Source organism: Manis javanica, chromosome 13 (assembly GCF_040802235.1).
Source record: "Manis javanica isolate MJ-LG chromosome 13, MJ_LKY, whole genome shotgun sequence".
Classification (NCBI taxonomy): domain Eukaryota; kingdom Metazoa; phylum Chordata; class Mammalia; order Pholidota; family Manidae; genus Manis; species Manis javanica.
Window position 1 is genome coordinate 65,929,247 of NC_133168.1, and position 113,669 is coordinate 66,042,915.

Sequence of the window (113,669 nt, forward strand, 5' to 3'; positions counted from 1 at the left end):
GTACTTCTTAAAAGACGCTTTATAAAAAAAAAAAAGGCTGTCACTGTAGCTATAGTGCTCATACTGGAAAGAGAAAAATAAAAATGGCTCTTCAGGATTTTTCTGAGGAGTACAAATTGTTTCAAGTAAGAAACTGGCAGGGATATGGGCATTTTGGACAGGGACAGAAAAATGCCGGAGTGTTTTGGATATCAAGAAAACGCTAGAATATTTAAACCTTTTACACTGTGAGAACTGATTGTTTAACTTTTTTTTCTCCGTAGGGGGAAATTAAACAAATATTTCTTTAAGAAGATAGAAACATAAGTCTCTCCTCCTCCCAAGTTATAGTGTCTTTGGCTCTGCTTCCAGGACTTCTAGGAACTTGCAATTAAAATAAAATCAAAGAACATAACCCTTGCAGCATTAGATGTTTCTTCCTGGTGCTCAAGAAAGCCCAGAGCCCGACACTTTCTCAGAATCTTGAAGCTGGGAGTTCGAGGCTTCTAGGACGTTACCCGCACACTTTCCGGGCAAGCCTGGTCTCCAGCACGGCCACCCCAGCCAGCCGGCGGCCTCCGAGCCTCCGGGCTCCGAGGGGGGTGTGTCCCCGGCCAGCGCCGGCCAGACACCCGCCTCCGCCGCGCGCCCACCTGCTCGCTCGGGGAGCGGGGGGTTGCAGCGCCGCGGCGTCGAGTCCGCCCCCAGCCGGAGCTCGAGGGCCCTGCTCCGCGCGGCGCCGCCAGCCTCCGAACGAGCCGGGCGGTCGGGAGCTGGAGGTCCCCTCTCCCTGCGGCCCCAACTGCTGGCAGCCCCCGTGGGGGGAAAGCCTGCACTCTCTCCACACGCGCGCACACACATACACACACCCCTCCAGAGTGGGAGGCCGGGACTCTACAGAGAACCCCGGGTCCCCCCCGGCCGTCGGCGCCGGCACCCCCTCTCCTTCGGCCCCGGCGGCAGCCCGCGCCAGTCCGCGCCCCTGGGCAGCCTTCTCTCTCCAGCCGTCGCAGACGGGCGTTGAGTCCAAGCGCATCGGGGGAGGGGTGCAGGGCGGAGAAAGAGCATCCCCGCACCGCTGCCGCCGCCGCCCGGCTGGAGGAGGCCTCGTCACGGCCGCCGCCTCAGCAGCGGCCGCAGATCTCGCGGTGTTTGCCGGCCGCTGCGCCGCCATATTGTATGACAGTATTTTGATTTGCACTGGGCTGGTGGAGCCGCGACGAGAGCGAGCGAGAGCTGGGGGGGTGGGGGGAGGGCAGGCGAGCGCGAGGGGGTGGGGGCAGAGGGAGGTAGGGAGGCCGAGAGAGCCGGAGCGGAGGGACGGGGAGCGGCGACGCCACCCAGCCGTCGTGTTTGATCTGCAGCCGCCGCCGGCGGGGACCCAGCCCGGCCCCCTCCCCTCCCCCTCAGCCACGAGCAGCGGCGGCGGCGGCCGGAGGGAGTTGGCGGCGGCGGCCGCTCGGAGGGGCTGAGCGGGGAGGGAGGGAGGGCTGAGGTGTCCCCCCTGCCGGGTGGAATCGGAGGCGGCGGCGGCGCTGGCGGCGGCCGTGGTGGTGGAGGCGGCGGCGGCGGCGACGGTGGAGACGGCTGCCCTAGTGGGAGAAGCGGCGGCGGCGGCCGAGGAGGAGGAGGGGGAAGCGGCAGCGGCGAAGGGTAAACGGACAGCGCTGCCGGGCCTCGGCGCGATCCCCAGTCCCGGCTCTTCCCCCAGCTCCCCGCACCCTCCCCCTTTCGTCTGGTAGGGGCTCTGCTGACTCGCAAGGCCCTTGCGGGGCGTCCGCTTCTTCCTCCCACTCTAACTCCGTCTCCTTCCTTCCCCCAGTGGCGAGGCAGAGAGGGAGGCCCCCCAAGTCTTCCAGGCCGGGTGGGGGTGGGGAGCCTCGGGCCGGGCCTGGGCTCCGGGGAGTAGGAGGGGGAGGGGGAGACCTTTGGAGTCGGGCGCCGGGGAGAGCCCCGGGCGGGGGAGGGTGCCCGCGGGTGGGCAGGGCCCCTGCCTGCGCCGGTGCCCCCGGCCCGCCCCTCCGGCGTGTATGGGACGGGGGTGGGGGAAGGAAAACTTTATGGGGAACAGCAGTCGGATAAAGATGACTTAGGGGCGAGGGTGTGGGGGGAAGAGACCCGAGAGTGAGTTATGTGGGGGTCGTGGCGAGAAAGGCGATCCCTTTCCAATGTTGGTTTTCTGCAGCTTCCTTGAAGTGGGGAGCAAGTCCGCTCTGAATAGGTGGCCCCCTAGATTTCACGAGAAAATAATCGTTTTCTGTCCGATCAACCTCAAACCGTGAGATTGTGGTTGTGTCAGGGAAGCTGAAAGGGTCTAGATACTGCCGAACAGGTGACAGGTGTATCTTTCTGTTGCTGATGCTGTGGGATTGCTCTGGCAGAGTTGTATTCCAGAGTGTCAGAGACCGTGTGAGTTTGTATTTATGTGTTTGGCCATGGTTCCTTCCATATATAGTATATTTGAGATGTTAGGTTTCCATTCTTCAAGTCAGCTTAATTGTTGTGGAGAAATTCCTCAAATGTTTCCGATAAGAGGGGTTTCCAGGAGAGAGGAGGAATTTGCAGCTTCACAGGGGTTTCTTGATAGTCCATGAAATTCAGGTCCCCGGTGCAAGGCTGTTTTAAGTGCCTTCATTCGTTGGAAAGTTCTTGAACACTTAAAGTCATATTCGAGGCAACAGTGAGGCTGTATAATTTTGCATCCATTTTGTCTGTTTTGGGTAAGTTTGTAAAGTGTCAAATTTTAGGGTCAGGTTGATTCACGTTTTATAAAATGAATTCGTTTGTGCTTTAGCTCACTCAAAAGAGTATGTTGCTCATTATGCAATTTCACATTTGGTCGGGAATTTCGGTGGGTATGGAATAGAATTTTTGCTTTCAGTTTTTAAACTACTACTGCTCACCACACTCTTCGGTATAGTAGCAGAGTATTGACACCTTTTAAAAATAGCTCTGAATTCTTTATAACAGTGAAATCGTGATTGATTTTAAACTCCGACAGTCTGAAACTTTAGATTTTGAAACCATTGCGTTTTCTAATAAAAGAAGACATGCTTTTCATCTTATTGTATGCTTTGGCTGAGCACTTAAATTAGAAACAGTGGAATGAGTTATTAGACAGAGGAACTACACATTAAATTAGGGCCAAGTTAGTTTATAAAGGATCCTATCGCTTTTAAAAAACCGTGTATGGAACAAACATATTAAATGATGGTACTATCGGTGTGTTAACAGGAAATAGAACAAAAATTCCAATGATTCAGAACTTCTGTCGGGGTTTTTTTTTTTCTCCCTTCAATGTAATCAGTTTCTAATAGAGAGTGCTTAAGATTTAAATCTTTAAGGGGTCAACTGAAAATTGAATGTGTTAATTACTAAGTCATCCACTGAGTATATGCTCCCTCGTTGCAATTTTCTCTGGGGTGCTTTGAAATATTTTTTCCTGAGTTTCGAAGTATCCTCAAAGGACAGTGATGAAATGCAGCCGTTCAGCCCTCTCTAGAGAACTGTCACACAGTAAAACCTGTGCTTTTGTAATTCATTAAGAAGGGTAAATGATCAACATGTCTCATCTGACAGAGATTTCCTGAAAAATAATTACAATTTAAATAAGCCCCATTTGATTGAAATAGCCCCTATGTTTGGTCCTCTCTTTAATGGAAAAAATGTTTGCCTTCAGCTAAGGATATTGTTTAAGACTTGCATACTGTTATTACAAGTAATGAAATGAGGTTTTTAAACTCTGCAGTTAAGTGGGTACTAGCTATATCCACGATTACGTCACTATTGAGTATTGCTTCTTTAGTATTAGTAACACATTACACTTGGATCAGTTTCTTAACATGACCAGTCTTGTGTCTTGACAGAAGTAAAAGTTTATTCTACCTTTGGAGTTTTCCCTGTCAGGAAAATTCTCAAAATATTGCTTAGGATGAAATGTACGTATGTATCTGGGAGCATACTGCATTTTGAAAAATAGGTGTAACATACCATTTACATGAAACTGAGTGGGTTTCATGCCAGAAAATTCCTTAAGGGATGTCTGAATTTTCTAAAACAGCATTTTTTTTAGTATATAAACTGATCAAGACAGAGTTTATTTCTTAATAATCATCAACATACTTTAAAAGGGAATTTTTGCCTTGTTACACATGTTTTGAAAAAAGTTCTGTATCCATTGTATCTCTACCTGGCCAAGTTCCCGTGACCCAGAGGAGAACAGTAGTAGCATTTTTCCTTTGTTCATGCATGGCATCCTTATTTGATCTATCTAAGATTGGGACTCTATAATAGAAGGATTATGAGGTAATAACAGGCAAAGGTGAAGAATTGGGGCAAAACAGTAATAAGGAGAAGACAGGAATAGGGGATAAGATTCTGGTAGAGGATTAGATGAACAGTTTTAGGCAGCTAAGAATATGGAGATGTGGGTAGTGTTGTCTGCGAACCAAAGGAAGATGATCATGCTCAATCGTACTAAGGAAATTTGCTCTGAATCTTTAGACTCTGACAATCTATTTATGTCACCTTATTTTAAACCCTCTATTATGATGATAAAGATTTGGAGACCCTAAAATTGTATGAAAATTAAATGTGTTATGCTCATATTTATTTGAACTGTGGCTCATATTTCCAAATACAGCATTTTTAATACTACATTTTTTATTATTCTGATCCTAAAAAATGATGAACACTTGCTTAATCAGAAAACTAAAATGCCTGAGTAAGTACTCTTAGGGATAGCCAGTTCTGTGTTTTTTACATTGTCTTTAGTCAACCATGAAATTTGATTGTGTTCTTGATAGAGTCAGAAATTAAGAATGACTGTCTTTTTCTAGGTTTTCTAAGTATTACATCCCTCAAAACACAATATTTGGTACTAAGTAGCACTTACTACTAGCCTTCTAGCATTAAAGTTATGCATTCCACTTAGACTTTTCACATTGATATTTATTGACTCATTTTACAGAATACAGAATATGCTTAGTTTCTTATTTCTTAATCCTCAGAAAAGGAATGGGCTACTGTTAAAAACACAGTAAGAAGTGTCAGCTGACAGGTTGATATGTCAGGAGATCTAAGTCAGAATTGCCACAAAGTAAAATTGTGAATATTAATATCCATAAAAGGTCTGTATGAAAATTGGTGAAAGTTTTGGAATTAAAAAGTGCATTTGTTCAAAATATAATTTATGTAGACCCCCTTATTTCCTAATGATGCTTGGTAAATGAGGCTTTGCTGAATGTGTGGTTTTGATTTGCCTTGTAACATTTTTAATGTAAAACATTAATAATAAATCCTACTGCATTTCTGATGATCTGTTCCAGGTCAAAATTTGGTATCAAGAGGGTAGTAAATTTCTTTTGACCATTAATATGTTCATATCAGCCTTTTCAGTGTTTCCTGCATGTATAAGAAAGAGAAAGTAGCTAATATTTACTTAAATGCCTACTGAGTGCCAAGCTTTCATTCATTTCCCAAATATATATTGAGCACTTAATGTATTCCAGAGCCCTTTGAGATGCAGCAAATGGCAGCAATGAATAACACAGACAAAATTTCTGCCCTCGTACAGTTTACATTTTAGTGGTGGAATACACAATGTATGAGTAAAATGTAGTGTATCTGGGGGGAAAAAGTACTGCAGAGAAAAATAAAACAGAAAAAGGGATTGCATATTTGCTCATTTAAAAGCTGCACACTGGATATTACCATTGATTTCAGATGTAAGACTATCCCATACATAAATTTTTTTCTTTGATTAGGAATATACTTCATAACTTGGGAACACTGTTATGCTTGTACTTCTGAATTACAGTTTCAGTTAATAGCAATTTCTTCATTGTTAGTATTTCCTAAAAGCTGCTTTGGGGCTCAATAGAAAATTTGGAGTCAGCTATCCTGCTTTGAATCCTGGTTTTGCCACTCATTAGCTTTGTGATTTGGGGTCAATTACAGTTCCTTCTCTCTCTCAGCTTGTTTTCTTCTCTATAAAATATTACACTGTAAGGCTGTTGTGATGATAAATTGTACATTGTGTGTAAATTATCTGACATACAGAAGGAACTCAGTAAATGCAACTTTTTTGTTTACTTCCTATCTGGAGTTGTGTAAAACCAACATGGTTAAAAGTTGGTATCCCCTCCAAGAAGCTCTCAAAGCACTGTGTGGGAAATTGTTTAATAGACATTTAATTTGAACATCTAAAGCAGTTTTTTGTGATAGCGTAAGGTTAATTGAAATGCAGCTGTAGTTTATACTCACTGGTAATTTCTGGGGGAGTTTGTACACAGTCAATGTGATAGCAAGAGTAAACCTGTAGTCTTTTTCTGGTAAAGGAACATTGTGACATATCTTGTCATTTGTCAAGATGAGCTTGGATCATCTTGACAAACGGGATGATAGACTGGATCTCAGCATTTTGATAGAGATACAAATATTCCAATTCATGGCAATAATCAAACATTTAATACTGGGCCTGGCATATTGTAAGTATTCAATAAATGTTCTCTTTTGTCATTATTCTTTATTATGTGAAGAAGTGTAATCCAAAAAATTTACAATATTAAGGAAAACTTTTACAAAAATAAAAGAAAATAATGCAAATTGTGGATGGGAGAGTGGAATAGCTAATCAAATTGCAGTATTTGTTTTTCACTTGAAGACTGGGAGATCAGTACTGAGCTGCTCAAGGACAGATGATGTCTTACTTTCCTGCAGTCTTGATTTCACCGTTTCTTCAGTGAAGCCTGGTCTATACTTAGGAGTTCAGGTGTTAAGTGTTGATGGTTCTTAGTGATATTTTTCTGTGTTATCACAATTCTTTTTTGTGGTAAGCACCTTCTCATTTTGAAAAGTGGCTGCACTGGACCTAAGTCTTTGAATCTCTAGTTTTAAGCACAGACTAAGATGTCATGCAAAGTCTTCTGGATGCTTTTTTTTTTTGAAGTCTAACCAAAAATTGGAAAAATATCCTAGAAATCATTTATTTGCAGCTAGATTAGTATTCATGAATCTATTATTTCAGCGAAGTTGTTGACATTAAAGTGAAAGCAGTTCTTAAAAGCAGAGTAGAAAAATAATTTACACATGATTATATGCTCTTAACTAACTTAAAAGACAAGATTATCTTATCTCTTTAAGGCAATTTCGGTGAAATTGTAGATTTATACTTCAAGAATCAAATGGCTCAGTCACTTAGGTTCCTCTGATGGGAATATTGGTGTTACCACAGAAAAGGAAAAACATCCATCCCACCCCACCCTACTTTAACAGTAACCATTTTTCATGTTTTTAAGTCTTAGCACCAGCCAGCTTTTCCCTGTTCTGTGGCAAGTTATTCTCTGCCTAATGAATAATAATTTTAGTTCTCCTAACACTTAAGTCTTCTCTCAAGTTCTAAGACCTTTATTCATTTACACAAAATATTTCTTAGCTTTTTAAAAAATTCCCCACAAGATTGTATAGGAGCAAACTGCTTTATGTTCAGATTTGGAATAACAGTGTTGTTTTGCAAATGAGATAGAAATACATACAATTGGTAGTTTGATAATACTCTTGTGTTTTTTGGGTTGTTTGCTTGTTTTAAACTGCAGCAACCTACTCCTGGAAAGGGATACTACTGCAGAGTGTCAATTTGAGTGGCTGCAGAAAGTGTAATTTGTCTACAGACAGGTACAGAATAGATGGGGGCATTATAAGAATTTGTATTTTAATTGCCTTATTAAAGAGAATGGCATTCATGTTTCACTTAAGAAAGAAAACCCAAACAGTCTAAGTCACAGAAGCCAAAAATAAAGTACAGCTTGGAAAGGTCCTACAGAGAAAGACACAGGGAGGAGAAGCAAGAGTAAAGAAATACAGAATTTAACAAGAGATTTTGCTGAAAATACATGAATGTTGATTGCTATTAATAGAAGTATTCAAAATAATCTGTTAAAGTGTGTGATCCTGCAGTCTCTCACCAAGCCTTGCCAACATTAAGTCAAAAGCATTGCCAGATTCACAGGTATATTACAGAGATTAGTGCTACCATCAAATACTTGAAAGTTTCTGGGGAGTAATTCTTCCCGTTTAACTTGCCTGTTTGGCTGATACAAAAGATAGGTTCTGGGAGAATGATAATAAATTATTGTTCCCCTACCCCCCAAAAATGTGTGGGAAAGGTAATTTTCAATTAGTAAATTATACTCATTCCCTCGTTTATTAACTGTACCTCCATCTGGATTATTAAATAATCCTCAATTTTGAGTTTTAAAGTTTTACTCTAACAGTTATACTAAGGAAAATTTCTTTAGACCACTAATATCTTACTTAGTCTCAACCTTTTTTAATGTTAGCAAAATTAAGTCCATCACAAGTTTGCTTCCTGTCAGTTTGCCAGTTGGGCATGCCGAAAAAACACTGCTGGTTCATCAGTATAGAGCAAATGGCAATTCAGTGAATGATTTTCCATTTCCTATCAATGGGAGAAAATACTTACCAATGCAAACAAAAACTTGAATCAGCAACTTGACCTTGCAGAACATGGTTCTTAACACCAGGCAAGTTTTGTGTAGTCAGAGAAGTCAACAGAAACCATAATTCTGATATGAACTGGAGAGAAAGGAGTAGAAGGGAGTTTATCTAGTTTTAATTCTCTCAGCAACTGAATAAAACACTTTTTTATTTTCAGTTGGTCTTTTTTAACTTGTCAATTTGCCAATCTCCGCCACTTTAACTAAATATCTTAATTTTAACATATTGGGAGTGAATGGTGGGTAATAAGAAAAAACTCTGGGCTTTAAAGTCAGATGAGCTGAAGTTCAAAGCAAGTTTTATTACTAACTATAACTGTATGATCTTAGGCTAATTACTCAGGCTCTTTGAACCTAGGACTTGACTTTGGAAAAGTAGATGTGTATCATAATACCTACCTTGCATGATAGTTTTAACTACATTATCTGTATTTCTTATGTTAGCTAGCCTTGTATTTCTTATTTTACCTAGCACAGTACCTTCCTGGAACCTAGTAGATATCAATAAGTAGCAGTCAGAATGTAAAATATATCCTATAATACCCTATGCTTTTCAAGGCAGCTTTTCTTCCCTGTGACTTTCTTAAATTAACTCCATTTTGAACATCTTCCATTTAATAAGGTTTACTGTTTTTAAAGTATTAATCTTCCAAATAGAACAAGGCAAATTCTTGTTCTAGTCACATTAGAAATGTAACTTCAGTTTGGTATTTTGCCTTGATAGGTTTTTTTTCCTTCAAGATGTACCTGTTCATTTTTCCTCAACAAATAGAATGAAAAGGAAATAATTTCTGTTGTTTAATTCACTGCGATTCTTTAGACAAGGGTGAAATAAAACAGGATTATTTTTTAATCACAAAATAAGCATGCAAATTAATTCTTTGTATTTTTCTTACTCATTCCTGTGGGAAAGCCCACATTTTCAAATTGAAAGTAATCTACAACCCGTAATTTAGTTTTTTTGTATGGAAAGCATTAGACAGTAGCTATGGATCAAATTTTGAAAACACCTCAAATATGAGGTTAAATACAATACTGTAAAACTTGGTGCCACTTTATCTTTGTACTTTGTAAAATGATCTTTGTACTTTTTCTGTTTTAAATTGCTAGTTAGCATTTTTCAGTTATTTCAGTAATCTTTTTTATGTCCATAATTCACATTCAAAAAAGATATAAATTTTCCAGTGTTTATTACTTGTGTGTGTGTGTTCTTGCTTTAATTTTTCCTAAAAGTTTTTGTGCCTTAATCTGTTGACTGAGCTGGTGTGATTATTGCAGAGTATTTTGCTCTACTAATAATATTAAGTGTTCATATAAATAGTATTTTAACATTTTAATAATACCATATTTTATTGATCACTTAGAAACCTTAGAACTCTTCTGTTACTATGGTAATACAAATAACATTACTGAACTATAAATCCAATTGCTGTATTTACTTTTAAATGGTAAGAAAAGTTGCCCGCATTTTAGTAAGTATCTTTAGAACATTTTGTAGTATGTATATGAAATCTCTAAGTATGTCATATTCCTTAGTCTTACACATGTGCAGTTTTGTGCAGTCTGAAAAACAGCACAAATAGTGATGGAGATTTAGCCATTAATCAGCAGATAAATAACATAGTACTAAAGAGAGAATTGTGAGATGCCTACTGGTTATTTCAGTCTTATTTTTAAAGCTGAATAGTTTTGTCTTAGCGAAGTCATCATATAGTGTGAAGGATTATTTATTATTTCTTCAAATCTATTATTTTGAAAACCTAACCAATTTTTAACATCCTTCCAAATGGGTCACTTAATGCCAATAATAATTAGGTCAGCAAATTAATTTTGCTTTTTTTCCATTTGCAACAGTTTGTCTTTTTATTCAGTAAATAATCAGTTGCATAAAAATTTAAATTGAAGAAATCTCCCTTTAAAAATCAATATTCAAATCGAGATATAAGTATAGGATAAAGATTATCCTTGATTACATATTCCTGACATTCTATGGACTATTCTGTCTTTCTGCTTTCCTTTTATGCTAGCATTTCTTGATCATAGATTTTTATTGGTGCTAAGTCATCTCTCTAAAATAGTTACAAAGAAGATAGCAGTGTAGCCAAGAAAACTTGCTTTTTAAAAGGAATTCAGAACAGAGTGTGTTCCATTTTGATCCTTGAGCATAAACTGTGTTACAGTTGCTTGGTTGATTTTTAAAGGGCCATTAGTGACCTGATAAACAAGGGCATCTAGTCTACTCTTTGGAACTTAAGCAGATGTATGTAGGCATCACAGTTAAGTAGTTGCTAGAATTGAAGAGAAAAAGTATTCAAGGAGATATCTAAGGGATCATTGCCAAAAAAAGCTGGTGGAAATACAGATACTGTATATTTTCTTTGAGAGTATCTTTAGAACATTAGTAGTATGTATATGAAATCTCTAAGTATGTAATATTCTTTAATCTTGCTCTTTACCTCGTGATTAGCATGTACTGCTTGCCACCTTATGATGATTTTCTAAGGAAATGGGAAAAGAGTGTGGAAATGGGGGTTTCAAAAAAATTCCCATTTCCACATAGCCAATTCTGCCCTTTTTTACATATGAAAATGCATGGACGTGTATTGGTTAGGCTTGCTTTTCTTCCCTACACTCCCCTCCCCCTTTGAGATATTTCTAGCTGAGGTGATTTGTTGGCCTTAGTGAAACATCCTCATTCTCCTCATGAGATTTTCCCCTCATGAACAATGGCATGAATTTACAAGGTCACTGTTAGAGCTGTTGCTGTAGCTCTGTGAGTGAAAGAAGAAGTACTCTTTGGGGGGAGGTAGCTGGTTCATGGGGAAAATTGAACTGGTGATCTTAGCCAAACCAAGTTATAGTATTAGTACTTCTATAGAAAGAAACTCCAGAGAGTTTGTTTCATATGCCTTCTATGTATGACACCTGTGCAGAATAGCTGGCTAACTCAGGAAATCTTGCCTGACCCATTTTTCTACTATTTTCATTTCTGCATTATTTATTAGTCAATCGAATTCACTTAGCCAGTAGTTTTGAATTCATTTGGGGTTCCTGCTCTGTGCCACATACTTTGCTAGGTGATGGGGATGGTGAGATAGAAGTTCTTTCCCCCAAGAGACATATCTACAGACCAGTATGCTATTCTGTACCAAATGAAGTTTCAGGGTTAAACATAATACACTTTAGGAATCTACAGGATAGTGTCTGAGTGAGAGATGAGGGGATATAAGAGAAGTCTTCATAGAAAGGTGACAATCTGAGTGTATGTCAGTAAAATTAGAAGTGCAAGTTGAGAAAAGAGAAGCCATTTCACTCAGAACAACATGCATAGAGGATGGAGATAGGAAAATCCACGTGTATTCACTGAGTAGCTCCACAATGCATTAGGCACCAACAGTGGGTTATTAGGAAGTGAGGTGGAATATTAGAAGACAAAGCATGAAGATATTTGTACGCTCTAAAGAAGCTTTGACTTCATCCCATAAATGATGAAAGACAAGTGTTTCACTTTCTAGAAAGATCTTGCTGCAGTTTAGAGAATATTTTTTTAAAAGAGCCAGGCTTGGTGGGAGAGGCAGGCCTTATAACCATGTATTTGAGAGTTGATAAGGATCTGAATTAAGGCTGTGATTAAGGAGAAGAGTAGATGATGGATTTGAGAAGAGAATACTGAGTGTGAAATAAAGCAAAGTAAGGATCTTGCATGCTCTGGCTTGAGTACCGGGGTGCCTAGTGTAGTGCCTGCCATTCACCAATACAAGGACCATATATGAGGGTCAATAACTGGTCTGCTAGTTTTAAGCTTCCTATGGAGAGGGAAAGAAGATGGAACTGTATGCAACTACATGTAGGGAGGCACAGGAAAATTACCTGATTAGATTACATTTCAGCAGGTACCTGAATGAAGTGATAAAGGGAAAGCTTTGCAAATAGAGGCAGTAGCAAATGCAGAGGCCTTTAGATGAGAATATGCTTGCCATGTTCAGCGAGCAAGAAGATCGGTGTAGTTTGAGCCGGGAGAAGGGTAGATGAGATCCGAGTGTGTGTGTACTTGTCATGTAGCATTTTTAGATTGTAGTAAAGACTTCAGATTTTATTCAAGATGAGATAAGCCACTGAAGGGTTTTAAGACATCTATTTGCCTTTTTTTCTTCTCACTTCTTAGAACATTTGTTGGTGGTTTTATATCTACAGTTCAATATCATTTCTCATGTGTATAAATTCGTGTAACCATCACACTCAGGCTGTCGAATTAGAACTGTTCCATCAACGCAAACTCCTTTGTGTTACCACTATATAGTCTTACCTTTCCCCCAGCCTTAACCTCTGGCAACTACTGATCTGTTTTCTATCACTATAGTTTTGGCACTTTGAGAGTGTTATATAAGTGGAATCATACAGTATGTTACTTTTTGAGATTGCCTTTTTTCACTCATCATACCTCTGAGATCCATCTGAGTTGTTGCATGTATCAATTACTCTATTTTAAGGCTAAGAAGTATACCATTGTATTTAATTTACCAGAATTTGTTTAACCATTCACTGATTGAAGGACTTTTGGTTTTCCAGTTTGGGGCTATAAAAATAAAACTGCTGGGAAAGGGAATGGGGAGGATGGGTGGGAAGGGAGGGATAAGGGGGGTGGGGAATAAAGGGGGCATTAATGTGGGGCGGGGCACGGGGAGGGCTGTGCAACACAGAGAAGACAAGTAGTGATTCTAAAGCATCTTACTACCCTGATGGACAGTGACTGTAATGGGGTGTTGGTTGGGGGGGGGACTTGGTGATGGGAGAGTCTAGTAAACATAATGTTCCTCATGTAATTGTAGATTAGTGATACCAAAATTTAAAAAAAAACTGCTGTGAACAGTTTTGTATATGTTTTTATCTCTCTAGAATAAATCCTCAGGAATGCAGTTACCGGGCTGTGTGATAAATGTATGTTTAACCATAAGAAACTGCCACTTTTCCAGAGTGACTGCACCATTTTACATTCCTACCAGCAGTGTATGAAAGATCCGTTTCTCAATCTTTGTCAGCATTTGGTATTGTCAGAATTTTTTTCCCCAGGATGTGACCTCTCTTATTTTCCATACCATCAAAACAGTTTCTTTGTAGGTCATGGAGTTTAAGGACTTGTCCAAGATAAAATTGTGAAGAAAGAAAAGCAGACTTTAGCAGTTCATTCTCAGTAACGATTGTTCCAATGAACTCCTAAATAAACCTTGGTAGTTACTTGGGTCATCCAGGTGGCTAACGCTTGAAGCTAACACAGCCACAGTGTGTCAGTATATTTTATTTCAGGCATTGTAATAGGTTTGTAGTGACATCTCAGCATTAATTTATATCTACCTAATGGCTGATGATGTTGAACATATTTTCATATGCTTCTCTGCTGTGTATATCCTCTGTGGTGAAGTGTCTGTTCAAGTTTTTTGCTCCTATTCTCATGGGATTGTTTGTTTTCTTGTTAACATTAGTGAGTTCTTCATATACCCTGGATACAAGTCATTTGTTCAGTGTGTGAATTGCAGATATTTGTTGCTGGTCTGTGGTTTATCTTTTCATCCTTTTAACAAGGGCTTTTGCAGACCTAAAATATTTAATTTTCTTGAAGTCTAATTTATCAGTTTTTTCTTTAATGGATTGTGCCTTTGATGTCAAGTCCAAGAACTCTGCTGAATTTTAGGTCCCAAAGATTTTCTCCTGATTTCTTCTAAAAGTTTTCTAAAAGCCTTATATCTTGCATATATAGGTCTATGGTCCATTTTCACTTAACTTTTGTGGAAAGATGTGAAGCTTACATTGAAATTCTTATTTTGTCTGAATGTCCAGTTGTTGAAAAATTATCCTTTCTCTATTGAATTTTTTTTGGCACCTTTGTCAAAACCAGATGGCTATACTTGTGAAGGTCTCTTTCTGGATTCTCTTTCATTGATCTTTGTTTCTATCCCACCATATTGTGTTCATTGCTTTAGCTATCAAGCTAATAAGTTTTAAAATGAGGTATTGAAATCCTTCCAACTTAATTCTCCTTTTTCAGAATTGAGTTAGCTATTTTAGTTCCTTTCCATCTACAAAAAATCCTGCTGGGATCTTGGTAGGAATTTCATTAAACCTATAGATCAGCTTACAGAAAATTGACATTTTTGTTTTGTTGAGTCTTTCAATCCATGAACAAGTATATATCACCTTATATTTAGGTGGTCTTTTATTTCTTTCATCAGTATTTTGTAGTTTCCAAAACAAACCCTATACATGTTTTTTTGGACTTAGATCTAGGGGTTTTTTGGAGAAATTATAAGTGATATTGTGTTTTAAATTTTGTTTTCCAGTTCATTGCTAGTTTACAACAATATGGGTGATTTCTGTGAGTTGACAGTTTATCCTAGGACCTGCTAAACTAATCAATATTAAGAATTTTTTTGCTACATTCCATGGTTTTCCTAAGGTATCTGAATAGAGACCACTTTATTTCTTCTTTCCAATCTGTATACCTTTTTATTTCCTTTTCTTGCCTTACTGCTCTGGCTAGTACTTCTAGTACTATGTTTAATAGGAGTGATGAGGTCAGACAAGCTTGTCTTAGGGGGAATGCATTCGGTCTTTCACCATTAAGTGTATGTTAGGTCTCAGTTTTTTGTAGATGCCATTTAAAGTTGAGAAAGTTCCCTTTCTATTTCTATTTTAAATGTCTTTACCATGACTGGGTATTGAATTTTGTCAAATGCTTTTTCTACATCAGCTGATAGGATCCTGTAGCTTTTCTTTAAACTGTTAGTTGATGGTAACTTTCCTTTTTAAAGATTCACTTTGGCTGCTCTGTGTGGAATAAACTATGGGAGTGGTACAAAGATGTATGCAGGGAAACCATATCAGAAATTACTGCAGTAATCCAAATGAAAGATGATGGTGGCTTAGACCAAGATAGTAAACAGGAAAAGGTGAAAAGAGGTCAGGTTTTTGATGTTTCAAACCTTGTGTGGGCATGAATTGCTGATGAACTGTATCTGAGGGATTAAAGTGAAGTAAAGGATGACTCCCAACGTTTTTGGCCCAACCAACCAGAAGTATGGAGTCACTGTTGACTGAGTTGGGAAAGACAGTGAAGCAGCAAGTTTGAGCTGGACAATCAAGAGTTTGTTTTTGCACAAGTTAACTTTGAAAGGCCTATTATTCATGTAACTGGAGATATCAAGTAGGAGATATAGAATAGAATTCTGGCAGGAGATTCAGGGTAGAAGTAGAAATTTGAGAGTTATCAATTGAGTCAATGTATGAGAAATTATAGTGTTACTTATTAAAAACTATAATTACCTTTTTCTTTTTACTGTAATTTAAGACTTACTAGTAAAAAAAAACAGTTTTCTCCTAGCATGTCAAGAACTTTGAAAATTTGGGTTGGTTCTGTTTATCAGCAGAATGTTATTTATCTGACATTAAGTGTACCAGAAATTACCTGATTGGGAGACAACTTGAGGGTTATATTTTACTGTAATATGTGTTTAAACCATACTTATTTTATTAGTAGGTGGCTATAATAGTATAGACACATGTGTCTTACTAATTTTTAGAGCTTTGTCCTAAATCTCTATAAAGTGAAGTAGGTAGGTCTTTGCATGTTGTGAAAGAGTTTGACACTTATTTAAGTGCCTGAATGGCTCTCTGTAGCAACATTTCTCTTAATAGCAGATAAAACAGGATAGCCAGAGAGACAGATCAAAAACAGAAATGCAAATATCTAGAATGAGAAACTTAGATTTCTGACTTACAGCCAGAAAAAAAAATCAGTAAAGGGAGAGAGATGAGCCTTAGTTTACAGAGTTGATAAAGAGACAGATCTAACTTCCTTCACAAGGTACTCTGGAAAATATTTTTTAGATGCCATGATCTTTCCTGTGTTAACTGATGAATGACATTTTCTAATTGATAATTTGTATGTCTTTATTTCCTCTCTTGGAGTATTTACCATATTGTGTTAAAATACTCTATTTACTCTTTAGTTTCTCCCACTAAATTTAAGTTTTACAACATTAATACAATGCCTTGGCACTTAAGCTTTTTATAAATATTTCTGTATCAGTGATTCACACCCAGATACACACACACAGCTAAAGTTTAAGGCTAATAAACTTGCTTGCTTTTGAAAGCAAATGACTTTTTGAGATTCCAGAGTATGGGTTATGGTCAGATGTCTTTTCTGAGTACTACCTTGATACTTTCAAACATTCCACTCCTACAGAATATATCCATTCATTGCAACATTACTAGTGCCAGGTCAGTTAGGTACACATTTTGCCTTTTGTTATTTGTTTTTCTCCTAATGGTTGTGGATTTATATTAAATCATCTAAAGTTTGGCCAGGACGTCTTGTGCAGAATGGAATACACATTGCAAATAGTAGGCTGGGCTTAGAGTTTAGTCCATAGTAGCATGTCTCACAGGAGATTCCTGTGCACATTTTAAAAGAAAGTAATGTCCATCTATCTTCTACCTAGTCCTCACCATTTCCAGGTACATGATAGAGGTGTATACTAAGTTTCTCTTCAGTGATAATTACACTTAAAAAAGCATTTTCACATACCTCTTTGTCTTTGAGCTTTATAAGACAAAAATACCTGGAGCCTTTACTCAGATTTACACACCAGGAGAACAGTTATTTTTGAAAGCCATAGTATTTTATTTCCAGATCCACAGTGTTTGTATGTGTATGTGTATATGTATGTATCTTTTATACATGTGTATATCATGTTAGTCCATGACAATGTAATGAAGTTATAGGAAGAATGGCTTTCTATGGTATTGTTGACACCAACATAGTAAGAAGGTAAATTGTTTAGTGCTCTGTTTTGGGCAACATGAAGAATAAGGTGGTTGGGAGTATGCTGTATAAAATAATCCTTATTCTCTCTGGGAGAGAATATCATGTAGTCAGATGAGTCTGATAATAGAGGTACCTATCTCACATGATTATTGGGAGCATTACAACAAGTAAATACATTATAAATCATTTGGCCCAGTGCCTGTGAAGTAATAAATGCTTAATAAATGTTAGCTATTCATAGAAAACTTTTGTTATAAAATTATTACAAAAGTAATAAGCATTAAATTTTATAATAATTATTGTTACATCTCTTTGTTTGGCTTTCTTGATCCCATTCCTTCCTGCATTTTATCTAACTTTGCTGACATCTTTGTTGTAAATTCTTGGTCTTTAAGTCTCCTTTTTTTCAGGCCTGGTACCTCTTACATTATTCTCTAGGTCAATGTCACCACCTTCTACTGAAACTCTATATAGTATAATTAAATAACATCTCTTACTTGTCTTGGGGAGGAAGGTGACATCTGTGATTTAGGAACTAGAAGGTTTGTTATTACCATGAAATATAGCTTAGAAAAGCCTAAAAGTGGAATTAGCCATCATATAAAAGAGTATTTCCATAACTGTGGTTGTCTGGGTGATATACCTAAACAAGAACATTATGGAAATAGAGAATGGGATGAATGCAAGAAATATTTGTGGGAGTAATCAGTGGGACTTTGCTATTGATCTTATGTGTCAAGGAAAGGAAGACCTGAAGAGGCTGAGATTGCTGGCTTCAGAATTGCGCTCTGTTATTAATAATTTACATATAGATGTCTTATTGGGTGGGAGGCAGTGAGTTGAATTGCAGACAAGATTACTTTAGTTAGCTAGCATAGCATTGGGCAGGCTATTCGCTTACTTGTTCCACACCCATCCCTCCTCTTCCCCCTCAGTCTCCCACACTCAAATTCCATTGCTATTAGCTGAAGAACTTCCTTTAGAAAAAGCAACTTCTTTTTGGTCATAATCAACAGTAGAGATTGAAATGTGTGGAGAGCAGTTCCTTGTTTCCTACCCACATTCCTATTATCCTCTTCTTTTGGACACTTTCCACCCAATGAAAAAGATTCTATAGAGTAATATTTACCACCCTCACTATTACCACCCCACTCCACCTCCATCATATTGGTAGGTAAATTTTGGGGGTTTTTAAAAATGAGATAAAAGAGGCAACTTGGCAGAGCTCTTTGAAGAAAAGCAGAACTTCATGAAGTGTTTCTAATTAAAATATTAATGAGTAGAATAACAGTTGATTGTATCATTATGTGATAAATATTCTACATAAGTAATTATAATTTATACCAAAAAGTATTTTAGATTTTATGTATAGAGATTTTTATATATTATTTATATACGTATATATATACACACACACACACACACACACACACACACACACACACACACACACACTATGTACATTTTAATGTATTTTTTAGTAGCTCCAAATCTATTTCTTTAAAATATTTTATATGATTTACTGGCTTCTGAAATAGGGACCATTCCTCCTGCCCCATACTTAACCTTTTCTGAAAGATGGAAACAGCTTTTTGTTTCTGAGCTTTCGAATAAGTCCTCGGTCTAACAGTAAAGTCCTGTGTGTGATGTCTTGTTTTTTTACCATTGAATCTCTGGAATCTGGAACAGTGCCTGGCATGCAGTAGGTGCTCAGCAAATATTTTTAGAATGAATCATTGTTTTAAGCCTACTTTAGCAATCCTTTCCTGATTTACTACTTGGAATTCATTATTACCCAGTAAATAAGCTTCTGAATTCTAATGTAATAGAATCATCTAGGTTCTAATGGAAGTGAACTATTAAACTTCATTTATAATGTCTATTGTAGCTGCTTAGTTGATTTTTTTTTACCTTGTCTTGATGTATTTTCTGGTACTTAAAGTTGCCAAACAAATGATCTTCTGATCTTTGATTTATTGAAAATAGTCATCTTATTGAATACATTCTGTGTGCCTATATAAAATATAGGCAGTCCTATCACAAGCATATAGCCCATGTCCCCAGAGATCTTAAAACTTAGATGAAGAGACACAGAAGTGGAACTATAAGAGAATAATTAAGTGTTGGATCTTGAAACACTAATCCACAAGTGCAGTAGGAGGTCTAGGAATAGAGAGATCCATGTGGGCTGAAGCAGCAGAAAAAGGATTCAAGGAGATGAAACTTGAATTGGCTTTGAAGAGGTAGGTAAGATTTTGATAAGCATCAAGGTGGAGAAATGACCTTCTCAATAAGCAAGGACATTACTTTAGTGTAGTTAGAAAAGAAAGCTGTGTTGAACATGCTCACACAAGCCTGACAGGGCTCATGAGTGTGGGGACTAGTGGCAAAACTAGGTGGATTTAGTAGTTTTATTCAAGGCTCCATGACCCTGAAGGGGTCTAAGGATAAAATTTAGAGAAGTTGATGCATTTAGATGAGAAAAAGAAACCACATCTTTATAATATTTTCACTAACAATAACCTGTAACTGAAATTTAGCATTTCCTTCTACATACAGTCCCCCACTTAGAATGATTCGATTTAGCATTTTCAACTTAACAATGCTGTGAAAATTATATGCATTCAAAAGAAATCATATTTCAGTTTTTGAATTTGGATCTTTTCCCCAGATAACTATTTGCAGAACATCCTCTCCTGATTCTGGGCCAGGTCAACATGTGCAGCTTCTAGTAAGCCACATGTCGTGAGAGCAAATGACCGAAATACTAACAATTCTGTCTCCATACAACCATTCTGTTTTTCACTTTCAGTACAGTATCCAGTAAATTATGAGATACTCACTACTTTATTATAAAATAGTTTTTGTGTTAGATGATTTTTCCCAACTGTAGGCAAACTTTAAGTGTTATGAGAATGTTTAAGGTAGAGTAGGCTGAACTAAGATGTTTGGTATGTTTGGTAAGTTGGGTGTATTAAATACATTTTCGACTTAGGATATTTTCAACTTAAGATGGTTATTGGGACATAACCCCATCGTAAGTTGAGGAAGATCTGTTTTATGATTTATCCAGTAAAGTACAATAGTCTTAGTAGTGCCTGTTATTTTATGCCTAACAGGGAAAAGCACAGGTATTTTCATATTCACAATTGCAGATCTCTCTGAATATAATTGATGCAGATTGCTACTTCATAATTACAGTTATTAGATACTTCCTAGATTTTATTGTGTTGAGTGTTAAAGAACCATATATAAAAATATACCACAAATCTGGGTTTAAAAAACAGCTGGTAAACTGTTTTCAGTATAATTGATTTCCTTTGTAATCATGTATATTAGGCATTTAAAATCATTTTTTAAATTACATTTTTAATTTATATAAATGTAGATATTTATGTATAAATATATATTATAAATATAACTAATATTAATTCTTACATTTACTTAGAAAAATTACTACATTTCAGTAAAATGGCTTTCTCTGTAGCCCTATGTTCTGTATTTTGTATGTTTAAAAGCATTCTGAGGGAATCTAACTTTTTTCACACTGCCAAAGGGGCCCATGACATCAAATCTAGTAGAACCAAGCTGGAGAAGACTTTGAAAACCACACCAAGGAGTTTTAGTTAAAGTGATAAGCAGGGGGAAGAGCCTAGTAAATTTTTCATTTGTTTGCTTTGATTACAGAATAAATATGTTAATTTGGAATATTTTTACATTGCATTAAATTTTAAAAAGAGGGGGGGACCTCTTAGCTCACAACTATATAGAGATAAACTAAGGTTTTAAAAGGCAACAAAAATTTGTCTATAATCCCACAACCATTAATTACCCTTACCCTCTTATGAATCTGTTCCAATTTATTAAATTCTTGTGCAAAGGAGAGAAATAATTTACAGTGGTTACATAGCATTTCTTAATCTGTACTATACTTAATAGGTTAAGTGATAAGTAGGTGTGGCAAGGAGGTAGTTTTTGAATTTGAATCTTTTTGGTCTGGTCATTTCAATGTGGAATGATTGGGATAGTGTGGTAGCAGTAGGGGTGGAGTAGAATTGGCAATTCCAAGAGGTGCTTGGAAAGAACTTACAGGATGCAGTGGTAAATAGGAGGCTGAAATGCCCGGAATGGTATAAGGGAAAATAATAGAAAGTTAAGTATACAGTACCTAAATAAGGATTCTGGGAATGATACTGTACAGGTTCACAATACCTTATCTGAGACCCTGAGGCCAACTGTTTTGGAATTCAAAATTTTGGGATTTTGTGGGGGTTTTGTTTTTGTTTTAATTTTTACTGGACTAGAGTTGATATACAATATTATAATGCTTTCAGATTTACAACATAGTGACTGATTATATACTGAAATTCAAAACTTTTTGGTTTTAAGAAGGTAACATGGTGTACATATTGTATATTACGTAACACCTCTAGCTAAGTCTGAGGCATCACTTTCTGCAGTGAAATATGAAAATATTCACAATAAAACTAAATAAAGCCTGTTAATAGCCCACCTCTATTCAAAGCAGATTTTTGCCAATACCATATGATTTTTGACAGGAATTTTCATGAAAAAATATTAAGAACTTTTTAGATTTCAGAACTATGAAGTGATTGTAGACTCTGCTGACTGTAACATCCAGTGAGGAGTCTTAGGAGTTGTGTTTTGAGGAACGTTAATTATGAAATAGATGAGACTTGAAGGAGTTAAGAAAGGTAAAGAAGGCAAGAGCAAAAATTAGGTAACTTCCTTTTTCAGGCTAAAAACAGTGCTTCTAATAAAAATGGGAAGTTGAAGAGGAAAGCTAGTTTAGAGAAGAGTTTTAAGTTTAAACTTGCTTCATATGAGATTCCCTTTAATTGTTCATATATTCCATACCATGGGTGAATGAGCTTAAAAGTTCTGAAGTGTTAGGGTATAAAATTTCCTTTTAAAATGAGCTCAATTTTGAGAACCTACAGTCTCTGATGTTGAGATATTAAAGTATTTCTGGGTTGGGAGTGGTTGGAAGGTAACAGGGTTTTGGCCCTGCTAAGTGGAATAAAACCTGGAAAATAAACCAAAGGGAGTAGATGTCCAACAGGATTCTTTTCTGTATGTCTTATCATTCATATGGTCATACTTATAATGATGTGAGTATATTCAGAAGTAATCATTGTTGGAACAGCAGTGGTAGCTGACATGTTTGACTGCTTACCATGTGCCAGGCACTGTTCTAACTGCTTTACAGCAAGCAGTCTAGTGGTATCTGTTGCTATACTGTAGACTGGGTCATGACATCAGCCTAGATGGGAAGCATTAGCATAGGTAGTTGTGTGATTTTGATTCCCAGTTCACTTAACAAATCTGGAATATAGGTAATTAATGAATGAATATATAAAATTGGGTAGGTTTTAAATTTATTGCTATTCTGTGATTTTTTTTAAAGCACTAATTATATGAACTCATAGTATTGTCATGTAAGTAAAGTAAAATCTCCTAGAAGTAGGGACAAGTCTTTAACAAATGACATTAGATCCAGTAATTACTCTTAAAATTAGTTTATTTATATTTACAGTATATAAATATATGCATTTTATCATTCATAAATTTAAAATGGCAAATTTTGCCTTTTCAGATTCTACTGACTTGTATGATTTAAACTTTTATGTTTTTCTTCTATTAAATGAAGATCTGTACTAGATAATCTAAGACTCCTTTCAATATTAAATTCTATGATTATGAATGCTTTAAGTTTCATCAAGTAGCACAAAAAACTTAAACTACAAGTTAAAGGAGATTCTCCTTAGATGATGCTGTAAGTGTAAATGGGATGACAGCAGAAGTGAGAGAATGCATGTCTTAACTTTGCACCTACATCCTTTTACGAAACATTAATAAGAAGCCCAGAAGTAAGGATACAAGGAATCCTTGGGTTTAGAAGAATGTGCACACTGTTGACTGGAAAAATTTTGAAGAAGAAAATGGTCAGTAATCATTCAAGTTAGTAATCAATCAATCATGTTAATATAACATAGAGGAACAGACCTTGGACCTTGGACCTGAAGTTAGAAAGCCACGAATATATTTCTGGTCTAACTCAGCTGCTTATTGGAGTTTTGATAGTCAGCATATTGCTTAATTTTTTGAACCTTGTAAAATGAGAGTAATAAGTATCTAGCTTTCCTTAGTGGTTTTTAATGAGGATCAGATGATACAATGAATTAGAAAGTGCCTAATAACCTTAAAATATTCTATGAACTTAACTGCAAAATGGTGGATGAGGGTCCTGAAAACGTTACTGGATTTGGTTATTTGAATAAAACTATTTCAGGGGAGGAAATTTGAAGGCAGATTAAAACAAAGTTGAGGCCATAGTATAACTACTCAGTAGAAAAGTTTGGCAAGGCATGGATGGGAAGAGAGATGACCTACAATAGCATACTCATTCCTTGCGTTACTATTGCAGCTTTCTGTATGCGTGTTGGTGGTTCTTGCTTGATAACGAGTAGGAAGAGGGCAAAAACTGCAGGTCATTGTATTTCCCCAGTGTCTTGAATAAAGTAGCAATTTTAGTAAATACCCTTGTGAATTAATATATGGTGAACAAGACTTAGCAGGTAAGGAAAATTTTTGTGGTACAAGTGTGTACATAGATGTATAATAAAGGTGGTTAAAACAAATGTTCATAAGTTGAAGGGAGAGACTGAAAAGAAAGGGGGTTGGTTTCTTCAAGATCTGAAAGAAGAGGATAGGATCTGGAGCCACAAACGTAAATTCTAGTAAGAGATTATTCCCCACAAAAAGCACCAAACCAGGAGCTTTTACCATTGAATTCTTTAAAACTTCAGGTACCAGATAACTGTTTCAGTATATCGTGGGGGAAAAAAGTAAGCTTCATGGTTCTTTTTACACAGCCAGCATAACATAATAAAATATGGACATAAAAGAATACACACCAGTCTCACAAAAGTTGGCTTAAAAAAATGCTTCATAAAATTATCAAATGGAATCTAGCATTACATTAACAGAACAATACTGTAACCAAATAGAATTTACTCTAAGAATGTAATCATTAGTAGGGAAGAGAGAGGTATCAGTGTCTTGAGGGATACCGAAAAAGGGGAAATTAACATTTATTTCTAATAAGAATCCTTAGTGAAACAAGAATAAATATATCTAAGGTTTTATGTATCTCAGACCACAAGTCAGCATTTTGTTACCAGAAATGGTTAAACTACTAAAATTCCTATTTTAGTATTTAGGGAAATACTAAATTCATTGTAAAATGTCGTAAATCAGAAAGGCCTGGCCAGCAATACTGTTGCATAACATTGTCTTGGGAGTGCTGGCCATGTAATTAGACCAAAAAAAAAAAAACAAAATAGGAGATGTAATTATGGAAAGGGAGGAGGCAAATTTATTATAAGCAAAAATTAACGATTTTTTAAATATGTTTTTCTTGATGGTCTTTAAACTGAAAGCCCATCCATACGGGTTAATAAATGGGAAATCCTCATTCTTGAATGCTCCTTTTTCTGCCTTCTTGGGAGTAGAAAGTCAATTTTATCATCTGTAAGTATAAACTGCCATCTACTTTGAGTAAGGCACTTTCCATGCTAACTTCTAAAAACTATTTTGAAATAACATTGTAGCAGTAAATACATTTAAAGTGGCTTTAAGGAAATCTTTTTTTTTTTTTTAATTCCTTGTGGCTTGTGATACTTGCTCTATTACTTGGTAATGCCAGGGAAGGTGTAATCTGATCTTTGAGCCATATTTGGTAAATAATTTTGTGTGGAACCCACTGTTCTATCAGTAAAAGGAAAATTATTGCTCAAATGTAAGGCTTTTCTTTGCCCTTAAAGCATTTCCTGACCTAAAACCAAGTTATGTCATGTATTCATTTTTTTTGTTTTCTAAAAAGCTGTACATACCAGATCTATAACCTTTTAACAGGAGATATGTTGAAAAGGTATTTTCTACTTTTCTTGGAAGAAGAAGAATTACATGTCTTCTTGTTCACCAGGAACTCTCTTTGTATCTTGACTGTAAACTATATATTATATTTTTATTCATCATCAGCTCTCAGAATTGAGGTCTCTCACATAATATAGCTGTTCTGAAATCAATGCTAATAAATTGGTTACGTCTCTTAGGATATGATGCTGTTGAGTTATATAAGCCTAAAGCCTGTTACATAGCTGTTGTTGATTCAGCATTTATGAAAATGAAAACTTAAGTATACCCATTTGTTCAAAACAAAAAAAAAAAGGCGTTTCATTCTTCAGTAATGCAGAAAAATTCATTGAATACCTACTGTGTGCCAGGTTGTTAGGTGCTTTATATTTTAGTTGATTCTCATGATAGCCCATTTTATGGGGAGAGGGGGTTGTATTTCATATAATGGAAAGGAAACTTCTGCAGAGTTTTCATCCAAGGGCATACAGAAAACCAGATTTGAACCTAGACCTGTCTCTCTTAGAATTTCTCAGCTACAACATGCCATCACAAAAGATGGATAATTTACAGTTTTCTTAAAATTTTTTGTTTTGCTTTATTGTGTTGTTAGTTACTAGGAATGCAAGGAGTTAAGTTCTTTGACTCCGTGTCTTCACTGTTTTTCTGTCCTGTTAGAATTCTCACGATCTGCCATCACTTGACAGCAGCAGAGAATTCAGTTTGGTTGCTCTGAGATTTGTTTCTTAGAGAAACTCCTAAAGGTGCCAGCTCACCAAACATAAGGACTTTGTTTTCAGACCTTAGTATTCTAGTTAGTACAACAGCCTACCATTTTTAATACCCAACCATTTCTGTGACCTTTAGTTGCAAGTTTTATTTTGCTTTATAATATGAACTGAACAAATTTTAGAAAATCATTGCATCTACTTCGGTAATGGAAAAAAGAATATCCAATGTAAAGAACCACATCTTGTAAGCTATTCTTTGCCTCTCTCTTTAAGAATTACCAAGTGTTTTCAAAAATTGGAGCTCGAAATTCAATTCATTGCTTGGATGTATCTAAAGGCTTTCATAAGAAACCTTTGAGAATTTATTATAAAAATTTAGGGGAACTGTTAGAAAATAATTGGAAATAAGATAGCGAAAGTGAAGAGCAAAATGGTCTGAAAATGGAAAAACATCCATTTTACCAGTGAAAATGGATTTATTATTGTTTTTCTCCTCTTTCTGTTTTACTCCATGGTCCCATATTGGACAGTCTGTTGCTAAAAGCCATTAGGTTTCATAAAGGCTACTGCTTAACTTTCTAGAATTGGGCGTCCAAAAGAGAGTTGGGTAGGTTAAGACAATGACTTAACTAATGTAAATAGCATCTTCTGGTCACTTGTAACTTAAGAGACCCTTATTCCACTTCAGAATATTTTATGTGAGAGACACTGGGGACTACCTCACTGCTATTAGATCGCATAATGTTATCTGGTCACTTTTCTTCTGCCTACCTCTAGTTTACTCTAGTTTCTCTTCTGCTTTCAAGGCTCCAGATCCAGTTCCTGGACCTGCCCTGGAAAAGAAGTATCCAGTAGAGATGAGCTCACTGCAGTTACTTAATTAAAAATTTGTAAGCTGCAAAAATGGCAATGGGCCAGCCAAGAACAGCTACAATTTGAATTTTTCTATTTCCAGGTATGCTAAAGTCCATGGCACCCATCAAACTTAGCCTGTGTAACTGCCTTGCTATGAAATTTATAATAACCAAACCTTACATTCAAAATTTGTGATCATCTTAAAATATAATAACATCCCTAACATCTAGATAACATGCAGCTAGTATTGACTTTAACATATCTTTTGCCTAAATATTTCTAATTTAACTTGTTTGCTAGTGATAGCAAACTCTGCAAAAACAATTTAAGGAAAATAAATTTGAAGCACTATTGAGTTAAAAGCCTTATAAATCTCCAAAAAGTACTCTGGTCTTCATTGAAAATTTTACATTAATGCAGAATTGTCTTCCTTTAAGAGGTTCACATATGCTACAAGTAGTATAGGAAATTAAATGAAACTGGTTGTGCTGAGATGCTCAACTATTCTACACCATGAATGACTTCACATAGAGTTAATACATTCTACAGTCATTGGAAATCATAAATAAGATTTCTAGATAGAACCAAATAATGTGTTATATAGTACTTTTACCTGAAGAATTTATATTTTAAATGTAAGTATTTAACTAATATTTGCTGTGTTTTTACTTGATTGCTGAAAAGAAACTAGACAAGAAAGTCATATGTAGTTGTAATTGTCCTGGAATGTAAAAACAAACTAAAACCTGAGGTTTCCTGCTGCCTTGACTTTTAACGAGAGAGAACTACTTATGAATGATTAGAGAGCTGAAGTCAGTTAGCTTTTAAGGACACTTACTTCTTTTACCAATTTGTGTAGATTTAAGAACAGAATTAATCCATAAAAGGTGACTTTACTAAATGGGTAGAGCATATATATCTTTTGAGTTTAAAGTTCAATTCAGAAAGGTTGGAGATACCCAAAATTGAACAGAAGAATTTTATATATCATTTGTAATTTTAAAAGATGATTCTAATATTCTAACTTGTGCTTTATGTTCCATCCTCCAGTGTTAATGCATAATGAATATAATGTCAGCCTATCTACTCAACATTAGTTCACTGATGGTGTGCCACATTATTTGTTTGGTGTTGAAAGAATTATATCTCCTTGAGTGCTAAATTAGACTAGAAAGGGACCTACTCCCCGAGTGGTTATAGAATCATTACCACTATTAGGTGAATTGAAGGGGAAATTAAAGAATCACATGTGAATTTCAAGCCTTATTAGTTATCGTTGGGGCTATTAGTAATGGTGGAGTTTTTCTACATTATTGAATGCAAGTTGTGTAAAACACTGTACTAGGCACAGAATAAACCTTGTTTTTAGTGAACTTATAGACAACGAATTCCAAAAAAAAGTAAGTATAATAGAAGTGCAAACGATGTATTGGAGAGTACGAGAGAGAATCAACTTTGTGGGGAAGATAATATTTCTTCTGAGCCTTGAGGGATAAGTAGAGTTCTTTAGAGAGAGTAGCAACAGTATTTCTAAGGGAAATGAAGGTATATAATATGTTCTGGAAATAGTGTGGTGTCTGGAGAATAGTGGGGTACAGAAGGATGTGATGGAAGATGGACCTGCATCATACATGTCAGGTGAAGGAGTTTGGACTTACTTAATTCAGTGGGTAATGGGAGTCCATTGAAGATTCCTTAGCATTGATATACTCAAGTCAATGAATCTTTTACAAATCTGACTACGGTAGAGTGATGAGGCAGTACTAAGACCTAATAAAGGACAAACAACATTTATTGTTATGTGCATCAGGCATGATGTGTGAAGAGTTTACCTGCAATTTCTCATTTAATCCTTTGCAGGAATGTTGTGAGAAGTCACTGAAATAATACATGTTAAAAGCATTTACCTCAGGACCTGGGCTGTATTAAGTGCTGAACCATAATAATACTGCTATAAACCCAGAAAAAAAATGTTCTTGTCCACCTTTATGTATGATAACTTTCTTTAAGAGTTTTGTGTTTATTGAGGGACTCTTATGCTTAAAATAAACTTAAATAATAAATGTTTTCTACTACTTCCTGCCTCTTTTAAACAATTAAACCATCTATTGGTGGATGAGTATTTCTTACTCAGTTGGAGGCCTGGGTATTAGTTCACATTAAGTTAGCCTTTGGGTGAAAAAAAGGAACCTGGCTTTTTTGTTTTAACAGTGATTGATTATAAAATAGGCTACATATGGAGATTGTTAGTCATGGACATAAATATGTAAGCCCATAGGTAACATTTAAATCAAAACGTAATGGTAGATCTCATCTGTCAAGCATCCTGATAATTTACCATTGTTGCAGCTGTTAACCGTATCAGTAACAGTTTCAGCATAGATAATAGGCTTTAAGTTATTTAAAACCATACATACAGTTGGCTAAGTGTAGGTACTTTCAGATAACTCACTTCTGTTCTGCTCTACATATCAGAATATAAGTAATGTGATGGGAAAATATTCTGCTCTAATTAATCTCAATTGTTTATGTTTAATTATATAAATAATACATGAATATACTTACTAAAAAATGAAAGCATAACAGGAATGACTAAATCTCCTTGGACCCTCCTATGTCCATGTTTCCCTTTTCTCAGCCCCCACCCTATTTGAAATAATTAGTTGTATCCTTTCAGAACCTTTCCTACACATTCATATAAAAATATATGTTTAATATCTTTTTGTATCCTTTTGTAACTTTTTTTTTTAACACAAAGGGTATACATGGATTCTGCATCTTTTTTCATTTGGTAATGTGTTACGGGTCTTTCTTTATAACTATTTGGATATCATATGGCACTTAAGAAAACAGCTGCATGATATTCCATAGTATTGCCATATAATATTTTACTGCTCATTCCTCAGTAGACATGGTTGTTTTTAATAATATACACTGAGGTGATCGTCCTTATATGCTCCTCTTTAAGCACATGTGTTCATATCTAGATGGTTTAATGTATATAGATAAAGATAGAACTCTGGTACTTTATTATTAATAACAAATTTATTTAACTCACCTTACAGTTGAGTGCCATAGTGGGTGGTAACAGCACAATTGCAAATTACTGGCCTAAAATACTAACCCGATTTAGTTGGAACTGTGGATATCTATCTTAATATGTCTCTCCATGATTCTCTCAGTTGAAAGAAATCGTTTAACAGTTGTTCTCTGCTTCACATGTAGGAAGGATAAAGTAAGATTGTAGATTTGTGCTATAGGATGTCCAATATAAATCTTATACTACTGGATTGTGGTTTTCTCAAAAGCAGGGACTATATTTCATTCATCTTTGCATATTTTGAGTATAATACCTGGCATACAGCAGCCACTGTTTGTGGAAATGGGTCCCAGAAATGAAGGTGAACCAAAAAGCGGATCATATCCATGAGAAAGTTTCAGGCCAGTAGAATTTTCTTAAATGTATTTTTTGCATTATCTGGAATCTACATTTTTCACTGAAAATTTCCTACCTTTTCAACTTTATCATTTCCCTGCTGCATTATAGCCATAATTCTTCAACTTTATCATGTTCTTTCATGGCTTTTCACCCAACACAAATTTGTCAGTGATATCCTGCCAGACTTTTATTATTCATCTCTAATGTCTAAACTCACCACTATATTCTTTGTGAAGTTTCTCCTACCTTTCCTTAGTTCCTGTTTCAGGACTTCTTCCTCTTGACCTCCATTGCAGCTTATCCACCTCTAAATTGCAGAATGAATATTGCTAACTGAATGAATGCCCACCTCTGGGCCTGGTGGCAGGGCCTAGAACTTCAGAGATAAATGATCTGAATTGAGAAAGTAAGTGGCATGTTGCTTTTGCAGACTTGTGAGATGCAGTGTGGATGGTGGATGGTGCAGCAGAGGGCAGTTAAGATCCTCTACGATTTGCCTCTGCCTTCCGTATTTCTTGAGGTTCCTCTGTCATCATACTTTCTCCCTGTTAGTCTCACTCCCTAGGGGGTGCCTCGCATTAGCCAGCTACTTGTGGTTTCCCAAAACTGCCAGGCTGTTTTACTACTTTAAGTCTCCTAAGGCAACTACTTTTGTCTGAAGTATTCTTTCCCTCTAACCTTGTGCATACATTTTCATCTTAGAGGACCCAGCTTGGATGTCACCTCCTTTAATGAATCCTTCCCTTAAATTCAACCCCTTCCCTCAGAATGAACTGCCCTGTCCTTTATTTCCCCTATATGATGAATATTATATCTGTTACAACTAAGTTATTATATTTATTTGTTTGTCTTCTCCTACTGTAATATAAATTTCTTGAACATTGGCAACTGCTTTTAAAATTTTTAATTTTTAATATTTTCAGCACCTGTTACAGTATAAAGTAGTAGGCACTCAACATTTACTGAGATATATATATCTATTGAGATACATATATTTACTGAGATATACATATATGTATATATGTAGTACGTATGAAAGTATGTCAAAATAACATTAGAAAATGAATTTCATAAATAAAAATGTTTAGCTGATCACTTTCACATATTTTTACACTTCCAATTTCATATTTCATTAGGAAGGTCTCTAGCTTTACAGATGAGATTTCTGGTTCCTTATCCAGTTACACAATTTATAGCAGTTGAATATTCTCTTAAGGATATCTGTAATTAGAGAATTGTGAAATAGATTTATATATAATAAATCTGCCGATGAGAAGTTGCTGTACAGTTCTGAGGTAATTCTTGACCACTAATAAAAAGTTCATTCACTGTAACTATAACAAGACTTAGAGCCAATTATACAGTAATTTCACAGTATTGGAAAGACTGTCACATGCTAAACAAAATGTTGCATTCTATTGTACTTTGGAGACTTGATTCAATTTAATTGTTTTACCAGCTTTGACTTTGCTCATTTTGAATTCTCTGTGGTTTCTTTTTTAAGATTCTAAACGTTAATATAGAAATGAAATGTTTTGTTTAAATGTTTTTCTTTGAACACAGATTTTTATATTTTTCTCCATTAACAGGTTTAGCACTCTCATAATTGACCACAGTTGTCAAATGTCCAATCAAGTGTATGTGTATAATTTAAAAATTGCCCGTTTAGCTTTTTGTTATTAAAAGTTTTGAGAGGCCAATAATACCTATCCACTTACACTATGTCTAACTCAGTTTAATCGTATATTTCCAGTGTCATAACACACCCACATCTCCAGTGGCTGGCCAGCAATCCACTCTGGGGAAATGTCAGCTGAGGGCCCATTGCATTGGAAAGAAGTTAGACAAAGTTAATGAGATGAACAGGAAAAACATGGGACCAAGTAAGGGATTAAAACTACATGGGGATCAGTTGATAATGTTTCTCATAACTTTCTCTGAATCTTCATATTAAGATGCCATTTTAGATGGCTATTTTAACATTTTTGTAATTTTCACATGTCTTTGAGTCCATTGGTGCATTACAAATGTTTGTGGTTGGTGGAAGATGTAAACTGCTTCTTTCAAGTGCCTTCATTTTGTTTTCTTTTTTCCTTTTGCCCATAAATAGGAACTTAACTGTCATATTACGTTTATATCATGTTTTCTTTTAAAGATTATATTTATGCACAGGATGGCTTATCCAAAAGTTACAGTAAAAGGGGGTACTGAGAGATAACTTTGTTTCCGCCTTAAAGCCCTAATGTAGTAGAAAATAATAATGAGATATGAATTGGAAAATACAAGGTAGTTACATAATATGTTTTGATGAATTATAACCATTCTGTCTTAGATTTATTGTGCTTTTCTTGATCCTTAGAAAATGGTAGCACTTACCACAAAACCACAATACATAAATTGCCAAGTGTGGCTGACTTGCACATTCCTATTATAAGAACTTATAACTGGTAAGCCTTTCATCCATAAGAAATGGTCAACATTCATGGACTTAAGGCAATGTATTAAATGAGAAAATTGGGAAGTTTTCTTTTTAAGAGGAGGTAGTGTGGATCATTGCATTACTTCAACTGTTAATGTTTATTGTTTTTCTTAGGAAGTAAATTGTTGGAGGCTTATAAACTTTAGAAATTCATTTTCTGGTAACACACAATCCTTTGTTCCCTTCAGGCTTTTAAATAACACTAAATCTGAACATGATAAGTAACCTTTAGGTGACTGATTGGGTATGTTTCTATTACTTTTGCAAATAATTGGTTCTCTATGTAATATGAGTCGGTAGTATAGCTGTTTTATGCTAAAGATGTTATAATTGTTTTTAATCGTAAATGGTGATAGTGTTTGAAATTTTTAAAATTACATAGCTATAATTCTTGCATTTCAACTCAGGAAAATAACTTGGTACAGGTTGAGGGTTGGGGGTAGTTTGTTTTGTCTTAGTAAAGTTACAACATCATGGTCCAAGAAGTAGAATTTTGATAATTTGCTGTTAAAAGTAATTTTGAAATTTTTCATGTTCAATCATTGGCATTGTAAATTCTTTTAATCATATGTGAGGTACATCAACTATTTCTTAACTGGTATTTGATGAGATACTTAATACATCAATAATGTAGAAGGTATTTAGTATAGTGTATATAATTAGGCAGGTTTTATGTATATATACATATACATGGTTTAATTCTGAAATCTTCATTGAGGCCAAAAGGTTTCAAAACTTGCTTTTACTTTAATTTAAAAAATTATAGCGTCAAGTGAAATAAGCCAGGCAGAGAAAGACAAATACCATATGATTGTGCTTATTTGTGGAATATAAAAACAAATCAAAATGAACAAAATAACAGTAGACTCATAGACACTGAGAGGTGACTAGTGGTTACCATGGTAGAGGGTTTGGGGTGAGTGGGTGGGGACAGTGAGGGGGATAAAATTCTCAGTCAGAATATAAGTTGGTCACAGGGATAGTAGTAAGCATGGAGAATATAGCCAGTGATTCTGTATTATCTTCCTGTGTTGACAGATAGTAACCGTACTAGTGGTGTTGAGGATTTAATAATATGGGTAACTATAACTGTTGTATACTTGAAACCAATGTAAGATTGTACATCAACTATACTTCAGAAAAAATTGTAGCATCGTTCAGCTGTTCTTACTGCATAACAGTGCTTCATCCTATAGTGAAGATATTCTTTAAGAATAACTCACTGCACAGTCTGATAATGTCCGCCAATCCACAGAAGAGATAAAAATTATAATTCGAAATAAAAAGCCATTAACTGACAACCAAATAGGTAAGTTGAAATATCCTGCCTTCCCCTTAGACATCCTGGGGAAGTTAGTGTTAACAGTATTTGTTAGAGGAGCTTTGTAGTACAGATAATTCTCTTAAAATTTGATGTATATCTTCCTAAAAATCACCATCCTGTGCAAATTGTGAAGGAAAAAACCCCACCAGGCTTATGGAAAAAATGGAGTTCAGGGTACAACACTCAAAAACTTGATTAGTGAACATTAGAAAAAAATAGGAACCTTACAAAACATGATAGTATAGTGTTACATATATTCAATAATTACAAACTACGTAAACACTTATGTGTTTATACAAATAAATACTTTGCTTTGCTTTGAAATATACCTGAAGTTTGCTTCTGGAAGTGAGCTTGTTAATGTGAAGTAGTTGAAGGGTTTTCTGAAACTCGAAGGAAAGTAGTAACACAAGATGTGGATAGGTGTAACCAATTGCACACAAATGTGGTGTGCTGGGGTAGCTGGCAGATGTTTGATGTGTGTTCTTATTTACATTTTGTGTATTCAGTATGCAGCTTGTTTCAGCTGAGTGCAGTTTTCTACATTCACCTAGCATTTCTTGCAAATGAAATCACAGCAAAATTCACTTAATGCCCAAATTGTTCCCTCATATATATCAGTTGCATTGGAACAGATTTGCCATTTTAAAACAAGTACTACAGGAGTGCTGACTTAATAGTGGAAGGTAAAGGAAACACTTGTTTGGATGGTTAAACACTTCAATAGTTAGAACACTATTTAACACTGCTTACATAGTAGTCTTTAAAATCTAGGTGTATTCTGATGTGTGTTAGAGGTTTATTGCAACAAATATTTGCTGAGCATCTGTTACTTGGCATACACTTTCTAAGTAGGATACAGCAGTGAACAAGGTAGTCTCTCCACTTTAGAACAAACAATACTTGTGTAAAGAATTTTTTCATGTCAAAAGATTCGGTTTAAGAATCTTGGATAGATGGGTGGAAGACAAAGTCTAGTGAGGAGTCTACTGGACGTCAGGTCTTTTCTCTAACCTCTTAAGTTATATAGCCTTACAAGGTAATTTCCAAGGATCTTGTACAACTCAAGATTCCATTGTTTACAGAAAAAAATATCACCTCTCAAGGTTACAAGGGAAACCAGAATTAAATTTTAGGATGCTTTATATGTTCAAATGGGAAGACCTCCTTACCTTTTTGTCTGTAAGCTAAAGGAAAACCCTAATGCAGTAAAGAAGTGAATTTTAGTTTTATACACATCAACCTATTTCTCTTTGATAGTCGATATGAACTATATTTTTCATTGTTAGAATAATTAAATTTGTTCCAGTAAAAATCATGTAAGAATGGGGCAAAGATAAAATATATGTATAGTTTACATTGTAATACAGAAACATTAGTGTCACTGTGGCTCAAGGCCTTCTGTACATTTGTGTCCTTCATTGGCCTTTCTCTTCTCTTGTAACTACCTCACCCCAGATTCCTTCTTCATAATCCCCTTCTTTCCTCCTATCTCTCCGTTCTTCTAACTAGACAGGTGACTAACTGTCTCAGAATCTGCCTAGCATTTCATTGCCTTGCTTCATACTTGAACCATTAAATACCAGTGATTCAAGACCCTTCTATCCCTCCCTCAGCCTAGAAAGACCCTTAAACATCTATAGCACAGTTTATATACCACTTACCTGGCACTTCTGTACAACCTAGTTTTTTCAGGTACGTTTTGTTTTTCAGGGAGCTTTTTCTTTGTTCTCCAGTTATACAAGTTATTTGTCCATATTCACGGAAAAGGAAGGCCTCAGAGGTACAGTCAACTCCTTCAATATTCTGCAGCTGGAGTAGCATACAGTTTGCTAAAGTTTTGTTCCTTTATACTTGTGGAAATTCATGATACTTAGAATAAATAATTATTACTGCCAGTGTTTGTATTTTTTGCTACAGACCAGGCTGGTGCAATGCAATTAACTTTGACTATGTTATCACTAATCCTTGAAATTATTTGAGCTGTTTTCTCCATTTTACAAAGAAGAAATGATAGTATTAATGGCCAACATTTATATAAGCTGTTTGATTTACTTGTGTGGTTACTGCCTGCTCTTTCTTATTCTCATACATGTATTACTCATCTAATTCTCACAGTCAAAAGAGGTAGTCACTCTGTCATCACAGTTAAATAGATAAGGAAACTGAGGTACATGAAAGTTAAATGATTTGCTCAAGAAAACATTGCAAGTGACAGATTAAATTTCATAAATAAATGAGCACAAATATAAAACCCTAGAATTTATTACTAGCCACCACTATGTGTCAAATTCTGTGTACTTTGTACACATAATCTCATTTAATTATGTCATCAAATGAGACAATACCCACTATATAGAATTAAGGGAGAAATATATAGCATGTTAGGTTATCTCTGTTTTTAACTATTAACATGCTCTTTTGCCAGAACATTTTAGAAACAGCTGACTAAGTAGAATACAGTTTCTTTAAATTCTATTCTTAGGAAATTCTGTTTAGGAAAGTTTTAAGTCTATCTGAGACTAATATTTAATTTATTCATTGATTTCTTTTTTGATAAGACTTTAATAACAAAGTCCAGTACTTCAACTGTCAAGTTTAAATTATGTAAATCTAAGTAGTTTATACAAGGTTTATTACCACTTAACTGCTTTTGTTTTGAAAGTTGGATCTCTGGGGATTTAGCTTTGCTTCATCATCTGCTTTGTATGGTACGTCCTGGTCAATAGGAGTCAGCTTTAATCTTTATCATACTTTTTCATATCTCTTTAGTCATTGTTCCTGTTTTTTGTTTTTATCATCAAGGCAGTTTGTTTGCTATAAAATAATACATCTCATCTAAATCTGTAACTTGAGTAGTATAATAACAGTGTTTTCCCCTTGCCCCCTTCTCTCCCTTTTCTCCCCATTTCCCCTGGGAATAGAATTGCACAAACTTTGCTGTTTGACTGGACTTGATGGAAAGCCAGCTTTTGGGGGCACATAATGATTAATAACCTACAATTTTTTCATTAAGAACATACATTTTTCTTCTCATAGTGCTAGTATGGGACACGACCTTGGAGATAGGGTCCATCCCTCATACTAGGCTAAGTGGCTAGCTAGCAGAATTTACAGAAAAAAAAATAAAATAAGATACTGAATATAGATTTAAGCAAAAGTTATGAAATAATAGCACACAGGAGACTAGGAGTCAAGAAGCATAGTATGTATGGGATAAGGATCGTATTGTAAAGCTAACTCTTCATTTTCCACATTATGAAATCCATAGATCATATGTAAAATTGAAAAAATGAAGAAATAATCCTATCATCATCTTATGTGGGGATGTGGAGGAACAGCCCAATATTAACAATGGTTACCTCTACAGGACAGAGTAAGAGAGAGAAGCCTGAGACAGGAAAATTGCTGATTTCCCTGATAAACTTTGCAATACTCGCTTTTTAAACTATGTACATTTTTTCTTCTTTAAATCTGTCACCAAGTTCTATTGATTTTTACTTCTTATGTATCCCTTAAGATTTTTTCCTTCTACTCAGTCTCCATTGCTATCTCTGCAATTACAAGCTGTTAGCATTTCCTGGCTTGACTATAGCAGTAATTTTCTAACAGGTCTCATATATTCCTTTGCCCCTTCTTCCATACAATAGCTGTTCTTCATACAGACCTTATTTCTTGATACTGTCACCTTCCCTTTCTCTGAACTTAAATCCTTCAGTGACTTCTATTACTCTAAAGATAAAATCTCCAAATTTAATGGTTTCTGAGGCACATCATAATTTGGGCCCACCTTTTTCTTTCTCTTTGCTCTCTAGTTTTTCCTAAAAGGGACCATACTCCCTTCCAATCTCTGTTTTTGAATTTTGCAGAAGAGGTTTGAAAAATGTGGTAGCAACAAGATAGACTGAGATGGAAAGCAGCAGGTCTGGTACTAGATGGAGGCAAACACAATATAAAATGGTGGGCAAGTTAAAATAGTTCTCTAAATTACAAATTTGTATCAGTGTGCCTTCAATCCATGAATGGCATTGATTCTGATACATGTGTCTCCAGCACAGTATCTGCTGCATTCTAGAACTCATTAAATTCCTGGGTTGTGGATAAGTAGATGATGCTTGTCCAATTTTAAATACTCTTATCCAATTGCCTCTTAAGTGCCCAAATTTTTATCAGATCTCTGAGTCCTGTTGCTTTTTTTTTTTTTAATGTGAAGATAATGGTCTCTTCTTGTAGGTACAATTAAACAGGTAACTGTGTTAAGCTCTTATAGTCCTGGAAAAATTCACCATGATTAAAACTAACGAATATGAAGACTTAACTGTCATAAAGTCTGGGTGAGCCATTCCCTAATCTGCACTGTCATAATAATTACTGAAAGGCCAGAGATAAATTGCTTACATACTCTTTAAAAAAAGATAGAATATGCACAACGTAAGTTGATCACAGGAATGGTAGTACAGCAAGGAGAATGCAGTAAAGATTTTGTAACATCCTCCTACAGTGATAGTGACCACACTAGAGGCAGTGAGGATTTAGTAGTATGGGTAACTGTTGAACCCCACTGTGTTGTGTATTTAAAACCAACATAAGATTGTGTATCAGTGATACTTTAATTTAAAACAAGAAGGATAGAATATGGCACTTTTTATAAACCTTTCCAATATATATTTATTGTTAGATTCTGTAGTACTGTATATACTCTGCTGTTCAGAATCCTTAAGAAATGAAAGTTCCTGGATGATTTGAGCTGATGGCAATTTAGGTGCCAAAACTTTGCATCTAATGCTAGAGACATTTCTATAAAGTATGATTTCTTTATTACTTTCTCAAAATAAATTTTGCATCATTGTTTCTCATGAAGTCAGCATTCATTGGCATTGTTGTTCTTTTATGTATCATTTCTTTGACTGTTAACAAGATTTTTTTCTTCGATTTTCAGCAGTTTGACCATTATGCCTTTGTGTGATTTCTTTGGCTTTTCCTGTTTAGAGTTCGCTGATCTTGCTCACAATCTTCTTTTTGTTTGTTTATTTTGGTTTGGGGGTTTCTTTGTTGTTTTTAAAACAGTCTCTGGCCAGTTTTCTGAAAGAAGAATTTTGCACAATTTACCTTTCACCAGTCTGTTGGCATCAAACACCAGAATCACCTGGATCATTGGTAGTCAGTGTATCCTACAGTTTTTCTATATACTGTACCCAGTTCAGTATTATTGCCACTGTAGTGATGGACACCAGTTCTGGCTACCATGGCATTATACTCTTGTTTCAGATTCCCTTGAGACTAGGCTGTTATTGGTGAAGATAGCCATTTTCACTTTGCCTTGTCTGATCATATTCATAGTCTACCTGTATCCCAGCATATACTTTCTACTTTTCATAAGGAATTAGAGCCTAGAGTTGACTGGTTCCACCAACTCTTCTGTCTTCTTTGCAACCACCAAGATATCTGGAGAGCCAATCAAGATCTTCTTGATCTATAAATTTATATATTTTAATAACTTAGCAAAATCATTCACCACTGTTTTCTTTTTCTTTTTCCTACCCCATACTCTCTATCTTTCTGGATCTCCAATTACAAGTATGTTAGAGTTCTTGATACTTTCCCACAGGTTCATGAAGTTTGGTTCCTTCTCCTACCCCACAGTCATTTTTTTGTCCATCGTTCAGGTTGGAATAATTTCTATTGCTTTGTCTTCAAGTACACTGACTCCTCTCATTTCCAATCTGCAGTTAAATCCATCCAGTGAATTGTTTTTTTGTTTTTTTGTTTTTTTGAGAGGGCATCTCTCATTTATTGATCAAATGGTTGTTAACAACAATAAAATTCAGTATGGGGGGACAACGCTCAATGTACAATCATTAATCCATCTCAAGCCTAATTCTCGTCAGTCTCCAATCTTCTGAAGCATAACAAACAAGTTCTTACATGGTGAACGAATTCTTACATAGTGAATAAATTCTTACATGGTGAACAGTACAAGGGCATTCATCACAGAAACTTTCGGTTTTGATCACGCATTATGACCTATAAACAATCAGGTCAAATATGAATATTCGTTTGATTTTTGTACTTGATTTATATGTTGATCCCACATTTCTCCTATTATTATTATTATTTTTATTTTTAATAAAATGCTGAAGTGGTAGGTAGATGCAAGATAAAGGTAGAAAACATAGTTTAGTGCTGTAAGAAGGCAAATGTAGATGATCAGATGATCAGGTGTGTGCCTATGGACTAAGTATTAATCCAGGCTAGACAAGGGCAGCAAGACATCCACGGATGCAGAAGATTTCTCTCAAACCAGGGGGGGTGAGGTTCTGAGCCTCACCTCTGTTGATCCCCAAATTCTCACCTGATGGCCCCCCTGCGACTGTGCCTGTCTTAGGTTGTTCCTCCCTTGAGGAATCTTACCCGTCTCTGGCTAACCAGTCATCTTCCGGGGCCATACAGGGCAGTGAATTGTTTTTATCTCAGACATTTTTTCACTTCTTGAATTTGTATTTGGTTCTTTTTTATGTAGTTTCTTTTTTTTTTATCCCCTGAGAGATCCAAGCAAACCTTTTTGCCCCTACATCCTTGAGCCTAAAGCATATTTGTGCTTGCATCCTTGAGCATAGTTAAAATAATAACTGCTTTAAAATTCTCATGTGTTAATTCTAGCATGTAGGTCATCTTTGGGCTTGGTCTCCCTTTCTTGCCTTTTCCCTTGATTATGGGTTAGCTTTTCCTTGTTTTTTATGGATAATAATTTTGGATTATATCCTGGACATTGTGAATAACATACTGTAGAAACTAGACTCTTATTATGTTCCTCCAAAGAGTGTTAACGTTTGGTTGATTGGTTGGTTTTCTTGCTTACTTGCTTGTTTGTTTTAATAGGCAGTTAACTTGGCTGAACTCAAACTACAAACTCCATAATCTCAGTTTAGTTATGTTAGCCCTAGCCTGGCTGTTTGGAATCTCTCACATATGTGTAGTTTGGGGATCAGACATAGGTAGAGAATTTATACATAGAATTTGGTGCTTCTTTCCTTTCTGTGATTTATTTACTAGGTTTACAGCTGTTGTGGTTATGCTAAAGTCTGCCCTTCAGTTCATTAAGTAAGATTGCAGGCTTTCTGTGTAGGTTTTAGCTACCCAGACTAAGTGGGGCCTGCTCTCTAGCTAAAAGCCATTTAAAAAGTAGAAGGTCACCCCATGCTGTTCCTTCTTCTAAGTACCTACTCCCTTCTCCTTCCCAGCCCCAGCACCACCTCCCACCCTGTTGCTGTTTCTGCCTTCTGCCTTCAAACAGTTGTTTTCTAACACTTTGTCTAGTGCTTATAGTGTTGTTCATCAGTGTTGGTCTAGTAGGAGCTATTCAACCGTTATAGGAAGTGGGATCCCTAAAATACAGTCGCACAATCTGAATAGTTTTATTTGTATACTTGATAATCTTTATTGGAAAAGCAAGCATGATAAGAGTTTTTCAAAGAATTTTAGACATTTCTGTATGTTTTAATAATGGACTAAGTTGAAATCTATTTTTATAATTCATCCTCTTTTAACTAATAAAGGTGGTCCTGAATTATACTGATGATTTATTTATTTGCCTCTCTCTGAAATTGTGTATTAACTTCCATATCTTTCCTTCCCTTCCCCCCAAACAATTAATTTCCAGATCTACATCTTTTGAAATGTATTTTGGAAGCAAAGTAATATGAAGAAACTATACAGTAAAACCTTCATTTCATTTAACAATGTTGCATTTTTTACTAGTATATGTCAGGTGTTGAAAAATGCTATGAAGAAAACGCAGGGTATGAGGATGTGGGTGGGGGTGGAGAAGTGTGGCATTATTTTAGGTTATAGAGATTGGTCTGGGAAGCTGTCTGTGTGAGGAAGTGATTTTGATCAGAAATCTTAATGAAGTAAGAGAAGTGTACCAAGCAGAAGGAGCAGCAAGTCCAAAAGCCCTAAGGGAGGAATGAGGTTGGCTTCTCTGAGAAATAACCAGAACTGAGGGAACAAGGAGACTGGTAGGGGATGAAGTCTGAGGGATGGTAGTTAGCCAGGGCCTACTGTTATAGGATTTTGAGCCAGGAAATGATTGCCCTGATCCACTTTTTCTCAAAGGTTGCTCTGCCCAATAGAATGGGGGGTATGGGTGGAGCAATGAGTGAAGGCAGGAAGGAGAACAGTTAGGAGACCTTTGCATTAGTAATCTAGGTAAATTTTGATGGTGGTTTGGACGAGCAGTAACGGGGATTAACATGGGATGTGACAGGAGGACCAACTGAATGAACAGATGGTGCAATTTACTAAGGTTAAAGACAATTGGGAAGAGATTGGTTTGTGGGAGAGGAGCATTAAAAATTCAATTTTGAACATAGGAAATCTGGAATGAATTTTAGATATCCAAAAAGATGTCGGGCAGGCTACTCGCTATATTAGTCTGGTATTCAATGAAGAAAGCTCTGTTGTAGTAGGTGATATAAAATTGCAAAGCTTCTGTTTAAAGCAGTGTGTTTGGATGAGATCACCTTGAAGAGGAATGTAGGTGTATTTGAAAAGAAACCCTAGATCTGAACTCCTTGGCCCTCCAACATTGAGATATCCAGAAAAGGAAAACAGAAGGAGGAGCCAGTGGGCAGGAGGAAAAACAGATTATCTCAGAAGCCAAGTGACAACTTGTTCGCAGAATGGAGTGATGGACTGGGTCCCAAGCTGTGGGAAGGTCTCGTAAGATGATCACTGAGGACTATTAGATTTGTCACCCTGAAGATCTCAGGGCTTTGACAAGTGTAGTTTCAGTGGAACAAAACTATGAAAGCCTGATTGGGATAGGTTTAAAAGATATTAGGAGGAAGGAAATGAAGACACTTAAGGATAAACAATCCATTCAAGGAGTTTTTGACCCAGAAGAGGGAAGGGGCAGAGAAACAAGCCAATAGCTAGAGTAAAGTCAGGGAGCATGGGCAGCACTGTAAAATGCTTATCACCTCTTAAATTGTTTTTAAATATCATTTACTAATTTCCAGTGCTTTTTCTGCAACCCATTTGTAGAAATAAACACTCCTTTGAGTGCTAAAATTGTGTTTTACATAGAAGTAGATTCGGGAAATCGACAGTGCAAGTAACTTGGTTTGGCAGTGCTTTTATCTATGAGATGTAAATCATCTGAAGTCACATATACAAAAGAAATAGAACAATCAAATGACAAAAAGCTGAAAGGCTTTACTATTCATGCTATCTAAATGAGCTTTTATTCAGGAGTTCTATCATAACAATTTATTAAAAATATTTTAATATCTACTGTTCCTTTGAAAATCCTATGAAGTGCTAGGTATACAACAGTGGACAAAAGAGACCTAATTCCTATTAGTGGACTTGTATTTTTTTAAGTTTATGTTAAGGCTAACAGAGAAATACTATAGATGAGAAATTTGTTATAAAGATTGCCTTACTGTTAAATTATCCTAAAATAAAATGTATTTCAATTATTAAGCAGCATGACTTTAAATATTTTAATGTGGTATTTAATATGCTTTCTGTACTATTGATATCCCAGAGAGCCTTTCAAAATCAAACATGGTTTCCATTAGGAATAAAAATAAGGTAGGTAGGTTGGTCTTAACTTTGGCCACACATTAGAATCACTTGAGGAACTCTTAAACATCCATGTTCCCAGGCTATTCCCCAACCAGTTAAATAAAAACATCCTGGGGCTGGGACCCAAGCATTAATGTTCTTTAAAATACTGATTTAATAGAAACAGAGGGAATAAAATGTTACTAAGCCCTTGAGAATGAGTTGATTACACATTTAAGGGTTAAGTATATGAAAATTAAGACAAAATATCAAATGTATTAGGTTATAGATGATTTTTAGACAAAGTCTGCAAAGTCATTTAAATAAGCATTTTCAGGACCCAAACTTTAAGAGCTTAAATAGAGTAAATAAAATTACTCCTCTCAGGCTGTCTGTCTTCTGATCATTAAGAATCAGTAAAGTTACTCATTTTCCCCTCTTTAGAAGAATGAGGGAGAGCAGCCTTGACAGAGGATTCTTACTTGAATGCCTTTTGGCACAGCCATTATATAGCACACAAATAGGTAGGAGTTAGACTAAAAGTTTGCCATCAGGAGTTGTAAACTGAAAAAATAGTATATGGAAAGCATTATTAGGACTAAATATTTTTATGATTCACATTAAATGTTAGGTACTAAAGCACATTTTGTATTCAAGATTTCAAATCTATAACAATGTTTATTTTCTTAACAATTCTCATTTAAAAATTTTTTCTTTCTTTCACAGAAAATGCTTGGACAGAAGAGATGAGTACTATTTCCACTAAGGCCTAGAATTGCCTGCTGTACAAATAGTCCTGATCAGGCAATATACGAATGGCCCAAGGAAGCCACCAAATTGACTTTCAGGTTTTACATGACCTGCGACAAAAATTCCCTGAAGTACCTGAAGTTGTTGTATCCAGGTGCATGTTACAGGTCAGTGTTCAATGATTTCTGTATTTATTAATACAAACCTGGTAATTTTTTTAAACACTGGAAGAAAACTCTTTATCTTCTTGCTGGCATTAGTGTGCTATAGTTAAGAGATGAACTTTGGCGTCTGATAGTCATGTGGCCTGTAACATTAGGCTTTCTGTGCCCCATTTGTAATGTGGATAATACACCAACCTTGAAAGCAGATGTGAAGGATTAAATGAGATGCCAATATAAAGCATTCATATAGTGTCCATACTTAACAATGAGTTTGCTTCACTTTCACCAGTCCTATTTTACCAGGAGGACTTTATAAAATTAGAGATACTCAGGCGAAAGTGAGAAAAATCATTTAAATAACAGTCAGGAAACTTGGGTTTTAATCCTAAATGGGAAGCCGAAGCACATTTAGCAAGTAATATGCTTCTTTCTACTTTACTCTCCATCTCTGTAAAATGAAGGAATTGGACTAGATTATGCCTGAGGTTCCAATTCTAAAGGGAAAAGTTTGTTTTATATTTTTTAATTTAGGCAATGTTTTACAATTACTATCACTAAATACCTAATAAGTTTTTACATTTTTCTTAGTATGTACAATTTTGGAAATCCATAATTCTCAATATTTAGTTGATAGTTGTGCCTTCTCATTTAATTAAACTGGAAATCTTTCTATCAAAAATTTTTCAGCTTGTTAAAATAGAGAAAAAAGTAATTTGGGCTCAGATATAATTACTCTGAACAAGGGATTTTTAAAGTTTGAAATTGTAGAGATTTTTAAATATCTGTATCTGTACTTGTTATCAACTGACTGTATTTTGTTAACACCCTTTTCCCTTTTCCCTTTTACTTTTATTTGGCCTTCCAGCCTTAGTCTAACCCAGTTTTGGTCTGTCCAGGCCTTTTTCCTTACTTTGGCTGAAGTGTCTTCCAAATGCAAATTTTATACCTGCTTCAAAACCTCATGACTGTTCCCATACCCTTCAAAATAAAGTTCATTTATCTTGAGCAGGGCCTACTTGGTCTGTGATCTGGAATGCTGCTGCCTTCTGCAGCCTGCTGTCTTGCCCAGTCCTTCCTCACACCCTATGCTGTACACATCCTCAACTGATTGGATTCTCTGAACATACTTAACTCTTCTATGGTATAGTGTTTAAAAACATGTTTTGAGTTAATCATAGTATATTATATACTTGAAATCTGCTAAAAGAATAGATCTTAAGTGTCCTCACCACCAAAAAAATGAAAAATATATTGACTGTGTGCAGTGGTGGATGTGTTGATTATCGTAATTATTTCACAATGTATACATGTATTATATCATCACATTGTACACCTTTTTAAAAAACCATGTTATACAACCTAAATATATACAATTTTTGTCAGTCATACCTCAGTAAAGCTGGGGGAAATAATTTTTAATAAATAATAGACATGTTTTGGTGATGAACAGATAAGTTTTAACAGATGCTAGCAGTAACTTAATTAGCCTCTCTGACCCTCATTTTCCTCATCTGTACAATGGTAATAAAAAAACTTCATAAAGAATTAAATATGATAATGCAAGTAGAGGAAACTAGTAGGATATTTGATTCATAATGAATGCTTGATAAATGTTACAACCATTACTGATAGCAATAATAATAGTAGAAGACCCATAAAAAGTATTTTGGGAATGAGTCAGTAGTCCACATTTGTTGATAAAGGAATGCAAGAGAGAAAAATAACAGCAGTGGCAGGGGAGTAATAAGAATTGAGTCATATGGTTAAGAAAGTATGAGGAGAAGCAGAGATAGTGGGGGAAGGTGTTTCCGCCTAGAGTGCAGGTACCTCTTTCTAACTTTCAAATAGAATTTTGGGGTAAATAAGACTATTGTGAGAATGTTCAGCGAATTGTTGAAAAATGAAAAATGCTAGGTTCTTCAATAAAATTTTTTGAGACTTAATGTGAAAGACCTGTCCAGAACACTTTCCCAATAGCACAGCTATTTTGAAGTACCTTAACTGGGAGTAAAATGTTAGATCCTATTGCAGAATTATTTAAAATATTTCAGAAAAATAAAGAGCTCTGTGTACTCACAAAGTATGATCTTCAGGGTGTCTTCAGTTAAGAAAACAAAACAGCAGTATACATATAGATGAAGGCAAAAGGAATAAATATACACACTTATGTATATTTGCTCATTTGCATAAAGAAATAAAGGAAGGATTAAAAACAATTAATAAAAGATGGTTACCCATACTGGACAAGAGAGAACAGGCCAATTGCAGATATAGATAGGAGGGAGACTCCTTAACATGTATCTTTTTATATTGTTTTGATCTGTGTAAATGAATTATCTTTTTTTTTTAATTAACTAAGTAAGCATATTTTCAACATTACCAAAAAACAAAAAATAGGTGATTTTGAATTTCCCTTGGGCATCCAGTATTACCACCTTGACTATGTTAATCTGGTTTTACAAAAACAAACCTCCCTACCACATGCTTCTCAGCACTAGCGCTGACCAAAATGAAATGTTTTGCTTGCAAGGTACTCTTGGGGCAGAACACACTCTTTTGAGTTGATAATCATTCTGGGCATCCAACCAGTGTTCTGTTTAGTGATATAACAAGAAATGTTAAAAGAAAGGAATAGAGTGGGCTCCTCTGGGGATACAGCTATGGTGTAAGTCATTCCATATTTGGAAAAATATTTCTAAACTCTAAGGTAAATTAAGGTATCTCTAAATGTACTGTAAACATATCTTATTTGGTGACAGCCTTTCTTTTGGGAGCTGCTTTCCCTTAATTAGGTAAGCTGCCTTCCTTTCTCTGGACAGATTCTCTTTCTATTATACTGTTTGAGAACTTTTCTAGATGAAAAAAACAGTATACAAAATATAAGACATGAAAAAAGGATCATGACCCAGTGCCACTTTGTATACATGTTTTTAAACATCTTGCTTCTTAGGAAGAGAACAGAATTATCTGTCCTCTGTCCTATTCTTGACATTTTTATTCTCAGGTTCCCCTTTTTGAAACTACTCATATCATTTCCTTCTACTGTAGATTCTCTAAGATAGCTATATTATCAGCAGGTATAATTCATACCTTTAAAATTTGTTTATATTTGGTAATTAAATCTTAGAATAGTATTAAATTATTGCATAATTAGCACTTTTTTCTTTTTCTGATTTTTTCACTTTTTTAATATGTCAGTGTGACAATTGTAAGTTTAAAATTACTATTTTTTTCAGAGTAATACTCTATTATTTATTCATATATGTAAAACCTAGTTTTTAATTACCATATCCTTAATTGAAGCCTTCTCAGATGACCTCCACTCATAGTCCTTATCCATATTCCTATCAAAGCACCTATCATTCTGCATTATATTTATTTGGGTATACATTAATCTTCTCCACTGGATCATGAGATCCTCAGAGCAATGATTGTATTCCTTTCTATTTACCTAGTGGACGCTCAGTAAATACTGGTTGAAGCAGTGAATGAGTCAGAGTTTGAGAAGAATGGTCATAGTGTCTATTTATTACTATCTGTTATCTCCATGTCTATGCAAGAAACTTGGGAAAAAATGAAATAGGGACTGGAAATTGATTCAGGCTCTTGTAGTTTTGAAGAGAATGCATATTTGTATATATGCAAGAAAGCAATGATTTTCAGCCTTTTAAAAACTCCTCTCATACCTTTTGATACACTTAGAGGGATTCTTCTACAGTTTCCCTTTAAAAGTAACTAGGATTTCCTTGAGAAATAGCTGATTCTGGAGCTGGCATGGGAAGTGTACAAGATGATCTTGGACATCTTGTCATATCAAAAAGCAAGGAAGCTGTGAAAGACTCCTAATACTAAGTTGATGTCATACATACGCAGGAGCCAACTTGAAGTCATTCCTATTAGCCTAAAGATAGGATATAATGCCCACAATCAGTTGACATACATCAAAATATTAAAGATACAGGAGTTTATAATGATACTAAAAATAAATCTTAGTCACCTCTGAAGGTTGTTGGGTCATTATTCTAAAAACTAGTAAAGAGAAAACCTGCTTCTGTGAGGAGTACCAAATAATTAGAGCAAGTTCTTTGAGGAAAAATTGCAGCTAATACATGAAGAAGGTATCTTATAATTGGGATATTACCATTGTCACCATTTTTGCAGCCCCTAATGAAATAGTTTCTAAACAATGATCATTAGTAGCTGCTAAAATTCATGAGCAGAATCAAGTTGCCAACGTAAGAATCCTCGAATCAGCTTTAAGATCACAAAAAGATGGGCAGACATTATTGTGCCTCTTTATGTGATCCAATTAAGAAATAGACCCTACACAGGGTCTTGCCAAAAATTCATACATGAACCTGCTCACACCTATAGTTAAAATTACTAATTTACAACGAAATACAGGGGTCATTGGCACCACAGGATGCAGCCAGCCAATCCAGATAGGAAATGCTATTGGACAAATGATGAAGTGTTTCAGCAAATGGCTAGAACATTTTTTTAAAGGTGAGAGTTAATTATTTTAAGAAACCTAAGAGGCATATTGACCAAACAAAATATGGGAACTTGCTCAGACAGATCCTTATTTAAACTAAATAATTTAAGAGACAGTCAGGAGACTTTATTTAGATATTAAGTGATATTAAGTATTGATTATTTTAAGATATGATAATGGCACTGTGGATTTTTTTAAATCCCCATTTTTTTTATTTGAGGTGTTGTTGATATACAATCTTCTGTTGGTTTCAAATGTACAAAACAGTGGTTCAGCAATTCCCATTTATTAAATCCTCACCCCCTTTAGTGTGCTATCAATGTAGAAAGGTGTTACAGAATTAAATTCCTGTATCTTTAAAAATACATACTAAAATATTTAAAATAAAAATGAACTAATATCTGAGATTTGATCTAGCTTAGTAGGGGAGTAGCTGGGGCTTACACATTGGATGAAAAAAGATTTGCCATACATTGATGTTGTTAACGATGGATGATGAATATAGGGGGAGTTTGTCATATTTACTTTCTATTTTTGTATATGTTTAAAATATTCTAAGATAAAAAATTTAATAAAAAGTATGTTCCTTATTTTCCTACTGAAGCCTTATAAAATCCCTGCAACTTCTTTTATAGTTTTGCTAATAAGAATGTGTTATCTGTAGAGGGTAAATAACATAAGGGCATGTGAGTTACGACATAACTAGGACTAGAACACATTAAATAAAAGGATTTAAGGGATTCTTGAGAGGTCACGAGAATTAAAGAAGATTTTGCAGATGTTTGAGTATGCTTTTAAAAGGAAGTGTGGTATTGGATTTGGTAGGGAATATGCATTTAGTTTGAGAATGCTGGCAGAGAGGAGATGAGAAGAAAACATGGAGTCTTTGTGAGCTTTGGTTTAGAAGGGAGAAGAATTTACTGCCAATACCAATAACATTAGCTTGAAGCAAAAGCACCAATTAGGTTTGGCAAAAGATAGGGTCTAACTGTATTAAGGAGTAGTCAGTTGACAAAGATTGTGATGAGTTTTTTAATTCTCTTTTTGAAGAATACCTATCAGTTCAGATACATAACATCCTACGAATAGGGTGAAAGAATTTTTACAGCATGAGAGATTTGAACTGGTGGTTTGTGGAGGGAAAATCAAACCTTGCTCACTAACCTTTTGCATTACCTGTTCAAACTCTGGACTATCATTTCTCAACAAGACTTCAAGATGCCCTTTTTAGTTCAGTTTTCTCTAGTAAGATTTTTTTAAATTAATTAATTGATTTATTTTGTTGTCATTAATCTATAATTACATGAAAAATATTATGTTTGCTAGGGTCCCGCCTTCACCAAATCCCCCCCACAAACCCCATTACAATACTGTCCATCAGCGTAGTAAGATCTGTAGAATCACTATTTGTCTTCTCTGTGTTGCACAGCCCTCCGTGTGCCCCCCCCCCACATTATACATGCTAATCGTAATGTCCCCTTTCTTTTACCCCACCCTTATCCCTCCCTTCCCTCCCTTTCTCCCCAGTCCCTTTCCCTTTGGTAACTGTCAGTCCATTCTTAGGTTCTATGATTCTGCTGCTGTTTTGTTCCTTCAGTCTTTCTTTGTTCCTATAGTCTTTGGGTTTGAGGTGAGTCTCTTGTAAGCAGCATAGAGATGGGTCTTGCTTTTTTATCCATTCTATTATTCTGTGTCTTTTGGTTGGTACATTCAGTCCATTTACATTTAGGGTGATTATTGAAAGATATGTACTATTGCCATTGCAGGCTTTAGATTCGTGGTTGCCAAAGGTTCAAGGTTAGCTTCTTTAGTATCTTACTGTCTAACTTAACTCACTTATTGAGCTATTTTAAACACTGTCTGGTCATTCTTTATTTTTCTCCCTTATTCCTCCTCCTCCATTCTTTATATGTTGGTTGTTTTATTCTGTGCTCTTTTTGTGCTTCCTTTAACTGCTTTTGTGGGTAGTTGATTTTATTTTTTGCCTTTAGTTAGTATTAGGTTGGTCTGCTTTCTTTGCTGTGATTTTATTTTCTCTGGTGACATCTATTTAGTCTTAGAAGTGCTCCCATCTAGAGCAGTCCCTCTAAAATACCCTGTAGAGGTGGTTTGTGGGAGGCAAATTCCCTCAACTTTTGCTTGTCTGGGAATTGTTTAATCCCTCCTTCATATTTAAATGATAGTCGTGCTGGATACAGTATTCTTGGTTCAAGGCCCTTCTCTTTCATTGCATTAAATATATCATGCCATTCTCTTCTGGCCTGTAAGGTTTCTGTTGAGAAGTCTGATGATAGCCTGATGGGTTTTCCTTTGTAGGTGACCTTTTTCCTCTCTCTATCTGCCTTTAAAACTCTGTCCTTGTCCTTGATCTTTGCCATTTTAATTATTATGTGTCTCGGTGTTGTCCTCCTTGGGTCCTTTCTGTTGGGAGTTCTGTACACTTCCATGGTCTGATCGATTATTTCCTCCCCCAGTTTGGGGAAGTTTTCAGCAATTATTTCTTCAAATACTCTTTCTATCCCTTTCTCTTTCTCTTCTTCTTCTGGTACCCCTATAATGCGGATATTGTTCCTTTTGGATTGGTCACACAGTTCTCTTAATATTGTTTCATTCCTGGAGATCCTTTTATCTCTCTCTGTGTCAGCTTCTATGCATTCCTGTTCTCTGGTTTCTATTCCATCAATGTCCTCTTGCATCTTATCCATTCTGTTTATAAATCCTTACAGAGATTGTTTCATTTCTGTAATTTCCCTCCAGACATCTGTAATCTCCCTCTGGACTTCATCCCTTAGCTCTTGCATATTTCTCTGCAGCTCCATCAGCATGGTTATGAGCTTTATTTTTAATTCTTTTTCAGGAAGACTGGTTAGGTCTATCTCCTTCTCAAGGTTTACCTCTGTAATCTTGGTCTGTATCAATTTCTTCTGCCTTTTCATGGCAATAGATATATTTGTGGAGAGCTGGCACGTGTGTTGGGTAAGAGAAAGTCCCTTCTTGCCAAGTTATGGCCTTCCTCTCCTGGGAGAACAGCGGCCTCTAGCGGCTTGTGCTGGGCAGCTGCGTGCAGACGGGGCTTCTGATCTTGCCTGGCCGCTGTGGAGTTTATTTAGCTCTGCAGTTGCTGTGGGCGTTGCCTGCCTCGGGCTACTGCTCCAATATGGCAGAGCCGATTTGGAGGGGGAACAGGCGGGAGGCTGTTTATCGTGGTGAGAGGCCTCCGAGCTGCGCTGTGGGGGTTCAGGCACCCAGAGTTCCCCGGAATTCACAGCTGCTGGGCTGTGTCCCAGGGCGCTTCCATTCAGCTGTGGGGTCCCTGTCCCTTTAAGACTTTCAAAAAGCACTAGCTTTTCCTTGTCCCAGAGGCGCCGGCTGCAGGGACCTGCTCACAGGTCTTACTGTCCTGTTCCCTAGTTTCCAGCACCCCATGCACACACTGTGTGTCTGCGCTCCGGTGCAGATGGCTAGGGCTGGGTGTTTAGCAGTCCTGGGCTCCCTCTCCCTCTCCGCTCCGACTCCTCTCCTCCCACCAGGAGCTGGAGTGAGGGGTGCTCAGGTCCCGCCAGGCCACGGCTTGTATCTTACCCCCTTCGTGAGGCACTGGGTTCTCCTAGGTGTGGATGTAGTCTGGCTGTTGTCCTGTGTCTTCTGGTCTCTCTTTTAGGATTAATTGTGTTGGTTGTATTTTCAAAAATATATATGGTTTTGGGAGGAGATTTCTGCTGCTCTACTCACGCTGCCATCTTGGTTCTCTCTAATCTTCTCTAGTAAGATTTTTATCTGATATAAAACTGCTTATAGAAATTTTAAAGTAGTTATTCATCTTTTTTATGTCTAAAACTGTCTCCTGTCAGGCTCCTAATCTCTCTAGTCCTCTTTGAATGCTCTCCCTCTTTCATAGCCAAATCATGTTGAATATTTATTTCTAGTCTTTCATAATGTGTTTCCACTATCAAATAGTTTATTATTTCATGCCTCCTGAACTGGTCTTCTTGTCAAAAAGATTTTCCTTTCCTTTCAGCTAAGTTTATCAACAGACTTACCTTCCCAAATCACCCGTTGTGTCTTCACTTCTCTGTTTATTTACATTCAGTGGCTCTCCCCAATGCCTAATGTCCAAATTGCAGTGTGACTCATTTTTCAAAATCCTCAATATTTAATCCCAATCTGCTTTTCTGACAATTTGTTCCACAAAATTTCCAGTACAGACCTTTAACTCCAGCCAGATCTGTTTATCACCTTGTTTAGCACATCCTTTTACTCACTATCAAATTTATGTCTTTCTTTACTCGTCAATTCCTTCACCAAGAATTTTTTTTTCCCATCCCAAGTCCCATATAGACTATGTATATGAAACCCATCAGACTTGTATCTCCTTCATTAACACAGTGCTTTCTACAGTAGCCTACAAAATATTAACTCACTGTTGAACTTCAATACCACTTACTATTTGGCACATACTGAGTGTTTTAATAATGTTACCCTTTCATAAATCCATAGTTTGTCTAGTTGCAAACTCTTCTAAGAAAAATTTGGTTTTAAATGTTATTGATTCTTCCACATCTCAAACAGCATACTGTGTATATTGTAGGTGGTCAGTAAATTTTTTTTTTTTGATCATATTTATTGATCAAATGGTTGTTAACAACAATAAAATTCAGTATAGGGGGGTCAATGCTCAATGTACAATCATTAATCCATCTCAAGCCTAATTCTCGTCAGTCTCCAATCTTCTGAAGCATAACGAACAAGTTCTTACATGGTGAACGAATTCTTAAATAGTGAATAAATTCTTACATGGTGAACAGTACAAGGGCATTCATGACAGAAACTTTCGGTTTTGATCACGCATTATGACCTATAAACAATCAGGTCAAATATGAATATTCGTTTGATTTTTGTACTTGATTTATATGTGGATCCCACATTTCTCCCTTTATTATTATTATTATTATTTTTTTAATAAAATGCTGAAGTGGTAGGTAGATGCAAGATAAAGGTAGAAAACATAGTTTAGTGCTGTAAGAGGGCAAATGTAGATGATCAGATGATCAGGTGTGTGCCTATGGACTAAGTATTAATCCAGGCTAGACAAGGGCAGCAAAACATCCACGGATGCAGAAGATTTTTCTCAAACCAGGGGGGGTGAGGTTCTGAGCCTCACCTCTGTTGATCCCCAAATTCTCACCTGATGGCCCCCCTGCGACTGTGCCTGTCTTAGGTTGTTCCTCCCATGAGGAATCTTACCCATCTCTGGCTAACCAGTCATCTTCCGGGGCCATAAGGAAAATGTAAAGTTGGTAAGTGAGAGAGAAGCCATATTGTTTGAAAAGGTTAGCTTTTTACTTCTTTGCAGGTTTATGCCCTGTGGCTTCTATGCCCAGCACTTGTCTCGAGGTATCTTTACCACCTGGAGGAATTATGATACTCGGTAAATTTGATATGAGGCACGAATTCTATTTAAGGGTTGTAATTAGGAAGGAAGAAGAAAAGCTATAGATGTAGCATATGGAAGGAAACATGGGAGGATTGATTATTTCTTTGACATATCTTCTTGTAGAGTACCTTAAGTATGTATAGGTTTGAAACTACTAACTAATTTGCACACACATATTAACATAATAGGAATACGGTGACATAAACAAAGCAAATCTATAATTACCATCCATCTCCAGTGAAGCCAGGAAAACCATTTAGGCACCCTAGGCATTTGCAAAAATTAGTCTATGATATGATGGATATTGTCCAACTGTACTTGAACAGTCTGAGAGAAATCAGACAAATTAAAGCAGCCCATTTCTGGGATCTGTTTACATCCCATATGTTCTTTTAACCGTAGATAGTCTATAGTCATAAGATTTTGGAGTGCTACACCTTGCACCCCTCCCAACTCCTGGTTGAGTTCCAACAGTACAGATCCAGTCAAATTTGTTGTCTCACTGTATGCACATGCCAGCCTAGACATCTCCCTCCTCATTCCTATGGCAAGTCCAGGAGACGGTGGGCTGGATGCAGCCACAACCACAGCATCGTCCGGATCCCTGTGGAGGCTTTTTGATGATCATCCCCCGGCACAAGTCCTCCAGAGAGTGCTGATGCCGGAAGCTCCTCCTCATATCGTATCTTAGTTCATTTTCTGGGTATCCAAGCTAGGCCTTGATCTTCTGCATAGAAACAAACAGACCCTTTGCCCACACTTTGACATGCCCTCTATATCACTGTGCAGAACTCATTGGAGGTCAGCACACAGTAACTGCTTTTCTTTTTTTTTTTTTTTTATTAAGAGAAAGGAATATTATCAGAAAAGAGTACCTCCATAGCTGATCATCTGACACCCTTTAAGTGATCAACATTAAGGATATTTAAAGCATGCGTTGATTTTTGATTTACCAATAGTTTTATCCTATCAAGGAGTAATCCCCCTTTTCTTTCTTTCTTTCTTTCTTTCTTTCTTTCTTTCTTTCTTTCTTTCTTTCTTTCTTTCTTTCTTTCTTTCTTTCTTTCTTTCTTTTTTTTTTTTTTAATTTTTAATCTACACTTACATGAAGAATACTATGTTTACTATGCACTCCCCTATATCAGGTCCCCCCTAACAACCACATTACGGTTACTGTCCATCAGCTTAGCAAAATGTTGTAGAGTCACTACTTGACCTCTCTCTGTTGTGCAGCCCACCCTCCCCTTTCTCCCTCCCCCCCATGCATGCTAATCTTAATACCCCCCTTCTTCTTCCCTCCCCCTTATCCCTCCCTGCCCACCCATCCTCCCCAGTTCCTTTCCCTTTGGTACCTGTTAGTCCATTTTTGGGTTCTGTAATTCCACTGCTGTTTTGTTCCTTCAGTTTTTCCCTTGTTCTTATACTCCACAGATGAGTGAAATCATTTGGTATTTCTCTTTCTCAGCTTGGCTTATTTCCCTGAGCATAATACTCTCCAGCTCCATCCATGTTGCTGCAAATGGTTGGATTTTTCCACTTCTTATGGCTGAGTAGTATTCCATTGTGTATATGTACCACATTTTCTTTATCCATTCATCTACCGATGGACATTTAGGTTGCTTCCAATTCTTGGCTATTGTAAATAGTGCTGCGATAAACATAGGGGTGCATCTGTCTTTCTCAAACTTGATTGCTGCGTTCTTAGGGTAAATTCCTAGGAGTGGAATTCCTGGGTCAAATGGTAGGTCTGTTTTTAGCATTTTGATGAACCTCCATACTGCTTTCCACAATGGTTGAACTAATTTACATTCCCACCAGCAGTGTAGGAGGGTTCCCCTTTCTCCACAGCCTCGCCAGCATTTGTTGTTGTTTGTCTTTTGGATGGCAGCTATCCTTACTGGTATGAGGTGATACCTCATTGTAGTTTTAATTTGCATTTCTCTGATAATTAGCGATGTGGAGCATCTTTTCATGTGTCTGTTGGCCATCTGTATTTCTTTTTTGGAGAACTGTCTGTTCAGTTCCTCTGCCCATTTTTTAATTGGGTTATTTGTTTTTTGTTTGTTGAGGCATGTGAGCTCTTTATATATTCTGGACATCAAGCCTTTATCGGATCTGTCATTTTCAAATATATTCTCCCATACTGTAGGGTTCCTTTTTGTTCTATTGATGGTGTCTTTCGCTGTACAGAAGCTTTTCAGCTTAATGTAGTCCCATTTGCTCATTTTTGCTGTTGTTTTCCTTGCCCGGGGAGATATGTTCAAGAAGAGGTCACTCAGTTTATGTCTAAGAGGTTTTTGCCTATGTTTTTTTCCAAGAGTTTAATGGTTTCATGACTTACATTCAGGTCTTTGATTCATTTTGAGTTTACCTTTGTATATGGGGTTAGACAGTGGTCCAGTTTCATTCTCCTACATGTAGCTGTCCAGTTTTGCCAGCACCATCTGTTGAAGAGACTGTCATTTTGCCATTGTATGTCCATGGCTCCTTTATCAAATATTAATTGACCATATATGTTTGGGTTAATTTCTGGAGTCTCTAATCTGTTCCACTGGTCTATAGCTCTGTTCTTGTGTCAGTACCAAATTGTCTTGATTACTATGGCTTTGTAGTAGAGCTTGAAGTTGGGCAGTGAGATCCCCCCTACTTTATTCTTCTTTTTCAGGATTGCTTTGGCTATTCAGGGTCTTTGGTGTTTCCATATGAATTTTTGAATTATTTGTTCCAATTCATTGAAGAATGTTGCTGGTAATTTGAGAGGGATTGCATCAAATCTGTATATTGCTTTGGGCAGGATGGCCATTTTGACGATATTAATTCTTCCTAGCCATGAGCATGGGATGAGTTTCCATTAAGTAGTGTCCCCTTTAATTTCTCTTAAGAGTGACTTGTAGTTTTCAGAGTATAAGTCTTTCACTTCTTTGGTTAGGTTTATTCCTAGGTATTTTATTCTTTTTGATGCAATGGTGAATGGAATTGTTTTCCTGATTTCTCTTTCTATTGATTCATTGTTAGTGTATAGGAAAGCTACAGATTTCTGTGTGTTAATTTTGTATCCTGCAACTTTGCTGTATTCCGCTATCAGTTCTAGTAGTTTTGGAGTGGAGTCTTTAGGGTTTTTTATGTACAGTATCATATCATCTGCAAATAGTGACAGTTTAACTTCTTCTTTACCAATCTGGATTCCTTGTATTTCTTTGTTTTGTCTGATTGCCGTGGCTAGGACCTCCAGTACTATGTTAAATAACAGTGGGGAGAGTGGGCATCCCTGTCTGGTTCCCGATCTCAGTGGAAATGCTTTCAGCTTCTCGCTGTTCAGTATAATGCTGGCTGTGGGTTTATCATATATGGCCTTTATTATGTTGAGGTACTTGCCCTCTATTCCCATTTTGCTGAGAGTTTTTATCATGAATGGATGTTGAATTTTGTCAAATGCTTTTTCAGCATCTATGGAGATGATCATGTGGTTTTTGTCTTTCTTTTTGTTGATGTGGTGGATGATGTTGATGGATTTTTGAATGTTGTACCATCCTTGCATCCCTGGGATGAATCCCACTTGGTCATGGTGTATGATCCTTTTGATATACTGTTGAATTCTGTTTGCTAATATTTTATTGAGTATTTTTGCATCTACATTCATCAGGGATATTGGTCTGTAATTTTCTTTTTTGGTGGGGTCTTTGCCTGGTTTTGGTATTAGGATGATGTTGGCTTCATAGAATGAGTTTGGGAGTATTCCCTCTTCTTCTATTTTTTGGAACACTTTAAGGAGAATGGGTATTATGTCTTCTCTGTGTGTCTGATAAAATTCCGAGGTAAATCCGTCCGGCCCTGGGGTTTTGTTCTTGGGTAGTTTTTTGATTACCGTTTCAATTTCTTTGCTCGTAATTGGTTTGTTTAACTTTTGTGTTTCTTCCTTGGTCAGTCTTGGGAGGTTGTATTTTTCTAGGAAGTTGTCCATTTCTTCTAGGTTTTCCAGCTTGTTGGCATATAGGTTTTCATAGTAGTCTTTAATAATTCTTTGTATTTCTGTGGAGTCTGTCGTGATTTTTCCATTCTCATTTCTGATTATGTTGATTTGTGTTGATTCTCTTTTTCTCTTAATAAGTTGGGCTAGAGGCTTATCTATTTTGTTTATTTTCTCAAAGAACCAGCTCTTGGTTTCGTTGATTTTTGCTATTGTTTTATTCTTCTCAATTTTGTTTATTTCTTCTCTGATCTTTATTATGTCCCTCCTTCTGCTGACTTTAGGCCTCATTTGTTCTTCTTTTTCCAGTTTTGATAATTGTGATGTTAGACTATTCATTTGGGATTTTTCTTCCTTCTTCAAGTGTGCCTGGATTGCTATATACTTTCCTCTTAAGACTGCTTTCGCTGCATCCCACAGAAGTTGGGGCTTAGTGTTGTTGTCATTTGTTTCTATATATTCCTTGATCTCTATTTTGATTTGTTCATTGTTCCATTGATTATTTAGTAGCATGTTGTTAAGCCTCCATGTGTTTGTGAGCCTTTTTGTTTTCTTTGTAGAATTTATTTCTACTTTGTAGAATTTATTTCATACCTTTGTGGTCTGAAAAATTGGTTGGTAGAATTTCAATATTCTGGAGTTTACTGAGGCTCTTTTTGTGAGCTAGTATGTGGTCTATTCTGGAGAATGTTCCATGTGCACTTGAGAAGAATGTATATCCTGTTGCTTTTGGATGTAGAGTTCTATAGATGTCTATTAGGTCCATCTGTTCTAGTGTGTTGTTCAGTGCCTGTGTGTCCTTACTTATTTTCTGCCCGGTGGATCTATCCTTTGGGGTGAGTGGTGTGTTGAAGTCTCCTAAAATGAATGCATTGCAGTCTATTTCCCTCTTTAGTTCTGTTACTATTTGCTTCACATATGCTGGTGCTCCTGTATTGGGTGCATATATATTTAGAATGGTTATATCCTCTTGTTGGACTGAGCCCTTTATCATTATGTAGTATCCTTTATCTCTTGTTACATTCTTTGTTTTGAAGTCAATTTTGTCTGATATTAGTACTGCAACCCCTGCTTTCTTCTCACTGTTGTTTGCCTGAAATATGTTTTTCCATCCCTTGACTTTTAGTCTATGCTTATCTTTGGGTTTAAGGTGAGTTTCTTGTAAGCAGCATATAGATGGGTCTTGCTTTTTTATCCATTCTATTACTCTGTGTCTTTTGATTGGTGCATTAAGTCGATTTACATTTAGGGTGACTATTGAGAGATATGTACTTAGTGCCATTGCAGGCTTTAGATTCGTGGTTACCAAAGGTTCAAGGTTAGCTTCTTTAGTATCTTACTGCCTAACTTAGCTCGCTTATTGAGCTGTTATATACACTGTCTGGAGATTCTTTTCTTCTCTCCCTTCTTATTCCTCCTCCTCCATTCTTCATATGTTGTGTGTTTTGTTCTGTGCTCTTTTTAGGGGTGCTCCCATCTAGAGCAGTCCCTGTAGGATTCCCTGTAGAGGTGGTTTGTGGGAGGCAAATTCCCTTAGCTTTTGCTTGTCTGGGAATTGTTTAATCCCGCCATCATATTTAAATGATAGTCGTGCTGGATACAGTATCCTTGGTTCAAGGCCCTTCTGTTTCATTGCATTAAGTATATCGTGCCATTCTCTTCTGGCCTGTAGGGTTTCTGTTGAGAAGTCTGATGTTAGCCTGATGGGTTTTCCTTTATAGGTGACCTTTTTCTCTCTAGCTGCCTTTAAAACTCTTTCCTTGTCCTTGATCCTTGCCATTTTAATTACTATGTGTCTTGGTGTTGTCCTCCTTGGATCCTTTCTGTTGGGGGTTCTGTGTAATTCCATGGTCTGGTCGATTATTTCCTCCCCCAGTTTGGGGGAAGTTTGGGGAAGTTTTCAGCAATTATTTCTTCAAAGAGACTTTCTATCCCTTTTCCTCTTTCTTCTTCTTCTGGTATCCCTATAATACGAATATTATTCCTTTTGGCTTGGTCACATAGTTCTCTTAGTGTTGTTTCATTCCTGGAGATCCTTTTATCTCTCTCTATGTCAGCTTGTATACGTTCCTGTTCTCTGGCTTCTATTCCTTCAATGGCCTCTTGCATCTTATCCATTCTGCTTATATATCCTTCCAGGGATTGTTTCACTTCTGTGATCTCCTTCCTGACATCTTTGATCTCCCTCCGGACTTCATCCCACTGCTCTTGCATTTTTCTCTGCATCTCATCCCATTGCTCTTGCATTTTTCTCTGCATCTCTGTCAGCATGTTCATGATTTTTATTTTGAATTCTTTTTCAGGAGGATTGGTCAGATCTGTCTCCTTCTCAGGTATTGTCTCTGTGATCTTTGTCTGCCTGTAGTTTTGTCTTTTCATGGTGATAGAGATAGTTTGCAGAGCTGGTACAAGTGACCGCTGGAAGAGCTTCCCTTCTTGTTGGTTTGTGGCCTTCCTCTACTGGGAGAATAGCGACCTCTAGTGGCTTGTGCTGGGCAGCTGTGCGCAGACAGGGCTTTTGCTTCCTGCCCGGTTGCTATGGGGTTTATCTCCGCTGTTGCTGTGGGCGTGGCCTCTCTGGGGCAGCTCCTCCAAAATGGTGGAGCTCCGTTGGAGGGGGAGCGGCCGGGAGGCTATTTATGTCTGTAAGGGGCCTCTGTGCTCCCTGCTGCCCAGGGGGTTAGAGTGCCCAGAGATCCCCAGATTCCCTGCCTCTGGTCTAAGTGACCTGTCCTGCCCCTTTAAGACTTCCAGAAAGCACTCTCCAAACCAAAACAACAACAGCAACAATGAGAGAGGGAAGTGTAAAAAAAAAAAAAAAGGAAAAAACACGTGATATTTTTTTGTCCTCAGGCACCGGTTCCAGGCACCCGCTCACTGGTCCTGCTGCCCTGCCTCCCTAGCACCAGGGTCCCTGTCCCTTCAAGGCTTCCAAAAAGCACCCGCCCACCGGTCCCGCAGGGAAAAACGCGCGATATTCTTTGTCCTCAGGCGCCAGTCCCAGGCACCCGCTCACCAGTCCCGCCGCCCTGCCTCCCTAGCACCGGGGTCCCTGTCCCTTTAAGGCTTCCAAAAAGCACTCGCCAAAAAGAGAAAAAAAAAAAGGAAAAACGCGCGATTTCCTCCGTCCTCAGGTGCCGGTCTCAGGCACCCGCCCGCCGTTCCCACAGGGAAAAACGCGCGATATTCTTTGTCCTCAGGCGCCGGTCGCAGGCACCCGCTCACGGGTCCTGCTGCTCTGCCTCCGTAACCCCAGGGTACCTGTCCCTTTAAGGCTTCCAAAAAGCACTCACCAAAAAGAGAAAGAAAAAAAACGGGGGGGGGGAAACGCGCGATTTCCTCTGTCCTCAGGTGCCGGTCTCAGGCACCCGCCCACCGGTCCCGCAGGGAAAAACGCGGGATATTCTTTGTCCTCAGGCACCGTTCCCAGGCACCCGCTCACCAGTCCCGCTGCCCTGCCTCCCTAGCACCGGGGTCCCTGTCCTTTAAGGCTTCCAAAAAGCACTCGCCAAAAAGAGAAAAAAAAAGGGGGGGGGAACGCACGATTTCCTCCGTCCTCAGGCACCGGTCTCAGGCACCCGCCCACCGATCCTGCAGGGAAAAGTGCGGGATATTCTTTGTCCTCAGGCGCCGGTCCCAGGCACCCGCTCACCATTCCCGCCACCCTGCCTCCCTAGCATCGGGGTCCCTGTCCCTTTAAGGCTTCCAAAAAGCACTCGCCAAAAAAAAAAAAAAACCGCTCCGGTTTCTTTCCACCCGCCGGGAGCCAGGGGAAGGGGCGCTCGGGTCCCGCCAGGCTGGGTCTTGTATCTTACCCCCTTCGCAAGGCGCTGGGTTCTTGCAGGTGTGGATGTGGTCTGGATGTTTTCCTGTGTCCTGTGGTCTCTATTTTAGGAAGATTTTTCTTTGTTATATTTTCATAGCTCTATGTGTTTTTGGGAGGAGATTTCCACTGCTCTACTCACGCTGCCATCCTGGCTCCGCCCTTTATGGATGATTTATGAGTAGTGATTAATTAGTCTCTTTTGAGGATTCTTCAATAACAATCTGGTTGCTTTTTTGTTTTGTTTCATTTCACTGGAGTTGATTTTTTATGGTGCTATCTTAAGGCAAGGCAGAGGTATGAACTCAGTTACATCTAGAGGCAATCTTGAGCTTTTAGTTCATTTTTCTTTTCACACAAGAGGAAGCATGTAAGAAATTGACTTTGTTATGAATTTGAGAACTTTTTTATTTAAATACTAGAAATAAATTTTTAAAAAGTCATTAGTTATTTTTATTGAAGTATCATTGATGTACAATCTTATGATAGTTTCAAATATACAACACAGTGGTTCAGCATTCACCCATATTATCAAGCCCTCACCCCCTCCAGTGCAGTCACTATCCATCAATGTAGTAAGATGTTACAGAATCATTAACTGTATTCTCCGTACTGCACTACCATCCCTGTGATCAGCCTATATTGTGATTGTGAGTTATCATGCACCTTAATCCACTTCCCCTCCCCCCGTAACTGCTTTTGGTAACCACCAGTCCCTTCACGGTATCTATGAGTCTACTGCTATTTTGTCTACTGCTTTGTTTTTATACTCCAAAAATAAGTGAAATCATTTGGTATTTGATCTTCCTGGCTTATTTCACTGAGCATAATATCATCTAGCTCCATCCATGGTGTTGCAAATGGGGGGATTTCTTTTCTTTCTATGGCTGGATAATACTCCATTGTGTATATGTACCACATTTTTATTCATTCATCTATTGATGAACACTTAGGTTGCTTCCATATCTTGGCTATTGTATACTGTTCATCAATAAACATAGAGGTGCATGGCTTCTTGAATCAGGGATCTTGTTTTCTTCTGGTAAATTCCTAGGAGTGGAATTATTGGGTCAAATGGTATTTTTACTTTTAGTTTTTTGAGGAACTTCCATATTTCTTTCCACAATGGTTGTACCATTTACATTCACTCCTACAGTGTAGGAGAGTTCCCCTTTCTCTACATCCTCGCCAGCATTGTTACTTCTCGTCTTTCGGACAGTGGCCATCCTAACTGGTGTGAGGAGATATCTTATTATGGTTTTGATTTGCATTTCCCTGATGATTAGCAATGTAGTGTATCTCTTTTTGTGCCTGTTGGCCATCCATATTTCTTCTTTGGAGAAGTGTGTGTTCATATCCTCTGCCCATTTTTTAATAAGGTCATTTGTTTTTCGGGTGTTGAGGTGTATAAGTTCTTTTATACATTTTGGATGTTAACCCCTTATTGTATAAGTCATTTACGAATATATTCTCCCCTACAATTGGATGCCTTTTTTGTTCTGCTGATGGTGTTCTTTGCTGTACAGAAGCTTTTTAGTTTGATGTAGTCCCACTTGTTCATTTTTTATTTTGTTTCCTATGCCAGAGGAGATGTGTTCAGGAAAAAGTTGCTCATGTTTACATTCAGGAGATTTTTGCCTATGTTTTCTTCTAAGAATTTTATGGTTTCATGAGTTACATTCAGATTTTTTATCCATTTTGAGTTCACTTTTGTGTTATAGGATTAAACAATAATCCAGTTTTAGTCTCTTACATGTAGTTTTCCAGTTTTCCCAGCACCAGTTGTTGAAGACGCTATCTTTTTCCCATTGTATATTTGTGGCTCCATCGTATATTAATTGGCCATATATCTGTGGGTTTATATCTGGTCTCTCTATTCTGTTTCATCGATCTGTGGGTCTGTCCTTGTGCCAGTACCAAACTGTTTTGATTGCTACGGTTTTGTAGTAGAGCTTGAAGTCAGGGAGTGTAATCCTCCAGCTTTGTTCTTCTTTCTCAGGATTACTTCAGCTATTCAGGGTCTTTTGTGGTTCCGTATGAATTTCAGAACTATTTGTTCTAGTTCATTGAAGAATGCTGTTGGTATTTTGATAGGGATTGCATTGAATCTATAAACTGCTTTAGGCACAATGGCCATTTTGACAATATTAATTCTTCCTATCCATGAACACAGGATAGATTTCCATTTATTGGTGTCTTTAACTTCTCTCATTGAGTATCCTATGTAGTTTTCAGAGTAAAAGTCTTTCACCTCCTTGGTTAGCTATATTCCAAAGTATTTTATTCTTTTTGATGCAATTTTAAATGAAGTTGTTTTCCTGATTTCTCCTGCTAATTTATTGTTACTATATCGGAATGTCACAGATTTCTGCATATTAATTTTGTATCATGCAACTTTGCAGAATTCAGTTATTCCAATAGTTTTGTGTGGGGTCTTTAGGCTTTTCTGTGTATAATATGTCATCTGCAAATAGTGAAAAAAGTCATTATAAAAAAGGATCTATATAGCACTTGAACATACAAAATATTAAACAGTAGTGAATGCTTTAAGTTGAATGGTTATATTTGTTCAACATCAAATTACATTTTTATTTAGATTGTTAACTTTACTGTATTTGCATGAATCCATTTTACTATAAAATAGCTTCTAAAACAGAATGATGACTTCATTCATTTTTAACTTGCTAGAGAACTTTTTCTTACATTAGTAGTCAGGATTTTAATTCTAACCATTTGCATAAAAAATTCTCAAAAAAAGTTAAAATATATCTGTTATGATTGTATTGACTAATCATTTGCTAATAACATAGTATTTTAGAAGTGATGAAAATGTAAGTATTAGTTTCTGGTTGTTAATATCAAGCTGTTTTTATTTTGTTTTATAGAATAATAATAACCTGGATGCCTGCTGTGCAGTTCTCTCTCAGGAGAGTACAAGGTATCTTTATGGTGAAGGAGACTTGAATTTTTCAGATGATTCTGGAATTTCTGGTCTTCGCAATCACATGACTTCCCTAAACTTGGACTTGCAGTCACAGAATGTTTATCACCATGGAAGAGAAGGAAATAGAATGAATGGAAGTAGGACTCTAACGCACAGCATTAGTGATGGACAGCTTCAAGGTGGTCAGTCCAATAATGAACTGTTTCAGCAGGAGCCACAGACAGCACCAGCTCAAGTTCCTCAAGGCTTTAACGTTTTTGGAATGTCCAGTACATCTGGTGCTTCAAATTCAGCACCACATCTTGGATTTCACTTAGGCAGCAAAGGAACATCTAACTTTTCTCAACAAACTCCCAGATTTAATCCCATTATGGTAACTTTAGCCCCAAATATCCAGACTGGTCGTAATACTCCAACATCTTTGCACATACATGGTGTACCTCCACCCGTACTTAACAGTCCACAGGGAAATTCTATCTATATTAGGCCTTACATTACATCTCCGAGTGGTACAACTCGACAGACACAGCAGCATTCTGGCTGGGTATCCCAGTTTAATCCCATGAATGCTCAGCAAGTCTATCAGCCTTCACAACCTGGACCCTGGACTGCATATCCTGCATCTAATCCTCTGTCACATACCTCAGCCCAGCAGCCAAATCAGCAAGGCCACCAGACCTCTCATGTCTACATGCCCATCAGTTCACCTACCACTCCACAACCACCAACAATTCATTCATCTGGTAGCTCACAGTCTCCTGCCCATAGTCAATATAACATTCAGAATATTTCAACAGGACCTCGAAAAAACCAGATTGAAATCAAACTTGAACCTCCACAAAGAAACAGTTCTTCAAAACTGCGGTCTTCCGGACCTCGAACCTCCAGCAGTTCCTCATCCGTCAACAGCCAGGCCTTAAATAGAAATCAGCCCACTGTTTACATAGCTGCCAGTCCCCCAAATACTGATGAGTTGATGTCCCGTAGCCAGCCTAAGGTCTATATTTCAGCAAATGCCACCACAGGAGATGAGCAGGTCATGCGGAATCAACCCACCCTCTTCATATCCACAAACTCTGGCGCTTCTGCTGCCTCCAGGAATATGTCTGGGCAAGTCAGCATGGGTCCTGCCTTTATTCATCACCACCCTCCCAAAAGTAGAACAATAGGCAACAACTCTGCAACTTCTCCTCGAGTGGTAGTCACTCAACCCAACACAAAATACACTTTCAAAATTACAGTTTCTCCCAATAAACCCCCTGCAGTTTCACCAGGGGTGGTGTCCCCTACCTTTGAACTTACAAATCTTCTAAACCATCCTGATCATTACGTAGAGACAGAGAATATTCAGCACCTCACGGACCCTGCTTTAGCACATGTGGATAGAATAAGTGAAGCACGGAAGTTGAGTATGGGATCTGATGATGCTGCCTACACTCAAGGTAATAATACCAAAGGTGGGATCATTTTTCATGTGAGGCTCATTGGTGTACATTTGATTTCACTGCATAAATGGGTTTTAGCATTATTGTTTCATCTTTTAAATGTTGGCCCAAATAATACTATCTTAAGAACCTTTGAGAGTACTCATACAAATTTTTAATTTCAACTTTATTATTGTATAACTTGAAGTTTGAATGATAGAGTTATCAGCTCTTGAGAATAATCAACTCTGGTTTGTTTTCTTAACGTTTATGACACTTTTTCAGTTACTCCTTTGTGGTGATCCTGACTTTCCCTTTAAAATTAACTGCAAAAAAGATTTTATAAAAACACATTTTAAGAAGAGATTAAGTGACTAATATAATAAATCTGCCTTCAGCCAAGGGAATTCTCTATTAAATATTCGCTACTAAATAGAGAATTCATTTTCTAGTATGATATTATTAGTCTTGCTTTACATCAAAGTCTAAATTGCTATGAATCTGAGAATAATTTAACCTTAAGAAATTTGAATCATATTCCTTATTGTCTCTTTCAGCCCCTCTTAAACATCAATTAATGCAACCTTTCCATTTTATTTGGAATTCTGAATAAAAACTTTAGTTTTAAACCTGTCTTACTTGATTATCCTTTTCTGAAACAGACTAGTTGATATTGGCATAGTACTAAATTATATCTGTATTAATTCAAGTAGAGATAATTTCTGTCATACCATTTTATCTGACCCCTTAAATTACTTAATCTTCAGTAGGAAACTGTTGAATTCGTTCAAATGAGAAAGTGGAAGTTTAGTGTTTGTTTTCTTAGATATTTTTGGTGCAAGTTTGTAGATTAGCTGGTAGTCCCTTAGAGTAACAACTTATCTTACTCATTTTTGTATCTCCAGTTAATTGTTCCAAGTATCATAGGTTGGAAAATACAATGTCATCACCCTCATGCAACATGTAGCCCCCTTCTACCACTAGAACCATTTGTCCTTTTTTAGATTTATAAAGAAATAGTGATTTTACTGTTGAGTTTCTTAGAGGATCCTAATTTTTTTTTTTTTGGCTGATCTTATGTTCTAAGCAGTTACATTCTAGTGATTCTCATCCCATGCTGGGCTGAGGTGCTTTCAGATGCCCAGGGCACAGCCCAAACTTGCTCATTAGAGTCTCTGGCAAAGCTTAGATGTGTCTTTGCCTGCCTGTGCATGCATATACATGTATGTTTAAAAGTGTGTGGGTGATTCTGGTTGCACTAGAAATTGTGCTAAAACTTTTTTAAATTTGTCTTGACTAACTGGAACCATTTTCATTTAGTTTCAACAGTATATGAATTTAAAGTATTATTATTTATTCCACTGATATTTAATTCCTATTCTTACCCAAAATCTCCTTTTCTTCTCCTCTTCTATATCTGAATAGTTACTAATTCTTAAATGAAAAGTAAATTTTTTATGAAGATTTGATAAGAGGAATTTTCATTTGAAGTAGGCATAGATATTAATATTTAGCTAGAGCATGAAAATAAAATGCTACTTAAGCTTGTTATCGCCATTTTTTTTACCCCTTTTCTCCTGAATCTAATCCAGTCAGGGTTTTTCCCACTACAGTCAAACAGAACTGCTTGCTCTTTCAAGGTCCTCAGTGCCAACAGTGGTACTAAACCCAGTGGTCTTCAAGCCCGCATCTTCTTCATCTGTATGTCACCAGCATTTGCCACAGCCAGCATCCTCTTTGTTTCTGAAACATTTTGTTCATTTGACTTCTGGTATACTACACTCTTAATTTCCACCTCTTCCTTTATTCTTTGCTGATTTTTCCTCATCTCTCTACCCCTCATCCTCTGTTTTTACTCTGTGTTTAAAGATGTGAGATTAAAGCCTCAAAGCTCAGTCCTTGGGCCTCTTCTCTTTTCTGTCTGTATTAGTCCCTAGATGATGTCACTCAACCTCATGACTTTAAATATCCCTATATGCTAATGACTCCCAAATCTGTAACTCTAACCTGGACTTACTCCTTGAATTTCAAACCCGTTTATTTAACTATTTAACATCTCCACTTGGCTGTTTCTCAGGTATCTTAGGTTTACCGTGTCTGAAAAAGGTTCTGACATTCCTCCCAACCTAACTCTTTCTGTGATCAGTCTTCCCATCTTAGTTAATTGCTACTTAATTTTTTTAGTGATTAGGCCAGAAATTTCAGAACATCCTTGACTCCTTTCTTTTATATTTCACATCTAATTTAACACTAAATCCTAGTGTCAACTCTAACCTTCAAAGGATATCAAGAATTCTTTCTCATCCTTCCCACCCCATGTTCTCTACTCTGGTCTGAGCCACCATCATTTTTCAAATGGATTGTTGCAGTAGCCTACCTGCTTTCACACTTGCCTCCTTGTGGTCTTCTTTCAACTCAGTAGCCAGAGAGATACGATTACAAAATATGTCAGATCATAATCACTCCTCCGCACGTGATGACTGTCTATTTGATTCAGAGTAAAAGCTACAAAGTCTTACGTGATCCACTGCCCGTCCCTATCTCTTCTTTTTATTCACCACCTCACTCACTCTGTTCCAGCCCTATGCCTTCTTGCTGTTCCTTAAACATAGAATCATACCTTACCATCTTTGTACCCTGTGTCTAAAATCCTCTTAATACACACTTAACTCCCTCACCTACTTCAGGTCTTCAGTTAAAAGGTCACCTTTAAGTGAGACTGTCCCTGGTCTCCCTAAGCCCCCACCTGAGAACTTTTTTTCTCTCTCAGTGCTTGCTTGTATTTGCTCAAGGTGGGAAAAATGAATATTCTAATATTAAGGTACATAACAACTAATACCTGCTGAAAGCTTACCAAGTGCTACACACTGTTCTGAATGTCCATTTAGTTCTCACAATTAACTATAAAATAGGCACTAGCATTATTCCCATATTCAGTTCAAGATAATTCTTAGGAACAGATAGGTAAATATCTTGCCAAAGGACAAGTGACAGAGTCAAGATTCTGCCTAGGAAATTGACAGCAAAGCCCTTGCTCTTAACCACAACACTATAATGTCTTCCCAGATTTTCAAAATAAACCCTCTGGAAAGATGCTTCAAGTCTGTCTTTGTAGTTTCATGTAACCCCCGGTACACCACTGTTGGGCCATGTGTGCCTTCATTTGAGAAGCTTGGAGCTAAAAGATAATAAAAATAAAACGAAAACAGGCAACTATAGAGAAAGAAATCACAGTACATAAATAGAACTAGAAATAACTTGAAACAATAAAGTAATACCCTGGATAGGTGTAGGCAGCACCTTCTACAGTTATCTGGAGGAAAAAAAACCGTGTTACTAGGTGAAGGCTTTCCATTTGCGAGTTCAAAGCCTACAAAGAAGCAGGTTCTCCATAATCTGCCACTCAGATTCCTTCTTTTCGCTAACAGCCCCCAGACAGCTGTAACAACCATGATATTTTCTTTAAACATCCCTCATGTGAGATTTCATAGCATTGTATGACTATACCTTGTATTATCTTTGCCTATGCACAGTATGGGGGCGGGTGTTGTCCTCCAACCTTCCATTTCCTTTAGTTTACTATTGAACTAATATTGACCCAGATTTGTGTATCATCCAGTGACAGAACCTGATCTGGTGGTTCTCATCAAATCAAAGAATTGTTCTTTTCTCAGAATAAGTCTTTATGGTGTTAACTTACCTGTGTGATACTTTATAGTTTACACAGCACTCAATGAAGTATTAAATGAAATGACCTGAATAGTAACTGATAACACTCTAATTTATGTGGTATGGGTAATAAATAGAAAAGAAATATCTGCCTCCTGTAGTGAAATTGATCTTTCTAAAGCTCCTGGAACACATTGTTTGAGAGTAGAAAAATAAGTTGAGCCAGGTACTAGAATCATAGGAAAATACTTTTGTCAAGTTGAGAGAACATACATAAACAAATATGCTAACCAAAATGTGTTATTTTTTGTTTATATTTCACCTGATAGTTGAAGTCTAAAAATACAATAATAAAAAATTTCAAAAATGAGAATTTATGAAAGATACATTGTTTGACATGCCTTCTACTATAAAAATGAGCAGAAGAGGAGGTAAGTTTATGAAGTGTCCACTGAGACCTTGCCCATCTCAGCATCAAGTCTACCACCAGCACTATTGCTAAAGGAAATAAATTACACTTGAGCCCTTAAAGTACTTTAGGAATCGGAGACAAAAATGAGTGCCAAATATAAAAAACAAATTCATGTTAGAGAGAAATAACAATTCAAAGTCTATAGATAAGAAGAATCTTACTTTCACTGCTAAGAAGAACAAATAATGAAGTGGAATGCCAGTAGTACAGTTACTAGCCAGGTAGTTATAAAAACACAGTGTTCCCGTTGACTCGTATCACCTAACTCTACCTAACTTTTGAAAAAGTACCAATAAATACTTTATTATTGACTGTATTCTGAGACTTTCTGGTGTCCACTCCCATTCATAGAAGTATGCATTTCCATAACACTGACAACATCTATAGGTATGGAGAACACATATTTCAATTTTTCCAAACCAATTGTCATGGAGGTTGGTTGGAGTTGGGGGTGGGGGTGGGCACTACAGGAAAAGGACCTCCTTTCTGTATTTTGTTATAATAGCCAAAGGCTTTTACCAAACTAACATTGCTGCCAAATATGATTTCCCATTCTCTATCATCTCTACAGAAATCCTTCTACGGTGTTGATCTAGCTGGTGGACTTCATTGTTTGTTTGTTTTTTAATTATATATATATGAAGTCAGGCATTTTTAATGATTCTTTAATACTTTTTCCCAGTTATATTTACGATCCTATCATATTGTTAAACAGTTGCCTTTAGTTCAAACCTAAACAATTACAAATAGGAAAAATTAAGAGATGAAAATTAGCTTCTTGGGCTTTGTATTGCTTTCTGTCATTTTTCACTAGTGCTTTCTCCAAATCATAACAGCTTCCTGTCTAACAAGATTTAATAAAAATTAAGTGAGCTAGATACTCATTTTGAAAGGAAATATAACTGAAAATTGTTGAGATTTTTTAATTTACATTTTGACTTTATGCATCTGCTGATTGGAAACACCTCTTCTAGAACATTGACTATGTTTACATTGAAATCACATTTTAAATAACTCAGTAATTAATCTTGATTGACAGCAAACCATTTATAGAATTTTTTTTCCCCAAATCTGCCCTACTTCTCATAGGTTCTTCCTACTCGTAAGACTACCATTTTAATTTGGAATAAATCTCAGGTTTGGAAGAAACCTTAAAGGTCGTCATCTAGAATTCTACAACAAAAGTTACCCAGTCTACTTACCTGTCCAACATTTGGTCCTACAAGATCCCTATCAAGTGTAAATCCAATCTATACTTAACTTAAATACCTTATAACAACTTACCTCCTAAGGTAGCACATTCCATTTTTGTAGAGGTCTGTCTACTAAGTTATTTATTAACCTTATCTCTTTAACAAGTATTACAAAAATACCATATGCATATGGTAAAAGAAGTCCTAGCCCAAAAAAAAGGAAAGACAAAATTCTTATCTCCTTTCAACCCCTGGCCTGTCACTTCCCCTGAGTTTTCTAAGTGTCAGATGTTATGTCTGCTAGCATTACTTTATTCTTCTTCCCTTTATAATCACATACACACACACACACACAGAGTTAATAATATACATATATGGGTATACATAAATACATAGATGTAGGATTATATACATGCTCTACAGTATATATGACATAGCCATATCCTGTAGGGATATGCTATACATTTTTTTGCTTAACATAAGATCATTGTATTTCAGCATGTAAAAATCTGTTTCTTTTAATTTTTTTTTTTTTTTCTGCTGATGTGTATTTCTAGAGCTGGTTGTTTAGCAGTCCTGAGTCTTTTAATTTTTAAAAAAGTTTAACTATTTTAATAGTTTGAGTTAACATCCCTTGCAGTTCACTCATTTACAGTCTACAAGTCAATGATTTTTAGCATAGTCACCTTCACCACAGCTACTAAGAGAACATTTTCATCCTCAGATGAAATGCCATATACTTCAGCTATTACCTCCCCATCTCATTACCCCTACCCTCAGCCCTAAGCAACTTCTAATGTACTTTCTGTCTCTGTTGATGTACATATTCTGGACACTTCTTGTAAATAAAATTACATAATAATGTCCTTTGTGACTGGCTTTTTTTCACTGAGCATATTTCAAAAGTTCACCCATGCTGTAGCATGTGTTGGTACTTCATTCTTTCTTATGGCAGAATATTACACCATTGTAGAAATAGACTGCATTTTGTTTGTTCATTCATTAGTTGATGGACATTCAGGTTGTTTACACCTTTTGGCTATTACGAAACTGCTGCTATAAACGTTCATGTACAGTTGTTTCATGGACATTTGTCTTTATTTCTCTTGAGTATATGTCTACGAGTGGAACTGATAGAAAACTACCCCGTAGTTCTCCGTTTAACCAGAACTGTCAGATTGTTTCCCAAAGTGGCTGAACCATTTTGCAATCCAACCAGCTGCATTTGAGGGTTTTAATTTCTCCACATTGTCAACAAACCTGATACTTTCTAACTTTGATTCTTGCCATCCTTGTGGCAGTAAACTGGTATTTCATTGTGGTTTTGATTTACATTTCTCTGATGACTAATGATGTTGAGGATCAGTTCATGTGTTTATTGGCTATTTGTATGTTTTCTTTGGAGAAATGCCTATATCCTTTGCCTATTTCTTAATTGGGTTGTCTTAATTATTGAGTTGTAATGAGTTCTTTGGATATTCTAGATGTAAGTCCATTATATGATTTGCAATTATTTTCTCCATTTCTGTGAGTTATCTTTTCATTTCCTGGATAGTGTCCTTTGAAGCACAAAAGGTTTTAATTTTGCTGAAGTCCAATTTATCTGTTTTTCCTTTCATTGCTCATATTTTTGCTGCCATACCTAAGAATCAATTACCAAATCCAAGGTCATGAGGATTTACCCGTATGTTTTCTCCAAAGATTTTTATCATTTTAGTGCTTATATGGTGGTTCATCTATTTTGAGTTAATTTCTGTATAATGGTATGAGGTAAGAATCTAGCCTTCTTACTTTTTCATGTGGCTGTGTAGATTTCCCAGCACCATTTGTTGAAAAGGCTCACCCCCCCACCACACTGAATGGTCTTGGCACCCTTGCAGAAATTCAGTTGACCATAAACACATGGGTTTATTTCTGGATTCTCAATTCTTTTTCATTTATCTATATGCCTCTCCTTATGTCAGTCCTATACAGTCTTAATTATGACTGTACTAAGTTTTGAACTTGAGATGTAAGTTCTTTGTTTTTTTTCAAGATCATTCTGGCTAGCTGAGGTCTCTTGCAATTCCATTTAAATTTTAGATGCTTGTCAATTTCTACAAAGTTAGCTGAGATTCTGATAAGGATTGCACTAAAATGTTATCTTTCTACATACAGTTGATTTTAAATGCAATCAGAACAAAAGGGTACATAACGAAAAGTTCTCCTCACCGGAGACACCAATAGCTAGCTATTCACTGACAGTTCATTATGTGTTCTTCTAGAAATGGAAATTGTATATTAGTTCATATATATATGAATATATATATTTGCCTCTTTTTATATGCAAATGAAAAGTATTTGGCTTTTTGCCTTTACCATTTTTTTCTCTAGCTCTTTGAGAGTATCCCATGTCGGCAAATGCATATCTGTGTGTTTTACAAATGGCTGCTTAGAAGTTTGTACTTCAATCTCTAACCAGTCCTTTTTTGATACAGCTAAAGGTCTTGCTTTTACAAACTGCTGTAGTAAAAATCCTGTGCATACGTATTTGTGCCCATGTCTGTATATGTTGGCAGAAGAGATTCTAGGAGTGGAATTGCTATGTCAAAGGATATGTGTATTTTTAATTTTGATAGATGCATCATTTAAGCTTGGTTATACTACAATAACAAACTCTTTTTCTTTAAAACAGCAAAGGTTTATTTCCAGCTCACTTGCCATTGTAGATTAACTAGTGCGCTCTGTTCTACATCATCCTCACTCAGAGACCCAAGTAAAGGGGCGCTCCATTCCATGCTTCCATGATTGTTCAGGCAAGACAAAGGAAATACAGCAAATCAGCACTGGCTCCTTAAGCTTCTGCCCTGACAGATGTTACCTTTAGCTAAGTCACATAACCACACCTAATTCAGAGAGAAGGGCAGGGGTGTGTGCAATTCTGCTGCATACCTGGCAGGCAAAAAGCCAGAAATATTTAGCAAAGGATACTGACAACTACCACAGTGCATGTTGCCAATTTTAATTTCCAGACTCTGTAAAGAGATTATACCAGTTTATACTCCCATATTTATAAATGGGAACATTTTCGGCAACATTTATAAGGATGTTCTTTTCCTCCTTCCCTCCCCACCCATTACTATGTAAGTGACTGAAAAAAATATACGTCTTTGTCAGTCTGGTTGGTAAAAATGTATTGTTTTGGTTTTTAAAATTCCTATCTTTAAAAATGAGTGAGGTAGAATAACAACAAAGAAAAAACTGAAGGAACAAAACAGCAGCAGACTCACAGAACCCAACAATGGACTAACAGTTACCAAAGGGAAAGGGACAGGGGAAGATGGGTAGGAAGGGAGGGATAAGGGGAAAAACGGGGCATTATGATTAGCACACATAATGTAGAGGGTGGCAGTACAACACAGAGAAGAAGACAAAGTGATTCTATAGCATCTTACTACTCTGATGGACAGTGACTGTAATGGGGTATGTGGTGGGGACCTGATAATAGAGGGAGTCTAGTAACCATAATGTTCAAGTAATTGTACATCAATGATAGCAAAATTTTAAAAAATGAGTGAGGTAGAATATTTTTTCATGTATTAATTTTTAATCCATTTGTATTTCTCATTTTGTGAACTTGCCTGCTTTTATAGGATGCCTAGTCTATTTTCTCTAATACGTTATTTTAACTTGGTTAATAAATTTTTTTGTTAAAATTTTTTTTTACTTGTATATATTCAGACTTATCGATCTTTTTTCCTTTTGGCTTCTCGGTTTTGTTTATGTCTTATTTATAAAGCCCTGCTGCATTCCAAGATTTTTAATAAAGAAGAACAAATCTTGTGCATGTCTTCTCATTAGTTACAGTGAGACTCCTTGAAACCTCGTTGAACTGGCCTCATTTCTCTTTCATATGGCATCCCTTCAAAGTATGAAATATTTCTAAGCTGTAAACATCCCCACTTCCTATAATGGTTCATCCAGTTACATTTCTTTGAGGCTCTTTTGCTATCTCTAGGCCCCAGTTTTCTCTCTCTCAAATAGAAGTTTTAGATTGTGTCTGTATCCTAATGCTATAAGATTGCATGCAGACTCTTAATTGTAAAGAAACAAATGCCAACAAAATGTTATCTTACAGAAGCCCCACACTCATCTGTTAATAATGCTGTTTAAAATTTTTTAATTTCTTAAAAATAATTATACAAGTTAAACATCATTCTTCATAGTTCTGTTGTTATATCTGTTGCCCAAATTACAGGCCTAGTTGCAGCACTGTTGCAAGATCTGATTTCAAACAGTCCTTAAGAATGGCAAATAGATGAAAACATCAGGATGCTTTATTTTAATAAGTAATTGCCATCTGTGAATCTTGTGACTCAGTCACCAAATAAGCGACTGTAACTGGTGGAGTCTAAAACAGTATCCCTGCTGCCAACAGTTACAGTCTAGAAAAATCCTGATTTATTTTAGAAGCTGATATTGTACCTTCTTAGGCATGTACCTTACTTAGGCATATAAAACTGTCATGACAAACAAAAATTTAAAAGATACTAGAAATAATATGTTTCCAGCAGCAAAACTTATCTTTTCTAAAAATAAGCCTAAGATCTTTGTATCCATAAATACCTGATACATTTTTCAGTTGCAAAGATATTTTTTTAATATGCACATCCATTCTCATTTTTTAAGTTCTAGAAAAATTAGACATTATTTTCACTATAGAATGCTTAAAACTAGTAAAAAACTAACACTGTCTGGAACTCTAGATGTGTTTTCTAATTACAAAGTTTAGTGAGAAATTGTCTCCATTGTTTATCTGAAGCCAACAGAAGTTGAGTAAAGAATTAAGCTTTCTGTAATTGCTGTAGAAGAACATCTAGTATGCCTATAGGAGTGGTTTAAGAGCCCTAGTATTTGAATTAACTAAGGGTCAGTTATTTTAACAACCACAAGAGGGAGTTGCATTCTTAAATGACCTTTAGCCATTAAAATTTAATACTGACTGAAAGAGGATTTTTAAAGCACTGAATACTTTTTTCTCCTGCACCTCCTCCTTTTTTTGTCTGTGTGAGAGGATAAAGTATAGATAAGTATGTTTAAAAAACTAAAGAAGTCAATATATGATTGAGATGTTAAATATATCACTTATTTTATTTCCCTGGTAGAACTAGCAAATTATTAGAAAGCCACCTTTGCAATGTTGGCAGCCTGAAAGTCTTGCCATGTTTCAAAATGTGCTACCTCTTGCTAAATGAAAAACACTAGGGAGCTTAAAACAAATCTTAAGTTTTTTTTCATCAGTATTTCTATTTCTTGGACTTAAATTAGTATTTTACTCTACTATGCATTAGAAGTCAAACTATTGACATTATTTTACATTTAATATTTATCAAGTGCTAAAATTTTCAAGGCTTAATCCTAGATATCAGGTGGTACAAAATTGAATTCAGTGTTTACCCTCAAGGAGATTGAGTTTTTAGAGATGTACTTGATAATGAAAAATCTAAAATGCTGAATTTTCCCAAGTGGGAGGTGAAATGAACTCATCTAACAAAAAAGGACTCTCCTTTAGTGTGAATGATTTATGAATACAAAGTTATAATAATATGTAAGTTCTTGAACTAACTTGTTCCCTTACCTTTGTTTCCTTCCCCTTAATTTAGTTTCCTCCTTCATATTTCAATGTTGTATTAACTTATTTAATGCCCTTTGAACAAGTCATACAGAAATTAAACTCCATTACTGTTCATATTATCTTGGATTCTAAAATAATAAAATTCAATGTGTTTTTAGTTGAATAATCAAAATATTATAATGCAAATATCACAAATGAAACTGCAGCACAGGCCTTACTATGGTGGTTTACTTGTATATTTAACTACTTGTATATGATTGGATATATTTTAATTTTAAGGCACACGTTTGTGTTTGTACATTTATGTATGTTATATATGTATGTGTATATATAGATATGATATGTCTAAGTGTAGGTCTTTTTTTTTTAATCATTCTTGTTCCACATTCAATGGACCTCTTCAGTTTAAAGGCTTGTGTCTCCCTTCAGCCCTGGAAATCCCCTTCCTGATTCCCACTTTCTCCATTGTCTCTTTCTTAGAACCTCTTATTCAGCTATTTAACTTTCAGGACTAACTTTCTATTTATTTGTTGTTGTGTATCAGGATATTCCACTTCCTTGTCTTTCTATTCTGTAGTTTAGGAGATTTCCTTAATTTTTGTTCCCTTACCTTTGTTTCCTAATTTTATAACCCATGTATAAAATTCGCATTTCAGCAGTGATGTTTTTAATTTCTAAGAGCCAGTTCTCAAATTCCCTTTTCATAGCAGTTATTTTATGGGTGCATTATTGTGCATCATAAGATATCTTAATGACGTTCATTAGAATTTAAGTTCTTATCTCTCCTGAATTATCTCCACTTAATCTGGGTCTAGTCTCTTTGTTTAGATCTTTCACATGTCAGGTGTTCCTCAGATGTGTAGTGATCCTCGGCTGTTGGTTCTTACTTAAAAATGAAGGACTGTGAAGGCTAACTGAAAGCCCTTTGTAAGAAAATGAGACTTGTCACTTGGCAGAGTGCTTTGTGATGAATAAGTGAGGAGCCATCTTCTCAGGAGAGCACTCCATCACCACCTAGCATTCTTCGCGTATGGGAGCTAGCTGGAAAAATGTGTGTTTGGGGGCGCTTTAAGAATAAACATGCGCCACCTGCCTTTCTGCGGGATGGGAAGAGGTTAGCTTTTTCATAAGCAGACGTTGAGCAAAGCCCTTTTTCTGGCCCATTCCTCACTTCTGCCTCCTGTTGTTACCTGCATTCTCCAGTCTGAAGCCTCTGTAGGTTCCTACAGGGCCAGTTAGCTACCTCTTTGTCAGCAGTGTCCTCTTTGTCTATGAGACACTAGCTTTCTTCACCCTTCTTCTTTCTGTGCCATTTCCGTCTGTTTTCAGTCTCCCAGAAACTTGTTGAAATCCCTTGTCCATTAATTACCTTTTGCTGTTGTTTGTCCTTGTTGGGTTGAACCAGTTTTATTCCTCTGTCCTTTTCTTGGGGTGGTAGGAGGCAGAAGATAATATAAATAAAATGCTCAGTCGGCCATCTTTAACTAAAAGTCCTGGTTGATATAATGGATTCTTCATAGCTTGGTTTTTTAAGTCCATATGACTGTACACGTAAATAAGTTACAGGAATGGAGAAAAATTTTCCTTTAGCTTACCCACTGAAGTCTGTACAAATCAGCCTTCCTTCTGTAAAAGTACATATTACTAGGTTATGTATGAACCTAATTTATCTGTATGTGTATTGATACAGTTTTGTTTGTAACAGTTTCTTCTCATGCCAAAACAAAGAAACAAAACCCAAAAAGCCAGTCAAATGCCTTTTGAAAGTTAATTTCTCATTTAAAAAAAGTTGAAATTTTCTAGCCTCATCCCACAACTGAAACCCTTGATTTATAAGCGTGCCTGACTCTCTAAGTTATGGGACCTGACTTTCAAGGTCCGTTCTTTTGGACCTTGGATGTATAACCGTCATGTTTCTTTTTCCCCAGTCAACACCCAACCCTTTGCATTTAGTAGAGGCTGATCAGAACAAAAGTGTCTTTATAAATAAACACTATAATTATTATTATTCATTATAAGTCAAATAATGTTTGTCAGTGGATATGTATTATGTAATATTTTGTACAGTGGAGGTTAAAATGCAGACAAAATAACAACTACAGAAAAAGTTAGCTTTAGCTGAATTTTCATAGTAATTGTTAGAAATTCACCTTGACAGCCCTCTTTTCTTTGTAATTCATCTTTCTCAGATTCCTATCTGAAAATCCCAAACCACAGGTGAAAGTGAACTAGACATAAAAATCTAGACACTTGTAAGAACGAATTGCTAAGAAATAGAGATCATGTCTTTTTCCTACTATATTCAGAGCTTTTAGCTTGTTTATAATTTACAGACGTGATCCTGAATAATCTACAAACTATATTTGTGATTTCTAAGTAATATATGCCATTATAACTCTGCTCCAAGATTTTGTTTTCAGTAGAAAGAAATGTCTCTTAAATAAATTCTTAGACATTGGATTTGCAATATTTTGCTTTAGGGCTTCAGTCTAATCATGGGAAGTTATCTTGTCTTTAGTCCCAAAGGCAGGCCACATCTTTAGGAATTGCAAAAACTCTTTTCTTTGTGAGTTCCCAAAAACATAGTTTTTTTTTTTATTTCAGAAACATTCAGAAGAATTTGCTTTTTACCTTCAAAACATCCCCACCATTTTCAGCAGCTGTGACTCCTTTTCTCCTAAATCTTTTTTGAATAAGACTTCTGCCTGTTGTTAAAGGCTATTTCCTATGAATATTAGCCTTTTATATAGTTCTCAACTCTGTGGTTTAGTTTCCTATTTTGATAGAAACATCAATATATTGAGGATTACAAATGGAGCTATTTGTAACAGAATATTCAACCCCTGTCCTGGAATATATGTTTTTAAATGCATTAGTTGAAAAATAAATTCAAATATTCTTTTATGGTCTTCCATAAAGAATGAGAGTTGTATGCTAGCATTTTTATTTTCCTTTATCATTAAGAAAAGAACCTATGTATCTCATAACATATTTTGCCTTAACGTCTTTTTCTTTTTTTTTTTAATGAATGTTTCTATACTGGCTTTATTTCCATTTTATATTTGCCTTCAATTTCAAATTTTCTCTAGCTCCTTTCAAGGTTTGCTCTGTATCTTTGGGTTTTCAGCAGTTTCGCTATGATGTGTCTAGGTTTTGTTTTGTTTTAATACTGCTTGGATATCTTGGGGCTTCTCGGATCTATAGTTTATTGTTTCTCATTAATTTTGGAAAATATTTGGCCATTATTTCCTCAAATATTTTTTCTGTCTTATTTTTTCTCTTCTTCACCAATTACATGTATACTGGACTGTTTGATACTGTTCTTTTGACTTTTGTTCTTTTTCCACTTTTTTTCTTAGTGTTCTATTTGGGTAATTTCTGTCTTTGAGTTTACTGATTCTTCTGCATCCAGTGTGCTGGGAAGGGATTCTTTCATCCCTGGTACCATATTTTATTAGTAGCATTTGACTTTTTTAAATAAGATTTCTGTCTCCTCAATTTATCCATCAGTTCTTTTTAGATCCCTTGACATATTAATCATAGTTGTTTTTAAATTCCCTATCAGGCAGTTCTAGCATCTGTGTCACCTTTGAGTATGGTGCTGTTGATTGCTTTATCTCTTGATGATTAGATGGCTTTTTCTCATTATTTTCTGTCTCAAAATTTTTGTTGAATGCCAAATATTGTCTGTAAAAAAAACAGAAGAGACTGAGATAAATAGTATTTATACCCAGAAACAAGAACAACTCTTTTTCTGTCAGATAATATTAAGTGTGAGGGGTTGAGTCAGTTTAATCAGAAGCACGGGAGCTGGTTTGAGTTTTGGCGGTGCCCTAGTGTACCACAGTCTCAAATAGCTACAGCAATTGCCTGCTGCTCTTACTCTGTGTCTCTTAAAGTGATTCCTAAAGTGCAAAGTGTTTATTTTACTTTAGTCCTTTTACTTTCACCCTTTCTGTGTTGTGATAGCTCCCCATTTACTAAGAATCCTTAATATGGTCAACAAGCCTGCACATGATCTGATTAAGGGCCAGATAGTAAATTATGTAGGACTTTGCAACCTATGTAGTTTCTATCACAACTGTTCAACTCTGCTGTCACAATAACACAAAAATAGCCATAGATAATAAGTAAACAAGTAAGCATGGCTATATTCCAGTACAACTTTATTCACAAAACAGGCAATGTCCAGTGGTCCATAGTTTGCTGACCCCTTATTCATAGACTTGTTATTGGCCTCCCTCCATCTCTCCTACCTCTATAATTAAGCCCGTCCCCCCCCAAGAGCAGGGATTTTTGCCATTTTGTTCATTGATTTCCTAAGTGCCTATAATATTGCCTGACACATAATAGGCTCTTAATATATTTAAAGAATAGATGAGGGAGTTACGTATTAAATGTTCTTCTTATAACCAACTTATAGAGCTTTTTAAAATCCATTCTGCTGATCTCTTTAAACAGATTTAATTAGATTACAGTTATGATTACTGATATATTTGGAATTATTCCCTCATATTTGTTTGTTTTCTATTTCTGTCTTCTTTTTCCTCCTTTCCTGCCTTCTAAATTAGATTTTCTTTATTTCTCCTTTTGTTCTGCCTTTCAAATTAGAAACTGTATCTAGAAATGACCCCTAAATATTTAATACATATACTTGGTTTCACAGTATTTTAGAGTATACTTCCTAAACACCTTCCAAACCTTAATACTCCTCTCTGATATTCATATTTCCAATTTCTTGTTATTCTTATCTAATATTTTACTTGATTAGATTTATTCATCTTATTCCTTCCTTTTATACTATTTTCCTTCTTAACCAAAAAACATCTGTAGTACTTTTAGCAGCAGTCTGTTATTGGTAAATTCCCCACTTTGTCTGAAAATGTCTTTATTCATCCATACTCTAATAATTTAGTTAGGTGAACTAATTATTCCATTATCTACTGGCAACTATTATTTCATTTCTTCAGTTTTGGAAAATGTTCAGCAGGTGCCTTTTCGAATTTTGCCTTGCCTCCATTCTCTCTGTTGTCTGTTACTAGAACTCCCTTTTGGTTTTTGTGAGATCTTTTAACTCCTCTTTCAGGTTTTCTATCATGTTATGTCTGTGCATTCTGGGTGATAATCTTCTTTTATCTTCCAGGGCACTAACTGTGTCTTTGATGATACCTGATCTGCTGTTTAATTTTAGCCATTTGACTTTTTCATTTCAATGCCTGTTTTTCATTTCTTGAGGTTGTTTTGGTGCTGTTCCAAATCTATTTGTTCTTTATTCATAATGTCTTACCCTTTGGTTTCTTCTGTTATCATTATAATAATCTTAATTAAACAGACTTTTTCGTAGCTTCTTTCAGACTATTTTATAGTCTTTAAGTTTGTGGGGCTCCTTTTGGTCCATTGACTCTCATGGTAGATCATTTTCTTGTTTGGTCTTACTTCCTTTCTATTGAGAGCATTTCTTCATTGAGGATTTTTCCTTTATGGATCCCATAGTAGTAGCTTCCAGGTAGTGGCAATGGGTTTCCAAAGCAGTTTGTATTTGCTTCTGCCAGGCACCCCAAAGGAATCACCAGCCTGGGGCTAATTGTTATAATTTCTGACCCTGAGGTTCTCTTGACACCTACAGTATAAATTCTAACACTCGTGTTTTCTAATTTCAATGTATACATGAGACATCATTTAGTCATTAGAGCCACAAAATAAATGTCTAAATTTCTTTTTTTACATATTTAGAGAAAACTTTTAGGCAGAAAATCTCCAGCTTTAGTTTTGAGAAATGTTTATTTTAAATAACCATTCATTTGAATGCATGTCCAGTTAATGCCGTTTTGAGACATGTTGGTAAGTGGTGGGAGTTTAGAAATGAAGCAAGTATATTAGTCTTAGTGTTCCTTTTCCTCACCTCACCCTTCATTCCCACCTCCTGCCTCCATCTTCTTTTTGGAGAATAAATAAACTCTTAGGTTTAATATAAGAATTCCTGTATTTTGGAAATAGATAAAACTACAGTTCAAATAAACTGAATTCATAAAAGCCTGGCAAGACAAGGTTGATAGGTAGGGATCAACAAAGGCAAAGCAAGTTTTCCACCAGGAACATGTGAACCTCCAAAAGCACCTGCCTGCATTAAAAATTACATACACTAAAATGGGGAAAGAGGGTACCAGGACTGTAGTCTATCAGAATCAGCTGTAATTTTTAAAAATTGAAACACAATGCCCTAGTATTCATTTCTTCTCATAAGTGGGAAAGGAAAATTACCCAAGAAACCATCTATAGATTAGTATCAGATTTTTGTTGGGAAAAATTACCTGCTCTTTTTTTTTGAAGTACTTGAATCTAACAGCTTCCCCAACCCCGCACTCTGATTTTGGTTTGTAGAAGCCACTAATGGATTGCATGGCTTGAATGTGCCTTTCTATGCCATAGCCTTTTACTTATTTTTTAGATTCACAGAAATTTAAGTTTAGTTAAAGATGACTATTCGGCATTAGTCTAATCTGTTTAATCTTCTTGACTTTTTTATTTTAATAGCTATTATTCATTTTTAGAGGTTGTTGATTGTACTTTCCCAAACCTTCTCACCATAGTGTCGTCATCCCAAGCTGCCTTTTTACAGAAGTAGATTCAGGTATCTTCACTTCTAGTCCAGTATCCTAAAAAATGAGGCTCACATTGCCCAGGGATTGATCATAAGAACATATACCAATTCTTATGGCTTAATAAGTTTTCCCAGGCAACTATTCATTCCTGCTACAAGATTGATTCCTTATTTTCTTTCCTTAAAAATCTTAGAAAAGTATTTTTACAAAATGCAATCAGGATGTAAGAAAAGATAAGTAACTTACCTAATAGTATGGTTTTTACTTTGCAGTAAGAACAGTTTAATGTTAACATTCATGTGGATTGAAATCAATCTCTTATTTGTTGCATAAATCAAAATGGATTTAACCTAACTCACATTCCCTTCTAAAATATCGGTGAAGTGTTCAAAGTAGAATACTTTATACATAGTCCAAACATGTCAGACTTTTTGGAGTAGGAAGGCTTTATCCTTTCAGAGGGTCATGTGAATAAATTAATTGACCAGAGTAAAAACCTTTAGAGAGGTAACAGTCTAAAAATTCTTTGGCCATAAAGCAATTTTAAGGGTTATTCAAATCTTTAAAAAAAAAAATTAAACTGAGTACTGACATTTGTCTGCTTAAATAATTAAAATAATTTTTTATTTAAAATTTTTGAAATTTAAATGTTTAAACTGAGTATTTTGTTTTAATGTATTTTGGGGATTTTGGAAAACTCACTTGACATAGAAGTACTCATTTGTTTTCCAAGGCTGCTTAAAGGCTAAAAGTAGGTGGGTCCTCATGTTTGCTTACGTGTATTGCAGCTTTATTGGTACACCAGAAGGCCAGAATGGAACGACTTCAAAGGGAACTCGAGATTCAAAAGAAAAAGCTGGATAAACTAAAATCTGAGGTCAACGAAATGGAAAATAATCTAACTCGAAGGCGCCTGAAAAGATCAAATTCCATATCCCAGATACCTTCAGTAAGTCTATTATAACCATTGTGACCTCTGTGCAAGCACAGTGCTTCAAACTTTGGCATTCTTGGATGGATTCATTAGGAATGTATTTATTTATTTCCATGTACACATTGGAGATGAGGGAGGATGCAAATGTGAGAATAGACAATCTGTCCTAAGTATAAAAGATTGATCTTGTTTTCTAGAAATGCTCTTTATTCATACTTGTTTCTCTCTCCTTACCTTCCCCTGCCAAACTCAACTTTCTTAACTAATGACACGAGAATTCAATATAGATCCTTCTCACATGAAATTATTTTTCAGCTCGAAGAAATGCAGCAGTTGAGAAGTTGTAATAGACAACTCCAGATTGACATTGACTGCTTAACCAAAGAAATTGATCTTTTTCAAGCCCGAGGTAAAGTTCAGTGCATACTCAGCTGAAATTCATTGTATTAATTTTCCAACTCTTCCTGTGGCTGAACACAGACTTATCAGTCATACTCTTACCGTCTGATTTGACTTTGGAGCCAGATAGTACCAATAGTGAACAGCATTGGGGTTTTATTTTTTTCCCAACCCCCAAATTACATACTTGGTCGAGGAGTAATTTAATACATTTTGTGTCCTTCAAATACACTTCCACTTTGAAGACAGTGATTAGTATGTCTCACTGTATAGTCAAAAGTATTGCTGTTATTGCCAGTTTTGGGATCACAAGCAAGAAAAATATGAACTTGTGACATTTAATAGCTGGGAAAGAAACAAGCTGATGGTATGTGCTACCCTTCTTACTGTCTGTCATTCACTGGCAGATTGTCTAGCTTTTAGCCATCAACATTTCATTAAAAATGTGCGAAGATGAAAATCACTTGATGTGATTTATAAATTGTGCTTTGTTAGTTGCTTATACTATTTAAGTAGAATATTTTATATGGAAATTAAAATGTTTAATCATGTAAAATGTACTTTGATGTTAAAATCTTCTGTAACCCAAAAAAAAAAGTATTGCTGTTATGTATTAGTAGAATCTGTTACAACAATACTTACTAAGATTAAAATACATGTACTCAATGCTTTTTTCCTGTTTCCCTTTTTCCCATGTACATTTCAAAAAGTATGGTTTTTGAGAACATTATAAAAAGGCACCCCCATCCTAGTGGCACTATTTTAATTGATGAAAGAATAAAATATGGCTTGTATAATTTTTATAACAAAGCTAGTTTATTATACTTGCGCTATTAGTGGTAAGCAAAAATTATTTATTGTAGTAAAAAATGTGGACAATTCAGTTCCATAGACAACTAAAGGAAATTTTATAACAAGTCTAATTCTGAAGTTGGGAAAATTAATAAAAATATATAAAATGGAAAAGACAAAAAAGGGAAGGAAGCCAAAAAAAAGACAGCCTCACTCTTGAGTGTGTGCCAGAATCCATTAAACTGAAAGATGACTCACTGTATATATTTTTTTAATATTAGTAAGCTGCTTGTCTTGAAGCATTCATAGAAAATGCTATAATTCGACTTTGGAGAGAAAAGAAAGTTAGTGCTAGTTTAGAAAGTATAACCCTTGAACTTGTTCCTTTTGTTTAGAATTGGAACCATTCTATTATATTAGTACAAGGTTCTTATACTTGGCGACAAGTCATTTAGTTGTTTAAGTCTGTGCTTGATCATTTAAAATTATACTTTAAATTGTTAAATTTTAAGTTATTTTTTAACTGCTCACATAGAAAAGGAGCCTAGTTCTAATTCTGTTATTCTCTTAATGGCATTTAGTTGACTTCTTCTCCAGTTTACCACCTAGACCTCTGGTGTGAGTACTGTTACATACCTGCCTCACCTAGTTTGAAATCCTTACATGTAATCTGAGATGAGAGATGCAGAATAAATGAAAAGCATTTCTTCTATTTATACTATGATAGTTTTTAGAAAAAAAATACTTGCTTTTTAAAAAATAAAACTATTTTTGAGCTATAAAAATTGATATATTTATTTACTTTTTATATATTTCAGGACCACATTTTAATCCCAGCGCTATTCATAACTTTTATGACAATATTGGATTTGTAGGCCCTGTGCCACCAAAACCGAAAGGTTAGTGTATCCGTTAAGTGTGAAATTGTTACGTTTTGAAGAACAAGATATTAGAAAATTTTGTTTTTAGCAATCTTCCACTCTAGAAGTGCTTCAAACTTTAACATTCTTGGATGAATTCATTAGGAATATATTTCTTTATTTCCATGTACACTTTGGAGGTTAGGGAAGATGTAAAATTGTAATGTATTTAGCTCCTTATAAGTAATATGCATGTCCTTTAGATTCATTATACTCCAAAATAGCAAGTCTTGGCAGAAAAAAGTCATCAGGAGTAAAAATTTGTGTTCTTCAAAATTTTTAGCAAATGTTAGGGAAGTTTATTTTTCATGAGTATCATGTTTAATTTATACATAATTCTGTATAGTCAAAATAACTCTGAATCCCAGATGAATGGCTTTTGAAAACTATTTCCCACTATCATTTTACATCATCGATATTCACAGACTTATGTACACCCAACTAAGATATGCTACAATATGTGTATGGATTTTCTTACTCCAGGCATTAACGAATATATGGAAATGGGTACAGGAAAGAACAAGTTTGTTACTAGTTCTTTGATTTTTTGCAAGAATTTTCACATTCTCATTTAGTATACTATTCTCTCCACTCCCCCATTTTTGTTCAAGTATAATTTAGTTAGGCCTAACTGTATCTTCATTTTTTTTAATTTTTTATTTAGATGTTTCCAAACATAGTTGGAATGTAATGAACTGTTAATACAGAAGAGCAGAAATGGGGTTGGGGCATTTGACTGTCAGTAAGGGTGCAGATACTGGATGCCTTGAATAAAGGAAGAAAGTGTCATAGCTTAGCTCCTTCAGATAAGCAAAGTGGATATTCCAGACCTCAAATGAATTGCCTTAATGTAACCTTTTTACTCTCTTTCAAAAATCAGAATTTTTCTAATAAAAAGAACTTCTGTTTAGCTGCAACATAATCTGGTCTTATGTGGTGAGGGTAGGAGGAATGGAATATGAATGAACTAAGATCGATCTTGACAATTGTGGAGGAAGGATAAAGTGTATGGGGGTTTGTTGTATTGTTCTCTCTACTTTGTTTGTTTGAAATCATCCATGATAGCAAGTAAGGAAAAAAAAAATCCATTACTTAAAATCTTTTCACAAAAGATAGAAGCTTATATGCTATTTTCAGAGAAATAAAGAATCGATCATTTTTGCCTTAAGGCTAAGGAGTTATTACTTTGATTTATGGAGATTTTATTTATTTAGTTCTTAAAATCAGTTCTGCTTCACAGTGCACTTTTTTTTTTAACAGAATTAAGTGTGGAAATCATAAGTTGTCCTCTTGCAGTCTAAATTCTTGTTTTCAGTTCTGGTGGTTATTTAGTTTCCAAATATCTCTAATAAAAAGATTTGTAAGTCTTCCAAATGAGATTGTGCAGACTAAGAAAACTGTTGGAGATTTCTCTTTTTAAAAATAAATTTTAGGTACCCTATTGATTGTCTTAAATATTACTTAAATACTGAAGAAGATGCTGTTTAATAATAGACTGAAATGTTAATACAGATTGCCTGGTCACCCTTCCTAAAAAATCTTTTTAGTTAAACAAAAAGGATAGACAAAAGTTTTAGTAAAAATGTGCAAGCTGGGAATGTTTTCTAACACATGAGCAAGACCAAAATTCTAATGAGTAGAATTTTGGGTCCCTAGATTAAAACAATCATTCTGTAGAATGTTTCCCAAATATGAAGTATGAAATAATTTTAAATGGTTAAAAAGTCAAAAAAATTTTTAACTGTGCTTGTTTTAATACAATTTAAGAGATGCTAACTAGTATTGTCAGACCCTTGATTTTTTTAATATTTTTATTTAGATAGCCTTATTATGTATTTGTTTTAATTATGTATTTGTTTTTTAAGTATTCAGTTTCAAGAAAATTACTATATAAAATACTCTGAAGTTGCTTATGATTATGGCAGAAATTGTGATGTTGCCTAAAAATTATGACCAGTGCCTAAAGTTGGAAATTGTACAATAAAATGTTAAGACTGATCAGTAAGTAGGGTGCTTCTAAAGGGATACAGAACACAAAACAATTATTAAATTTTTATAAAAACTTGACTTCCTATATTTTTATCTACTAGATACAATAATTTGTCTTTTAAAGTAGCCCAGAATTTATCACTAGTTACCAACTCAGTACAATAGATGGAATTTGCAAATTAATATACATTGTTTAACATAGTTGGAATCTTTACATTATAACTTTGGCAAGAAAGATCCAACTGTGCATACTTCTTTCACTTTAAGTCTTTCAAAAGTAATTTGTAGGAACATTACTTTAAATTTATAATGCGGTTCTCCCCCACCACCAACCCCAAAAAAAGTTGTTTCATAAATGTAATTTTATCTTAGACACAACCTTGGTGGAATATAATTATTTCTTATATTTAAAGTACCTCTGTCTTTTCAAACACTCCATAGCAATGGCTTTTTAAAGCTGCAGTGACTATTATAAAGAAAGATTAGACCTAGAGGATATGTGATTTATCTAGATCATAGAACAAATACATCAGGAGTTAGTAGCAGAGCCAGAAGCAGAACTTCATACTCAGAACCCTCAATCTAGTGTTTATTTATGAGAAATAAAGTATGGTAAAATTTTTACACTCATCTATTTCTCCATGGTCTATTGTTAATACATAGTAAAATAAGATTTTAGAAATTAATTCATCTTTATATATTATTTGTGTTGTTCAAGGCTTACATTCTCAGCAGATGGGGAACACTTAACAAAAACTTCCATTCCTGATAGAAAACAGAAATAAAAATAATACTTCAGTGGGAAGTGAAATGCTAATGAGACACAAATTCACTGTCAGTATTGCTCCTGTAGTAGGACACCTTTTCACAATCTCAGGTGACATCATAGGACTCCTTGGTATCGTACGGATTGATTTCCTTTTTCTCCTGCTGTAAATTGAAAATGATGCTCTTTTCTCCTGTAAGGAGATACTGAGGTGATTGTGTCATGTCTGAGTTGCTGTTTCACAGCAGAGAAGTAGAGGCTGGTGAAGATCAAGCCTGCATGTAGTTTCAGCTAGATGCTTCATTTGGTTAACAAAGCTGCTTCCTACTGCACAAAAAGTGTTTAAAGGTGCCAGTAATGTATGACTTTGTGATTTTCGCTTCTAAAATAATTCTTTTGCTTCCTTACAGATCAAAGGTCCACCATCAAAACGCCAAAGACTCAAGACACAGAAGATGATGAGGGGGCTCAGTGGAATTGTACTGCCTGTACTTTTTTGAACCATCCTGCCTTAATCCGTTGTGAACAGTGTGAGATGCCAAGGCATTTCTGAGCCAAAAGGCCCTGTATCTCTAAAACCACATTTGAAGTTCAAGAAACTAGTCTGTCATCAGGGGACAAGTTTCACTGCTACATAGGATTTTGTCAAATTGAAGGTGTGACAAGATGGTGGTGTGCTAATGCTAAATGTCAGCCCACAGAGCTAATAATACCTCAGTCTTATGTCATGGGCAGTTGAAATTCATCACATGAAAGGTAATCTGCTGAAAGACTTGGTTGCCTGCTGCCTAACCATGTACAGTGTTACCAGTATCCCATTATGGATAATTCTCAATATGTTAATGCCTAGGTGTCCCCAGTGCCTTTTTCCCCTCATGTCACTACTGAATTTTGACAGGAGGAAGAAATAGAACGATGGCTTTTTTTTTTAAGCTTTTGGTGAAACACTACAAACATGAAGAAAAGGAACAAGGTTTAGCTATTTAAAAACTGCTGCCGCATGGTGCCTATGAATAGGGGAAGAACTTCACAAATCTGTGGTACTCTTGGCCTTGTCTTTGTCTTCCCTGAAAACATCTCCACTCTGTGAAGCCAGCATCTAGAGTCTCAGATGAAGAGGAAAGCAGCACGCACTGTCTGTGCAAACATGCAGTGAGATGTCCCAAAGCTTTTCCTACTGTACAGATCTCTCAAGTCTGCTTTAAGTGATTTCTTTTCTTCTTTATTATTTTCTTATATTTCTATATGTATAGTGTAATAGTCTTTTGTTAACTAATTTTCTTTTTTCTTTTTAGTGAGTAAGCACGATCATGTCCTTTTAAGCCCTACCTGAGAGAAGCAATGCCTTAAAATAAAAAAGCATTAATGAAATGAAACTGTGCACAAATAACTTTCCTCTACTTATTCTGTACTTTGCCTTCATGAGTGTTGGTGTTTTGTGAAGATGCTGTACAGATGCTGCACAGTGAATTGCAGGAAATATTACAAGACTTAACATCTATAGGTCACACTATATACTGACTTAGCAGTGGGTGACACGACAAAGTGTTTTGTCTTCTACAGGGAAGCTTAAAAGATATTTTTAACCCACTGACAGAGCGACAAGGTTAAGCTTGCGTCATCTGCCTGGTGTCCCACAGAACTTTCACACGGGATTAAATTGGGAAAGTACAATTTCACAACCAGCAACAGCAGGAATATCTACATCCCCTTGTTTTGGAGAAAAGTTTAAATGCTTTCCTGTCAGGGCAATCCGTGTCTAAACCTGACTTGGTGGCAGTGTCATGTATTTATAAAACAAGGCTAGTCATATTTAGGACAACTGAAGAAAAGCTGGAAAAAAGAACAACAAGCAAACTTGAACACTGAAGCAACCTCAAGCATCTCTGTGTTTTGATGATATATTTTTATAAGGAAAATATTCAGTTGATCAGGAATGTATATAACTAAAATCAAGAAAAAAATAACTACACTTTTAAAAAGAGTTCAGAAATTATATATCAGTGCTTAGAATGGGACTAAGGGAAGTGCTGAAATGTAGCAAAAGATAGGACATAATGTAGACTGTCACCCACTGTAAATGTTTGCAAATGGATATTTTTTAATAAACAGGATTATTACAGGTGATCTGTAGGAATATTAAAGCCTTTGCAGGCTTTGCATTTGTATATGGGAAGAAGTATGACAATCCTAGACAATAGACCCAAAGCCTCTACATTTGATGCATTTTGTTTTAAAAATAGGCCTTGTTTTTTCAGCTTCATCTGCAGTTCTATGTGAAGATTGAGAAATCAGTTTCTACTTGTTTTATTAATAAAACATAATTTGGATATCTTGAGTTGATGGTTTTGTGATTTAGCTGGGTAAACTATCTTTGTAACAGATAAGTTATTTATAAAAATTAAAAAACTTATATTCTAATGTGGATTTTGTGACTTGTTTTTAAGTTTGTGGGACAGGAGATAATTTGTACTCCAGCAGAACATTTGATAGTGGAAATCAGAAAACTTACTCTCTAGAGTCTTCTCGTGACAGCATGGCATTCAGCTGCATTTCTTGGCTTTTTTTTTTTTATCAGTTTCCCCAAGCTACTTCTTAACTGATAAAAGAAATCAGCCATGTTTTGCTGAGGCAGAAAAACGGTTATTCTTTTTTCAGTTTGTTATATAGCTTTTCCTTTCATTTCTTTTTGGGTTTTTTAAGTTTACCCCATTGTTGAAAGCATGAGATTTGGGATCATTTAATTAGTATTTCCTGTACTGCATAATGTGTCAGTGCTGAGGATGGTGGTACGTTTCACGAAGAGAACCTTTGTATTAGGAGTTTCAAAAAATCATGACTCAGTTTTCTGAGCTTGACAAATAGCACTTGCTGATCTCCTTATGACATAAATAGGAAGCCCTACTTTCCTTGATTTGTCTTTTAAACTAGTGGGACAGAAATATTCTTTGTCAGGGAATATGAGATCTGGAACATGTTGGCAGTGTGAAGACCACCTTTGGGAATTACTGCACTGAAGAGCTACAGGTACTAAGAACCTCAGATGGAATGATGGATGTCTGTTTCTCATCAATAATTATCCTGGGGTGCTGACATTATTCTCTGTATTTAAAGGGGAGATGGGCAATTAGTCCATGTAAACTGGACTTCTCAGGAAAACTTTTATATTAAAATGTTGGCCAGTAGCTACTTTCATGACATATTATATAAAGATGCATGTTCTGTTGTAAATTTTTGTGAAAAATGAAAATGTATTTTTCTTTTAAAATTCCCATTTTTGAAATGGCCAATCTAGATCAATCTATAGTCTAATACTAATTGGCTTTGTATTGAAGGAATTGAAATTGTGCAGAAAATCATAGATTGTCCAAAATTGTATTAGCTGTTAACTTTACGTTTACATTTTAAAGCACTTATAAATAACAAAGTTAACTGACATTTCATCAGTTTCCTCTACCCCTGTTTAATAGGACATTCCAGTGAGCAATGATAGGTTTAAGAAGTGAATGGTGAAAAAAAAAAAGAAAAGAAAATGGTGTAAGAAAGAATACTCAGTCCATGAGTAATGGAAGTTGGCTCTCTTGCCTTAGAAAGTAACGATGTGTAGTGGCACCAACAGCCATTCCAGATTTAATATCTGCATGCTGGGTATTAATACAGTTTACTATATAATGCTACAAAATACTGATAGTGTTACTTCTCTGTGACAAGTGAAATGCATTTTTGCCTCCAGTTGTTAGAAGCTACAATTATTATATTCATTTTACTTGAAGATGAAATGCATTTTAATTCTTATTGCTTCCATCTAAAAATTAATCAGGCAACTGAGAAAAAAAATTGTGTTTCTAAAGTAAACACAATTTGGTAGCTTTTTCTCATTGTTAAATTGATTTTTTTCCCTCCTTAGTATGTAGTAGGCTGGGTTTTTATTTTAAGAGACGATATTTAATCATATATAAGAATAATTGGTAATGCATTATCTTAACAATTGTACATTTCTTCCTATATTATAGGTTCAAAAATAGAATTGCCGTGTTACATTATAATACTTCATTGATTTACCTAATTATTTACAATGGTTATGAAAACATTTACATTTTTAACTTTATGGCACCTTGTTCTCCAAACAGACCAAGACCACTCATATACTAAAGAGGACAACTGTGGTCCAATACAAGCATCTCCCCAGATTTACTCTGTAACCCTGGGATAATCCCTTGCTTTTATTTTCCTTCTAGTTAAATGAAGGTACTTATATTAATGTTAAACCTACCTCACAGGAATGTTAAGGGGATTAATGTGAAACTGATTCAACTCCTTTTACTAGGAACTGGATTATCCTAAAACTGGATTATCCTAAAACAATGGGTCATGTTTTTTGCATAAATGGTTTTGAGTCACTTTTTACAACAGTATTAGTGAATAGAACGGTAAGTTTGCTGTTCATTTCTCTGAATTGGTCTAGACATCTCAGTGGATCAGAATTTGGTGTTTCAGTCACTGATTGGATTCCCTCTTTTAATGTCAAAAGGATGGTTGCTTTGCAAGATTATAAAATTATTAAAGGCTGACCTGAAGACCAAGTGTGTTTATATTTCTGTTGCATGTCCAGCTATCTAAAGAATGTATGTTTTATGGTGAAGTATAACAAATTAACTCTCCAGGAAAATAAACACTTTCTTCAAAGGATTGAATCCAGTGTCTGCACATCTGCATGTCTGTTTTAAGCCTTTATTTGGCTCATTGGACACTTCATGTTAATAACCTCTCTCTTTACAGATCCTCTTCTTTACTTTCCTGCTTTCCTGAGAGCAGGAATACATCCTTCCTTTGACCCCAACTGCATAATAGAACCATTACAACTTACTTGTCTACATTCCAAAAATGTCTATTGATCCTCACAGCACAGTTTACAAATGTTACAGCATCTTTACCATGGAAATGTTTTCTAGAGATTTTAAAAAGCAAAAAAACTTTGACCGGTGGGTCCACCCCTGAATCCCTAGGCTGGGTGCCTTTTCACACAGATCTGATTGGTCCACAGGCTGCCTCCAGTTCTACATCTTACCTTGCACCCTGCAGCCAGATTAAGGAGATAGAGAACACCATGTGCACACTCTCATTCAGAAATGCTTTTGTTTACCCATTGCTCACTGGGCTTACTTGTAAAATTTAAGATTCTGTAGCCTGTACCTTGCCTAACCTGTTTTGGATAATTTTTGCTTTCCAACAGAATTTTCTTAATTAATAACTTCCCTTGACAGGTCTTGCATATCCCCACCAATGTACTTTTATCCACCCTATTTTCCTGTTTCTATACTTAATTTTAAACCTTCAAGGGCCATGGTTATGAGGCTTTTCCAAACTGCACCTATTGGTAGCACTTGTCTGTTTTTCTGCCACTTGGCATTTGTTGCTACTTTGACCTCTCCATTTATATGCTGATAGGGTAGGTGTTATAACCATACCCTTTTTTATGTCCCCACTGTAAATAACCTTATGCATAGTAAGAAGCCAGTGATTGTTGATGGTAATAATGATTCTTGAGGGCATTTTTAACATTTGATTCCAAGTTAATCAGTGAGTACAACAGCCATTTTGAATTTGGTGTCTTATTTTCTCATAGGACCAATGCTGTAAGTGATAGGTTCCCAGGCCAGTCCAGTAATTAACTGAAATGCTTGGCATTTGCAATTCTGAAAACAAAGTACTATTGGGATATGTGAATGTCACAATGAAATTAACAAGTGTTTGATTTGTTCTCTCTGTGGGTTGGAAAGAGGATGATGGGAAAGACAGAGAACTTTGTGGACCTTCTGCAAAGTATGGAAACAGATACTTTAAATTGAGGCTTCTGATTTGTTACATCCAATATCACTTAAAAGCTTAAATGTTGTCTTTTCTTGGCTAGAGATTTGAGCTTTGTGTTCTTTGACAAGATGAGGATCTTTCTTAGCTCAGGAAGCAGAGAGGGCCAATGGAGAATTTTCCTAAAAAACTGGTCCAGAGAAGAGGAAAGAGAAAACTGAATGCAAAATGTGTGATAATCCTCTTCTGCCTTTCCCAAGAAAAAGGTGGGACGGTAGCTTCTGACTGAATAATAGCACATGCTATATATCTGTGAACTGGGTATGTATGACCAAGACACTGCCTGTATGCCATGAAACAAGCGTATTGCATGAATTGGCTGGGAGTCTTAATTACTACATTTTTTTTTTTTTCCCCATAGTTTATTTATATGGAAAGTGTTACAAAGTATAGACATTACATTGCATTTCACTATACATATTTATGAATCTGTATTCCTAGTATAAAAGAACAAAATTAGATAATGAGAAATACAAATTTTGGTAACAATATCCATGATAAAACCCATAGAACTGTATACCACAAGGAGTGAACCCTATAAAGTATAACATTTTAGTTAATAAAAATGCATCAATATTGACTAATCAATTATAACAAATATACCAGACTAATACAAAGTGTTCATAATAGGGGAAACTACGAAACAGGAGAAAGGGGGTATATGGGACTCTATTTTAACTGTTCAGTTTTCTGTAAATCTGAAACTATCCAAAAGATAGAGTCTATTAATTTAAAAAAGGAAATTTGTTTCAAACAAAGCACAAAGAACATTTTTTTCAATGAATTATAATTTGGGAAGTTAAAACACAAATGTGTGTATGTGTGTACATATATATATGTATAATAATTTAATATAATATTTGCTTTCTCAGTTTTATCATTTACCTAATAATGATGCTGGTAGCAAATAACCTTCCTTGGATTTTTTTTTTTTTTTTTTTTTTTTTGAGAGGGCATCTCTCATATTTATTGATCAAATGGTTGTTAACAACAATAAAATTCAGTATAGGGGGGTCAATGCTCAATGTACAATCATTAATCCATCTCAAGCCTAATTCTCGTCAGTCTCCAATCTTCTGAAGCATAACGAACAAGTTCTTACATGGTGAACGAATTCTTACAGAGTGAATAAATTCTTACATGGTGAACAGTACAAGGGCATTCATCACAGAAACTTTCGGTTTTGATCATGCAATATGACCTATAAACCATCAGGTCAAATATGAATATTCATTTGATTTTTGTACTTGATTTATATGTTGATCCCACATCTCTCCTATTATTATTATTATTTTTATTTTTAATAAAATGCTGAAGTGGTAGGTAGATGCAAGATAAAGGTAGAAAACATAGTTTAGTGCTGTAAGAAGGCAAATGTAGATGATCAGATGATCAGGTGTGTGCCTATGGACTAAGTATTAATCCAGGCTAGACAAGGGCTGCAAGACATCCACGGATGCAGAAGATTTCTCTCAAAGCAGGGGGGATGAGGTTCTGAGCCTCACCTCTGTTGATCCCCAAATTCTCACCTGATGGCCCCCCTGCGACTGTGCCTGTCTTAGGTTGTTCCTCCCTTGAGGAATCTTACCCGTCTCTGGCTAACCAGTCATCTTCCGGGGCCATACAGGGAAATGTAAAGTTGGTAAGTGAGAGAGAAGCCATATTGTTTGCAAAGGTTAGCTTTTTACTTCTTTGCAGATTTATGCCCTGTGGCTTCTATGCCCAGCACTTGTCTCGAGGTATCTTTACCACCTGGAGGAATTATGATACTCGGTAAATTCGATATGAGGCACGAATTCTATTTAAGGTTTGTAATTAGGAAGGAAGAAGAAAAGCTATAGATGTAGCATATGAAGGAAACTTGGGAGGATTGATTATTTCTTTGACATATCTTCTTGTATAGTACCTTAAGTATGTATAGGTTTTAAACTACTAACTAATTTGCACACACATATTAACATAATAGGAATACGGTGACATAAACAAAGCAAATGTATAATTACGAGCCATCTCCAGTGAAGCCAAGAAAACCATTTAGGCACCCTAGGCATTTGTGAAAATTTATCTATGATATGATGGATATTGTCCAACTGTACTTGAACCATCAGACAAATTAAAGCAGCCCATTTCTGGGATCTGTTCACATCCCATATGTTCTTTTAACCGTAGATAGTCTATAGTCATGAGATTTTGGGGTGCTACAACTTGCACCCCTCCCAACTCCTGGTTGAGTTCCAACAGTACAGATCCGGTCAAATTCGTTGTCTCACTGTATGCACATGCCAGCCTAGACATCTCCCTCCTCCTTCTTATGGCAAGTCCAGGAGACGGTGGGCTGGATGCAGCCACAACCGCAGCATCGTCCGGATCCCTGTGGAGGCTTTTTGATGATCATCCCCCGGCACGAGTCCTCCAGAGAGTGCTGATGCCGGAAGCTCCTCCTCATATCGTATCTTAGTTCATTTTCTGGGTATCCAAGCTAGGCCTTGATCTTCTGCGTAGAAACAAACAGACCCTTTGCCCACACTTTGACATGCCCTCTATACCACTGTGCAGAACTCATTGGAGGTCAGCACACAGTAACTGCTTTTTTTTTTTTTTTTATTAATTACTACATTTTTAATCTTTAATAGAATGGTTTTACAAATCCTCTTGCTAAAATGCCAGATTCTTTTCATAATGGAACAGTACATACCTCCTACTTAGAACACTAACTATCCCAGGCAACCAAGCTCAGCTAAGCTACTGAAAAATAATATTCAGTACTTCATTCACTATTCTATCCAGCGGGTGACAGTAGATGATTTTTGTTAAGATGTGAAGTATCCCAAAGCATAATTATATTTAATACCAAATGGCAAGAACATACAGCCAAGTTTTTTTAACTTGTCTCCTCTATTCCCTTAAATCTCTTTTCTACTATTAATGGCCATTAATATGCTACAGTTATACACATTGGATTCACATTATGAGACAAATGGCCCCCACAGTTTTAAGACAAGTGAAATAATAAGCAGGACTCCCTGAAAACCTCAGACCAACTGTCCTGTTTTTATCTGAGCATATGTGCTCTGGAATCTACATCTGCTGCAGTGCAGGGATCTCGAGACCCCCTTAGAGTTGTATAAGGCTCTCATTTTCATCTTTTGCCCACAAGTAAAAGGATTTTTAACTATAATATAAAACGAGTCTCACTGATTCTATTTTCTTAGTTTTTCACAGGCATAATACTGAGAAAACAATTCCTAAAGAGTGCAGTGTACTGGCATTTCAGCTTTCTCTTCTCTAGATGAAATAACTACCTTAGTCTTTCCTCACACAATCTATTTCCCTTTCCTTAGGGTCCAGCTGCCTCTACCACATTTTATGAATTATGATTGACATAGAATCCTTGACATTCCGATTCACTCAGAAAAGGGCCTTACTGTTTGTTCCCTGACACTTGCATGTCATGCGCTTCGGGTTTGTGCTGGAGCATGTTGGACGTTCCTGCCGTGGGCCTCACAGTGGAGGACTTGCACTTTTCCTAGCCTTGCGCTCCCAGCCGACCTTGGAACTGAGCTATCCCGACACACCCTTTCGTGGCTATTGATGTTATGCTGTTTTTATAGCACCGTTTTTTTTTTTCTTATGTTTTGGATTATTTAAACCTTAGCTTATCTTTCAGTGTTAATATCCGAGCCTTTTCGCAGCAGGTCTGCATGTCACTCACCAGCAGACTGGAATGGTGGTGGGTTCAGTCCTGTGGGAGGTGTCAGGTCAGCTCCACTCAGCACATTCACCAGAGCAGTAAGGCCGCATTTTCCTAGCTCAAGGATGCCAAGCAGAAGGAACTACCTCACACCCCACTTAACCTATTTCTCTCACAAAGATAATCATACTGATCTGACAAGATTGACTTCTGCAGTAGATAAATTAGGTGCTATGTAGTTTTTAAAGTAAACTAGGTGTAAGCTCACTATGTCGGGCACTGTTCTAAATGCTTCACAAATACAAACTCTGTAATCCTCAAAAGAACCCAAAAAGGTAGATAATACATCCCCATTTTACAGAAGAGCAACTGAGGCAAAGAGAGGTTAAGTAACTTGCCCAAGGTCACACAGCTAGTAAGCGTCAGGGCCAGAATTCAAGATCAAGCAGTCTGACTCCACTCCTGCTATTAACCAGCTTTTAATGGGCTGCCTACAGGCTCTCCTAGGAGACTCCCAGTTTGTATTCCTGTTTATTCCGAGGTAGATACAGCAAATTATCAGCTCTCGGTCTCTGGAATCATAGTTACATTTTAACTTTTGCTACCTCCTCCTTGCCAGTCTTCCTAATATTATTCCTGGATGTGAGAACAAGGTCTCTTACTTTGTTCACCAGTGTGGTCCTCGCACATAGTAGGTACAGGACATAGTTTAAGTCACCTCATAAATTTAGTAACCCAGTGTAACTTTTTCTATCACTTCCCCCAAATGTTCTCAGTATCACATTCCTCCCATAGGCCTTGGACACATGCAGGACCATGAAAACTTGAGCCTCCTGACACTCTGGACTCCAGATGACGCCACACAAGATGGCAATCCTCTGCCTTTTTGTTGCAGCTCTCCTACTGCAGACAAGGTCCTTTTTCATGGTCCATTCAGTGCCATGATTTTCACATTCTTGTGCTTCTATTGGTGATTTTGCTGTTTAAATGCCCCCCAAGCACGGTGAGGCAGGGTTGTCTCATGTTCCTATGAGCAAGAAGCCTGTGATGTGCCTGATGGAGAAAATGCATGTTTTAGAGAAGCTCTGTGCAGGCTTGAGGCATAGTACTGTTGGCTGTGTGTTCTTGGTAGTGATGCAACAAAATACCTTAGATATCTTTAAAGAAAAACATACATGAAACAAGGCTGTATTGATTGATCAATGAAAATGTTGTAGCCAGAGCTGTGGGTACCTAAATCTATATTTCCCCCAGAAGCAATGCTTTAGTATCCACCAGCTCAGAGTCTGTGGAGACGTTCAGATTACAACTACCAAAAGAAACAAGAATCCACTGCAATTACAACATAAGGCAAGTGCTGTACAAAGAACCACAAAATTCTGTGAAGGGAGAGATGACTTCTTTGGCTGAATCGGGGACATTTATGAAAGGGAGCCATCTGAGAGAGGATTCAAATGGTAGGTGACTGTCTAATAGAGGAGGGAAGGTATTTCAAATGCAGAAAACAAGAGTGAGCCATGGAGGAGTCTGGAAACTACAGGGGCTCTGTGGAGATTCATAAGTAACCTCACCTGGCTGAAAGGTGAGTACAGTTTGAGAAGAAAAGCAGTAAAAATAATCCGAACCATTCTGTGGAGGACAATTTAGAGTGTATTTAATCTGATAGGCAAATATGAGCCATGAAAGTACTTGGGTGATTTGCCCAAGAGAAATGAAAAGATAAATCCACATAAAGACTTGAATATGAATGCTGATAGCAGCTGTACCCATAGTAGCTCAAAAACTGGAAACAACCCAAATGTCCATCAGGTGGAAGGATGAACAATTTGTGCTCTGCCTGCACATTGGAATGCTCAGCATTAAAAAGTAACAGATGTGATACAACAATACAGAAGACCCTGAAATGCATTACACTGCATGAGAGAAGCCAGACAGGAGTACATTCTGTATGATTTCCTTTATATAAAATTACAGAGAGGGCAAAACTAATCTGCAGTGACAGAAAGCAGAGAGCAGTGGTGGGATAGGATTCACTGATGAGAGGTACCAGGGACATCTTGGGCATGGTGGGTATGTTCTGCACCTTGAATGTGGCAAGGTTGCATGGGTGCACCCAGTTGTCAAAACTCTTTAAAAGTGGGTACATTTTGTTGCCTATACTTATGCAATTTATATGAGTACACTTTATATAATTAAAATAATGAATTTGTTTTAAAAGAAACATATGATCTGTTTCTGATATGTCTCAATACTTTACCCCATCCAAATGAGCAAACCCCCATGAGAAAGAAAAGTAAAGGGAGAAGCAGAGACACCACACCAAACAAGTTACCAACTGGACACTCCCTTAGTAAGCATCTGATGTAAGGCAAACTTTGTCATATCTAAAGCTAAAGGCTCACAGACATCATCCTATTTGGGACTTCCCATTATCTATACTGTTGCTAACTTGGACTTTATTTGCAACTTCCTATCAGTCATACATATGCTAGTTCCCTTTATGATATATCCTGTATGTATCACCACTATTGGGTGATGAGTGTATCTGACCGGTTTTCTTCTCAAACCATAGCACTATTGAATCAGTGCTAAGAAAGATAAGTATATGAGGTTATCCTGTGGTTAGGAGCCTTGTATTGTCATCTCTCTCTTCAAGGACTCAGTGTGAAATCTGTACACCGTAACACACAGTGCCAGCTACACCAAGATCAGCGCTACCCCGGTACTTCAGTTCTTCGGGTCCTTCCAAAGAATTGTTCTATTAAAATATGTATTTAATTCTAGTAATTCTTTTGTATGTAAGATTGGTATCTCCAGTTACACCCATTATGTAGCGTCTTACGCAGACATCCCAAACCACTGTCAGATGCTCCTAATTTATAGAGTTAAACCTTGATTTAGAAATCTCATTTCTTTTTTAATCATTCAAAACCTGCAGTCCTATGTGCCAAGCATTCTGGGTCCGAGGCATACAATGGAGAACAAGACCCAGTGTGGGCTCTGTGCTCGTCTGTCCCCTGGGATCCCTCATGGCTCCAGACAGGCTGCCATGCCACCTGTTTTGTTGGGTCTCTTCTCTAGGTATTGCCCATCTGCTCTGAGAGTGGTCCTGTTATATGTTGGTTTCAGATTCTCTGTTTAGTATCATATGCTCAAATTCAGAAGAATAAATTTCTAAAAGTGAGCACACATTACCTTTACTGAAGAGTATATAGATGTTGGCCATCTGGCTTCTGCTTTTGTGATGTAGTAGAGAAACTCATTTGTCAAGGAGTGTTGCTAAATGCTCAAAATATTAGCTTTTCTTCACTTGAGAACTGGTTGTGGTTGTGATTTGTTCAGTCAGAGTAGAAAAGAAGCAGCTAGAAAACAGTTTTGGTGTCCCAGCAGCTACAGGCTGGGAAATGCTGCTCTGGATGCATCTTTCACCCATGGTAAGCTTAGCAACATCTGATTTTTCTTTAAGTTGGAGGAATTCCTAAATCTGACATAATTTTTTGTTTCTTTCTTGCTTTCTGTCTTTCTTTAAATGTTCTCTTTAATAAAGAAGTGGAGAGTATCTCAAGAAGACGATTCCTTTCCACCTTAAGGCCATGTTGGGGATGGAACCCACACGTGTGGGTTTTCCTTGGGCTCTGCTTTTTTTGCTTCCTAAGCACATCGTGAAGACGTGTTTCATCAGCCGAGCCCTCTGTGCATGGTTCCAAACTGCTGAGTAAACAGAATGGGAGTCGAGCAAGAGAACGGGGCAAACACACAGAGGCAAATTACAAGGGAACATTTTTAAGTTGAAAACATTGCCCACCCGGAAAAAACTTTGCGGAGAAAAGTATAAGCTGTTTTCAGTTTTCTCTTCAGAAATATTTTCTTACAGTGTTGAGGCTTCCATAATTTAGAAGGAACTATTCCCCAGAGGATTAAAGTTTTGATTAATTCCAAAAGACAGCACGAACGTGGCCCAGCAGGCTTCAAAGCACCTGGTGTTGATCATAGGAAATGAACTCCAAGGCTGGGGAGCAAGAACTCCACTGGGGAGTCTGGGCCTGAGGAAAGCAGTCGGCAAGCAGGCCCTCGGTGCTGGCACCCTAACTCCATCTCAGAAGGGACTCTGGAAATCCACGTGAAGCCACCCCTCTACTGCGGGAGAGCGAACTCCTCCCTACCATAGGCATTTACCAGCCCCTAGGCCAGCTGTGTCAGGGTCCTTCAACCCGAAAGACCCATCTCCAGCCATCCTCACAAAGCGCTAGTGGGAAAAATACATAGTAACAACCACAGGAGAAGCAAAGCCTCGTGCCCGGGGTCTCTGGGAGCAGGAAACTGGGACAGCCCAGAGGTTGATTTTTATACCTGTGATTTCCGAATGCCCAGCTCCAAACTATTCCCAATGCATGACTGATTCTGTCAGTGAGCCATAGCAAAGAAGAGAAATGAGAACAACACACTGAATTTTCATAAAGGAAATTGAGTTGTGCTGTCAGAAGGCCCTCCCAGTGGTGCTTCTGGGTGGTGCCAGGCACAATATGGCCGATGGATCTGATGGTTGAGGACCCAGTCCTGCACCGGCCTCTCTGTGGAGAGGATCCCCTTGTCTTACGGTGCACCGTGTAGGGTTCTCTGCCATGGGTAAGGCATTCAGGAAGCCCCAGATGGGTGTGATCAGGAAAGGCAAGCCCACACCAGGAATATGATCTATCCTCATGAAGAACTGCCAGCCCTTCCAGGACAGAATGGGCCAGATGCAGTGAGTTGCTACCAAAGGGTTGTTAGGTGTCCTTCAGGAAAAGCACAGTATCAGGGGTGCAGCTCTGCCTTCCAATCCTGACAGGCTGGAGAGTCAGAAGCAGCAAGTAGTTAGATTGGCCTTGCTAAGTGGGAGTCCATGCTAGGCGCATATGTGGCCCCCATCACAGCCGCTCCATTCATTTGCCCATCATGCCAGTTCCCGGGGTCAATATAAAAACCTGACAAATGTCACCTGGCTAAGCCATGTGGTCTACCCAATTGTTCAGTGTCTATTTCACGGTGATGCTTCTGATGGACATAATGTGACACAAAAATCTTTCATGCCCACTCCCATAAGTCCATCACATGCCTCTATTCCTTCCCTCCTTCTCTTCCATCTTCCAGCCCTTTTCCTTCCAAGCCCCTGGTCAGACAGCCAGTCCATAGGCTTCTGCCCAGGGACCAGTACACCGTCTCTTAGGCCACGTCCCATTCCACTCAAAGTGGATGGCCAGGTGCAGTGCTCACAATCCCACACATCGGGAAGATTTTCTCTCTCTACTTCTTTCAGAGTCACCCCTGAGTGTGGCTATAATGTAACCATCAAACATTTTCAGCTGACACCCGCACACCGAGCTGACCCATCCATAAACTGAGCTTGAGCTTTATCCTGCTCTGCTGCTGGTCCTGGGACCCCCTAACAGCCGTAAGTGTGAGCTGAGGAAGGGCCTGGTGGAGGCACGGGGCCTGCCTGCCTACCTGCTCATGCAGCCTAGTTGTTGCCTCTGGCCCTGCCTGGGCTTCATCCTGGATGTATCATATCCATCGTAAAATGGACTGATGTGGGTCCATGCAACTATATGCATGGACGGCGCTGACAGAGCCCAGCTCACGGAGGAGAGTTGTGGATGCATGGTCAGTTGGTGCCCAGTAACACAGCAGGGCTACTTCTCACAGGAAGTGTGATTCTCTGCTGTGGATGCGGGACTGACTCTGAAGCCTGGGGGTCTGTGCTGTGCTCCCACTGGGGCTTGCCATAAAGTTCACCCCGCATCTTCAACACCCCAGGGTCTGATGGATCTTACGGACCAAGCAGGGGTGTGGCTTACACTGCAGCCTGGGCGTGATGCCAAGTCCTTTCCTGCTCCTAACCCCACTCTCAGCCCTCAGCCTTTCACATCACCAGATAAGTGGGCTGGAGGAGCGTTCGTGAGGAATATGTTGCCTCCAAAACCCAAAATGGCCTGTCAGGCACTGTGTTTGCCTTTTTGTGATGGATGATGCAAGGTACAGCAACTTGTCTTTTATTTTGGAGATTTTGGGGCAGGCCCCTGACCACTGGGCCTCCAGGAGCCCCACTGACGTGTAGATCCCTGAGACTTCACAGGGCTCATCTCCCACCTCTGGCAAGCATGTCTTCCTAAGCTCTCTGCTTCCGAGGCCCCTCTTGCTCTTCCTGTGTGATCAGCATGATATCCTCAAGGTCACGGGTCAGGGTGGGGTTCTGGGGGACCTCCAGGTGGTTTGGATCCCTTTGTCCTAGACCACGACAGGAGGCAAGAGAGTTGGCACAGCCCCGAGGCAAACTGTAAATAAATACTGCCCATCCGATATGAATGCAAACCACTTGTGACCTCTTCTAACTGGAATAGAAAAGAATGCATTTGCCTACTCAGAGGCTGTATGTGTGTCGTGTCCGTGAAGCCTATATTCATACTAATACGATATAATAACGGATCTAACACAACAGTTGAAATCAGAGCTATTGTTTGGTTGAGCTGCAGTAGTCTGCAGTCAATAGCTAGGACCCAACCAGTTTCTGCAGGGACCAGACTGATGAAAGTAAGAGCGGATATGAGGGGACCACCGCTTCAGAGCTCTGTAAGTGTCTAGTGGGTTTGCGAATCTCACCATCTCCCCCACGATGCAGATCTGTTTTGTATTTTCTTTCTTGGCAGGGAGTGAGGTAGCAGGGATGAGAAGGGGAGGTCCCAGGCCCCAGGCCCCCTGGTGCTGGTAACTCCATATATCAATTCCAGTTTTACATTCAGTAACTGGGGATGTGAGCGCTCGGTGCGTCCAAGAACCCAGGGGGCTACTGTGAGCCAGACTTCAGCCAGGACTTCATTTCTTATCTGACCTCAGTGAGGCACATCTCTAACAAAGGGTCGCAGTGACACTCTAGACCATGTGTATCAGTGTCAGCTCAGACCCTGTGTCCCCAGTCCTCAAAATGTCTGGTATTGTCCTTTCCCCACATGTGGTCCCCTGAGTGAATGGCCACGGGCGCCTTTGGGGGATGCCAGCCTGTGTGTGCTTGCCACGGTGTTGTAGGGCCCTGCCTCCTGTGGGGCATGGCCACACCTTTGCTTACCGGGTCTGTGACTTTATTTAGGGGACTTCCCTTAGCTTTCCACTCCTCCATTCTTGCCTTACCCTGGTTATACATGTGAAGCTGCCCCCTGTTGGCTCTGAGCCACACCCTCCAGTAACGGCTCCCTGACTCCTTGCTGGTCAAGCACACATGGCTGTGCCTCCATCTTGCTGGACATTATGGTCATTGCAGCCTCTAGTCTCTGGTGGGTCAGTGCTGGCCTCTATTCACGGTGTGAGAAACAAATATCAGTGACCCAGCTCTGTGACTGTCCTTTCATCATCAACCCTGGGCAGCAGAGGAAGCCACCACTGACCCTCCTGGTGATGCTGGGCCCCCGTCACCAGGGCCTTCCCGATGGCTGTGGTGGAACCCCAGGGCCCTGCCTGGGACATCTCTGTGGGTCCTCTGGCCTCACATAAGCTATGCTTTCTGGCGTGCAGCCTCTTTCTTCGTTTGCATCTGAGGCCACTTGGGGTCTTTCTCCGCGCTCAGTACTGGCTGCCACCTGCACAGGAGTGCACCCCCTCCTCTGGAAGGCCTCCAGGAGGGTAAATCCCCTGCCCGGTAACGTACCCCCAGCCAGTGAACTCTTGCTTATGCAGTCTGGCTCACGTGCTCAAGCCCCTCAAATCCCAATCCCAGAGATGGTCCTCCTGCTCCTGCTGATACGTGCTAATTTGTTCTGCTCCTTTGGACTATAATCATTTCCCTCCCCATTCAGGTGCAGTCTAAACCCAGCCAGTTACCCGACTGGCAGCCAGGAGAGGAGGGGAGGGCAGCTCTTGAGGGGGCACCTGCTGCCTGGGGGAGAGGCCCCTGCAGGGTCCTCCAGCCCAGGGGAAGTTCTGTCTCTTCCCACAAAGCTCTGTGGGCGCAGGGGGCCTGCACAGCCAGCATCCTCACAGACATCCATCCAGATACCCCTCCCAGGCTGTGGACTATGCTTTCCCAGCCAAAGCAAGGACCTTGGCAGCAGGACAGACCCACCCTGACTACCCAAACATCTCTGTGACTGTCAGGTCCTCAGTCCACCACTCAGCGGTGTCAGTTCTCCACTGCAGGATATCCAGGCCTCTTCATAGAGAGGCCTCCCTGCCCCCACCACCACCCTGGGCTCTCAAACCTAGCCTTCAATGCACCATAAGGGCCCTTCCCATTTACTATCCTCTGCAAGGTCTCCGGACAGCCTGGCCCTTCCCTGCCAACCCCACTATCCCGTGGACATTGTTTTCCCATCTTTGCATTTAAAGGATGACTTCCACCTCCAAGACCAGGTCACCACTGGTGAACTTGTCACAACTGGGCTGCCACCATCCGCCAGGGACTCTCTGTGCCTCACACGCCGCTCAGGACGGTGCCGCCTTCGTCCTCCGGGCAGTGAGCCACCGCGCCTCCAGGGCATCTTGTTTCCTTGGGCCTCTCCCGGCGCCACTGTGTTGGTTCGGGTCCTGCGGGAAGTGGACGCTCTCGCGGGCTAGGCTGTGGGGCTGACCCGGAGGCGGCGCCAGGAAGGCCGCGGAGGCAGCAGCAAGAGCAGGGGGACCTCTCCCCGGCAGGGCCCCGGGCGGCAGGAGCAGGAGGGCGGGCACATGAGAGCCCCTCCGGCCTGGAGGGGAGCTGGCAGGCCTGCACCGCGCAGGAAGGCGCCTGGCGCGGGCCCCCGCCGCCCTGTGCCTGGTCGGGAGCAGCTGGTGGGGAAATGCCTCCGCAGGGACTCGGACAGAGGGCGCGGCTGTGAGCCCACCGTGCTTCCCGCAGCGACGTCTGAGCAGCCCGTTGCCACTGTCACAGCGACATGCCCCTCCCGCCTCGGCCCTTAGCCCCGTGGATGCTTGGATCCCGCAGCGCAGCCCAGGAAAAGGCTCCCGCAGGAGGCGCCCCACGCGGCAGGGGGCCGCTGTTCCCGGCTGGCGGGGAGCGAGGCGAGTCACGGGGCAAGTCTGAGGCAGGCCCAGTCGGAGAGGTATCACACGCGGCGTCTAGAAAGACCAGACTCAGCCGCGGAGTAGAGTGGCGACTGCGGGGGATGGCGTGGGGGCGTGGGCAGACGTGCGAGGGGTACAAACGTGCAGCTAGGAGATGCTGAGTTCTGGGAGCCGAGGCCCAGCAGGGTGACCGTAGTCTATGTACAACACCGTGTTGTATGTTTGCAAATTGCTCAAAGAGATTTTCAGTGTTCTCACCACAAAAAAGTGGTGCCCATGTGAGCTGACGGAGGGTGGCTAGCCCTGTTGTGGTGATCCTTTCACAATATATACCTGTACTGAATCGTTGCACTGTACACCTTAAACTTACACACAGCGTATCTCAGTAAAGCTGGAAAAAAGAACTGAGCAGGTTGGCAAAGCCACACTTTTTCAGGCCTCTTGGTCAAAAATCAGTGACACGTGCTCAATTTGTTTTTTTCTGTTGTGAAGACACATGTGTTTATGAGATTTAATTATACCTTGAGAGGGGCCTTCCTTAGCCATAAGTGTTCATCATTCTTTGTCTTTTTAAATGTCCTGATAGCTTACAGCCTTGATATATTTGGAACTATATCTTTTCCTCCCAACTGATACCCATTTTATCCCAGGAGGAGCTTTGAGGACATGGGGCCGACAGGGCATGAGGTGAATGAGAGGACAGGGAGGGAGAGAGCTAGCCTAGGGCCTTGTCTTGTGGGAAACCAAACAAGCAGGGTCCCGGGATTCGAGGGGGAGGTTCGTGGACTCTGGGGAAGGGAGGCTGCTGGGAGCGTGTGGACCGGCTTTTGAGGCTTCCTGGTGAAGGGATCCTCATGCCCCATCCTGTGCTGGACTTGGAGAATTTCAGGAGTTGGAGTGGGGAAGGAGCACAAGCAGAAAAAACTGACTTACAGGCCCTGTGGCAGGAAAGAGCTTGGCACTCCCGAGGAACTCCCTGGTGTCCAGAGAGATGAACGGGGCATAGCTAAACGAGGTGGCAGAGGCAGGTGTTGGCCAGATGGTCCAGGTCTGTGGCCACATTATGAATTTGGGGCTCTGAGAAGCCTGGGGGCTGTTAAACAAAGCAGGTGCCTGGTCAGAGCTGTCTTTTCTAGTAGCTCTCTCTGGAAGCTAGTGTAGAGAACAGATTGGAGGCGGCAGGATTCTCTGGTAGGGGCAAAGGTCGCAAACAGGCAATTTACAGACAAGGAAAACACAACAGCCAATGCACAAGGGAAAAGATGGTAAGCCTCACTTATAAACAGGAAAGTTTACAAGTCAAAACCACAGTGAAATGCAATTCATGCGCATCAAGGTAGCAACAGTGGAAAAGCTGTCAATACATTTTTGGTGAGAATGTGGGAAAACAGGCTCTCAAACTCTGCAGGACAATTAAGCAGACTCATGAAGTTGAGGATGTGTCTTGTCAGCAATTCTACTTGTAGGGAGATGTCCTATGCATATTCATACCCATGCCACAGAGGATGAGTCTAAGAACATGTATTAAAGCATGGTTTGTAATGCAAAAAAAGGTGGGAAGGGATAACCTAAATGTCCACCAATAGGGGAATAGATGTGTGAATTGGAATAAGTTTATCCTGTGGAATCTATGCAGCAATTAAAATAAACGGGAGCCACTTGCTAACAGAGCTACATCTTGAAATGTAATGTTAGGTGAAAAAAGCAAGTTGCAGGCAGGATTATATGGCATTTGGTACCATTTGTATAATATTTTAGATGCGAAATACTACGTATTTTCAGGCGTATATGAATGTGGTAGGAGTGGTAACCTCAGCCTTAGAGCAGTGGGTGCCCTCAGAGGGAGAAGATGGACAGCAGGATTTAGAAAATCATAAGGACGGCAAGCCAGATTTCAGCTTAATCTACACTCTTCTCATCCTTTGAAATATGTGATGCATTTAATCACTAATGTTAGCATTTGTAAAATCTGAGGAGTGGATGAATAGGTACATGTTATAGCATTTTCTGCACTTTTGTATGTTTAAAATTTTATTAGGAAAGTTTAGGGTAGGGGAAGATGATCACGTAATCTAGGAGAAAATTCCACAGGCATAATCCCAGTGGAAATGAAGAATGGACTGGATATTTGATATTGTGACATGGAAAAGGGAGGGCCGAGGATGTCCTACAGCCTCTGGCAGGGCAGCAGGTAGATGGTGGAGACAGAGAACACAGAGAGGTGAGAGGGGAAGCAGGCAGTGGAGACAGGACATGAACAGAGGGAGTAAGAGGGGAGGTCATGACCTTAGGTTTGTGTTGAGTCCCAGGCACCAGTGAGTCATCCAAACAGATTGGACCCTGACATGCATTCCAGGTGAGAGGCAGCTAACTGCCAAGGACCATTCAAGTGCAGAGACCGGTCACAAACAGAGAGGGTGTGGGTGAGAAAAGGATAAACTGACCAGCACCCCTTACATCCAGTCAAGTGGAGCAGGAAAAAGGAGAATTTGAAATATCATTATATCCTAACAGCCAAATTTTATGAAGCAAACGGAGGGAAATGTTCATGACAAATTAAACAGACAAAAGACTCACTTTTCATTATGTATAGAGTTCTTACAATGATAAATAAAAAGCACTCAGATCTTGATAATCAAGTGGGTAAAATCCTTGAACAGACAATTCACCAAAGAGGAAACACATCAAAAAAAGTGTTAATCAGAGACGTGGCGTTTAAACTGCTCTACTGTCAAAAGGCCAGTGTGGTGCTGCTGATGGTGGTTTGGGACTTTGCTTCTCTTGAATCCTTGCTGGTGAGGGGGTGATAATGTGCAGTGTCTTGTGCATTACCAGGGAGGGTATAGATCTGCATGACTTTCTGGAAAGCAAATTGACAACAGGCATAGGAGTCCTTAAATTATAAATTACCCTGCTTGCTTCTAGTAATTCCACTTTGGGCAAATTCTGAAATGGTGAAAACGCTTTATGCCAAAAATGTATATTTATAATAGCAAAAAAGAGAGAAATAATGTTTAGTAAATTAACTAAACTGTAGTCTCTTCACTGCAAAAAAAATATATAGTTCTAACAGACAATGTTTACAAAGTATGAGGAAATTCTCATGTTACTTCATAAGAAAAAAACTGAATTTTTCACTGTATTTGTGGAATGATCTCAACTGTACGTCTGGAAGCCAATGACAACAAAACAAACTTGTATATTTGACATCATATCAAAAGGAAATAAAGGTCAAGTGGTTAATATTTAACACTGATTTTTTTTCTTGTCATTTTTCTACATCTCCTGTTTTCATAATGAGTATATTATTTCTTTAGTAATGGAATATACATGCACATTATCTTCCAGAGGAAAATCAGTGTTAGGGTTTTTCATTCAGAAGGTAGATGTGTGCATTGTTTGGTTACAGTGAGAGTGGGTTGAATCCACCTGCTTGGAGATGAGCCACGAATAGGAAAGTCTGGGATGTGGCCGCTGCAGCCAATCATGGACTTCTTTGCTGCACTACAATCTGGGGTCAGCTTCAGTCCCTTTTTAAGTATTTCCCTAGGGAAAGCAAGAGTCTCGTGTCCTTTACACATTTCCTGAAAAAAACATTCAAGCGAGGAGAACATAGGAGATAAACCCTGAGCAACATCACAGATAGGCCCGTGCCAGGCACACAGCTGGACTTTGTGCATTACAGCAGCCACAAGCCACATGTGGCTATTTAAATGTACAATTAAAGTAAAATTTAAAGTTCAGTTCTTCAGTCCCACTAGCCATATTTCAAATGCCCAATAATCACATTTGTGTGGGCGATTACTCTATGGGATAAAGCAGAACATTTCCATCATTGCAGAAACTTCTATTAGCTAGCACTAATGGAGAAAATTACTGGTTTTCCCATATGCAAAGATGGCTCAACATTAAAAAGTTATGAAAAAAACGCATATTAACAGATTAAAGGGGAAGCTGTAATCATCTCAATAGATGTAGACAAAGCATTGAAGGAATTCAAGATTCATCCATACAAAAAAATACACCAATAATAGACTGAGAAAGTATAAAGAAAGAAGAACCAATTCATGATAACATAATAAACTACGAAGTATCCAGGAATAATTTTACTCTCGATAATATATGCACCCATACTTTTCTAAAGAAAATTAAATCATTATTAAAGGAAATAAAAGACAACCAAAATAAATCTGGAGAGATGACATGTTCCTAGATGGGAAGATCAATATTAAAAAGACATTGGTTCTTCATAAATCAGTCTCTATATCTGTAAATTCAAAACAATTCCAGTAAAATTTCCAATAAGTTTTTTTGTGGAACTTGACAAAATGATCCTAACATTTATCCAGAACAATTAAGGACCAATGATAGCTAAGACACTAGTAAAAGGAAAAGAAAAAAGGAGAAAAGAGACTTGTCTTACCATCTATTCATTCATTCGACAATTACTGAGTACCTACTGTGTCCTCTAGCTTCACGGGCTGGGAGCACAACAGTGAGCATAATGGTCAGCAATCCTGCCCTCATAGAGCTTGGTAACAGTCCAAATATCAAGACTTGCTCTAAAGCTGTACAATTGAGATGCTGTGGTATTAGCACAGGCACAAATGGACAGAAAAGAGAGCTTAGAAACAGAAACTTGACATGGGGTTAGGGATTGACAGATGAACAGGATGTCCACATGAAGAATAAAATTCCATACCATGCATAAAAACCATTTATAGGTGGATTAAAGACCTAAAGTGAAATAGAAAGCTTTAAAACTTTAAGAAGAAAATATAGAATATCTACGGGATAAGGAAATATTTATTATGAGACATGGAAAAGCACATTAAGAAATTGTTGATTATTTGACTACATAAAAATTTACAACTTCTGTTGAACAAAAGTCCCTAGAGTCTAAATAGACCACAGACTGTGAGTAGATATTTCCAAAGCATGTAACTGAAAAAGAACTGTTACCCATAAGGGACTTAAGGGACGGCTACAAATCCTTAGGTAAAAGACAATACATTAGACCACAGGCAAATGCTATGTATAGGCAACTCACAGAAGAGGAAATTCAAAAATCCAATGA

General features: G+C 37.4%; 1 protein-coding gene across 4 annotated transcripts; it reads left to right on the forward strand.

Annotated features, from left to right (window-relative positions):
- Window positions 1–1,276: 1,276 nt before the first annotated feature.
- On the forward strand, window positions 1,277–92,344 carry TAB2 (TGF-beta activated kinase 1 (MAP3K7) binding protein 2). 4 transcript variants are annotated; one of them, XM_037022032.2, is made up of 8 exons: window positions 1,280–1,632; window positions 26,795–26,943; window positions 44,382–44,572; window positions 65,174–66,674; window positions 84,995–85,155; window positions 85,456–85,549; window positions 87,150–87,230; window positions 90,417–92,344. In XM_037022032.2, exons 3-8 carry the CDS (start codon window positions 44,471–44,473, stop codon window positions 90,557–90,559), a joined length of 2,082 nt encoding a protein of 693 aa, XP_036877927.1. In that variant the 5' UTR covers window positions 1,280–1,632; window positions 26,795–26,943; window positions 44,382–44,470; the 3' UTR covers window positions 90,560–92,344. The 4 variants fall into 4 exon arrangements, with proteins under 4 accessions (XP_073075837.1, XP_073075836.1, XP_036877927.1 ...); XM_073219736.1 differs by lacking the exon at window positions 85,456–85,549 and having other exon boundaries at window positions 1,277–1,632; XM_037022031.2 differs by lacking the exon at window positions 26,795–26,943.
- The last annotated feature ends 21,325 nt before the right edge of the window (window positions 92,345–113,669 follow it).

Bases quoted from the DNA above. Each gene is read 5' to 3' on its own strand.
- TAB2 (XM_037022032.2), top strand. From the start codon at position 44,471: ATGGCCCAAGGAAGCCACCAAATTGACTTTCAGGTTTTACATGACCTG. The intron at 85,156-85,455 runs GTAAGTCTATTA...ATTATTTTTCAG, and splicing joins CCATATCCCAGATACCTTCA to CTCGAAGAAATGCAGCAGTT. The intron at 85,550-87,149 runs GTAAAGTTCAGT...TATATATTTCAG, and splicing joins TGATCTTTTTCAAGCCCGAG to GACCACATTTTAATCCCAGC.